The following is a 110364-nucleotide window of genomic DNA, read 5'->3' on the forward strand; positions in this document are numbered from 1 at the left end:
TGGGCCACTTCGGAGAATCTGGCGACTTACTGGTGTTTCTTCAATGTTCCGTTTTACCTGTACTTTTGTGCCCCTTTGCAGGTTTAGGTGGATCACCTGGAAGCAACCATTTTTGGTAAAATCATCATGGGCAGGTAATCAAAATCGAGCTTGCTGCACTTGTTGGTAGAAGATGTTAAAAGATGTTAAAGGATGTTTGTGAATTCTTTTCGCGATGCGAATTACGTCCACGGTAGCTTGATGGAGAACGTTGTTCGGTTTAAATTGATCTTTCGAGCTAGTGGCTGCGATTTTTTTCGGAGGGGATACAGAGTTTTGGAGTTTTTGTGAGGAGTTCTTAACTTTTTCAGCCGGTTCTCCGGCTGCCCAGAGTTGTAAACAGGTGGCAAGTGCATTAGCCGTCTGCATCCTCCACCGGAGGTCGCACAGGACGCGGTCGCTCGATCCTTCCCGTGAATCTCTCAACTCATCTCTGATTTGGCAGAGATCCTTCTTATCTCAGGGTGTTTATTACGTATTTTTGACGAGAGCGCCTACTCGCACTTTCATCTCACGTGGGTTTATTCGCCGAATTACGTGTTCGCTATATGAAAGAACGAGATCACTAGCACTTCCGGTCTAGTAATATCGTAAATAAAGGTACATACCTTGTAAATAAAAAATTGTTGAGAGATAATGGGTTATAGGCAGGAAAGGCGGGAAGATGGAAAGCCGTTAAAAGTAAAGAGGACTCGAGTCTATCTATATTTTTTAAATATGTATTACATTCATGTTTACATGTACTATAATTAGAAATTCAACCATATAATTTTCTTATCATGTCATGTAAGCATGAATTGTTTAACAGTTTTCAATGTTTAATAATGTAATATAACCGCGCAATAACAAGAACTAACCTGTACATCCTAGTACATTCTCTTTCTTCTAACGAAAATTGGTCTGAGGCATCACGTAATTCTTTTCTTCTTCTAATAAGGTTATTATTACGTCCCCGAATACGATTGTTGCCAAAAATCGAAACACCCAGGAGGTTTTCCATTTTGAATTTCGGTGTCAATCCGTGGAAGATGGCATTCACGGCGCTTATTTTTCTATCTTTTCTTGTATGCGTCACCATTTTGCTTAAAAATTTATGCCGAGTCAGTTCATATGAATGGTCTCGCATCTTCGCCACTAAAACGTTCCGTAATACCGTGAGCTTCTCATTTTTCACATTTTCCCTCAATTTGTCAGGATTGACAGGGAAGAGACGGCGAACAATCATTTCGATTATATTTTGTCGAGTCAGTATTTAAATGGCTTTTTGCATACTTAGTGATGTGAAAAATACCATTTCAGTCAATTTAACGAGATCGACGTATTATTAATACTCTTGACTTTTAGTAACTTATTCGCCGTCTAATCTCAGACTTCCTGGATTTTTTTAATGTTTTGTTTTGCCTGTTCTTTTGTGCCCCTTTCCAAGTTAGGTGGACCATAACAGGAACCATTTTTTTTTTCAAATCATTGTGGGTTCATCGCCGCAAACCTTGCTGAACTAGTTGAGAAGAGATGTTAAAAGATGTTTGTTATCACAGAGCACTACTCGCTTAACCGGGGGTGGAGGTGTAAGTAAACTCATCGCGATTGGTGGAATAGAAAATGAAGGGAGGGTCTGAAATTCCCGAAAAGCGACGTAGAGGGTGGACTAACTTGTAACGGTAAATCGAAAAATGTGCGCGACACATTTTGCAGCTGGGAGCGAGGGCTCGAAACGGATTAGTATTTATTATAGGGACACGGAAACTATTGAAAAATGAAGAATAGATTTTGTTGCTCTTTACTTTAAGCTAGAAGATTTCGCGGGCGGTAATTCCCTTATTGCAGGAGCCATAAATGCCCCTTTTTCGCATTGGCGCGGTAAGGACCTCGGACGACCCGCTGAATATTATTGTTAACTCGGTGTAAGGGACGTCGCTATGTACATTTAAGTTTCAACAAACTCCAATCCATAAAACCAAGCAATATCGCGACACATTTTGCAGCTGGGAGCGAGGGCTCGAAACGGATTAGTATTTATTATAAGGACACGGAAACTATTGAAAGATGAAGAATAGATTTTGTTGCTCTTTACTTTAAGCTAGAAGGTTTCGCGGGCGGTAATTCCCTTATTGCAGGAGCCATAAATGCCCCTTCTTCGGATTGGCGCGGTAAGAACCTCGGACGATCCGCTGAATATAATTGCCTATTGTTAGCTCGGTGTAAGGGACGTCGTTATGTACATTTAAGTTTCAACAAACTCCAATCCATAAAACCAAGCAATATCGTGACAAATTAGTATCTTAGCGCCTATTAACAATAGACTATTTTAATCATGCTGAACAATCGACCGTATATTATTGAGAAGGATAAAGTATTGTCTACAATGCCGAAGCGTGCAGGATTAAAATAAACGGAATAAAATCATCCTTTCGGTAGTTTCAGTGATAAGCAATGAGTTATAAGATTTCCATGAACAATCTTACATGCCAAAGATAATAAAATATGAACATTGCTATTTATTCCTGTGCAGAGTAGAATTATTCACGTTATTCACGTGCGCCACCGAAAATTATGTTAGATAGTTATTAACTAGGAACAGTGGGCGAATAATTTCTTGATGTTCTTCTGACTCTAGCAAATAAAGCCTCGTACAAAATCTTCTGAATATAAATCTTCAAACATTTGTGAATGATGCAGCAGAACAATCCACAAATTAATCGTCATCTTGGAGTATCCATAGAGTACTAATATGCGCAGTTATACTTTTGCATTACGCATTACATCTATTTATAATATAACAGAGCGTTTATATACATGTTCCACCATGTCTGTAAGTTAAACGTAGGAAGGTAAAATCAGAGAGTCATGGTTTACAACTGTTCATAATATACACATCTATTTATAATATAACAGAACGTTTATATACATGTTCCACCATATCTGTAAATTAAACGTAGAAAAGTAGAATGAAAGGGTCACAATTGAGCGTTACATAATTTACCACTTTATATTCCCATTCTTTTAATAGTAAATAATTATGAACCGCGAGGAATAATTGTTGACTGTTGGTTAATATGTGAAGCTCTTCAAGGCGATGGCATTGTTGAAAACCACTGGGAGACATCAGTGCCCTCCCATCCTGCACAAGCGATGCCGTATCTGCAGGGTAGGCATTCATGTCCGCCATTGTACATCAACCTTTATCAAGTACTTGCATAATTTGGGCCAGAGGCGATTAGGCACGATTATTTTCCTGACACCGGGTAATGTTTAAGACACGTTTATAATTGGTAAAAATCGGAAGTTCCTAATTAAACTTTCAAGGTCAAGGAACACGGCCAATGGCATAAAAAGAATAGCGAATTTAAGGTGATGTGAAAATGGCGTAATGAAAGTTCTCGTTTATGAAATTTTTCTCCAAACTGGGAGTATTGAATCGATTCAAGCTTTACAATATAAATATGGAGAGTATAAGGAAGGTCCTGAAACTCATGAAATTTCATATTTTAAAAATTTTTTATAAAAATGAAATTTTATGAGTGTCAAAACCTTTCTTACAGCCTGTACATTCACGTTGTAAAGTTTGAAACGACTCAGCAAATTCAGTTAAGAGAAAAGTTTCATGAACGATTGACTCTTCAGATGCAACATTCACATTCCCCATAATCAACTCGAACATCCAGCTTTTGATGTCACGATATATAAAACGTCTTGCATCTCTCTCTTAATTATTTGAACAACATAGTCTCAAGTCTGCTACAGTGACTGTAAAATCTAGATTTGACAACGGTTGTCAAGGAGAGCTTAAATTCCTCGCGAGGAATCCGAAAATTACGAAAAAGGTGCTCCACGAGGACAACGATTTTGAGCGTATTTCTCAACCTATCGAGCTCAACGAGTGCTCCTTTTAAAGATGAAACGTTGACGTGTGTTCATATGGGAGCGATTTTCGATAACCCGACTTCTTCTTAGTTAAAAGAGCATTCTAATTATGTCGTAGCACTTTTTTATACGAAAATAACCACTTCTTGAAAATCGCTCCCGTATAAACACAAGTCAACATTTCATCTTTAACCCTTTGCGACCAGCGGATTTCTCTGATAGGAGTACCAGCTAGTCGGAACAAATTTAGCTAATCAGGTTTTTAACTTTCTATGTATAAATTACGGAAAGTTGTTTCGTGATCATTAATAAAATCATGCCGCCACTGTGGCGGCGCCGACTTTTACAACTTGCAAATGCCGCCACTGCGGCGGCACCGACTTCTACGACGACTTGCGAATACCGCCACTGTGGTGACATCGACTTCTATGACGACTTGCGAATGCCGCCAATGTGGCGGCACCGACTTCTACGACAACTTGCGAATGCAGCCACTGTGGCGGCACCGAATTCTACGACGACTTGCGAATGCAGCCACTGTGGCGGCACCGACTTCTACGACGATTTGCGAATGCCGCCACTGCAGCAGCACCGACTTGTACAACGACTTGCAAATGCTGCCACTGCAACCGCATCGACTTGTACGACGACTTGCGAATGCAGCCACTGTGGCGGAACCGACTTCTACGACGATTTGCGAATGCAGCCACTGCGGCGGCACCGACTTCTACTACTTGCGAATGCCGCCACTGTGGCGGCGCCGACCGCAAAGGGTTAATATGAGCACTCGTTGAGCTCGATTGGTTTAGAAATACGCTCAAAATCGTTGTCCCCGTGAGGCCCTGCAAAATCGCTGGAGTAGTGAGCGCCCTTAACGTACCTTGCAGTTCACAATAGTGAACGGACGTTTAATCAGACTGCCGTGTAAGCGGTAAGAGGTAAAATCGATTGAGGCATACGCATTAAATACAGGAAATCTATTTAGAAAACCGAAATTCGAGAACTCAGATCTAGAAATTTCAATGAGGGAGTTTATCCTTCCCAGACGCTTTCAATTTCTGGCGATACGTAGTGTAGGAAGTCGATGGTTGACGATTATTCCGGGCGAGTTTTTGTTGTCTGAAGGACGCCGCTGTCGAAGATGTTCGTTTTTTAATTTTTGTCAGTTTCACAACGCTAAACTCCGTCGTACTTCCAGCCGCGCTGAGAGGAATAAATCCGTCCTCGGCATTATTCGCGGCATTCGAGGCTCTGTCAGGGACGAACAGGGATTTGGGTGGTACCATCTCGTCGGTTTTGGACAGTTTTCTTCGTTTCCTCTTCGACCTCTTCATCGAGCTGTCCGAAAGATTCTCGACTACTTCGTCAGGAAGTCGCTTCAGGCCGGAATTTCGAGGCCGCGATTCGGATTCAAGTTTTGCAGACTCTGCTTCCAATTTTGCACTCTTCTTCTGATGGATTCTCTCCAGTTGTTCTCGTCTCTCCTTCCTTTTCGTCTCTCTGCCGGCTTTTATACTATCGACGGCGTTTTTCATCGCCCTTAACGCTTCTGCACGTGCTTTAGAAAAATCTACTGCTTCGGGAGCTTCATCGGAGTCGCTCGTTGCGGTACTCTTCTTCGATGTCAGCTTCGAAATCTTTACGGGTTGATCTTCGGGATTTATTATTTCGGCGCGCACTTTCTTCTTTTTCGAAGTCAGCTTCGAACTCGTTGTCGGTTGATCTTCTGAATTTTGAAGATCGGAACCCTCGCTCTTAATTTTCTTGCGAGCCCTGCCAGCGCTTTCCTTGTTGGTGTCTTTATCGGCCATTTTTATCGCCTCTTGTTCGACTTGTTCTGCAGGCGATTTTTTAGACTTCTTCTTTAGTTTTTGTTTAGTTCCCGAATCCACCTCGATATCCTTCGCTAATTTCTTCGAATTTAGCTTTTCCTCCGAGGTTGCTCCGAATTCTGTGGATTCGACTTTCTTCCTCTTCTTTGATGGTCTCTGAGTACTGTTTTCGTCCAAATTTTCTGTTTCCTTCCGTTTTTCTGCCACTTTCTTGGCGGGCTTATCATCCATTTTTTCAATGTTCTCGGTAGGAATCATCTGTGCACTCTGCCTTTTCTTTTTCTTTTGCTTTTTAGTAACCATCGTCTCTGTTACATGTTCTGCTTCGTCGGTTGCCTCCAACTTATCTTGAGCTTTGAGATTGTTCTTGGTCTTCGATTTTTCGGGATTTTCTGTTTCTTGACCTTGATCACTCAGTTTCTTCTTCTTCTTTTTCTTCTTCTCGCCTTTGGTAGGTTTATCAACGGCTTCTTCAGCTTCAAAAATAGTTTTCTGTTCGTTTTTCAATTTCTTTGATGCCTTTTTGTTTACTTCACTATTTTTTAACTTGGTCGTATTCTCGGTCGGCGTCATTTCCTCTTGTTCCACAAGAATTTTTGTATCTTCTTCGTTACTCTTTTCTTTAATTCGAGTATGGATGTGGTCTTTTCGCGATTTGTCCAACGTGCTCATTTTAGAAGTTAGATGAGCTTCTTTACTAGATTCGACAATCTCTTTTGCCTCATCCAAAATGCCTTCTGCTTGTTCTTGTAAATCTACAGAAGGTAGAGTATCGTGTAATCTCTGTTTCTTCAGGAATTTCGTTACAGTGGTTTCACTACTAGGCGTTAGCATTGTTTTATTCAGCATAGATACTTTGGATGACTTTTGCCTCGAAAGATTGGTTTCAGTGACATCGGTCAAGTCTGTTGGCAGAGCCGGAAGACTTTTCTGTAGAACACCGGAATCTATTTGCTTTGTGCCACTCGTTTCGCAGAAACTCATTGCACTTTTCACGGAAGGTATTGTATGCACTTGATTAAGAATCATATTCTTCTTTTTCATGAATGCAGGTGTGAGGGACTCCTCATCACTTTTACTGCAGTTTGACGACTCGCCTTTGTTAATACCCAAGTTTATATTACTAACAATTTTATTTTTTAAGGTCTTCCCACTCAGTTTAGGAGTACTGCTCACTTTCGGAGTCTTGAAACTCTTGTCTGCATTCTGTTCATCCGAAACACCTCGAGACTTATCAGTCTCCGATAAGTTTTGTGGGACTTTACCTCTTTTTGGAGTTTTTACTGTTTCGATATTATCACGTAGCTTCTCAGTGAATTTCAAAACATTACTCTCGTCACCAACACTTGTTTTGATCACCTTTGGATTAACTTCATTGTCAGATTCTTCTTCTTCCTCGTCTGAAAACTGCACTGCAATTCTCGAGAATTTCTTTTTACCCTTCCCTCTACTTGTATCTTCTTCCGCACTCTCGTCTTCGTCTTCTTCGTCCTCTTCCTCATCATACACTACAAATCCTTCCAAGTCAGAACCATTATCATCCGAGTCAGAGTTTTCTACTTCTGACTCTCTGCAGACGTCACCAGGTATATCTTCATCCGGATCCTCTACGTCAGACTTCCCATCGAGATTGTACTCCCTAGCAATGTCTGAATCAATACTGCCGTTGGATGACCCGTCTTCTTCTCCATTAGATGAGCCAAAAAGAAACTGAGGGACCCACTGTTCCTTACTGTCCTCTAAACTGTCATTCGAGCTCTCCGAGTCCACTTGTGCTGCGATAGAGTAGTTCTCATTTACCGTGTTGTATTCTCCATACTTTTGCGACACTGCTTTTATCTGTTTGCCTGAAACAAAGAGCGACTCGTCCTCTTCAACAACCAGGGACGCGCGCTTTGAACGTTTGCCACTGGCTCCACTTTCAGATCTACGTATATCAATGTTGTTGGAACTGTTCTTCCAGGGCTCCTCTTCCTCTTCATCTTCGTCGGTGTCCATATGTTCTGGTTCCATTTCACCCTGGGTGCTCGTCACAGAGAAACGCGCTTTCTCCTTCACCGATTCTTCTCTCTTTTTCGACGACTTCTTATTTCCCGAAATAGGAGAGGTCGGAATCTTCTCCGAAGAATTGCTGGAATTCGTCTCGTTGAAGGAATTGTTACTCTTCGTGACTGCAATAAAGGAACTTCCGTGTTCCTGATTAGATTTGTTTAAACTTTGTCTCGAAACTTGCTGGTTTTCTGCTGATTTACGACTTTTGTTTGATTTCTCAAATGATACATTGGTTTGCGTTGCAACAGCCTCTTCATCGTCGAAATTAGCATTGTCTTCTTCGGATTCCAAAATCTTCGACTTGTTACTCGCCTTAGAAGTGTTTAAGTTGTTTAAATCGTTGCTCACGTTTATATTCTTCTCTGATGAATTTTCGGTGGATTTTCTTTTTTTCTGTGACCGGCTCTTTGACGATGTCGATGTCTCCAGGCTGGATTTGGAACTTTCATCTACTGAAGAATGAACATCTTTTTGCACATTGGTGGTAGATTCTGATTTGCCTGTAGACTTACAATATGCAGTACTCGAAACATCGTTTTCACTGTTATCAACCGATTTTCTGAAACTGTCACTTTTCTTCACATTTTTATCAACCACAAGACCTAGAAGTTGCTGATTGCTTTGTAACGATTTTCTAACTGCAGTCTCTTCACATACTTTATTCTCAACATCTGATTCAACATCCATTTCTTTATTCTCTTCCTCGTCTCCTGTCTTTGTCTCATTTCCTTTCTTGGCCTTCACTTCTGATTTCTTGAAACTTAAAGTGTTACCAGAGTTGGAGCCATTTTTGGTCACTTCTTCAGCTGCAGTTTCTTCTTTATCCTCCAGTACCAGATCGCATTCTGCTTCGCTTTCATTTTCCACAGTCGGTGAGCTTCCTGTGAACTTTCTGTTCCACTCATTGGCGGGAATGTCGTGAAACAGATTTTCTAGATTCATGTCTGAATCGCTGTCATCTTCATCGTGCCGTTTCTGGGATCGAGTTTGATTCTTTTCTGACTTTGGCTTTTGGACAGCACCCCTATGCTGGACTTCGGTGTTCACCGATGTTGCAACCTTTTTAGACTGGTCCTCACTAACTGAAACTTCCTTGGACTGACCACTCGTAGATTCTGCAACAGTCGAAGACATCCCATGTTTAGCTTTAACTCCCAATTTATCTTCACCTTCAATTGTTTGTAAATCATCAGTCGTGAGCGATGTAACCGTTGCCGACTTTTTTAAGTCGGCGAAAGAACTTTCTATCGAGGGCATTAGAGAATCACCTTCGTCGAAATTATTTTCCACTGGTATGTTCATGCTGCTTGCCGTCACTTCAACGAATAAAGTCGTATCAGCGGACCGTGAAATATCTTTCTCTAAACTCTCCTTGCTTGAAATAACATCCTCCTTGTTAATGCTATTTCTATCAATGTTTGTATGCGGTTTGTTCTCAACCACCGGAGACATCCATTTTGATGGAGAATCATTGTTTTCAGTCATCAATCTAGATGTGCGATTCTCATGTTCATTACTTTTTTCACTTTGTAACAGTTTATCAGTGAATGAAGTGACATTTTCAAGATTGTGACTAACTTCAAGTATTTCAGGATTCGAATCTTTACTGTCATCAGACATGATAGCGTCTTTGGAGGCTTTTGACTTGTCACGGTCAAAAATTGACATCTCCTCGCTGCTAGCTTTTCTGTGAACTTTTGTTCTGTTCAGCCTAATAACAATCTCCTTTGTTATTAGATTATCAGATGCACGATTGATATCATTTTGCTTTTCCACTTTATCTATTTCTGTAATCTCAGTGTCTTCAATGACAATGATTGAATCATCTGCTTTTGAATCACTTACCGGGCTGGTGTCTTCTAAATCATTTAATCCTTCAGTGTTTGCAGAAAGTGACGTCATTGTCAAAGATTCCTTTATCGGTGAGACCTTTGATGGCATTTGATCGCTCGACAACACTTGTTTTATTTGTTCTGCTTTCTCTACAAGTACTGGACTTAATGATTTGCGATTATTTGACGTCATAACAGTTGTTGGTACTTCCTGAATAGTGGCTGTCACCACTGGTGACACGTCATATTTTTCATTTTCTTTGTTACTATCATTTTGTAATTGCTTCTCTGCGGAGCTGTTTAATAAGCCTTCGATCTGCAATCCCAATTCTATCGATGCTTTTACAAGAGTTCGTTTTATTGACTTATCAAATGATACCTCATTAGAATTTTCCACATTCATTTCATGACTTTCCGTTCTGAAATTCTTGGACAGGCTTAAAGATTCTGGTGTTTCTAATTTGTCTATTAATCTTTCACTTGAATTAACTTTGCACGATCCCAAAGGTGACTGCTGTGGAGGTGTACTTGATACTTCAGCTGTGATAAATACGACATTTATAAATTTACATATATACAAAATCGAGTTATTAATATTCTACTCTAACCATTTGAAACAGATTTTTCAAATTTCTTCTACTTTGTTATTCATATAATTCCCACCATGTAATGCTTTGTTCTCTGCCAAGTTGTTTAATTAAAGCAATTTCCTCTGTCGCAAGAAAAATTAATCTTTTGCGGACGAGTGTCTGCAGATAGCAGCCCAAAAGCCTTCATAATGGAAAAGTCTCATCCGCAAGGGGTTAAGAATTTACATAACTCGTTTCAAATAATTCGATTTTGATATAAAATATATAATTTGCCAAATTTTTCATCATGATAAACAATGAAGACAAAGAACTTGCAGCTTTTATGTGTTATTCAGTTATCTCGGCTACTCTATAATTTTTGGTATAGGTTATGTTATAGACTATAAGTTAACTTACGAAAATTATCAACTTCCATTTTTTCTTCGCTTCTATTTCTTTCTTCATTGATCGACATATTTTCCAAAGATTTAGTAGTATCCTTGGACGAAGAGACATTTGAAGAATGATCCAGATCTCCTACTTACACATGAATAAAAGAAATTAATATATGAACAACAGTGCAATACTTGTTCGTTAAGTACATGATACTTACCTAATTCATCAATTTCAATCACAGATCTGTCAAGTCTTTTAGAAAAAGTAGCATTGGTCTCGACTTCCTCGGTCACTGCTGGTTCCGATGGTAAAATGGATGCCTGTCTCCGAATTCTGATGCCTGCATCTGGTACCATTGTAGATTGTAGCGGCTCTGAATTGGATGGATTTGTGGACTCTAAGTCCATGGAAATAGCTCGTGTTTTTCGTGTGATTCGAGCAACCGGCGGTGTCGACTTTGTCTCGGAACCAGCCCTTGACCCACGTCTGTTAAAACAATTTGAAAGTAATGTAGAATATAAAAATTTTTACTTTTGTCTCATTTTCCATGCTTATCTAAAATCCCAGGATTGAAAACGCTACATTGCATTATTAGTTTAAGTAATAAAGTATAGCATTACGGTTTTCTGGTTGCTTTGGGCGTCGAAGGGATCGACGAGGTATTTTTTCTCGTAACACGTTTACTCGTCTCTTGGCTATTTTCAAACTCAGGAGTTTCGCTTATATCAGATGAAGTTGAAGTTTTCGTCGATCGTAAGACTCGGGCCATGTCCAAACTCTTGCCTTCCATGGTAGCTGCACGACATCGAGTTAGCCTAACTCCTTGCGAATTACTGAGTTCGTTTACTGACTCGGGAGATCCATCGGCAGACTGTTTAAGTCTTGTGCTTCGACGCAGTGGCGAATCCATTATAGAAGCTGTAGTCACGATCGTTGCCTGTCTGTGAACAATACAAGGAAGAGTCTTCAGATAAATTAAACGTATTATACATTAATCACTTGAAATTCTATACTTAAGGGACTGTTCGTCCTTCCTTAATTATCACGGTTAAACACTAATTACTTGCGACGTATACTAGAGTTCGAAAAATTTCAAACAATCAAATGAGTCGTACAATTACGCGGATTGAAAATACGGAGCGGTTGTAACAAAACGAAAAAAATTAAGCATTCAAGATTTCCTTGCAGACAGGTACTTAAATGTACAAAAACGAACTACTTCTAGTTTCGTATTCTTCGACAATGCTTTTAATAAAGCGAGGCCTTGTGACTGGATTCTGTTATACACATTAACTAGAAATTCTAGTGCGGTAATGGCGAAAAGATCTCTGAACGTGAAACACCGCGTGTTCCTCGGCAAAATGGACCGTTGAACCAGTAAACCGGTATAACACCATCCCGCCTTCTGCCAACAGTGTTGCCACCGTCGCGATTCAAATTTAGACTAAAAATATCTAGAAATCGCATAACAGTAGGTTTGTTCGCGTTGACTGCACATTCTACACTCGAGGGCAGAGATAAGTTGGGAGATTGTTCACGGGCAGGGCGATAGCATCCTGTGCTGCCCTCCGGTTTCGTACGTCAGCTTTAACCGTTTTTTGCCCCCAAGGGCGGCGCAACGAATTTCTGGTAGGGGCTCACTAGAGTTCTAAATCCAGTAAGTTACGTCAGAAACGAAGAGAAATTCCCAGTAACTTATCGGTAATTTCTCCAAAGCCTTTTTTATCGAGAAATTATGAGAATTTGAATTTTTCAACAGAGCGAACGAGAGGTTTCGATTAGTTATAGAGAAACATCGTAGAGGGGAATTTCCGTTGTACGTTCTCCGTAGCCAATCAAAACCTCCCATTCGCTTCGTCGCAGAATGAAATATCAGTTCGTTTGAAACAAATCGCATGGAATTTTCCGTGAAGTTGTACGTACGTGAATATTTTTAGCTGGAGGTAAATACGACCCTATAATCAATATTTTCTAATAGTAATTATTACTCTTTAGCTTGAACTTTGAAGTTGATTGAAAAAAAAAAAGTTATTTAAACGAAGAAACCTAAAGTATAAATAACAAAATTAACGTTCTCTTAAATTCTCAATGTTCCCGGTAACTTACGGTATGTTTCACAGTTACCTCCTCCAATTTAATGTTACCGAGAATTTTCGAACTCTAGGGTTCACGCACTACGGATGGCGGTGCCATCTACCAGTAGCCGTTGGCAGCTGACGTACTCGTCATGGTAATACCATTCGGCTATTGACGGTGGTGACTTACCTACGCTTACCGACACTGCTCGCTTTTGATGGTAAGGGAAGAACACTCCTGGCGCCCGCTTTGACTTAACCCTTCACCTACCTTATTTATTTTACAGGAAGGTGACATTTTATCTTAATTAAATTCTACTTCACAGCTACTTCGCGGATCTGTGTCATCCCATAAGGATGGTACCGATCCCCCAGGTCCCGTCACGAGGAGGCCGCTGCGATTGGGACCCGCCTAAGCAGAGGCACCAGGTTCCTTTGACTTCCCAGTGACCCAGGAACTCAACAGAACCAGGATTTCATAACCCACACAGCACACCACTCGCATACAATACGCATCCGTCTATACAACACACCACTCGCATACCATACTCATCCGTCCATACACCACACCACTCGCATACCATACTCATCCGTCCACACAACATTCGCCGCATAGTAAATGGGAAGTCGCAGAGTACATTGCCAGTTGGCATCGAATTTCGGATATAATTTGCCGGAGTGGCATACTACTTCTAACGCAAACAATCCAGCAGCTTTCACCGTCACGGACGACTAACCCAGCCAGGCTGTCAGCTCGCGAATACGAGCTTCACTTGACGAGCCAGTTCACATGAATGGTCTCGTATTTTCACCATGAAAAACGTTCCGTAATACCCTCAGCTACTCATTTTTCACATTTTCGCTCAATTTGCTTTACGTGATAGACCCCCTAAGATCATAAATTGGGACTGACTCTGTGATTTTCTTTAACTGGAAGCCGAGAGAATACCGATAACAGCGCCGCCCGTCGGTTCACTGCAAAGTTATAGAAACCAAATTGTCGACTGATTGTGTCGTGAAAGGTTAGTCTAGTTTCCGTTGTGATTTGGCGTGCGTCCGGTGAATTCAGGTGAATTGTTTAGTGATTAGTGATCAAAACTATAATTAATTGTGGCAATATATATCCATCAACAATGCCAGCATATTGCAGTATGGAAACGTGCAAGAATAGTTGGCGGCACAATTCTGGTATTTCGTTTTTTCATCTTCCCAAAAATCCAGAAATGTAGGTATATTATCATTTTCAGGTTAATATTTTATAAAACTATATTGAAGCTGTTTTGTTTTCGCTTAGAATAATTTCGACCAATAGAAGTTTGAAGTATAATATAGATTGAATGTTCTGTTAGCCTTTAACCGATGTGGGATTTCATGGATTCCACGTACATGTAATCTTTGTCTTTCAATTCCATTACTCAGCTAAAGGTTAAGAAGTATAGACAGATGAGTCGATTTAAAATCGTAAGGAGGACTTTTTCACAAATTAAAAGAAATCAGTTTAATAAACTTTGAGTTTATTAAATGTGATATATTAATTAAAGGACATTTGGAAGATATTGTTATAAAGTATTCTGGTTTCAGTCAAAAACAATGGTTACGGTTTGCTGGGGTCAAGAAAAATGCTGCTCCAGGCTTTAGAATTTGCATTGAGCATTTTGATGACTCGTGTATTAAAAAGCGATACCCGAGGCCTCTGTTGTATCGCCATGCTATTCCAACACTCATAGGATCAAATAGTAAGTAATAGTACAAGCTGAAAAGTTGCAAAAGTAAATGCCTTCGAAGTTCAATCTCAGTATGTATTCATTTATTTATTTTATCATCTTTATGAGCTAATTTGAAATGACACGCTTTATCAAATTTTACTTCATATTAAAACTATGTAATATGAAAGAACAAGGTGATGATAGTGTGTCAATTTCAGCTTTTAAAACCAAAAAGCGGAAACTGGATATTGATGATAGTGACCACAGTTTGGAAAATATGGAAATAGAAGAGTCATCAACAATGCAACCATCAAGCACATTGCAGTTAGAAATAGAATGTAGAAAAGTTAGGAAACCTTTAATATGTGGTAAGAATTTTACAGATATTTTTTTACATAATTTAAGGGACTGTCTTAACTGTGAATATGGATCGATAAATGTGTACATTATGCTAAGTTCTCTTTTGTGATTTAAATATTGAAAAGAATTTAACTGCATATTTTAAGGATATTGTCATGTATCCTTTTTTTACAAAATATTCAATAATGCCATAATTTCAATCGGGACAAAATTGTATATATTTAATTTCAATTAATTATGATAAATTATTATTAATAATTAAATCAGTGAAGATAGTACCGAAAAAATCGTCTTGTTTCATTAATAGTAGACAGAAGACAAATCTATAGTACAAATAATTCTAATCACTGCTTAATTTATGTCTGAAGTTTCATATTCATAGTTTCCTTAGACCATTGGGAATTGTATTTATTAATTAAATTATATTTATGTTTGTTTTATAAATACAATAGTAAATGGAATATATATGTATTCCATCTTTCGAATTGTGATAAAGGATTATAAGATTTTATGAACTACATAGTTTATCATTTCTACATCACATTCCTTGTCTTGTTATGGTTGCTATCTGTTTTATTTTTAATGTTTATATGTCCTGTCTGTATAAAGCTGAAGCGTATTCATTTATTTGCAATCTTTTTTCCTGTATGTGTCAATGCATTAAGATTTTTCTGTAAAATATATTGGGAAGGGATACTATTTTCCTGTGTGGCTGGAAGTCATATAAAGAAGAGCAATAAAATAGCCCAGTTAATCCTTATTGGACGCTAGCTTTTTATACATGATTCTCCCTAGGCTGTAGTTGCTAGGTTGTAGTCCATCTTATCACCTCACTCGTGCCATACGACCACAGCGACAAAGTATTGTGTTACATGAAAGGTGACTTACGATTGTTAAGGGTTCAGTTTGCAACATTAAGGAGATATGAAAGTGATCTCTGAGAAGTCAATCGTTTATGAATCTTTTCACTGAACTAGGTGTATCGAATCGTTTACAACTTTGTAACGTGAATATGGGGGCTATAAGAAAAGTTTTGACAACCATAAAATTGTCATCTATTCAATTTTTGTCATTGTCATTGTCAACTATTTAATTTTTTATACAACAGTTTAAAAATGTCTGTAAACAAATTGTTTAAAAATTGAATTTGAATGGTCATCAGAACCTTTCTTATAGCCTCCATATTCACGTTACAAAGTTTTAAGCGATTCAGTACAGCCGCCTCGGAGAAAAGTGTCACCAATGAAACCTTTTTGACGCCACGTTATATCACCTTAAGGTTCGGTTCCACAACTCGCGTTAACCAAACTTTAACTGGTTTACACCCGCTTTAAATCTGCTGTAAACCAATTAAACTCTGGTTAATTAGAGTTGTAGAACCAAACCTAAGTAGTATATGGAACTTACAACTTTTCTTAATTTCATGTGTGGTATGATGGTAATAACTCAGACCCTTTCAAGTGCAATGGTCAATCACATGTATGGTACATTCACTCACGCTCATAACCTTTTCACTTTCAGTCTAGGGATTTGACATTTCCCCTCGAAGAATACAGAATCGGGTAATTAAATTTACGTGAGATGACAGTACGAGAAGTGAACACTTTCATCGCGGATACAGAATCGACTCCCTGAGGTTAAGAGGTTAAGCCTCGGTATTGTGTACTTGTGGCGTTATCGAGTTAGCTGTACGCGCCTTTTCCCTCTATTTGAGATTATCTTATTACTCCGAGCATTGAAAGAAATTGTGTGTACGTACATATGTACATACTTGAAGTGATACAGTGGAAAAATAGCAAATAAACAACGGTCTATTTTAGGCCCGGTTCCACAACTCAAGTTAACCGAAGTTTAAGTTTAAACCAGGTTTAATGAAAGTTCCACAACTCCTTAAACCACGTTCAAGCAAGCAATCGTCGGTCAAATCTGAACGGCCAAATTTGAGCGTTTAAAGGGTTAAACCTCGGTTATGTATACCCGTGACGTCATCAAGCTATCGTGCGCGCCTCTTTGCCTCCTTTTGAGGTTATGTTCTTATTGCTCCGAGTATTGAAGGGAATTAAGTGTATGCACATACATGAAGTAATACACTGGAAAAATGGCAAATAGACAACGGTCTATTTTAAACCGTCGCATCTTCATGACGTATACTGGCATATGAGAACTTAGCTGTCAAGGGATATAAGTGATTTTTTTTTTGCAAAGATAAACATCTCTGTGCTTAATGATATATATTTTCTTGCATTGCAAATTTTGTCTTCATAATGTATTATTGCTGTGTTAAGATTCACAAGCACTTTTTTTCATTCTAAGGGAAATGTTTGCAATGTAAGAAATATATAAGTTATCCGACACAGAAGCTTTTGTCATTATAACTAACAGTAAGTCATTTATACTCTTTGGCTTCGTATATTATCAGATAATTGTTCTATCATTATATACCTTCATCATCCACTCTTCCCAACATCAAAAAGGGCAGGTTATAAAAAGTATTTATTAATTCGTTAGAATGTATGCAATACATGCACATTTACTTAGGTATAAACATTGTTTATAAAAATGATGGCACTTTGTAAATATAAAAACTGATTTACTACAAAATGGAGTGTAGAAATTTTCTTTCAACATTTCTTTGTGAATTAATAATTTAATTTGTACTAGTTCAAGTTCAGCACGTTCCTTCTCCATTTGAAAGTTAAAAATTTCTCTCTCTACCGATGCTTTTGAGTGTGCCCCGTCTTTAGAGTCTCTCCACATATTAGAAAAATGTTTCCGTATTTTCTTTAGATTATTTCAGCATATTTTCAATGTCTCTGTCCAAAGATTGTTACCGATAGTAAACTCATCGGTTAAAGTTTTCCAACGTACGTCATCTTTTGCTCTGACAGCATCTATTCTTTTATTTTCAATAATATGTTTATAAGTCGCCATTAAATTAATTAAATTCTCTTTTTCTATATTGGAGAATTTGGAATTCCGCTTTGTCATTCCTTCCACACTTGTTAAAGCAGAGAGACAATCATTGAAGACGTTCATTGACAACGATATGTAGTTGATTGCAATCTTTCTTCATTTTAAATACAATACCCACCTTTCTATACGCATTTCTCTTCCTCCCGTATGTAAAATTTGATGTTAAGTATTCGGTGCCGTTCGCACATTTTAATGTATTTGGCGCGAAACTCTACCGAGTTTCCCGATACTCTTAAAGCTTATCGAAATGGAGGGGACGTAGGTAAGGGTGGGGGTATCCGGAGGAGGTTAGACAATAGATACAGACCGTAATATTCTCGGTTATGTTACTCGATCTTAAATTCTTGAGAATTTAAAAACACTGAACATGCGATTTCTCTCTTACTCTTCACTCCTGGTTTGTTAGCCAATTTTTAGACCCGGTTCCACAACCTGAGTTAACCGGAGTTTAATTGGTTTACAGCAGACTGAACTGGAGCATAAACCAGTTAAACTTCGGTTAACTCGAGTTGTGGAACCGGGCCTTATACACCATCACGTGCTAACATGGGATTTGGGCTTCTATGGAACTTCTGAATTCTTTGACAAATCGGTAATAACATAGCGGGATACCGGTGCCGCCATCTTGTAACGCCGTGGCAAACGGTGCAGGGTCAGAAGAATTCCAAATACTGTCTGATTCTCGATTCCAGTCAGGTCTAAAAGACTTTCGCTTTCCCTCCGTTGGTGTGGCTTCATTGGGGCCGCATTAAATTCCCGTGGCCTTCGAAGAGGTCCGCCGAGGTAAAGTACTGTCCGATGTCGGTACTGCCCTTTCCTAACCTAAAAATCGAACGAAGGTCTCTATTTACAATAACGCGGACGCTGCAGCGTTGCCGTTTCCTTTTGACGCGGGTAGTAGGTTTGAAGCAACTGGTATAGTGGGGACCTTAAAGGATATCCTTGTGAATGTATTATTCCATATCTCGGAATTTTAGATTCACATTATGAATAAACTTAATTGTCTCCTTTATCATACAATTTTTTTTTTCGTACCTTGACTCAGAAACATGGGCTTTCTATGTGATATAGGAGATGTTTAATTGTAAGTTCACCTTCGATACTATCATTTGGTCATTACATTTATTGCAGAAGTTGTCGACATGCCGAAAGGACGACTTATAACCCGTTCTGTTACCAACACACGTCCTATAAACATGACGCTTAACTTGGAGTGCACCGAAGAAGCTCTGAGCGAAGCTCAACTTATGTCCAGGATTAAGTACAAGGAAAACTTTGACAGAGTATGTTGATGTTTGATGATTAAATGGATGTTTGCAATTTTTGTATGCTTGTAGGGTATCGAATTTAGTTTAAAGGATTGAAATGTTAGTTTCTTGCATAAAAAGAAATATAAATTTTAGTAACGATTCTTTCTTCAATTATATTTTATTTTAATGTACTCATAGTTGTCTGGTTAGTTATTTTGTATACTATTCTTGTTCAAACAATAAAACATGTTCCAGGTTAGTGCAATTTTAGAGGAATTAGTAAAGGATCATGGTGGTAAATTAATTTGTCAAGTCGGAACTGTCAATGGTTACCAGTACACATTGTGAGTATTAGAGAGATCTTGTTGAAACTGAAAAGTTTTGTACGCCCTGCTATTTTATTACAAAGATCATGGAAATTAGTAATTGGGTTGTCTTAAATTATTAACATTATTCTTCATTGTACAATTGAATATATTTATGAATTTAAATTCCCTTTTTTCTTCTTCATCAGACCTGGAACTGCACAACCAGCACCTATGGGTGCTAAATCCAGCTCTCAGCCTATGGTGAGCACAACCAACAAATTAAAGGTCAATTAAAAGTTTTGCCACTATGATTAATTAGTACTTGAATAAGCTAACATTTTAATTGGTAATTCTATGCACATTTCTAGAATCAGGGAAAGGCCCAACCGATAAAGCTTAACATGCTGAATAATACTAATGCCAGTCAAGGAAATATTCAACTTGTTATGGATCCTAGGATGGGTGTCATTTTAGGAACTGTAGCTCAAGCTCAACAGTCTACTGGTACATAAATAATGATATTTTGCTGGTACATTATTTAATTTTGATAGTAAATGCAGATTTTATTGTGACACAATTTCTATATGATTGTCAAGGAATCGTAACAATTAGAGAAATTTAATTTAATTGTATATTCATACCGTTACAGCACCTCCTGTAACAACCACTGCAGTGACAACGGTAGCACCATCTCAGCAAGAAAATGTACGTATTTTTATAGACTTATTTCTTTATTTCTTTTTTACACTGTTATCTAATAATTTATTCAGCACTAAATTGATTTTAATTCCTTTCCAGTATAAATATACCCGATCGGGGAGAAGAACAAAAGTTCTACAGGTGCAACAACCTGACATAATTGAAGAAGTTAGTACAGTGATTTAATATCTTTCTTAATGTATTTTTAATGCTTTTCATTTTAAAAGTTTATTATTAACAGCCACCGCCAACACCTACTCAGCAACAGCCCCTTCCACGAGGCAGACCAAAATCTGTAAATGCCACACACGTTGTCACTCCAAGTAAAAGAATTAAATTTCTTTTTAATTATATCGCAATAGCCATATAGTTGCAATACGAATCAAATGATTTACAGCCACAACTAGTCCTCAAGGGGTGACAAATCTTAGAATAAAGACTGTGAATAAACAACAGGTACCAGCGACTGTACCTAGGCCAACAGAGCACACAAGTATTGGTGGAATTTCAGTGGGAAATAACACTGCAGGTCACAAGAGTTATATTTACATTTTCAAATTTATTAAAAGACATTTAAAATGTTAAATGTCTTATAGTTTGAAAATCTTTTATTTTTACCTTAGCTGGAGAACAGATAGATGAGACGAAGAAGAACCAGCCTGATGGCAGAGAGATCACTTTTAATAAGATGAATGGAGGTCGGACGTATCCATCATTGGTTGTAGTAGCAAGGCCTAATCTTCGAATAAAAGATGTAGCACCGCAGACGGCTCAAAAGGATAGAGCAGACTTAGGTATTGTATTCATTATTTTCCATTTTCATGAATTGTGTGAACATATCTTCTGTATTCAAGACTTAGGGAACGTCTAAGCGAATTTGTTTCGATGATTTTATTTGATTTTAGATATGAAAGTGAAAAGCGTATTAATGTTTTCTGCAACAAAGTTTGCCGAATGGCTGATTCAGCAAGGTTTAGTACGCTCTGAACAGTATTGCACTACGCACAGCAAGGGATATCAGAAAATCAAATTAAAACTAGGAATGTACAGCGACACAGGGACATTCCCATATTCCGGTGGATACGTATGGATTTCTAGTTGCTGTCCAGACCGTTTTGTTTCAGTTTTCTCAGGTTCATTATTTCAAGGAGCCACTCATACACCTACCGTACTGTTAAAACTTATCTATCACTGGGCTTGTCAAACCAACGTACAAAATGTGGTGTCATGGGTAAAGGTACCCAATTTTTATGTGAAAAATTTTTACACTAATCTACGAAGTGTCTGCACTGCTGCGGTATGGGATAAGTGTAAAATGATGGGTGGGAAGAATTCAATGATACAAGTTGGTGTAATTAGTCTTGGTACGACATCACAAGATGGAAATCTTCGCCAGGTAGTTTTACATTTTTTACATTTGCTTTAAAGATGAATGGATTATTTTAAGTTGAAATTTTTGATATCGATCTGAAGATATTAGGGAAGGTGGAAGTACTAATATCTTTGAAATGTCAATAAGGTGACTTTGTTGTAATAATTAGGTGAAGGTGGAGGTGCTCGGTATTTTAGATCCAGAAACTCTGGAATTACGATTGCGAGCTTGCGAACCAGTTCATGATGGAGACCGATCATTCAAGAGACGATTCAATAATATCTTACATCCCTTGAAGGATTGGGTGCATAAGGATTCTAAAATTCTGACAGACTTTACAGTCGATAAGAGCACCTTGCAAGAAATGGGATTTACTAATATAACGCAAACAGCCTTCTCTGAACAGACTACTAGGAACTCGCCTAGTAATTATCATATTATGGAGTATTTGAGGAAAATCGTGCCCAGAATGTTTCAAAATACTCTTAGTTTACTTAGCAGAGAGATGATACAACAATTTCTGGACGAGTTGGTGTGGAGAGAACTCTTTGGTTCAACGGCATGGCGAGCTTTTGACAATATCATCACACACATTGCGGAACAAACTAGATTAGACACCAGTCAGTAAAACTCTTATATTTGATGAACAGCTTCGTAAACATAGTTTCTCGCATTTGTTTTCTCATCAGTTAATTGAAAATACTTTTCACGCTTTGTTGTAGACGATTGCCTGCTGGATCGTCTGCAAAAAATTGCAGCAAATCCATTTCAGGATTGGTCGTACTCAATGTCGAATCCACCTCCTCTTGCACCCATGAGTTTACCGAAAGAACCACTGCCAGTGCAATCCAATATCGAACCAGCTCCGCCACTCATCAAGCCAGTCGATCCACCTCCCGTAAGACCTGGACCTGGTAGAAGGGGTAGAAAAAGAATTCACCCTCTTCCAACGCCGGAGGAAAGGGAACAGGTGAAGAGGGCAACACCGGATTCAAAAATAAAAGATAGAGACAACAAAGGTGAACAGGTGCATCTACAAGAACATTACTATGCTTCCATGGAAGGGGATAAGAATACACTTCTGAAGGAACATAAGAGTTCTTTGTTTGTCAAGGTCGGTGGAAGGGATCCTCTTTGAAAGACTTAGTGATCTTAGTTCAATGGGCGTTGACGATTTCTGTGATCTCCGGTTTCAGTGTTTTTTGTGTTCCTTTGCGATGCGGTCCAATACTGATGTGATGGAACATATGATCGTTCACGTGCCACCTCAAGTACCAGGCCAATTGGAATCACCAGTGTGCCGCTATTGCTGCACAGCTTTCTCATCGAAACACCAAATCAGTACTCATGTTGCAGAGACTCACAGTACATTTGGCCAGAGCAATGGCGATATGGTCGTGTGTGCCATTTGCGAGCAAAAGTTTGGTAAGGGAATACTCTACGAGTTGACTTTTATATCTCCAATTAATTATTTAACTCTCAAATATGTTTATCCTAAGTAGAGATTTAATCGATATGCTCGTTTACTACGATGGTAATAAGTTTTCGTACTTTGATAATTTATGAGTTTTACAATGTACTACTTGAAAAAACCGCAGGAAGCAGCTCTCTACTGGCTAATCATTTATCGACAACTCATAATCCTTCCGAAATGCCATATTTGTGCGAGGCTTGCGGTTACCGCACATCCAGCCACAAAGACGTCATCGATCATTTCTATCATGCACATGAAAAAGGCGAGGGCTTACAGTGTCCATTCTGTCTGAAAGTAAATAAGTTTCATTCAAAAGAGTAGAGATTTGTGAGCGAAACTCTATAACGACTTTATATATCATTTTGAATGTTCTCTCAGGTAATGCAGTTGATGGTCGATGGAGCGCCACATCCACCAACAATTCACGCATTTCTTCTGCACATGCAACGGCACATTGTACGAAGGGAGGAAGGTCGTGGAAACAAATGCAGCAGATGTTGCTTGTGGTTTAATCAAAAAAGTGCTTTAGTTCTCCATCAGAAACACCTACACGATCAAGTGTCAGGATCTAGTAAGAAATTATAACTTCTTTTTTAATACCAGAGAAATGTATTTCAATTCAGCCTGACAAGAAGTCATACTGAATGGATTTTATTTACTTGTTAGAAGTTGTACCGTACTCAGGAAGCAGTACCACCATAATGGTTCCGAGGCATCGCCATCAAAATAAACACTTTGAAGTGGACAGTCCTCCAGCCAAGTTATCCTCGGATGATTCTATCAAAAAGTGGACTACCGGACCAGTTAAAATTAATGCTCCGATTAGCAGCCTCCAGTGTCAAGAATGCGAAGAGGACATTGACGAGCCAGATCACTATCCGTAAGTATAAATTCAGTTAATATGGTTATCTAATACGAAACGTCCTGGGCGATATTAAGTTATATAATGTTCATTAACACAGCGGTGAGCAAAAATGTCAACAGTGCCGCTATGTAACGTGTTGCTGGCGAGCGTTCAAGGAACACCAGCAACAGATACACAAGGAACGACCAAAGACGGGCTTGGTCATACTCTCTCCGTTGATAAATATTCCTCTTGAAAACAGGATGCAATGTCCTTGTGGATTTATTACTGTCGATGGGAATCAACTTGGTAAGTTCCATAAAGAAAATGTATAAATTACTGGTGACTCACCCATCAGAGAAATCAAGAAAACGCTCGCATGGCCATGTTCTCGCCGACTTACTTCGCTAAATTCGTCTATTATCCGGTTTATGGATTAATTGTACACCCTGCTGATCGCCGTAACTGGGCTGTCGGCAATTGTTATCCAGGACGTAGTGGACAAGTACGAACAAGCACAAGCGCATCGCGATTACTTTGAGATCGGTACAGATGAAGTGAACATTGTACTCTGTTAACGAACTTAAGGTGATACGAAAGGGCCAATCAATATATATAAAACGTAAAAATATTTACAAAACTTTCCTCCAAACTGGATGCACCAAATCATTTAAAACTTCATCACGAGATCATGGAGGCTCTAAGGAAGTACGTGGTGCTAATGAAATTTCATTATTAAAAAAAGGAAATATGTATTCTGTGTTCCAGTCTGGGATAAGTAAACAATTTTTTAATCGAAAATGAAATTTCATGAGCACTAGGTTCTTCCTTAGGGCCTTCATAATCACATGCTGAAGTGCTCGTAAAGTGCTCGAAAAATGAAATTTTACGAACATCGCGTTCTTCCTTGGGGCCTCCATAATCGCGTGTTAAAATTTCAAATAATTGGGTGCACCCAGTTTGGTGAAAAGCTATATATATATACATATAGAGTGATCCTTTCGTATTACCTTAACGAGAGAAAAAACCATTAAGAGAATTCACAAAGCGAACAATATTCGCCAACACGTGGTTAACATAGGGTGGCTATGTGCCCGATAATAAGGAAGCGATGGGTAATTCGTTCGTTGTTTTTAAAGAATATAAAACTTCTTTACCTTTCTACCTTATTGTTTTTTTTTTCTTTTTCAACTTGTTCAGTACATTTGTATTATCCGTGATTTTGAATTATCCTGGCACCCATTTCCAATCATTACTACGGATAATCGAGAGTTCACTGTATGTAGACATAGAATGGAAATACAGAGAAGCACCTTTCTATTCTACGAAAAAGAACGATTCTCTAAGAAATGTTCCAATTATGAATATAAGTAATCTAACTTATTGCATTAACTTTTGATGTTTCAGCAACGCACTTGATAAAGTGCAAGAGAATATCCGCTTATCCAATGGAAGAGCCAGGCCCATCAGGAATGCTGGACAGTTTGGGACTCGTTCCGAAGGTCGTAACGGACATTCGGTAGATACACCTTCACTTGTAAATATCGTTACCTGGAGAATTATGGAAAGCGCGAAGACGCAAAGAAGTTTTATTTCTCTCGTTCGAACGACGCTTGCACGAAGACGAGCAACTCGCTTTCGTTTGTAACCCACGGTACTTTGTGATCGAAGATGTCGCCGTTTTTAGAACGCGATGGTTGTAAAAGTGTATCTACTCCCGGGGAACGTGAGTCCGTGGTAATCTTCGTTAAGGATGCTTATGATACGAATAAAGTTAGAATTTCTGAGACGTAGAGCCTCCTTGACTCTCTTTGCAGTAGGTTTTGTACGTTACATGTATTATACAAATTTGTTTTCCCAAGTTTAATCGACACATCTAGCGCGGAAAAGGGAAATAAGGTAAACGTAGACTTTATTCGTGAACCATAAACGATACAGGGAGGTACTTAAATCTTAAAGAAGTTTAACAGTCCCGAAAAATAAGCAGGCGTTTCTTCGTGAATAACTTGCAAGCTTTCGTGTAAAATATTCATTGAATCAGTTAGGGTAAAAAGGTGTCATTCCTTTCAATCATCTCTGCTTTCAAAGGCAGGTAGGATTGTCTAATCAATGATAGATTGGCACCCTCTGGTGGTGTTCGCGCAACTCTCTTATCCATCAAGTTCTTCCTCTCGCCACTAGAGAGGGCGCGAGTCGTTTCATTAAGCAGTCAGTCGCGAGAGGTGCACGCACTCGGTCTCACGCATCTTTGCGCTCGTCTTGCAACCGAGATAATTCTCTTTTTCGCCGCGCGGAGCATTATTAAAATTAACCCGATAATTCCCGACCGGATTTCGGAGTCTTACGGCCCACGGAGCACCGCTGCGGGTCCAGAAGGTAAGAGTGCTCTCGCTCTCCATCTTCTCGAGCCTGCATCCACGTCCGTCACGACTCTCGCGAGGAGTCGTCACGAACGAGCCATAGAGTAAGCGGAAACGAGAAGGTCGCCTTTCCCGAACGTCGAATTAACGTTCTGTCCATTAGTGCCACGTTTGACATGTCCAAGTAATGCGGACACGCGCTGCCGAAAGCGGGCGCCCGCGAGGCCGCCTCATCTGTTACCCCCACTCCGTGCCCTCGGAGACCAGGCTATCCTTCTCGCGCATATCCGTCGCGTGAGTGCGAGAGAGACGCACCGATGCGAGGGAAAGCCGTGGTCTCTCGCCGGGCCGCCGCCTTGGGCGCTGCTCTCGGAAGTTGAGGCCACCTCCCGTGCACGCGTGTGGCCGTGCCTTTCAAGGCCAAACTGTGGACATGTTTGTTCCGAAATTTGGGACATGGCGTTTCCGAAGGTCTTCGCCTTTATTGTTATCGTTAACGCGGTAAATATCGTTATGTGACGTCTGGAACGCGTCAGGCATGCGCGGGAAACGACAGCTCCGCTTGACATTTCCTACATATGTTTAGGCTCGCCTCGTTCCCGTTTGTTGTTCACGTTTCGCGTTATGTAAGGTGCATGCTTCGAGGAGGTGTCGGCCGCCATGTTCGTGACGCAAAGCGCGCGCGCTTTGTATCCCGAGGCGATCCACGTTTTGTAAACAACGCGGTGTAACGACTAGATCTTTTATCCAGACCCCTCGTTTTCCCCTTAATGGTGTATCTCGTAGGATTGAGGTGAAGTGAAACACGTCGAGGAACTTGATGTCGGTAAAAATGGTTTTTCTAAATACCTGCGTTGCGGACGTTGGTTTTTATTTTGACAGCTGGGTCGAATTATATTGCGTATTGTACGAAATGGCATACTCCATCTGTCGTTTTCGTACAATAATTATAAAGAAATCGAAGTAAAACTCCAGAAATCCCCTGAATTCATGGTTTTTGAGGTCTTAGTTAACTGCAGAAGGACCCCCTGCGCTATCTGTGATTTCCATGTTAACTAAATTTTCACTCCGAGACCTCGTATTCCCATTGTCTTAGCATAGAAACGCATAAGACACCTTTTTTTGCCTTTATCCTGCTCAAATGCGAGTTTTTCGATTACCAGAGTGTTCCAAATTGTCGTACAATTGCCCTGACACATTCGTTTCTTATATTAGGGCCTTCAATAATTGTATATCGATCGAAATATGAGAGTTAGACGCCATTTTGAATCTGGTCTGGGCTGTTAAAAAATTTGTTTCAAAAATCCAAATTTTTGAAAAGGTCAGGATAATTCCTAGGTACCCACGAGTAATGTGTTAATGTTTCAGACGGTTCTATCCAATACTCTTTAAAAAAGTGTCTTATTCGAATCGAATGATTTGCGGGGAGTTTCACTTCACCTTAATAAGACCGTCAGGACTTAAGACGTCGGAAAATCTTGAACTATGCATTACTACATCCGTACTGTACATATACAACTATAAAGTTCTTAAGGTGATGTGAAAATGACGAGAAGAGGTCTCGTATATGAAACTTTTCTCCTAATTAATTGTACCGAATTGTTTCAACCTTGAGAATGTGAATATGGAACCTATAAAGAAGGTCCTGACACCCACGAAATATTTGCGGGGGTTTCACTTCACCTTAATACGTCCGTTAGGACTTCAGACGTTGGAAAACCTTAAACTATGCATTATTACATCCGTTCTGTACATATACAATTATAAAGTCCTTAAGGTGATGCGAAAGTGACGAGAAGAGGTCTCGTTTATGAAACTTTTCTCCTAACTAACTGTACCGAATTGTTTCAAATTTGACAATGTGAATATGGAACTTATAAAGAAGGTCCTGACACCCACGAAATATTTGCGGGGGGTTTCACTTCACTTTAATAAGTCCGTTAGGATTTCAGACGTAGGAAACCCTTAAACTATGCATTACTACATCCGTACTGTACATATACAACTATAAAGTCCTTAAGGTGATGCGAAAAGGTCTCGTTTATGAAACTTTTCTCTGAACTAAGTGTACCGAATTGTTTCAAGCTTGACAATGTGCATATGGAACCCATAAAGAAAGGTCCTGACACCCATCAAATTTTAATTCTTCCAAAATTTGTTTATAGACGTTTCGAAAATTTTGTATAAAAAATTAAATTTCATGAGTTTTAGGATCTACCTTAGGCTCTCCATATTCAGGATGTAAAGCTTTAAGGGATTCGATACACCCAGTTCGGAGTAAAGTTTCATGAAGGATTGAGCTTTCGGATGCCACTTTCACATTCCCTTAAGGCGATGTGAAAGTGGCGTCGAAGAGGTTTTGTTTAGAAAACTTTTCTCCCAACTCGGTTTACCGAATAGTTTGAAACTTTACAACGTGAATAGGGAGACTGTAAGGAAGGTCCTGAAACTCATGAAATTTCAATTCTTTTGAAATTTGTTTATAGGTATTTTAAAAATAGTTTATATAAAAGGAAATTTCGCGAGTTTTAGGACCTATCTTAGGGTCTCCATATTCACGTTTTAAAGTATGAAACGATTTGAGACACCCAATTCGTAGAAAAGTTTTATGAACGATTGAGCTTTCGGATGCCACTTTCACATCCCCTTAACTGTATGTAATTGATGATTATCTTTCGAATGGCTTCCAGCGTTCGAATACCAGTATTTGAAAGGCCTCAAAGTGTTTTGTTTCTTTTCGGATGATTTAAACCTATCGCTCAATAAAGTTGTCATCGAGTGGCAAGAATAACTTGCCAGTGCTGTTCCCGAATATTTATTACCGATAATGTGATCATGATCTTGAGAAAATTTATTGCACTATTCCACGAACGCTTGTCAGCTTTTACAAGAAACTCGTGTATACTGATATTTACAAGAGTTAAGGTTGAGCATGACGTTTTTCGGGTCGGTAACTTCTTTTTTTAATTATAATTGCAGCGATTACTGTTTCGTTACGAGATATTCTCAATAGCCGATATCTCGTTTCTAAGCAAGATTCCTGCAAGTGTGTGGCTAGAATGTGGACGATAAGGTAAATTACCTCCGCAACTCGTCTTGCGAGTACTTGCTGTAATGGACTTGCTTGAAATTTGTTGGTAGGGTAAACGTAAGAAGCTGCTCTAGCAAGAAATGTTGCAAGTTCTTTCCAATGGAGCCGAATCTTTAATTAACCCTAAATTAACATTTTAAATATCAGTGTAGCAAGAAATATTGCAAGGTCTTGTCAATGGACACGAATCATTAATAAATCAAGACGAAGAAGGATACTTGCTGTAATGGTTTTGCTTCAAATTTGTTGGTAGGGTAAACGTAAGAAGCTGCTCTAGCAACAAATGTTGCAAGTTCTTCCCAATGGACTCGAATCTTTAATAAACCCAAAATTGACATTTTAAATATCATTGTAGCAAGAAATATTGCAAGCTCTTGTCAATGGACACGAATCGTTAATAAATCAAGACGAAGAGGAGTACTTCCTAAAGTGTCTTGTTGTAATGGATTTGAATCAAATTTGTTGGTAGGGTAAACGTAAGAAGCTGCTCTAACAAGAAATGTTGCAAGGTCTTGTCAATGGACACGAATCATTAATAAATGAAGACGAAGAAGAGTACTTGCTGAAGAGACTTGCTGTAATGGATTTGCTTCAAATTTGTTGGTAGAGTAAACGTAACAAGCTGCTCTAGCATGAAATGTTGCAAGTTCTTCCCAATGGACCCGAATCTTTAATAAACCCCAAATTGACATTTTAAATATCATTGTAGCAAGAAATATTGCAAGCTCTTGTCAATGGACACGAATCGTTAATAAATCAAGACGAAGAGGAGTACTTCCTAAAGAGTCTTGCTGTAATGGATATGGTTCAAATTTGTTGGTAGGGTAAACGTAACAAGCTACTCTAGCAAGACATGTTGCAAGTTTTCGCTAATGGACACGAATCTTTAATAAACCCAAAATTGACATTTTAAATATCATTGTGAATTGTTGTGTAAATCAGTACAGTTGTCAAGTATTCTATATCAGACTATGTTTGAAGTTGCATTGACATGGTTGAAGATGAAGAAAAATACTTGCTAAAGAGACTTGCTGTAATAGATTTGCTTGAAATTTGTTGGTAGGGTAAACGTAATAAGCTACTCTATCAAGAAATGTTGCAAGTTCTTGCCAATGGATAAGAATCTCTAATAAATCCAAAATTGACATTATTTTATATATCATTGTAAATTGTGCAAATTAGTACATGTTGCATAGTTGCATTGACAAGGTTGAAGATGAAGAAAAATGAAGTTTTACCATGTGTTCATCAACGCATTTAACGTTACCAGGGAATAACAGATTTTAAAGAAGAAGAAAAAAAGAAAATGGCGACACTGGAGCGTGCACGACGAGCGGCAGCAATTTTTATCCGTTCAGTTTTCCGATCCTGAAATCCGTCTCCTTGGATACAGAGAATCTAAGAGCGACTTTTTGGAAAGTTAACCGATTGTATTAAAAGTGTTAAATTGGGCAAGCGGCCAAGGGATCTTTCGAAAACGGTAGGAAAGTTTCCGTCGGCTTTCGCCTGAACCGAGTCGCTGTGACGAGCGTAAACTAAACGATTGTCAAATATCGCCGTATCGATTGTGCGAGGATATATTATCATTAGGTGATAAAGTACTCCGAGAGAGTACGCGCAATAACTTTATTGCGTTAGGTGTATGTAGTTTCCAAGATCGTGGGTAATGATAAAAACACCAGTCGACGTCGTTACACGTCTCGGCGACTTTCTCTTGGAGTGCGTGGTGATTCGGGAAAAAAAAATCCATAGTCGATAAAAATAGGAACGGGCCAGAGGTTCTGGGTGGACAAGTCGCGGGGATATTTCCACGCACGACACGCGAGAGATAATTATACGTACAGTTACCTCTCGACGGTAAATCAGACGAAGGAACAACCTCTAAGAGGACGTAGATACCGACCCGGGGCGTCATTTTCACTTGACTTCACACTTTACCTGTTTTGCCTATTTAACGCCCTATGTGGTAAGGAAGTTTCAGGTTGAAGTCTTATCAACTTTGCGTGTCAGTTTTCCGAGATTAACCCTCATCACTCCATGTGTGTATAATTTTATAATATTCCTGGAGTGATAAGGGTTAACCTGATAAGGGTTAACCTCCGTCTTCCGCAGGCAGAGCTTGGATGGGCAAACGAGGGAGATGTTTTTTCCTATTTTTTTTTTATTAAGTTGTCCTTAGAAATATACTCCAAGATTCCGTGCAGCATTAACACTTTAACGACCGCTCACACAACATGTGTGTGATAGATAGTGTGATAGTTAGAAGGGCGGTCGTTAAAGTGTTAAGGTGAAGTGAAACAAGAGAAATTTGATCGACGTCGGTTAAAAGGGTTCTTCTAAATACCTACGTTGTCGATGTTCGTTTTAATATTGACAGCTGTATCGAATTATATTGGGTATTGTACCAAATGGCATACTCCACCTGTCGTTTTCATACAATAAATACCAAAAAATCGAAGCAACACTCCAGAAATCCTCTGGATTCATCTTTTCTGGGGCCCTAATGGACTGCAGAGGGACACCCTGCGCCATCTGTGATTTCCAGGTTAATTAAATTTTCAGACCGAGACCTCGTATTCCCATCGTTTTGGCATAGAAGCGCATAAAACACTTTTTTCGTCTTTATCCCGTTCAAAGGCGAGTTTATCGACTATCAGAGTGTTCTAAATTGTCGTAAAATTATCCTGACCCTTTCGTTTCTCATATCAGAGCCTTCGATAATTGTAGATTGATCGAAATATGAGAGTTCGTCGCCATTTTGGTTCTGGTCTGGGCTAAATTAAACAATTTTTTCCAAGAATCCAAATTTTGAATGTGTCAGGATAATTCTTAAATGATCACGAGTCATGTGTCAAAGTTTCGAACAGTTTGGTCCAATACCCTTAAAAAAAAAGTGTTATATTCGAATCGACTGATTTGAAGGGGGTTTCACTTCACCTTAAGTGCGTAGCGTTGGAAATCCCGAGCGCCAGAGATATCGCCTTCGGAAAGGAGTCGTATCGCGTGGAGCGTTAATTTCCACACGTGCGACAGATGTCCAAGTACACGTAAAGGTTGCGTGTGCGCAATGATACGAATACTATGTGGAGAATTTGCCGAGCGGCGGTTTGCGTCATTCGTGGGAGGGATTCTCACGAGGGGGGGTTCCCTTCCGCAAAAAGCGCGAGAGGGGCAGAGAGATCGAGCGGATCTCCGCGGATGGAGAGGCGACGGACAATTGTTCCGTCCGCGGAGCTCTTTCGGAGACGTGGAAGACGCGCGTTTCTTTGCCCCAAGGCTCTCCCCGATTCCCCGATGTACCGGCGAACAATTGTGCCTAACTCCGTCAAACGATATGACCGTGGCCTAAGTTGACAGCAATTTAGAATTGCTCCTCTTAGCGTGGAACTCCGACCGGTCGCGCGCGCTCTCCTTCAGACACGGCCAGGGCCACCAAGGAAAGATTTAAGGAGAAGTGAAACCCTCCTCAATCAGTCGATTAGAATAAAACACATTATTTTTAAGGGAAGATTTAAGGAGAAGTGAAACCCTCCTCAATCAGTCGATTAGAATAAAACACATTATTTTTAAGGGAAGATTTAAGGAGAAGTGAAACCCTCCTCAATCAGTCGATTAGAATAAAACAGATTATTTTTAAGGGAAGATTTAAGGAGATGTGAAAGTCCCCTCAAATCAGTTGATTCGAGTAAAACGCATTATTTTTAAGGGAGGATTTAAGGAGAAGTGAAACCCCCCCTCAAATCAGTCGATTCGAATAAAACACATTATTTTTAAGGAAAGATTTAAGGAGAAGTGAAACCCCCCTCAAGTCAGTCGATTCGAATAAATCAGTTTATTCTTAAGGGAAGATTTAAAGAGAAGTGTAACCCCCCCTCAAATCTTTCGATTCGAATAAAACATTATTTTTAAGGGAAGCTTTAAGGAGAAGTGAAACTCCCTTCAAATCAGTCGATTCGAGTAAAACATTATTTTTAAGGGAAGATTTAAAGAGAAGTGAAACCCCTTCAAATCAGTCGATTCGAGTAAAACATTATTTTTAAGGGAAGATTTAAGGGGGTATTATCGTCTAGAAACTTATTTTTTAATTCATTTTTAGGAATTAATTTTGCGAAAACTATCAAATCTACAGTGCCGGGGTTTTTGACGCATGTTAAGACATGTTTCAACTAGCAACATAAATTTGTACGAAATTCTTTATTGAACTCTATGCAAATTATGCGCTGTTATGCAGGTCGTTCCGTGAGACGCTCGTGCAATCGGGCGGACGGGTTGCGGCGATTCTACTCGTCCGAAACGGAAGAATAAATTTTTGTTTAACTCGATATGAATGTAGTTATCGTCTGAACTAGAACTAAGTAAGTACGAAATTTGTTATCGGAATCGTAGCTGTTTGAAAATTAATGTTTCATTTTCCTGGAAAATTTTCAACTAAAACATGAGAGTGGGGCTAAAATATTCAAGCTATCGGTATCATTCTAGTTCGGACTAAAGGTGAAGGTTCCGTCGAAATGTGTGCTAAACCAAATTGAAAACAAAATTGAGGAAAGATACAAAAATTCTTTAACTTGGTGGTAACGCCATTTTGAATACTCAAGTGGGAACATAAGCTGGCGCGTCTTGTTATCGACATTTATATTCATGTTGAAGTGTTTTACAGTCTACGTTGAGAATTATACGAATTGAAGCGTTCCATGTGTCATTTCGGTAAAGTAATGATGAAGAGATCGACGTAAAACGTCGCCATCTGTGACGTTTAGCTTCAACTTAGGCAGACAAATAATTTTGACCAGCTTTTCATTTTCGCTCCTGTGTGACGTTCAATTCCCTAATGAGCACTCCATACTTAAATGCGAATGCGGTTGGCACAGTTTTCGATATTCAAATCTTGAATTTGCACTTCATATCTAATCGAAAAAAGACATGGTTCTCCGTCAAAACCACGAGAAGGTTTCGCCTGAACTCTCGCGGAATGAAAACGTCCAATGTTGAAGGATGATTGCACGCATTGTCGACCCGTGACCTTCGTACAATCAGCACCAAGATGACGCGGATAAGTGTCACTTCCTGAAGGGGACCTAGAAGAGACGCGACCCCCACTCGATCGATTACCGCTGGCGTTGCATCGAAAAACCAGAACAAACGACGGAAAAACTAGAGTAAAAGAGAAAGAACACGAGCAAAACGAAGGGAAAGGAATACTAAACAATAAGCAGTAGAGAAAATTCCCAACGGCGAATCAAGAGAGGATATTTTCAGGGCCATCCGAGGAAAAGGAGCGTCCGAAGAGCGGGACCAAAATGGCGGCCGCCCTGCCGAAGAAGTCGAGGGCCTCCGAGAGAAGGAAGCGAAGCTGGACCCTGAAGCCGGTCCTTTCTCCGGAATTAACGGAGGACCCTCCTCTTCGGGAGGTCTACGTGGGGATCCTCAAGGAGAAGAAGGACATATCCAAGGCCATACGAAGTATTTCAGCGATCTGGCCGGAGTTCGGCCACTTGAAGAGGTGCTCCTCGACGAGGATGCTCCTGGCTTGGGTGGATGCGTCCAGGATACCGGACAAGGTTAAGGGGTCCTCTGGGACTCCTGGAGGAAGAACATCCCCTGGCTCTTTGTCGAACGTTCTGACCGAGGAGAAGCTGAAGAAGTTGCTGACGAAGGGAGGTTTCGACCTGTCGCTGATGGAAGATGAGTTCCAAGTCCTCCAAGTGCCGGCCAGTGTTCCCAGGACGAGGGACCAGGCACGCAGATTGTCCAAGATTTGGCCGATTAACTTCCATCCCGATCTTGCCCTGGAATCGGTCCTTTCCGGGACTCTCTTCCTGGAAGAGGAGCTCGACGCTTTCGAGGGCTTCATGAAGATCGTCATCGAAGCCACGAAGAGAGAAGCGGTGGGAAATGAAGACTGCAACGGCGGAACCGCCATCGTAGACCCTGTCGATGGAAGGATCCTGGCTGTTGCTGCTTGCAAGATCGATCAGCATCCGATGTGGCACGCTGCAATGCTGGCGGTCGACCTGGTGGCTCGTCTTCAGGGTGGAGGAGCCTGGAACTTGAAAAGTTGCGGTAAAAGAGATTTGATTGGGTCGCGGACTGTCGAAACTGCACAAAGCAATGGGAGCTTCTTGAATAACGGCCCAAAAGAGGTCGAAGAGAAAAAAATACACGAAGAAGGAGAAATCAATGGAGGTCTCTCGAGCTGCAGCCCGAAGAAAGCTGAAGAACCGGGAGGGACGGAAGAGGTAGACGAAGAAGCTCTCCCTTCGAGTCAGTGTTTGAAGCCGGAAACGTTAGGGTCGAAAACGGAACTAGTTGATCATTCCGACCCTGGGGAAGGTTCCAGTGACCTTGAAATATCCAAGGTTGAGGATAGAGAAACGAAGAGGAGGTTCCGGGAGGTGACTCCTCTCTGCTTCCCGGAATCGTTAAGTGATCTCTCATTTCCGGAGCCCGTTCCTCTGGGCTCGAGAAGAGACTCTGAAGAGGACCCTGAAGACTCCTCGAAGACGAGGTGTGGACCGTATCTGTGCACCGGGTACTGGGCTTTCCTGACGAGGGAACCCTGCGCACTCTGCGCCATGGCTTTGCTGCATTCTAGAGTGGCGAAGATTTTTTACGGAGTCGCCGCAGAGAAATCGGGAGTTCTAGGAAGTAAGGCCGTTCTCCATTCCGTTCCTGGACTGAATCATCGGTACCAAGTCTGGAGAGGTATCCTCGAGGAGGAGTGCCGCCGAGTTTGCCAGGAGGTCGGGTCCCGGGGCCCGAGTTGACCTCACGAGGGGGTCAACTCCAACGGGGAGCGGTGATTAGTTCGAAGTTTGCCGACGAGGACCGCGAAATAAAGAAGTAACGAAACTAAAAGAAGTCAGTACCTCGTATCGCTGCCGAAGAGGACGTCTCGGTGGGGCTGGAGCTGGCTCGAACGGACATCGGACTGGATATATCTTTTTTTTATTTCATTATCGTTATTTTTTTTTGGGCCAAGTTTCGTCGACCTTCTAATTTATGTGCACCGAGTAAAAGAGTAGCCGCCCCTAATCACCGAAGAGGACGTCTTGAAGGCGAACCAATCAGCTGGTGTCTCGAGACGAGTCATGCGACCATGGGACTGGAATTATCTTTCTCTGCCGATTCTTTCCTTCTTTATTGCTTTTCTGTCTGTTATAAACCATTTCGACGACCCGGTCCCGGGTCTAGTCTATTGGACATTCTTGTCACCACTCGTGGAATCAGCGCGAATATCGTTGATCGCGGTGATAAGGTGCTGGCCCCTGGTGCAAGGCGAATTCGGCGGAAGTCCATTGATCGGTATTTGTTCGCCGACTGAAGACGATAAGGACAGCGGGGAGAATGACGAAGACGAGTCATCTCCGTCCTCGCCGGCGGGACGGGCTGATATCAATGATAAGGCTGGACCAAGACTCGGAGAATCGGGCTCGATCCCACGCCCGGACCCATTCGCAAGTGGACGTTTAACTATCAGCATAACTTGATAAAGCGGAGTCTTACAGAGATGATTGAGACTGCAAGTACCAACTACCATTGTCCTTCGTCAATGGTCCCGGATTCAAGGTCCTCTTCAGGTTCTCCAGCGGTCTTCGGGTCTCCGAGCTTCGCTAGTGCATGGACTTCGTCATTGACCACCAAGAAAAAAAGAGGGCATAATTGAGGAAAGATACAAAAATTGTAATTTGGGGTTCCTATTATTTACAGACTTTGTTTAAAAATATATGTATTTGTATAAGAGTGACCGCGAAATTTCGCAGGACATTGCTTAAGAATTGATCACCAAGAAAAAAAGAGGAGATAATGGAGGAAATATACAAAAATTATGATTTAGGGTTCCTATTATTTACAGACTTTGTTTAAAAATATATGTATTTGTATAAGAGCGACTGCGAAATTTCGCAGGACATTGCTTAAGAATTGATCACCAAGAAAAAAAGAGGAGATAATGGAGGAAAGATACAAAAATTATGATTTGGGGCTCCTATTATTTACAAACTTTGTTTAAACATATGTCGTTGTATAAGAGTGACTGTGAAATTTCGCAGGTCATTATTTAAGAATTGATCATTAAGAATAAAAGAGGGCATAATTGAGGAAAGATACAAAAATTATGATTTAGGGTTCCTATTATTTACAAACTTTGTTTAAACATATGTCTTTGTAAAAGGGCGACTGCGATATTCCGTAGGATATTGTTTAAGAGTTGATTTGTAAATATTTATGTTGGACGATTGACCTGTCATTACATCCATGCGTAAATAAAAAATGTATAAGTAGAAAAAGTCATGGATTGATCAGTCATTTTATTTATGAAACTCTTCGAGATGTTCCGACGTTTAATTGGAATAGTTTGCGCATCGATAACCATCACTTTTTTTTATAGACATTTTTCGTCCCCTTGGATTAATTGGATTATTTGATAACTTAGAAAGACGAACGTGGAAAGTTTATTAATGACAGTGCTCGAGTATGGTCGTGCTTGACCTCTTTTTTCGACAAAACAAATCGATTAGGGGGACCAGAGAAACAGTAAAAAATGTATGAGTCAATTGATACGTTATACAATGTTTTTAGCCTTTCGTAGAATTAATAGGTTTATAATTGTACCTTATATTACGCAACGCGTTCAATTAGGATCATTAGATACACAAAAAAAAATCTAGTTAAAGGGAAGAAAATTATGTCTCTGTTAACTAGATCGGCCTTTTAAATGTGCCTTTACTATTTTTCTGGTTATAATATCAGATATTTCTGATAAGGTATTACTCGGTTGAGGTAACGATACACCCTGGTAAACTTATTTATTATAGTCGAGGAGAGTGGGCTGGAATAAAACAGAGCTGGGGCGTCCTAAAGAAACATTAATTATTATTCTAAATTCACCTGATATCCTCAGAGAAAAATAATCCTTTTATAAAAGTTTTCCCGGTAAAATAGACACTTTGTTTTGTCTAAAATGTATCGTCACAAGGCGGATGCGATGAAAACTGTAAAACCAGTTTTTTGTACAATTTGCGTTATCAGAAATAATAACCAGAAAAATCAATCAGACTAGTAATCAGCATTTTCTAGTCATACTACTCAGTCTTTCTCTTTAATGATAACGAGAAATCTTTTAACCAGATACATCTAGTTATATTAACCAGAAGCTTTTTTGAGTATGGAACAAATACTTTAAGAATGTGTTTTATCGGCGCATTAATGCATCTGTTTATTAATTTATTTATTTCCACAATACCGAAATGGCTGCTCGATCAGCAATTCAAATCAGTGCTATTCCAGCATTTGTAGTTGAAGACAGGAAGTCTTTTTAAAAACACTGCCAATCCTCGGAAAAATTGCAAATAATGTTTTTCAAAGTACAGAAAATTCAATGATTTTGAAACGGGGATTAAAACCAGGAGAGTTGACGCAAAGAGACAATACATAAAAAAGAATATATATAAAAAGCACCTAATTAAAAAAAGCGTAATTTATAAGGTAAACCCTTTGATTTTTATTCGCCTGATTTTAGGTGTGTTGCAGTTCCCGAAGACGAAAGGTGTAGAAATTAAACAGGAAGAGGAGAAGAGAATAATTCGAGAACTCTAAGAGCTAAATTGAAGCGGACGTGAGATTATAGGATACTAAAAGAAGGAAATAAAAGAAGAGAAAGGGGACTTTTTGAAGAAGGACGAAGGAATATTGTTATTCCGATATAAGGAAGGAAAGCCAGTGGTCTTCCTGAGCGTCGCGGAGATCATTATTCCGGGTTTTTTGGATTTGAAGAGCAAGAAGAGATACGCTATCTGATAGATAGCGAGCCCACGTTCTCCATTGATCCTTCCGCAAACAAGTAGATTTTCCCCAGAAAGTCTGCCGCATCTGCCGCAACGAGGCCAAATCATTACGCGTGAGTCTTCATTTAGCCTCTCGTGGCATCGTACCTCTTTAGTTTCTCTCTCCTTTTTTTCTTCTCCGGAATTCATTCGCCCCAATATCTCAGCCCGTTCTTGCATCGCCTGAAAACAGAGAAGCAAAAGTTAAGAGGAAAGAATTCCACTAGTCTTCCAGAATCGGAAACAGAGTAGAACATCAAATGAGAGAGTCTGAACTCGCTTCGGAATTTACACCTTTTCCCATATTTTCAGTCTGGAGCACTGATAAGTCAGAAGACTAATACCCCAAAGGTGACGGAGAATCATTGAACGGAAAGTTTGGACACGTTAACAACGGCTTGAAGAAAGGAGTAATTAGAAAAAGAAGTCCAGTACAGATTGTGAAGAGCCCTTTTCTAACTTTGGAGCGACGCGGTTCTTCTTCCTTTCCAGAGTTTGGGCTTCTTATTTCCTGGCATTGCGTTTCCACGCGATTCGGAGTGCCTGTGAAAAAAACTCACGAAGATTGATAACCTTGCGGATATGGGGAATTAGAAGAGATTATTTGAAAGCTGAATTCGAGAAATTGATATCCGCTCGGAGGAGCGAATAAACGAAGACGCAAGTCGGTCGCGCGTTGCGAAGAGCCCTTTTTTTAGGGTTGCGGCGTTTAGCTGATCTGCACTGAGTGGTCCCAATTGAGGGTCAGGTCGAGCAGCAAGCGGAGTTCTGATTGGCTGGCTCGTTAGTTCCCTGGGAGCTCATTGGACCAGGAATCATCGTCGACGTCGCGCGCTTCCACACTCGGCTGAAGACCTGCACGTCGGCAGCATCTCCGGGGAATTGAGAGCACGCTCGTCTTCTCTGTGGTCGTTGATCGAGGTTGCGTTCCCCTGGTGAATCCGAAATTTCGACAGAGGCTTCTTCAGGGTCCGCGGAAACCTCCAGGGCGACTTCTGACCGACGTAGGAGGAAAGGCGAGTCGGAGGAGAGCAAGAAGTGGAGGGAAAAGAGTCTGAGATAACAGGTGGAACAGGAAAAGGGAAGAAAAAGAAAAACGGGCAGCCAATTCGAGGGGATGTTGAAGAGCTGAACTCCAAGCAGGAAGTTTGGGAGAAGGCGATCGAGGTGAAGAAAGAAGGAGAGTGCACGGTGGACCGATCTGGAAGAAGCAATCCAAGAGGAAGTTGAAGAGTTTTCGCCAGTCGACGACAGGAAGGAAGAGGAAGACGAGCGGTCGCTCTTGAGTCTCGAGAAGTGCGGACGAAGTTGCGAGAGCCGAATTTGTTCAGCTCTTCAAGGTGTTGAAGTCCTATTCGGTACTTTGCGAGTTCCGCCAGAATTGGGGACTCTTACGCTACGTCGCCATCGGTTTGTGGGAGAATATAACGCAGGGTGTACTTCCTGAATGTTGCTAATATACTATCTACTTTTATTCGAGAGACATTGAATCCGAATAGCGGAGCCCAACGGTCGAGAACTTCTGCGAGAACTTCGTCGGCGAGGAGCCCCCTAAAAGGGGAACTTGAAGTCTGAGTCTCCCCTTTGTGAAACCTTTAAGCCGCCCAAATTGAAACCTGAGAGAAAAGCCATTCAGCAGCTCGTCAGATTTTGTCGCTTCGAGTTCTTCAGGGACAGAGAAGAAGCGAAGCTTGAAGCTTCACCGCCGAATTTCGACGTCGAGGGTTTTGAGGCGTGTCCTCAATACTTCCCGCCAACTGAATGGCCCAAATTTACTGGCTACTCTTCTTTGAAAGACATTAAAATTGCCACCGTTTGAGCGAGAAGCTAAAAAAAAAAAGGTTCCGTTGTGCGAGGAGCTTCTTCGAGGAATCGCGAAGTCGGATTTTCGCCCGCGCGAAGTTTCGCGGCCTACTAGACTCGCAGGATCTGGTTTCATTCGAGTGTTGCCGCAACCAAGTCTCTCCTAGGGACTTCCACTTATCAAGAAAAATATCCCTAGAGGTGTGTCGACCACGTTTCGTTCGCCATGGAGCGAAGGATTCTGAAAATGTGGTGACGACGTGTTCGGAGGTGACCTCCTCTGACCAAGACACTAACCAGTGTGTGAGTCATAGTAATAGAGTATAGTATTTGCATCAATAGTTGCCTTCTAGGCGGCCATCTTGACGTTGCGAGTGCCGCACCGAAGAATACCCGGAAATACGAGCCGGTGGAGTTTCGTGGCGATTTTGAAGGAAGTCATAATCAAAAAACTGGATTACGGTAGACTTACGTGTGTACGAACAACGTAAGAGTTCGAAACAGTCCAAAGAACCTGGAAATACAACCTTTGAAACATCAACTAGAAACCTGAGCATCAATTCCCGAGAATCTCGAAGATCTTCAGCAGCAGATTGAGACCGCGAAGGAAGTTTCGCATTAGTCGACGCCATCTTGGAATATCGCCGAAGAAGTCCGCGTCCTTGCCCAGTCTAAGAGGAGCCTAGGTCACCTCGAGAATTCTGAAAGATACTCGAAAAGGATCCAGAAAGGTTGCTATACTGGTGGAAAATCTTCTCCGAGTTTATTTGCGCCCTTGAAAACATTTCTAGGGCTTCCAAACTCATCCACCCTAGGTGCCGCCATTTTGAAATATCACTGGAGAGGTATCAACAATTATTCCGGATCATTTGCGAGATTTTATAGACCTCCAGCGTCGTTCGCACGGGGGGCCGCCATCTTGGAGCATCGCCGAAGGAGTCCGCGTCCTTGAGCGGTCGAAGAGGAAATCAGACGTCCAGGTTGAAACTACTTGGAGAATTTCGATAGTTACCCCGGACATAGCCAAAAGGGGCGTATTATTAAGGAAGAATCTTTTGTAGCGATCCTTCTGCTGTCGAGAGAGAATTTTCGAGACCGCCGAGCTCCGCACCGAACGCCGCCATCTTGGGGCGAAGAAGTCAACGTCTCAGGGTGGACCAAGAGGAGTAGAATCCAAAAGACCAGCCAAAAAAGGGCCCAAAAGGGCGCCTTATCGTCGGAGTAGTCGAAAACCTCCTAGACAGAGAATTCCTGTCAGGAATTCGGAACAAGATGCGTTGCGGCGAGGGCGTTGCGATGGTCTTCGAGGACGCGTACATCGTCTTCTCTCGTTTTCTCGCCCTGAAGTCGCGAGGCTGCGCCCTTCTGGAGACCCACCGGCAGAGGGAAACGACCGGTATCAAAAAGCTGTACAACAGCTTCTTCGTGATGTTCTAAAACCCGGTAACCCGGTAACCTCGAGCTTCCTAGAGCTCCCCTGGGGGATGCGCTTCAGGCTCCGGGCGTGACCGGAAGTTGGGGAACGTCAGGGTGGAGCCCCCAGTCTTCGTGGGGCGAGGAAATCGGAGGAGAGCCTCCAAAAGCGGGAGAAAGGGACTCTAGAGTGGGACCCGGTGATTTTCGGGGCCTTTTCCGGAGTTTCCGGGACCCGCTGAGGAAGTACGGCTTTCTGGGAGGGAACTAGAAGAAGGAGACGCCAGAGAAGGAGGGTGGAAAGAGGGTTTTGCTAAGGTTGGATTTTCGAAAACACGGATTTCCAAGGACCGAATTCATGAGACCCGGACAAGTCGATTCAACGAAGAGAGGAGGCCTGGAATTCTTACGGGAGGACATGCACGATCGGACTCTCGAGTCTCGGAAATTTTAAGGGGGTTTGAGAAAGGACTTTTGGAAGTATTCATGCAAGGGACGAGAGAGTATTAGCCGGCCAATCAATTGGAGAACTTCGAGTCGAAGGATCCGTGGTACCTGCAACTTCGAGCACCGGTTTTATCCCATCGTCGTGGAACGAGATACTCCGAGACAGGTTTCGAAAAGCTTCGGCAAAATTCCCAATCGATGAGGGCCGGCTTCAATTGGGAGGAAGTTCACGATTTTCGAACCCATCGGGCAAGGAAGTCGGCGAGGAGAGGCCGGGGGCCGAAAAGGGCAGGCCCTCTCGGAAAGACTTCAAGGGGCCGAAAATCGAATTCGACTTTTCACCGGATAAAGTCAAGACCCCCAGCCTGAGGGAAGTCGTCGAATGGAGCTGGAATTGATCATGGATCCCGGGACAGGGATGAACGGAAACATGTGGCTCGATAATCCACCCCCGGCACCCTATCAGCAACTCTCACCCAACAATCAACATGGCTGCTCCTCGATCAACGCTCAACAGGTGAGACCTTTTTCATCGCTACCTTTTCAGAAAACCCACCGTCTATTTTTCAATCCTCCGAAGTTGCTCGAGTGAGATTATCCGATTTATTCTGCCATTTTGTTTATTCCTCACGTACTTTCTTTGCACAAGATATAAAAGGTGGTTTGTACCAATTGACGATAACGATATTCCGTGTATACATATTTTTTTTTTTAAGAAATGCGCGGACCGATTTGTCTGAAATTTCACCGGATGATTAGAGGGGCGTTGTGATCTTGACACTAAAAATTGCACTTTTCAACAAACAGACAACAAAAGATCCATCGTCTATTTTTCAATTCTCCGAAGTCGCTCAATTTTCGAGACTCGAGTGAGATTATCCGATTTATTCTGCCATTTTGTTTATTCCTCACGTACTTTCTTTGCACAAGATATAAAAGGTGGTTTGTACCAATTGACGATAACGATATTCCGTGTATACATATTTTTTTTTTTAAGAAATGCGCGGACCGATTTGTCTAAAATTTCACCGGATGATTGAAGAGGCGTTGAGATTGTTCCTGACACTAAAAAAATTGCACTTTTCAACAAACAGACAACAACAAAAGACCCACCGTCTATTTTTCAATTCTCCGAAGTCGCTCAATTTTCGAGACTCGAGTGAGATTATCCGATTTATTCTGCCATTTTGTTTATTCCTCACGTACTTTCTTTGCACAAGATATAAAAGGTGGTTTGTACCAATAGACGATAACGATATTCCGCGTATACATATTTTTTTTTTTTAAATTGCCTGGATCGATTTGTGTGAAATTTCACCGAATAATTAGAGAGGCGTTGAAATCGTTTCTGACACTAAAAATTGCACTTTTCAACAAACATTTCGGTTCATTTAGCTTAGACCAGAACCAACGTGGCGTACTGGTCACATATTTTGTCATTATATGTTCATAAATGTCTTATAAACGACACAACCGTCGATATAAGTACTATCGCTGTTTCGGATGGTATGTTCAGAAGTTAAAATAATTTGTTTTTACCGATAACGATTAAGTACTTCGGCGCCTCTCACATCATCTTAATTTAAACGATGGAATAGTTGAACCTGCGGAATAGGATGTGCGAAGAATTCCAATTGTTGCAAGTGACACGTTAAGAGGGTTTATTTGCCGGAGAGAAGTAACATAAATTATTAAAAATAAAACATCTCGAGGACCAGACGGGCGATAAATTGGCTAATCTCACGAGGAGTCCGGCTCGCAAATTACGCATAATTCCCGCCGATTACCGCGGATTATTCTTCCTCCTGAGTCGCGCCATTAGTCGTTCGCCAGTTGAGAGAATAATTGGGGCGAATGGAGGAACCACGTTGCACGAGAAACGTAATCTTTTGATAAACGTCGTCCCTGGAGACTCTAGAATTCCCGGCTTTATGCAGAGATATTCAGGGAGGTCGGAAAGGAGAAAATATTACAAAATGAAATTCTTCCGGTCGACGATGAAGTCGAGCTCGAGAAACGAATCTACTTAGTCGAGCACGTCATCGCTGCACCGTGAATGATGAATTTAAGGTGAAGTGAAACCCCCCTCAAATCAGTCGATTCGAATACAACACTTTTTCTTTTAAGGATATAGGACCAAACTGTCCAAAACTTTGACACATGACTCGTGACCATCTAAGAATTGTCCTGATACATTGAAAATATGGATTTTTCAAAAAAATTTTTTAACAGCCCAGAGCAGAACCAAAATGGCGTCGAGCTCCCATATTTCGATCAATATACAATTATCGAAGGCTCTGATATGAGAATCGAAAGGGTCAGGACAATTGTACGGCAATTTAGAACACTCTGGTAATCGATAAACTCGCATTTGAACGGGATAAAAGCTAAAAAAGTGTTTTGTGCGTTTCTATGCTAAGGCGATGGGAATACGAGGTCTCGGAGTAAAAATTTAGTTGACCTGGAAATCACAGATGGCGCAGGGAGTCCCTCTGCAGTCAACTAGGGCCTCAGAAACCATGAAGCCAGGGTATTTCTAGAGTTTTACTCCGATTTATTTATAATTGTACGAAAACGACATGCGGTATGCCATTTACTACAATACTGAATATGATTCGACACGGCTGTCAATATAAAAACGAATGTCGGCAACGTATGTATTTAAAAAAATCTTCTTTATCGGCGTCGATCAAGTTTCTCGACGTGTTTCACTTCACCTTAACGAATAAAATGCCAAAAAAAAGAGGAGAAAGCTAGAACTACAAAAGATGACATCGCTGTCATGCACCTTTTTCTTTGTAATTATTTATGGGAAAATAACAAAGTTGTCGTTTTTAGGCGTCTCTCGGGTATTCCGGCGAGGGTAACGTCCTGTGGCAAGATAAGGGTAACTCGCCTAATCAGAGCACGAATCCTGGACAACAACAAATTCGCTCTAATAGCGGCTCGCCACAGTGCGCTTCCTCTTCTCCGGATCATGGAACTTCCGGTCAGCAATCCCAGAACGCGCTCAAGAGGAGAGCAGGAGATCCCCTGCAGCAGGTTGCTGATCAGGACCGGAAACACATCAGAAGAGACGGTTCGTATCAATTGACCGTGAGGTGCTATTGTAAATCCAGCACACGTTGTTTTAACACATTCGCGACCGGCAAATTTTTTCCGTTTCAAATACAGAGTACCGGCGAAAATACTGAAATTCTGAAACTGGTTGCCGCCAACTTGTGTCGTGTATCGTTATGGACGCGATTCACGTCAGCGGCAATCAAGAATAGAATTTAAAATTACGTGAATTCACGTCAGCGGCAACTAGGAATGGAACTTGAAAAGACGTGAATTCACGTCAGCGGTCGCGAATGTGTTAAAACGGACCTAGAAAAATAAGAAAATAACCTGCGGATTTTTCTTTCCTTTTTTATTCGATAACAAATTCTACGCGAATAACATTACTGTCAATTAGGACAGTACAGGTTAATACAGGTTAGGACAGTAAGAAGTTCTGTGGAACTTTTGCAGTTTTCTAATGTCCTTACTCATATCTCATTTTTAGCGTTAAAAGACGTATTTTAGAGCAGTGTTAAAAGCGACCCTACTCATGTCTCGCTTTTAAACCATTTTTATAGAAAATCCTTAAAAGAAACTATAAAAGACGTATTTTAGGAGTAATACCTTCTCATACCCCTTTTTAAGCTTCTTTTTGAGCGCTTTTAGGATAAAAGGCCGTTTCGATTTCCTAAAAGTTTGTAGGGGGACTTTTAAACCGCTGTTAGCTGTCAAAATCAACGATGCCATAAATTACGTATTTTAGCAGTAATACCTTCTCATACCCCTTTTTAAGCTTCTTTTTGAGCGCTTTTAGGATAAAAGGCCGCTTCGATTCCCTAAAAGTGTGTAGGGGGACTTTTAAACCGCTTTTAGCTGTCAAAATCAAAGATGCCATAAATTACGTATTTTCGCAGCAATATCTCCTCATATCCCCTTTTAAGCTTTTTTTTTAGCGCTTTTAGCATAAAAGGCCGCTTCGATTCCCTAAAAGTGTGTAGGGGTACTTTAAACCGCTTTTAGCTGTCAAAATCATACATCAATTTTTGACAGCTTTTGGTTGTCAAAATCGTACATGAAAAGTGGAATGCATTAACATTTTTCACAGAGAAAAAGCTCGCGAAGTGAATACAGGGCATCAAATAAATACCAGGAACGTTTGAAGTCGAATTTATGTCGTTTTTGGCTAACCAAGATATTTGGCTTTGGTTCCGACTTTATTCTGTCAAACTCGTTTCCATTTTTGAGGCAAAGGTTAACACACTCTGAACTTTTGGCATACAAAAAACGCACGCGCTGGGCATGCGGAGCGCATGCGCGGAACGCAGTCGTCAAATTTTTCCGACGTCATATTATATTTCGTAAAAGCGGCCTTTTAACTAAAAGCGCTTATAAGAGAAAGTATGAATATGGCGTATTTTAACAGCGATCATCTTTAACTAAAAGATATTTAACACTAGGACGACCGGCAGATTTTTTTTTATAGGATGTGGCATTTGAAACAAGTCATTTTACCCCTTTTGGTAGTCCTAGTGTTAAAGGCGTGGTATTTAGCAGCGGTCCGATCATCTTTAACTAAAAGATGTTTAACACTAGGACGACCGGCAGATTTTTTTTTTATAGGATGAGGCATTTGAAACAAGTCATTTTTACCCGTTTTGGTAGTTTGTGTTAAAAGCGCTGCTAAAAGTGAGATATGAGTAAGGGCCTAAGAATTTTGGACAGTCCCTTTTTTCGTTTTTTTTTGCAATTGTTGTTACTTTGTATTGAGTTCCTTCAACAGGTGAGTAGAAGTTTCACGTGTGCGGAGAGATTTTGTATTTAATCCGTGAATTGCTGATTTTCTTCGTCGGATTTCTAACAAAGGTCATTTGGAGTTTTCGAGGCGAACCGTCTATAAACTGATTTATTCTTATTTCATCCACGCATTGTATAGTTCGCTTTCGTTATCAGGATTGAAAACTTCTGTGAAGAAATGTTCTTTATTTATTTAATCTGCGAATTCTAGATACTGTCGAAACGTCTAGGGAGAGAGAGTACTTCCCAGTTTGTTCGTGATTCTCTTTCATTTGAATTTTAGATTACGCCTGGCTTCTTGTAACCAGTTGGGAACATCTGTGGAGACTCTTCCGTTTTATTTAATCCGCGGATCGTGGACTTTATTTGAATTCTGGGGACAATGTTGGAATCGTCTGAGCGATGGAACTTGGCCCGCAAAGATGGCTGACAGACGCGACTGCGCGATCTGCAGGTCAATTATTAATTTCCTGGAGACACTCGTAACTCCACTGGCATCGAGTGCTCGAGATCCGAGTGGGCCCATTGCTCATACAACAATCGACCGTGCGTTTGGTTGTCCAATTGGTTTTTCAATTATGCAACTAAACCTCGCCGCCGACTCAATTCGTACTAATTAACCGATCGCGGCATTTCCAGGAATTTATTGGGAAAAAAAAAGAAAAGAAATTAATTGGCTCATCGCAACTGGCCATCTCAAAGTTATTATGTGCGGGTTAGCTCCATGGATCAATTGAACAAGTACTTGCTTTTTACTGTTAATGAGCTTTTCATCGTCCGCCTTCTTCGGGAGAGACTTCTCAGGGAAAAACATCGTTCCGACTCCCTTTTCGAATGAAACTTATTTATTTAAGGTGAAGTGAAACACGTCGAGGAACTTGACCAACGTCGGTGAAGAAGATTTTTATAGATACCTACGTTGCTGACGGCCGTTTTTATATTGTCAGCTGTGTCGAATTATATTGGGTATTGTACTAAATGGCATACTCAACCTGTCGTTTTCCTACAATAATTATAAAGAAATCGAAGGAAAACTCCAGAAATCCTATGGATTCATGCTTGCTGAGGCAGTAATTGACTGCACAGGGACATCCTGCGCCATCTGTGATTTCCGTGTCAACTAAATTTTTACTCTGAGACCTCATATTACCATTGTCTTAGCATAGCAGCGTATACGGCACTTTTTTTGCCTTTATCTCGTTCAAACGAGAGTTTATCGATTACCAGAGTGTTCTAAATTGTACAATTGTCCGGACCCTTTCGTTTTTCATATTAGAGCCTGTGTTTGACAGCTTTTTCGAATTATATTGGGTATTGCATTAAATGGCATACTCCATATGTCGTTTCCGTACAATAATTATAAAGAAATCGAAGAAAAACTCCAGAAATCCTATGGATTCGTGGTTTTTTATTCCCCAATTGACTGCAGAGGGACACCATGCGCCATCTGTAATTTCTATGTCAACTAAATTTTCACTCGGAAACCTCGTATTACCATCGTTTTAGCATATCCGCGCATGAGATACTTTCTTTGTCTTTATCTCGTGCAAACGCTAGTTTATCGATTACCAGAGTGTTCTAAATTGTCATACAATTGTCCTGACCCTTCCATTTCTCATATTAGAGCCTTCAATAATTGGATATCGATCGAAATATGAGAGTTCAACAGCATCTTGGTTCTGCTCTGGGCTTAAACAATTATTGTTCAAAAATCCAATTATTAACCCTTTTAGTGCCGGCCGAAGTCGTTAGTCCTTGTAAAATGACGATATAACGTTCTCCGGCAGTAAAAGGGTTAAAAGTGTCAGGATAATTCCTAGGTGCCCACGAATCACGTGTCAAAGTTTTAGACAGGTCTATCAATACCCTTAAAAGAGAAAAAGTGTCTTATTGGAATCGACTGATTAAAGGGGGGGAGTCTCACTTCCCTTTAACCCTGTTATACGAGTCCCCTTAATTTATAGAATAATTTCTCTAAACGTCATCACTCATTCACGGCAATGGTTATCTAAATGAAAAATTGCTTCCACCGGCCTTCCTCGAGATTTCCGCCGATTTTCCACACAGCCACAACCAGAGTTGAGTAATTTCACGATTTTCGGGGTTTTTGACGTATATTACGTAAATCAAGTAGTTTACCGGAGAAAACTTAGGAAACCAGGAGAAAACGTATCAAATATAGTATCAAAATAAAATAAAAACGTATCAAATATAAGACAGACGTAGGGCATGAGGTGCGTAAAGCTGGCACCCCCACCTTTACAAAATTCAAATTTCTTTGTCTTAACATTTTGTGCTCTTTATGTGCTAATTATGTGCTACATTCGCAAATTTTGTGCTATCTCGGTTTTTGGAAAAAAATTCAATTTTTCTGTGGGGGTGCTGGGTACTAATAAAGCTAGCTTCCCACCATTAAAAAATGTGTTTAAATAATAAAAAATAGGCGAGCTAGCACAAAATTTGCGAATGTAGCACACAATTAGCACATAAAGAGCACAAAATGTTAAGACAAAGAAATTTGAATTTTATAAAGGTGGGGGTGCCAGCTTTACGCACCTTAGGGCATGCGGTATCCGCTAGGTTATAAACATCCATCTTGTCCATTTGTTTCATCCCATAATTTACTTTTTGGCCTTCCATCTTTATACATTTTGATACAAATATTGGTTACGAATCTTACGACTTCAAATAGCCGTTATCAGCCGTTATAAACAAACGTCAAATGCACATATATTGCATAGATTTCAAATTTCCAAGGCTGATGTCGAATGTATGCGGATTCGGGGATGCGTAAAACGTAATGGCCAATGAGAATCTCTCTTAGAGGTAAATAGGTAGACTCTCATTGGCTATTGGCGATAATGCGCATGCGCTTTGCACATTTAGTATGGGGTAATATCCTTCGTGCCTGCGTAGGAAAGTAGGGAGATATTATACGTTGCAATATACGTGTAGAAAACCACGTATATTACTTGACGTATTATACTTGCCAACCCTGGCCACGAGGCATAGGGCCCTAATGCGGGGCGAAAAGGAGAGCAGGTCCCTCCCCGCTTCGAAACCACCAATTTAACCCCAATGATCATTTCTCGAGGTTGACTTCCAGGACAATGGGACTGGACGCATGTTGGCAGTCTCCACGGCAGTGCCCGAGGCTGGCTGGCGATTATCGTACATCGTTGACATGGACACATCACCGAGCTAAGGTCGCGGCCGGGCGACCCCGGCATCGACGTAGCCGTATCGAGTCCAATTCCCAGTCGACTCTTCGACCTCTCCCGAGCGATTTTCCCTCTTCTTCCATCGCCACGTCGGACGCGCCTCGAGCCTCTCTTCTGCTCGGGGAAGTCCCCTCCAGGCTGGGGGAATTTCAGCCCCGATTTACGGCCACTCGAGTCCCCTTTCCTCGGGGACCGTCGGCCTGGGCCCGGGGACTCCGGGGGCGACGCCATTTTCTCCCACGTGGTCCGCGCTGATAAACCCCGGAGGACGTACCGCAGGAGATTAGCGGCCCCTCCGCTACTAGGAGAGGCCAGCGGTCCGATCTGAAGGAGAAGAGTCGGACGGACTCTCCGTGGGTGTCTTCGGGTTCCTCTTTTCGGGACCGGGCGGGCCCCGTTCTCGCCCTTTCGCGGGGAGGGAGAAGCATGAAGTGGTCCGAGGTCGAGAGGCCCAGGGTGTCGTCGCAGGGCAGGTGCTGTCTCGTGGCCGCCAAGAATCGCCGACATCCCTCCGCACCTAAGCACCAGGCCATGCAGCATCAGTGCCACTCAGGTTACGGGGGCGTGCAGTGCGGTAGGTCCGCTTTTCGAGGCGAGGAAATTCGGTTCGACCTACCTTCGATGCACGGTGCCGGAAACGAGGAAAAAGATGGGCAAAGTTTTGTTTTTTAAGGTGGAGTGAAACCCCCCCCCCTCGAATCAGTCGATTTGAATAGAATACTTTTTTTAAAGGGATTGGATAGATCGTACTTAACCTCTCCCACCAGATTGTTGAGCGCCTAGGAATTATCCTGATACTTTTAACATTTGGATTTTTGATACAAATGTGTTAACTTGGCCCGGACCAGAACCAAAATGGCATCGAGCTCTCATATTTCGATCGATACCCAATTATTGAAGGCTGTAATATGAGAGACGAAAGGGTCAGGACTATTGTCCGGCAATTTAGAACACTCGGGTAATCGAGAAACTTGCGTTTGAACGGGATAAAGGCAAAGGAAGTGTCTTGTGCGCGGATATCCTAAAACGATGGGAATACGAGGTCTCGGAGTGAATATTTAGTTGAGATGGAAATCACAGATGGCGCACGGTGTCCCTCTGCAGTCAATTGAGGTATAGAGAAATCACGAATCTATACGATTTCTGGAGTTTTCCTTCGATTTCTTTATAATGATTGTACGAAAACGACATGTGGAGTATGCCATTTAATGCAATATCCAACATAATTCGAAAAAGCTGTTAATACAGGCTCTAATATGAGAAACGAAAGGGTCAGGACTATTGTCCGGCTATTTCGAACACTCTGGTAATCGAGAAAGTTGCATTTAAACGGGATAAAAGCAAAACAAGTGTCCTATGAGCGGATATGCTAAAACAATGGGAATACGAGGTCTCGGAGTGAAAATTTAGTTGATATGAAAACCACAGATGGCGCAGAGGGTTCCTCTGCAGTCAATTAGGACCTCGAGAACCATGAATCCAGGGGATTTCTGGAATCTTACTTCCATTTCTTTATAATTATTGTACGAAAACGACATGTGGAGTATGCCATTTAATGCAATATCCAACATAATTCGAAAAAGCTGTTAATACAGTCTCTAATATGAGAAACGAAAGGGTCACGACTATTGTACGGCAATTTAGAACACTCTGGTAATCGAGAAACTCGCATTTGAACGGGATAATGGCAAAGAAAGTGTCTTATGCGCGGATATACTAAAACAATGGGAATACGAGGTCTCGGAGTGAAGAGTTAGTTGACATGGAAACCACAGATGGTGCAGAGGGTTCCTCTGCAGTCAATTAGGGCCTCGGAACCATGAATCCAGGGGATTTCTGGAGTCCTACTTCAATTTCTTTAGAATCATTGTATGAAAACGATAGGTGAAGTATGCCATTTAGTACAATACCTAATACAATTCGACCCGGCTGTCGATATAAAGGCGAACTTCGGCAACATAGGTACCTAGAAAAATCTCCGTTACCGACGTCGATCAAGTTCCTCGGCGTGTTTCACTTCACCTTAAGATTGTAAGAGCGATGTCCTGGCGTACGTTTTCACCCTCTATCAGAACCAATTTTAGATTGACAGATATAAAGTGGATTTTAGCTGTCTTCGTCTTCAATCCTTCCCTTACAAGTCTCATTAGTTTGAAGAGCAAGATCTCTCTCGCATTCGTAGATGCCAGAATAAATTTTTTTCTGAAATACTTTATACCATTCTGTTTTGTATAAATTGACATATCGAACAAAATAATCTTTTGAAAATTAGAGTATGGAGTAAAAAAGTTATTCAAAACATCAATTTGAAACAAATAAGACGCCCACTTTGTACACTGGTAGATATAATTGTTTTCCCTGCGGATATAGTGCCTTAAATAAATGATGCAGGATTCATGTCCATTAGTGTGTTTTTGTGTAAAATTGAAAGTTTTTGGAATATTGAAAATTCACAGCGTCGTTTTAAAAACTTCACACTCTTTTTTCATCGAGTTAGTCTACGTCGGATATTCCGAAAATTTGGCAAATGTCGTTCGCTGCATGGCATTTAAGGTGATTAGAGATAGTGTCCGTCAATGTATTTTGATAGTGTATTTTGGTTAAAGGTTTTGGTTAAAATTGAAGAACTAACATTCTGAAAAAAACTCGCTTTAGGCTTACTTCAGCTGATGTAGTATTCGGGGTTTTAACGTTTTCATGGAGTCTACTAGATTATTCTTAGGACGATTGTGCTCGTGATTATGAAAGTGGTCAAAGTAATCTTTTAATTGAGATACTAATTTCATATTTTTGTAATTTAACTGTATATAATATAAAATATGGGATAAATTCAATTCTTTTGGATTTCTTTTTATATTTCACTTAAACCCCTTTCATAATTACTGCCACAATTAAGAATTGGATTCAGCGCTGTCTTTTTTATGTGAAAAATTGAGAAATTGAAAATATAGAAAATTGTTGCGGTTATTTGTGTTAAATTCCTTTTGACTTCTCTAGTCTTGCTGAAGTTTTCCCTAAAGCCTTCAGGCTTTGAAAGTTTGACGAAGTTTGTCGGATGATTTTTGGGATTACTTACGATAATATTCGTTAATGTTGCATTTTTGTTTAAAATTCGAAAAATGAATCCTCTCTCTGTTCTGTCAGTATATCATACGAGCAGAGCAATGAACAGTCCCAAAGTTCAGTTAAAACATTATAAAAGCGGAACAAAATCATTTTTATTATAATAAGTAATACTTTCATTCATAAAATGTCGAATCTCTTTTAAGCATTATTGTAGTGGAATGTGAAGGAGTTAAAGATAAAATAAAAAAAAAAAACTACGAGCTGCTACAGACAGTCGCTTTTGCGCTCGTTTCTTCTAGTTCGACGATACTAACAAGGAAGGTATCCCAGGTCGATATCTCCGATTTGATTTCTTTTATAATATGTCATAGTAGACTAAAAACTAAGCGACACGTATTTTTTTTTAATCTGCCATTAAACACTTTAAGGAGGTGAAACCACCATCCAAAGTAAGGCATGTCAAGGGGCGATTTAGCAGTTTCACCCACAAGAACATAATATATTTTAACCAATCCACCTGGAAAAGCTTTCTCATAACGAGAAATGAAAAATGTAATTTTCTTAATTAAAAAAAGAAAAAAAGATTAAGGGGTGAGCCACTCCTCACAGGCCTTACTTTGGATGGTGGTTTCACCCCCTTAAAGTGTTTAATGGCAGATAAAAAAAAATACGTGTCGTTTAGTTTTTAGTCTACTATAACATATTATAAAAGAAATCAAATCGGAGAGATCGACCTGGGATACCTTCCTTGTTAATATCGTCGAACTAGAAGAAATGTGCGCAAAAGCGACTGTCTGTAGCAGCTCGTAGTTTTGTTTTTNAGTTAAATTACAAAAATATGAAATTAGTATCTCAATTAAAAGATTACTTTGACCACTTTCATAATCACGAGCCCAATCGTCCTAAGAATAATCTAGTAGACTCCATGAAAACGTTAAAACCCCGAATATAATATTATATCAGCTGGGTATATCAGTATGGGATATCTTCCTTGTAAGACTTCTGAAGACTTCGACGTTTCGTTGGATTTTGTTGGGTGGTGTTAAATGTTCAATATGTTTTTTTTTTATCGTCGCGTATTAATTTAGAATTAAATAATCGAAAAATAAAATGTTAGGGTGAAATTGGAAGGGTCCAAGAATGCATTATCGCTATCCTGAAACTCCTCTGCCCTCATCTCAGATTAATATGATTAATAATCAGAGATGAGAGTCCTTTCTTTGCCTCTCTTTGTTTCTTGGCCATTATCTGACCCTTGGACATGTAAATCTCTTCATGACTTCATTGCTGACAATCAGGGCATAATGTTTCATTGAACCGCAGAAATCGAAACTAAAGTGTTTCAGTTTTCCTGCTTTTTGGCCCCTACTATGATCGCGACTCTTTATTTGGTCGTTGATAATCGGCCCTGATAAGGTATTCAATTTTACCGTAGAAATAGTATTGTAGCGTTTACCTATCGGTGTCCTGTGTTAATACAGGTTGTCACGTCTCAGGTCGTCCTATTCACGTGTGCATAAATTATTTTCACTTAATTTCCTAAGTATGATGGATCGATTTGATAAGCTTGTATCTTTAGACCTTTAGAACAGATTCTATTTTGCATAACCTCGTAGGAATATACTGTTCAGTTTCTCTTGTTAAGTTAATTCCACAACATGCATAAATCAATCCTCGCTTCTTACATATTCGTCGATTGTTATAATATTTATCTTTTCCAAAAACGGCCGGCTGTTTAATTTCTGGCGTCAGTCGACTTTGTAAACGGAAACGCAAAGGAAGGATCGATACATGCGCCCTTGTATGATCTGTTTTTAATCAGCAACCTCAAAAATGGAAATAACTTTCAAGAACACGTTTCCTAAGGGTAGAAATGTTCTAATAATTTCCTGGATAGATTAGAAAATTTCATGTACCCCTTTGTCGATTAATGTAAAAAATAAGATTAAAACCTCTATAACAGCGGAGAGGGAAAAGAGAACGTACACAGATAGCTTTCATCTTTCTGCGTACCTTTATCAATTAAAAATCGCATAACCGAACAATTAATTAACTACCTTATTTCGTGGAGATGTAATTTATTACGTGGAGACAGTTATTGTATTTTATAAATCAGATCTGTTGGTTATATAGATTTAAATAATATGTGGCATTTACAGGGTCTTTCTGAGTAGCTTTATCATTAAAAATCGCATAACCGAACAACTAATTAACTACCTTATTTCGTGGAGATGTAATTTATTACGTGGAGACAGTTATTGTATTTTATAAATCAGATCTGTTGGTTATATAGATTTAAATGATATGTGGCAATTACAGGGTCTTTCTGAGTAGCTTTATCATTAAAAATCGCATAACCGAACAATTAATTAACTACTTTATTTCGTAGAGATGTAATTTATTACGTGGAGAGAGTTATTGTATTTTAGAAATCAGATCTGTTGATTATACACATTTATATGATATGTGGCAATTACAGGGTCTTTCTGAGTAGCTTTATCATTAAAAATCGCATAACCGAACAATTAATTAACTACTTTATTTCGTAGAGATGTAATTTATTACGTGGAGAGAGTTATTGTATTTTATAAATCAGATCTGTTGGTTATATACATTTAAATAATATGTGGCAATTACAGGGTCCATCGGAAGCAGTGGTTCCGGTCAAGCGTGGTCAACGCAGGTGGAGGAACTGGCAGAACACTTGGCAGCTGATTTTGATGGATCCCTGTCAGCCTTGGCAGCTTCCGATCTCGCGACCGCGGTGGCATCCTATAATATGAGGTAAAAATCGCTGAAACATTTAATCTTCGATACTTTGGATTAATATTGCAAGGGGTAACAACCCTAACCAGTCTCTCCATAAGCTTACCAGAACTGCAATTTCTAGTTGTTCGCCTGATTCATTACAAGAGACTTTCCGAAGCAATCTATCTTCTCATCTCGTCATCTTTGTTATTAATTTACCCATTAATATAATTCATTTTTCATGTGTGGGAGGAATGTTAATAGTTTCGAACGCCAACCATCTAGAGCGGTACGACTTCCCGGTAAGAAGACAGGAATAAAATGGATTTAAAGCTTTTAATTCCAGTAAAAAGCCTGATAACCATTCATAGAAATTAAAAATCTTTTCGAACTTCTTGTTTTGGATAAGCTTGGATGGAGAAATCACCTACACCACGGACGTACCTCTTTTTTGAGGTACCATATTAAAATTACAAAAATCGAAAATTTTGTTTAATTATTAATGTATTTTCCTTTGGATTATTGAAGAGTAGCTCAGCAAACACTAAAAGGGGTCAATTCATTGTACGGCGTATTTACTGAGACAGAAATCTTTACTAATAGGTTAATTTTCCAGTTGTTACAGTAGAATGACCTCTTTAAAGTTCTAAATTTATATTCGAGAAAAAAGATTCAAGCTAATTTAAAACTCATAGTTTTTGAAGGAATTGAAAGGAACTGAATAAATCTATAAGACATTTCTGAACGGAATACGGAACAATTTAGTGCATATACTCCTTTCCGGGACTAGAAATAATTAAACAAAGTAGAAACATATTCCTCATTGTGACATATAACATAAATCAGAGTACATTATATGAATTAAATAGAATTCAGATTTTGAGAAAATATAGTCTTGCTGCGTGGCTTATGGAGAAATGGAGGTAGTAAATAGAAAAGAAGTGAAATTTTGAATCCTATTCTATTCAAGACTTCTTATCGGGTTGGCGAGGTCGGTCGGTAAAGCAGAACTGCTGTGAAATAATGGGGGCATGTCTCGTCGATGAAAGCGATGTTATTACTGTTTTTTATCAAGGGCCCTCTTATCACAGACTCTACGCAGACATTGCGTAAAGTAGACGATAGCCTCGTGCTCCTAATTCCCGCCAAGACCTCCATTGGTCGATAACGATTCCCCGATGGAGATTATCAGAGTAATCGGCAATAACACCTGGCCACTAAATATTTCGCAAGCATCTGGAAGACTTCCAGAAGGCACAACTCTTAAATGGGATGCTTCTTCTGATTGCTACCGCATCAGTCGAACGCACAAACTTTTAAAAGTTACATTTGTCAAAAATAAAAAACGGCAGCTTTGAAGTTTCATGCCAATGACATAGTTATTTCCATTAATTTCATTCATAATAAACATTTCTAATTGCTGCTCGTCGTTTGTCGTTCACGGTTTGAATCTGACATTAGTCGTCCATGGGCGTTGCCAAACTGCACTTTTATTACATTTGTTTCCTATCATGGTGATAAAAGTGTAACAAATCGAGTACAGAGTAGTCGTACCGTTAAACAGATACTAATGACGTTTTCAATTGGCCTACACTTTTGTGCACCAGGGTCGCAAGAGTGTAGGGTGAATGTATAGCAATACGGTTTCGATGTAACGGAACACGCTTTTCTCGTAGTTCGATACTCGAATTAGTCGAAAGCGTAAACTTTTGAAAGTTACATTAGTCATAAATAAAAAAATGGCCGCTTTAAAGTTTCATGCCAATGTCATAACTATTTCCATTAACTATCGCAAACATTTCTAATTGCTGCTCGTCCCTTGCCGCTCTCGGTTCGAATTTGGCATTAGTCGTCCATCGGCGTTGCCAAACTGCACTTTTGTTACACTTGTTTCCTACGATGATTATAAAAACGTAACGCGTCGAGTGCAGAGTAGTCGCACCATCAACCCGACACTGAAAAACTGAGCATGATACCCTGACACCGAGCACACTGCACTGATCAGTCGAACACATTTAATGGTGCTACTCTGCGCCAGTGCAGCTCAGGGTAGCTCAGCTGAAAGTGCAATAAGATATTCAACCCTTTGCGGTCGTATTTACCCGAGGTCAAGAGAACTTTGGTGGCTGAGAGTAGACATACGACCGCAAGGGGTTAATCCGTTGGATTACAACACTATTTCACGGAAAACCCACCTGTTGAAGCATCGAAGCACTCTACTTTACCGATGACGGGTAACGCGAGTGATAAAACTCTTCACTTGGGACAGTCATATCGTGCAGCGATGCGGTCGATTTTACCAGTCGGTATAACAGTACGCAATAGGCATGCGGGTTCCCGCGTTCGGCGACAGATGGCGGGCACGTCGCGTTCGTCCCTACCGGGTGAAATATCCGGTCGAAACCTGATCGCGACATCACTCTCGCGCGGAATCGAGAACCGGTCGCGTCCGCCTATGAGCGCGAATGTCGCGCACTCGCGCGCGTCCGTCCGAACCCACGCGAAGCCTCGGCCTCCCGGTAATCACGCCAATTGTTAGCGGTGATTAAGCCCTGCGTGCTCCGAAGTGTTGTCCGCCCATCCCAGGGAGAGAGAAGAGCCAGAACCAGTGTTCGAGTTATTACAGAAAAGATGTTTCGGTGTTCCGTCGTTTATATTCGATTTAATGAACAGTGTTGGAAAGAAAGAGCGTCGGTACGCGCGATTCCTGCCGTTTCCGCTCCACCGAGACAACGAAGTCCGGAACCGAGACGCACGTGACTCGCGACACGTGGCCGGACGCGCAATGTCGAGGCATATTCCGCGGGTACTCGTAAAGTCTTCGAGAATGTGCCTGGAACCGTGAACGGCAACTCGTCGGATGAAAAAGTGCCGCCTCGAGTGCCACGACCACGCCGGGCATGCGGGCCCTCGTTCTGCGCCGCGAATTCGCCAGGGAGGTGCGCAGAGTCGCTTCCGTTAAAATCGAGAAACCCAATTCCCGGAATCGAGTCGCCAAAGCCATGAGACGATTCTCTAGTCGTGGGTAAGATACGATGTTTCATACGTTACAACGTTTTAGCGGCAGATGGGATGTTTAGGCGGTCAATTCGTGATTGCTAGGGCATGTTTCGGGTAAGAGGGGCACGTGAATTCGAAATTTGGCGCCATGAACTACTAGGTGGCACCACGTGACTCGTCCCTTCGAGGAGACGTGGGTAAGATACGATGTTTCATGCATTACAACGTTTTAACGGCAGATAAGATGTTTAGGCAGTCAATTAGCGATTGTGAGGGCATGTTTCGGGTAAGTGGGGAACGTGGATTCGAAATTTGGCGCCATGAACTATTTGGTGGCACCACGTGACTCGTCCCTTCGAGGAGACGTGGGTAAGATACGATGTTTCATGCATTACAACGTTTTAACGGCAGATAAGATGTTTAGGCAGTTAATTCGCGATTGCTAGGGCATGTTTCGGATTAGTAGGGAATGTGAATTCGAAATTTGGCGCCATGAACTACTAGGTGGCACCACGTGACTCATCCCTTCGAGGGGGCTCGGAAGCGACATCCGACCGTGCGAACTCGCGAAATTGGTAACCCAGTTTTATCATTGTTTTTTTCCTCAAATTAGTGCACGGAATTGTTTGAAAGATCCACGCACGCATATTTTGGAATGGAGAGATCGTTCGATAACCTGGGAATTGTGTTTTATTGCGTCGGTATGTAATAGGAATGAATTACTCATCCGCATGTAGCGGTTGACATAGTAAAAACAAGATGGCGTCCCTGTATGTCACGTGAGATGCGTTGGAGTTACTGTCAATATTTGTTTCCTTTTAAATTGGATTCTTCGAGATTTCCTGTAATATGAAGTTTCAGACGTTGTTCTAGGTAGTACTGACTCCGAGAGAAAAGGGAAGAAGAAATTAAGAGATGAAGTCAAGAATATGTCACCGTGATGCCATTTAAGCCCTCGATTTATTACACCTGTGTAGGGTTGGCAAAGTTTGATCCGTTCCGGTTAAAACCAGCGGTTCTTTCCGGGGTTTTTGCCAGTAAATAAAACTCTACGAAACGGAACGTATGTTTTCTATGCCAAATATGAGTCCATAATAAGTTCTTTTATTTGAGAAAAAAATATTTATCGAATTGACGGGCCGAACTCTGGCGTAACGTATTCGGTGCCGTTCGCGTATTCTTTTAAATATATTTGGCGCGAAACTCTACCGAGTTTCCTGATACATTACATAAAACCCACTCGGTTTTAACCGGTTAAAATCATCTTATAAAATCCATCGGTATGCATGTAGTGTGGAATTTATTCTAATATTGTATACTCTCTGTACCTACACATGCGCTTCACTCATATCGAAACAAATTAAAATAAATTCTTACATATCTACGGTGTAGGTAGCATTCATACATATCTTCGTTCCTGCGCAAAACAGTAGAAAGAACCCGGTTTAAATATGGTTTAAACCAGGTTTTAACGATTGTTTTTAATGCAACGATTTAGGCGGTACAAACGAACAAATATGGTTTAAACCGTTTAAAACCATTGGGCTAGGCTGTGAAAAAAAAAACGGATTTATGCCAACCTTGCACCTGTGCAAGGTGGTTATTGCACACCTATTCAAATTATCGTGAAATCTTTAAAAATCCCCCCGTTAAAAGTTTCAAGGGTCGATTGCGATCAGAATAATGAAAGTCAATGTGATAGATGTCTTCGTTCCTTGTGATTTAGAATGATAGTGACAGAACCCTAGGAGCATAGAATAATTTCTAAATATTCCTTTGTAATCTTTGCTAAATATCTCAAGCGACAGATTTTTTATGATTTCTTGTAGATTTCATTCGAAGATACTTGAAATATTTCTTGAAAATCTCAATGACATATTAAGTTTCAATAATTTATAAACATATGTGCCCATAATTATGAAAGTGGTCTAAGTCAAAATTAAAAAAAAAATGAGTTTATCAGTTATTTCACGCCATATTATTTGAAACGAAATTAATTTAATGTAATTTCGAAACGAAAAATATATGACAGACCACTTTTATAATTATGGGCACATATATAGAAATTATATTTTTTAACCAATGAACACAATAAAAATACATTTTTTACTTCACGACTATTATCGAACACTTCATTTGGTATAAAAAAAAACACGAGAAATTTTTCTAACATTTCCGTTCCGCTATTTCATTATGGGAGCAAAACGTGTGATTTTGATTTTAAATATTTTTAAAACGTTTATAATGTATTCGGCAGATAATATTTAAAAAATACTTGTATTAAAATGAAACGAAATGTTTTGTACATCTGGTAGAAAAATATTATGAAAACACATGGAGCTAATATTATAAAAATATTATAGAGATAATATTCTAAAGTAAATGTTCCGCAAATATTGCAAATGTCTGGTATTCGTTAAATATGTAGAAAATATAAGAGAAATATTTTGTGCTACTAGGGAACCTAAAAAATAAACTAAGGGTTTCAGGAAAATCTCCAGGTTTGCGAAGTGAAATTGCAGAAAAATTTTGGGAAACCCTGCTCTAGGACAATATGACTGGAATTGAAGATAAATCGTCTGCATTGATAGGAGGCATTTGAGGTGTTTGTGTAATAGGATTTGTGTAATAGGATTTCTTTGTCAAAAGAGAATTCTTTTTTCGGATATGTTAGTTTCAAGCCACATTGGAAACATTTTCAGGAAGTCTGTGGGGAAAAATCCGAGACAGATAAATCTTGGGCTTTGATTTTCGGCGACGCCACGATGGGAATAAATTTCGATGGCCTCGGGATTTGCATTAATTCATTCGGAGGTATAAATTTCGATTCAAGCAGGCCCAACTACGAAGAGACGAGACAAGAGAAATAACTCCCGACAGGACTGAAACTTATTTTTATCCTCGATTTGAATATTTTGAAATTCGGCGCTGGCCTTTGGTCTTCCTGCGATCCAGGAAATTTCTACATTTAATTTATCGGTCGGGAATAATTATCGAGCAATTGCGCGTCATCGTACCGGGAATGTACACTCGGAAAAGGAGGAAATTCGAGTGCAAGAGATATGTGCCCATAATTATGAAAGTGGTCTAAGTCATATATTTTTTGTTTCAAAATTACATTGAATTAATTTCGTTTGAAATAATATGGCGTGAAATAACTGATAAACTCATTTTTTTTTTTTAATTTTGACTTAGACCACTTTCATAATTATGGGCACATATATCAGGTTCACTCGATCTGGAATTATGCACTCGACATGTGGCAGAATTGTTATCAAGCCTTTGATTAATCGGAATCCAGATTTCATTACGCACGTCCACACAAACAATATAAATACTTCACGGCATATACACATACTCACACTTTAATGGAAAATTCCACTATCACTTTTTCTCATTATTTTACTGCCCCAAAAATGGTACAAAAAGAGAGGAAAATCGACAAAAATGATAGAGCATTTGGTGACATTGTTAAAAACGTTATACATTATATCTTATGCCGTTATATCTTATGATGTTACATAAGAGATAATTCTTTTTTCTTCGATTAACTGCCTCGCGTGAACAGTGAATTTAATTTTCAAATTTTTCTCTATCCTTTTCCCGCCAATTTTCGGTGCGCAAAATGTGGAGTTCTTAGCACCGTTCTTGCTTTTTTGCAACCGCAGGGCGAGCGATCTCCCTGCCTTTCTTTTATACTTGTACCTTTTTTTTTCTCTTTTCTTTGTCCTGGTTACAACTGGACGATACCCGTCTGCCGATAAATCAATTCCCCTCGGATATTTCGAAAGCGGTGAACTCAATAATGTTGCGGAAACACCGGATCCGAAGCGTTATTCAATTCGCCAGAGTAACTGGAGCATACTGGTTTCTACTGACCTTACACTTTATAGACTTGTCCTTATCACGGTACAGTGGCTCTCAAAATGACGTTTCTTTTCGTCACGCACAATCTCCACTCGAGTTCTGACGTGAAAGAGGAAATATATTCCCCATGTTTTCCTTTTCCAATCGTACCTATCCTTATCACGGTACATTGGCTCTCAAAATCACGTTTCTTTTCGTCACGCACAATCTTTTCTCAAATTCTGATGTGAGAAAAGAAATATATTTCTTATGTTTTCCGTCTTCAATCGTATTTGTATCATGTTTTGCTTCTCCAATCGTACTTGTCCTTATCACGGTACGGTGGCTCTCAAAATCATGTTTCTTTTCGTCACGCACAATCTTTTCTTGATTTCTGACGTGAGAAAGGAAATATATTTCCCAGGTTTTCGTTTTTCAATCGTACTTATCCTTATCACGGTATGATGGCTCTCAAAATGACGTTTGTTCTCGTCACGCACAATCTTTTCTCGAATTCTGACGCGAGAAAAGAAATATATTTCTTATGTTTTCCGTTTTCAATCGTATTTGTATCATGTTTTGCTTTTCCAATTGTACTTGTCCTTATCACGGTATGATGGCTCTCAAAATGACGTTTGTTCTCGTCACGCACAATCTTTTCTCAAATTCTGGTGCGAGAAAAGAAATATATTTCTTATGTTTTCCGTTTTCAATCGTATTTGTCCTTATCACGGTATGATGGCTCTCAAAATGAAGTTTCAGTTCGTCACGCACAATCTCCTCTCGAATTCTGACGTGAAAGAGGAAATATATTCCCTATGTTTTCCTATTCCAATCGAATTTCCGCAATTTTGGTACGTCTCGATGTTTACGTGGAAAGTTTCCTCGGATAAGACCATTTTCCCGGTGACGTCGTAACGATTATCTAATCGCGGTATCGTGTACTTTTTATTGTTTCAGCGAAGCTTTACTGGCCTTGCCATCCTTGACCGTCTTCAAGCAGGAAGCACCATCCCCTGAAAATCATCACAACAATCCCAGGTGAGGCCCGGATTCCTGAAATCCTTGCGAAATTCTCCAGAAGTTTTAGGGAACCACCCAGGGCTGCGGATTTTGAGAATGAATAATCAAGAAGGTAGAGATACGAAGACAGAAAACAAAACCAACGGCGAGAGGCATAGGTCGGATGTTTTGGTCTCTTTTATTCTTAGGAGGTACAACATAGACGATAACAACGACCTCGAAGAAGAGATCGAAGAGAGGTCACGGCCCCCCGCAGGGAGACGATAACTTCGATGATAAAATTTCCATCGTATCGCGGACTCTCTTATTAAGCTCGAGGGAGTTGTATTCAATTTCAATGAGGCGCAATCGCGGAGCGAGAGTTATTAATGGAGCCGTGATATTCGGTTATCGGAAATTTTCGAGCCGCTCTCATTAATTGAGATTCAGTGGAAGAGGTAAACGGGTGACCCTTGGCTGGGAGGGGTCGAGATAGAGACCGAAGATTGCCCGATAAGAAGACCCGATGCCCGCGATTTCATTTCGCGATCACTTCTGGGATAACGAGGAATTCCAGTCGGCGACTCGAGGTTTAATCTTGACTTCTTTAAACTCGTGTTTATGTACAAGTTATGTACAAGTACAACAACAACGAGAACCTCGCAAGCCCATCTTGTTCCTCCTCTTTGCTCGTAATTTAAATCAGGCATTGTTTTTAACTCGGAATTTAAACTAGGCACTGTTTTTAACTCGCGATTTAAACGAGACGCTGTTTTTAACTCGCGATTTAAACTAGTCACTGTTTTTAACTTGCAATTTAAACTAGAAACTGTTTCTAACTCGCGATTTAAACGAGGCACTGTTTTTAACTCGCAATTTAAACCAGGCACTGTTTTTAACTCGCGATTTAAACGAGGTATTGTTTTAACTCGCAATTTAAGCTAGGCACTGTTTTTAACTTGCGATTTAAACGAGACGCTGTTTTTAACTCGCAATTTAAACTAGGCACTGTTATCAATACTGGCACTGTATCAATTTAAACCAGGCACTGTTTTTAATTCGCGATTTAAACGAGACGCTGTTTTTAATTCGCGATTTAAACGAGACACTGTTTTTAACTCGCGATTTCAACTAAGCACTGTTATTAACACGCAATTTAAACCAGGCACTGTTTTTAACTCGCGATTGAAACGAGACGCTGTTTTTAACTCGCGGTTTAAACGAGACGCTGTTTTTAACTCGCAATTCAAGCGAGACGCTGTTTTTAATTCGCGATTTAAACGAGGTATTGTTTTAACTCGCGATTTAAACCAGGCACTGTTTTTAACTCGCGATTTAAATGAGACACTGTGTTTAACTCGCGATTTAAACGAGTCACTGTGTTTAACTCGCGATTTAAAGTATGCACTGTTTTTAACTCGCGATTTTAACGAGACACTGTCTTTAACTCGCGATTTTAACAAGGCAGTAGTTTTTAATTTATGAGTTTACTAAGGCAATGTAATTTTTGTTTGCAACTTTTTTTAACAATGGTGCGTATCGTTTTGTTACCTCTCCGATCGATTGTCACGTCATTGAAGAGGTAAATAAGGAAGTTTTAATAAAAGTCCAGGAATCGTGACCTCTCTGGATACGAAATTTGTAATAAATAAACTTCACTTGACGGTGGATTTTATGCGAATTGTTAATAGGCGAGAAGACATTCCGTCGCTTGGTGATAACCGGCTCTATCTCGTTTATCCATTGACTAGACGTTTATCACGATAATGCACGAGTGGCCAAGCAAGGGGTGCTCGCAATTCAACAATTTGTTGACCCCCTTCTTTAGTCATTTTTTATGAACTCTTTCTTCAAAGTTCAGAGCACTTGAAGTTGGCTTGAAAATATGACTATCTTGATTTTTTTCTAATCATTGAAATATTTTGACCCCCTTTTTTAGTTTTTTTTTTTATGTGAGCTCTTCCTGCAACGTTCAGTAAAAAAAATTTTAATTAAAAAAAAATTTTCACAACTTGGAGGGACTTTCGAGTTCTAACACGTTTTGCATTAATTCGTATTAGTTTCTATTAAATTGCCTCGATGTTTATGAGCGAAGATATCGACCTGACCATTCATACAAATTACACCGGTGATTATAAATAATAAGAACAACGTTTAATCGACGGAATTTGTTTTTCACTGATTTTAGTGTGAACCACGTCTCGCAGAGATCCATCAACGCTCCTCTTACCAGCAATGGGAATTGCGGACCAGTCGAAGCCGACAGCAACAACAATGGGCAAACAGCTACCAGTTTGCATCAATTGTTGTATCCCTCGGACGAGGAGTACCCACCAAAACCATCTTCTGGGAACCAAGTCACCTCTTCTCAACAGGGAAACGAATTTAACGAGGATTGCCGGTGCGAGGAATTATTATGAAGCGTTAGAAAATCGCTGGACTAGGCAATTACCTCTATACGTTAACAAAAAGAAGTCATTTTCCGTGCCAGTGGTAAATTTCTTGCGTAGAAAGGCTTCCTTGCCACATCGGCGATTAATCATCATCCGAGTAAATGTTTCGCTTAATATGCAAATTAGTTTTCCGTAATCCCGGTATCATTTACGACGGTAAATCATTACCTTGTTATGAAATTTCCGTGAGGTATTTCCTCGGCGTAAAAAAGTCGGGGTCTGAATCGGCGCTTCCTTATTGTAAAAAGTCCGTGAATTAATTCCTTGACATGGAAATGTACGTGACTGTATCAGCTCTTTCTTCTCGTATTTCTCGTACTAGTAATTTCATTTCATACTTCTTATTACTTTGCAATTTTACCCATTAACGAGGAGTTTCTACGTGGTTTCAGCTTTCAGTACGTCTTGGCCGCAGCAACCAGCATCGCGACGAAGGTTAACGAGGAGACCTTGACCTATCTCAATCAAGGCCAGTCTTATGAGATCAAGCTTAAAAAGCTGGGCGATCTCTCGGCGTATCGAGGGAAGATCTTAAAGGTACTAGGTCCCAGCAATTGTACGAAAGTCGTGACAAACCTTTCAAGTTTGGGTCGCGACATCTTAGGAAACGCATCAGACTCTCACGCGGTCTTGAAAGCGAGCTCGTGCAGAAATTAATACCTATTTATTTCATATTCTACCACTTGAATAAAGAGACCCTAAGGTAGGTCCTGAAACTCGCGAGATGACATCTGTTATTGAAATTGTTGAAAACAGGTATAAACAAATTATCTTAAAATTGAAATTTCATGGGTTTTGGAACCTTCTTTATAGCCTCCATATTCACATTGTCAAGTTTGAGACGATTCGGTATACTCAGTTCGGAGAAAAGTTTCATAAACGAGACCTCTTTGCGCCGCTTTCATATCACCTTAAGGGTATTGGATAGAACCATCTAAAACTTTAACACATGATTTGTAAGTACCTAGGAATTATCCTGACGCTTTCAAAATTCGGATTTAAAAAAAATCATTTCTTGACTTAGCCCAGACCAGAACGAAAATGGCGTCGAGCTCTCGTATTTCGATCTGTATACAATTATTTAAGGCTCTGGTATGAAAAAAGAAAGTGTCAGGACAATTGTATAACGATTTAGAACACACTGGTCATCGCGAAACTTTTTTTGTATTGTTCTGGTCTATAAATTAACCAACTTTCATTTGGATAGAGCAGTCACTGCTCGCGTAAGGGGTAAAAGAAGTATTCAAAGGGGTGGCTCACCCCGTAAAAATGAATTTTTTCGAAAAATTCCAAATGCATGTTTCATAATTCTTCATTCCCTACATTTTGACGGTTGTTTCATAAAAATCGGTCGAGTGCTTTTATATGAAACAGCCAACTCACCCCCTTGCACGGCCAACCTTGAAGCCTGATTTCACCCCCTAAAAGCCCCCTTTTATCCACCGATAAAAAAAAACACGGGTCCTTTAGATTTTAGTCCTCTATAACATATTTAAAAATGAACAAAATCGGAGGGGGACACCTCAGGTACCTTCCTTGTAAGTGTTAAATAACAACTGTTTCGTCGTATTATTCCATTATTAAATTTCAAAATGAAAGCCTAACCTTATACTTTTAAGAAACTAAAAGTTATCCCAATAGCCGGTCTTCTCGTCTCGTCTTAATGGCCAAACTGTGTTACGTATGTTCAAAATCTACTTTTAGGATGATTAATCCAATACTGGTCAATGCAATTGCGCCGCAAGGGTGCATATTGCGGTTCGGCAGTCTTCGGTGTTCGAACTTGTGTCTTCTACCCGAACAACGCCTCCTTGACCTCCTTTCATACGTACACTTTTCTAAGTGTTAAATAACAACTGTTCTGTCCTATTATTCCATTATTCAATTTCCAAATGAAAGCCTAACCTTATAGTTTTAAGAAACTAAAAGTTATCTCAATAGTCGGTCTTCTCGTCTCGTCTTAATGGCCAAACTGTGTTACGTATGTTCAAAATGTACTTTTAGGATGATTAATCCAATACGGGTTAATACGATCAAAAGATACTCTGCAGATATGGCAGAATTTGTTACCGATTATGGTCGGCGCTCGTACACCCAGGTCGTTGCGTGGATGCCGACTATATTCGGCCCTCATAACGAGAGGGTTAAGTGAAGAATATTTCCACGAGCTCGCTTAGACCGCCAATTAGAAACGTTCGCAAGATGTGAGACACCCAAACGGTGCTACAACGTCCCTGAAGGGCCATCCGACATTTTTATTCCAGTCGACGATCCGGATCTGCTTCCACGAGAGACGGCTGCAGTACACCGAGAGAGAGCAAATGCTCGCCTGGCAAAGAGCGAGACCCGGGGAACGTCTTCTAGAGGTCGACGTACCCCTCAGTTACGGAATGGTGGACGTTTGTCAGCCTTCCCCCTCGAACAACTCCGTCGAGTTCATGTGGGATCCCACCAAGGAGGTCGGGGTCTACGTCAAGGTACGCGAAAACACCAGAAAATAGTTATCTCAATCCTTTGTGACAATCAAATATTGCCGTACTTATCTTATCGCGCCTCAAAATCCAGTAAGGAGCTCTTCCATCCCCTTGTGGGAACTCCATTAACCCTTTGCGGACTACCGCCGCATATATGCGTCCGACGTTTGGTCCAATATTGCCTGTATGTCTTAATGAATTTCGCCCATATGTTAAAAGAGCTTCGTCCTCAAAGGGTTAAAGCGAATCCCTCGAACAACTTCGTTGAGTTCGTGTGGGACCCCATCAAGAAGGTCGGGGTCTACATCAAGGTAAAATACTGGAAAAGGGTTATCCTAATTCGTTGTGTCTATAAAATTTTGCCGTAACTTATCGCGCCTCAAAATCCAGTAAGGCGCTCTTCCATCCCCTTGTGGGAACTTCATTAAGGGGTTACACCACTTTGACGCACCCAAACTTTTTTTTTAATAATTAAAACGTTTTTATCCAAATTAAAGTACAGTAAGGCATTATACTACTATTAAACTCGCTCACTGCGAAAATCGGTGATCGTGTGGTGGGCCCGATAACTCAGTCTAGGTGTACACGCGTTTTTCTTAAAACTGCATTTTAAAAATCGGTGGGCACTCTAACTCTGCTATTTTTTAATCAATCGTCTTGATTCTTTTTTTATTTTATTCGTGATATGTTTATCTAGCGAAATACGTATGGTTTTTCCAATGTATTGATATTCGCAGTTTTTATGTAACATTAATTAACGAAATTTAGGGCAAAATACGTATCTTTCCTTTCAAATCGATGCCATTTTGTGAAAAATGCATATTTTTGAAAGCGGCTACGTATTTCGCTAGCTTTTGGGCTACAGAAATTCTTTTTCGTTTATTGTTCTAACTTAAACCTGGACTGAGTTATCGTGCCCACCACACGATCATCGATTTTCGCAGCGCTCCGGTAAATCGCCTTTCAAGCCGCCATTTTTGTAACTAAAATAATACAAAAAAAGCATGTTTTTGTTTAAGAGTAGTACAATACCTTACTGTATTTTAATTTGGATAAAAACGTTTTAATTCTTGAAAAGAAATTCTTGAAAAACCGTAATTTTTGGGTGGGTCAAAGTGATGTAACCCCTTAAAGCGAAACTTCTTATGGCTTGCTGATACGTGTAAGTTCACACATTATGAAAAGGGTCCATTTCGGAAAGTGTAACTTGTTCTTTTATTTCGTACAGTTAATCACCATTTATATTATTTCAACATTGTTTTGGTATTAAGGTGATGTGAAAGCGGCGTCAAACAGGTCTCGTTTTTGAAACTTTTCTCCGAACTGGGTGTATCGAGACGTTTCAAACCTGATAATGTGAATACAGAGGATATAAAGAAGGTCCTGAAGCTCATGAAATTTCAATTATTTTTAAATTTGTTCATAGGTATTTTAAAAATAGTTTATAAAAACTGAAACTTCGCGAGTTTTAGGACGTACCTTAGGGTCTCCATATTCACGTTCTAAAGTATGAAACGATTTGAGACCCTAAGTTCTATGAAAAGCTTCATGAACGATTGAGCTTTCGGATGCCACTTTCACATCCCCTTACCACAATTTAAGTGCTGTTTGTGATCACCTTTGTGCGTTAGTAGCATCATGTCAGTATCGGGTAATTCTCTGGAAGAAGGATAATTCTCTTTGACTTGAATACTTCAGTTCAGAGCGCACGCGCCGATTTCAATTAGGCAATGGAATATTCACCGTGTAGTTAAAGGCCACTTTTATTTTCTAGGTGAATTGCATAAGCACAGAATTCACGCCGAAGAAGCACGGCGGCGAGAAGGGAGTTCCCTTTCGCATCCAGGTGGAAACCAGGTTACCTGGGGGGCCCAGACTGCACGGGGCCTCCTGCCAGGTTAAGGTCTTCAAGCTGAAGGGGGCCGATCGGAAGCACAAGCAGGATCGGGACAAAATACTCAGACGTCCTCCTCACGAGCAGGACAAGTACCAGCCCAGCTACGACTGCACGGTTCTGTCCGACGTAAGATTTCACTATGCGGATCCGCGTCCTCGAGCCTTGAACTCTCGACTCACGCTTGGCTAAGATTAGAGGGACTTTTTTAATCGCACTTCCCATCCTACGAATTGTCCAACTGCGCGTTATCAGTCACTACTTTTGCGGAAGCGATGTAACCATTCCCTTCGACATGACATACTCCACGAATATATTTTTAGAGATTCTCTTTTTAATCGTTTCAATCCTAGGGATCATTGGAAAAACAGTGAGCGGGTTTTTTAATCGCACTTCCCATCTTACGAATTGTCCAATTGCGCGGTTATCAGTCTCTACTTTTGCGGAAGCGATGTAACCATTCCCTTCGACATGACATACTCCACGAATATATTTTTAGAAATTCTCTTTTTAATCGTTTCAATCCTAGGGATCATTGGAAAAACAGTGAGCGGGTTTTTTAATCGCACTTTCCATCCTACGAATTGTCCAACTGCGCGTTATCAGTCACTACTTTTGCGGAAGCGATGTAACCATTCCCTTCAACATGACATACTCCACGAATATACTTTTAGAAATTCTCTTTTTAATCGTTTCAGTCCTAGAGATCATTGGAAAAACAGTGAGCGGGCTTTTTTAATCGCACTTCCCATCCTACGAATTGTCCAATTGCGCGTTATCAGTCTCTACATTTGCGGAAGCGATGTAACCATTCCCTTAAAAGTGACATACTCCACAAATATACTTTTAGCAATTCTCTTTTTAATTGTTTAAATCCTAGGGATTATTGGAAAAACAGTGAGCGGACTTTTTAATCGCACTTCCCATCCTACGAATTGTCCAACTGCGTGTTATCAGTCTCTACTTTTGCGGAAGCGATGTAACCATTCCCTTAAAAGTGACATACTCCACGAATATACTTTTGGAAATTCTCTTTTTAATCATTTCAGTCCCAGAGATCATTGGAAAAACAGTGAGCGGGCTTTTTTAATCGCACTTCCCATCATACGAATTGTCCAACTGCGCGTTATCAGTCACTACTTTTGCGGAAGCGATGTAACCATTCCCTTCGACATGACATACTCTACGAATATACTATTAGAAATTCTCTTTTTAACACTAGAACTACCGGCGGATTTTTTTTGTATAGGATGGGCCATTTGAAGCCAGTCATTTTGACTGGTCTCGGTAGTTCTAGGGTTAATCGTTTTGAATCCCAGGGATTATTGGAAAAACAGTGAGCGGGCTTTTTTAGTCGCACTTCCCATCCTACGAATTGTCCAATTGCGCGTTATCAGTCTCTACATTTGCGGAAGCGATGTAACCATTCCCTTAAAAGTGACATACTCCACAAATATACTTTTAGCAATTCTCTTTTTAATTGTTTAAATCCTAGGGATTATTGGAAAAACAGTGAGCGGACTTTTTAATCGCACTTCCCATCCTACGAATTGTCCAACTGCGTGTTATCAGTCTCTACTTATGCGGAAGCGATGTAACCGTTCCCTTCAAAATGACATACTCCACGAATATACTTTTAGAAATTCTCTTTTTCATCGTTTCAATGCCAGGGATCATTGGAAAAACAGTGAGCGGGCTTTTTTAATCGCACTTCCCACCCTACTTTATTAATTAATGTTGAAAAATTAATGCATTAATGTTACTAGAGTTAAAACTCTACTAATGTTTACAGCATAGGCATGTATCGAACATGAACGTTAGTAGAGTTAAAACTCTACTAATGTTTATATCGTGGGCATATATCGAGCATTAATGTTAGTAGAGTGAAAACTCTACTAATGTTTATAGTATGGACATATATCGAGCATTAATGTTAGTAGAGTTAAAATTCTACCATTGTTTATAGCATGGGCATATGTTTGCCTGATGATCAATGTCTTCCGGGATGTGTTTTCAGATTCCACTGGACTCGTTGTCACCGCCAAGCCCGATCGCGCAGAATGGCGGAAGCCCCTTCGTTCCGACCGACGCCATGTAAGTTCTGACTCTTTTATTTTTTCCTATCTCCATCAGTCGGTGTAGTAGCGCCGACTCCGACATGTTTTCGAGAACCGGAACCGACCAATTGTCGGCACGCGAAGACCGCCGCCAGAAATAGACTCTGCCAATGAAGTTGTCATTAATGACAGTCGCGCGCTTTCGCGCGTCGTTAAACCCTCGTCAAGGAGTCGGCCAATCGCGCGAGGCCTATAATTCGCGCATTACACCTTCTGACAATCATTTTCGAGTCTCGAATTAGGATAGGTTTATGAGTCATGACTCGTTGACCCCCAATTCGACCCACTTACGAGAACCTAGTCTCAATTAGCGACTATCGAACGCCCCCAATTCTAGAAACGAACTTCATTGTCCTCTTATCTGACCCAAATCTTGGTAAATCTTCCCACATTTATTAACAAGACTGAAAAATCGTTACCTTGTTTTTTATAATAAATCTAAATAAGGAGGGGAAATCAACATTACGTAGTTTGACTTGAAAAGAGTCAAAGGAATAAATATAAGGGCCAAATGAGGAAATCATTTCATTTATTCCTAGAAACAGACTTCATTAAGCTTTTATCTGATTCAAATCTTGATAAATTTTCCCACATTTCGATCAATATAATAATTTCGATCTAAGGCTCTGATATGCGAAACGAAAGAGTCAGGACAATTTTACGACAATTTAGAACACTCTGGTATTCAATAAACTCGCATTTGAACGGGATAAAGGCAAACAAAGTGTTTTATGCGTTTCTGTGCTAAAACGATGGGAATACGAGGTCTCGGAATGAAAATTTAATTGACCTGGATATCACAGATGGCGTAGAGTGTCCCTCAGCATTCAATTAGGGCTCCAGGAAGCACGAATCCAGAAGATTTCTGGAGTTTTACTTCGATTTCTTGATGTTTATTGTACGAAAACGACAGGTGGAGTATGCCATTTGGTACAATATCCAATATAATTCGACACAGCTGTCAATAGAAAAACGAACGCCGGCAACGTAGGCATTTACAAAAATCTTCTTTATCGACGTCGATCAAGTTCCCTGAGGTGTTTCACTTCACCTTAAAAAAAAGTGTTGTATTCGAATCGACTGATTTGAAGGGAGTATCACTTTACCTTAACTCGTGTCCAGGGTAACCAATTCCCCTTCAAGGTGAACAAATGCTCGGCCATGTAATTACCGTCGGCCGACGTCGCTTCTCCGTGACTTGCGCTCGAAGCAAGGCGCATGCAATGACTAATGAAACCGAAGTCCCGGGTGAAACAAGAACCGGCGAAAACTAAAACGAACGGCTCCGTCAGTCCCTGAAATCCGAGGCGAAGCGTCAGAGGTCGGCGCTCGCCAACGACGACCCGAGTAATTCGACACGATGCGCGATTGCATCTCGCGAGAGGAAAAAAAAACGTCTTAAGAATTTCGCGGACGTGCTACTTAAAGTCAGGGAGGAGAAATACGAGGAAAAGCTGCCTCGACTGGACGAAAGAGCGCCAAGCAAGAAGGCGCAACTTTTACAAGAGCGTTTATTTTGCGAACGTGGGCTGCTCTCTGGTTTCGTACGTTAGCTTTCACCGTTTTTTGCCCCCAAGGGCGGTGCAACGAATTTCTGGTAGGAGCTCGTGCCGTTGGTGGCTTACGTATTCGTGATGGTAATACCATGCGGCAGTTGACGGTGGTGGCTTACCATTATGGCAATCTCCCAACTCATCTTTGCCAAATCAGAGGTGAGTTGAGAGATTCACGGGAAGGATCGAGCGACCGCGTCCTGTGCACCTCCGGTGGAGGATGCAGACGGCTAATGCACTTGCCACCTGTTACAAATCTGGGCAGCCGGAGAACCGGCTGAAAAAGTGAAGAACTCCTCACAAAAACTCCAAAACCCTGTACCTCCTCCGAAAAAAATCGCAGCCACTAGCTCGAGAGATCAATTTAAGCAGAACAATCTTCCCCATCAAGCTAANTTATTCAATTATTCGTAGAAATTCCGCGGAACCGGCGGCCTCGAAGTCGGAGGGTCATCCGACTTCCCGGCGCTCGATTAAGTATCGCGATCGGAAAATTACCGCGGACCCGGGAGAAATCTATTCCTACTCTAAAAGAGCACATGAAAAACATAGAAAATCAACACGACCACTCGCGAGTCGGCGAGAGATCGTCTCGACGGCTCGCGGTCCCTCGAATCAAAATGTAAACATACAACCGATCCCCGTGCCGGTACGGACCTTTCGTCCTGCGACATGAAGGGATCGGAGGAAGGAAACGTTGAGACTTACCAACGGGACGATACGTCTTTTTCTGGCGGTACTCCCCCAGGAGATCCCTCCGCAGAGACCTGGGGTTTCTGGCCTCCTCTCCATCTGCCTCCCTTCGACGTTGGCTCTGGCTGCATTCCACCTTTGTGTCCGCTTTTACTGCTTTCGCTGCTTTCGCTGCATTCGCTGCATTCGCTGGATACGCTGGATGCGCTGGATACGCTGCATGCTTCTACTGCCTTCGTTGAATTCCTCTTCTTTCGTTCAACGATATTTAGCCCATGGCACTCGCGGACCGTGATCACTGTCGCGTCCTAACCTCACTGTCTTCGCGTCGGTTCGGAAACTGCGCGTACACCCCACCTCGTCATCTACGAAGCGTCCCTTGCACCTCGTTACGATCTCTGGATGCCGTCGATTGATAATTATAGCACCATGTTGATATAAATGTCTATCGTGGTATGTACTGAGTCCCTCGCGCCCCCCGCCATTTTCTTAATTTTCGACGACATCTTACCGCGGCGAATTTTCTGGAGCAACTGGCGATCTGCCGGCCGGGCCGCAATCCCCGGCCGTGACCGACTCCGTGATTGGACGACGTCGCCGGCCCAATCACGATCCATTATCGGGCCGGTGAGTCTTTGTGAGGAGTTCTTCACTTTTTCAGCCGGTTTTCCGGCTGCCCAGAGTTGTAACAGGTGGCAAGTGCATTAGCCGTCTGCATCCTCCACCGGAGGTACACAGGACGCGGTCGCTCGATCCTTCCTGTGAATCTCTCAACTCACCTCTGATTTGGCAGAGATGAGTTGGGAGATTGCCATAATGGTAAGCCACCACCGTCAACTGCCGCATGGTATTACCATCACGAATACGTGAGCCGCCAACGGCACGAGCCCCTACCAGAAATTCGTTGCGCCGCCCTTGAGGGCAAAAACGGTGAAAGCTAACGCCCGAAACCAGAAGGAAGCACACCATGTGATCGCGCTACCCTGCCCATAAGCAATCTCCCAACTCATCTCTGGTATTATACGCTTTAATATACGCGTAGTAAACCATGTATATTAAATGACGTATTATACTTACTCAACCCTGGTCTACATGCACTAGGTAAAGTAAAATACCTAGCAGTTTACTGTAAAATATCTACGTAAATTACCTAGGGCATTTGCCCAACCTTGACGTCGGGTCGACGTTCTACGTCGAGTGCGTTCCGCGGCGGGGTGGCGCGTCTACGTGCGTATACTGTAAAATATCTACGTAAATTACCTAGGGCATTTGCCCAACCTTGACGTCGGGTCGACGTTCTACGTCGAGTGCGTTCCGCGGCGGGGTGGCGCGTCTACGTGCGTATACTGTAAAATATCTACGTAAATTACCTAGGGCATTTGCCCAACCTTGACGTCGGGTCGAGGTTCTACGTCGAGTGCGTTCCGCGGCGGGGTGGCGCGTCTACGTGCGTATACTGTAAAAAATCTACGTAAATTACCTAGGGTATTTGCCCAACCTAGACGTCGGATCGACGTTCTACGTTGAGTGCGTTCCGCGGCGGGGTGGCGCATCTACGTGCGTCTGGTACTCCGCGGTCACCCGGCCACGAAGAGACCGGAGAGGAGCGGCGCGGCGGTGCGCTCGAATCCGGAGGACGAGGAGGGGCGGGGGCGGCCGACTCGCGGGGGAAGAAACTGGCTCGAACTGGCGCGAGCCGGCGGCGCGGAGAGGGGAGGGGAAGCAACGCGCACGCGATTCGGAACACTCGGGATTTCGGAGAGCGGCCAGCGAGCGCGCTCCGGGACCGACCAGTCCGAAGCTGTCCGAAGCGCTGGTCGTATCGCGCCATCGGTCTCGTCCGCCCTCGAAGACTCGAGATAGCTCTCAGGAGACGAAAAAGCGTGCGCGCGCACGCCGCCATGATCCATCGCTAGCGGGACCCGGTCTCTCTCTCGCCTCTGCGCCTCTCCGCGGGTCATTAATAAGCCGGCGGTCGCCGAGGGAGGATCTCTCCGTCCTAGTGGACGTGCATACGTGCTGTTTGGAGTATACGGACTCGCTTCGGGGCGAGGGAGGGGGTATACGCGTCCCCTTTTAGTCTCACGGACTCGCGAGCACCAATTGCCGGCGACGCGCGCCGTGGACCCGGCTCCCGGGGTACGCTTTGAGGTTAAGTTCGACTCGGACTGCGCTGCGGGTCGACTAACCTACCCTAGCGACCGGTCTCGCCTTCCTCGTCGGGAACAAAGGAACGTGCGCCGGACGTTCTGAATTTTCTCCTAGAGTGATGCGGTCGTGCTCGGAGTCGACGCGCGATTCGCTCGGTAACTGCGACTCCGTTTTTATGAGGTAACGACGCGTCGCGGAGTGGACGCCGGACGCGACTGTTTACGGTTCCCCGGGATCTAGTCGATGCTTTGAAGGTCGGCTTTTATTTACGGCCCCAGTGCGCGCGGTATTTCGAGGACCCGTTTGACTGGAATCGAGTCTCGGAGAATCCGCGAAGGCTCTCGACGACCCTCGCACTACGTGGAGAGATTTCATTCCAAGAGGCACTTTCGCCGCGACTTTCGGATAACTTCCTGGAACGCTTAGGAGGATTTGCGGGGATTTGGAAGATCTTCCGAAAGCTTTGAAGACTTGACGTTAGGAGGAGCCTGCAAAGATTTGGAAGAGTCTCGAGAATTGGGGAGCATCCGCAAGGGAGAAGATTCTATGAAGGAGGCGTTTGCGGGAATTAAGAAGGGTCCTCAAGAGTTTTGAAGATTTCTGGGAAGTTGGGGGACTTCCCCGGAATTCAGAAGAATTCGTTAATTTGGCTGGACGGGATAACTGGTCGCAAGATCGTCGGTTTCCAGTTTCAACGAGGAGTTTGGGGCCGCTGCTGCAACTTGCACGCTCGCGGAAGCACGTTTAAGTGGCACGAATTAACCGGGATTCTTTTTTAGGATCCTCCGACGACATCGGCCAAGTGACTCTACGTGCGATTCCTCGAGAACGAGGGCACGCATTAAGTTGCGCGTTGGCTCTTTGAGGTTACCCTGCGACTTACGGAGATACTATTATCGTCCAACTTTCCGTTCTACGGAAAGCGCGTCCATCGGCAAGCCTCTCGCGATTAGCGCGTTTCCGCTTTGAGGTTACCCAGCAGCTTACGGAGATACTATATCGTTCAACTTTCCGTGGTACAGAAGCCGCATTCATCGGCGAGCCTCTCGCGGATTCGGCTCCTCGAGGTTACGTTAAAGAACCGCTGAAAGCTTTTCGGAGAGTCCGAAAGCACCGACGACGTTGACCCGCCGTTCCCCCGAATCCCATCTGGTCTATTTACGACCTTTTGAGGTTAACTTTCTCAATTGAGGTACGAACACCGTAGGACGAATATTAAGCCTTCGATCTTCCAACCCATGTCCGATTTACTTCAAGGGATCTACAGATAGCCCAAACGAGGTGCTGGATATTTTGGCCCTCTGGGTGGAAGGGAAGTGAACGATTTTGTCAGGCTAGATCGGTGTATGGACATAGAAGGACGAATGTTAAAGCCTTCGATCTTCAAAGCCGTGTCCGATTTACTTCAAGGGATCTACAGATAGCCCAAACGAGGTGCTGGATATTTTGTTCCCCTGGGTGGAAGCGAAGAGAACGATTTTGTCAGGCTCGATCGGTGTATGGACATAGAAGGACGAATGTTAAAGCCTTCGATCTTCCAAGCCGTGTCCGATTTACTTCAAAGTATCTCCGGATAACCCAAACGTGGTGCTTAATATTTTGGCCCTCAGAGTGAAGTAGAAATAGTGGGCGAGTTTGTCAGGCTCGATCGGTGTGCGGACATACAAGGACGAATATTAAAGCCTTCGATCTTCCAACCCGTGTCCGATTTACTTCGAGGGATCTACAGATAGCCCAAACGAGGTGCTGGATATTTTGGCCATCTGGGTGGAAGCGAAGTGAACGATTTTGTCAGGCTCGATCGGTGTATGGACATAGGACGAATATTAAAGCCTTCGATCTTCCAACACGTGTCCGATTTACTTCAAGGTGTCTCCAAATAACCCAAAGGAAGTACTGAATATCTTCGTCCTCTGGGTGGAGTAGAAGTGCTGGATGATTTTGTGAGGCTCGATCGGTGTGCGGGCAGAAGGACGAATATTAAAGCCTTCGAGCTTCGAACCCATGTCTGATTTACTTCAAGGTATCTCCAGATAGCCCAAACGAGGTGCTGGATATTTTGGCCCTCTGGGTGGAGGCGAAGTAGACGATTTTGTCAGGCTCGATCGGTGTGCGGACGTCGAGCAACGAATGTCGAAGGCTTCCATCTTCCAAACTCGAGATTAACTCGGACATCCTCAACGCCAGCCATTCTGGCCCCTCAAGTGCAGATTAGAGAGGAAAGCGACGCGTAACTCGTCGCTGAAAGTCGCAACGAGCGCGGAGAGATTTATCGACGTTATCGGCTCGCATGCGTCGTTTCTTGCGTTCGGTCTACATAGGCGTGCCCGTGCATTGAGTCGGTTTGCCTCGAAACCGCAAATCGCGACGCCGAGGAGGACGAGGAGGAGGCTGAAGGGGCGCGACGAAAGGCAGAAAGAGGTCCATCGATACCGCTGGAATGACCACCAGAGGAGTTAAGATCTTCGAGCAGCCTCCCCAGGAGAGTCTCGCGTTCCTGTCTGGGTCGGGCGCCTTCGTCCCCCGTCCTGGCGCGTTCTCGGGGAACGAGGTCCTGTTGTCTCGGCAGGACCACCTCCTGAGATGACGAGCAGCCAGGCCGCCGAACAGCTGATGCCCAGGGCGGTTGCGAAGAACCCTTGATCATTTCGGAAAAGACGTCTTCCCCGAGGAAATACCGACGAGGGTCCTCCTAGCTCGGCGAGATCGCTTCCCGACGATGATAGGCCAGGTCGGCTGATGCGAGGAGCGGTTGCGAGGGAACGTCAGACTTTTTGAACGAGACGGAGACGATTGGACGTCGTTTCCTCCAGGGGATGGCGAACGTTGTTGGCGTCTAGTGAGAGACTTTACTCGGGAGATCGATCCTTCCGGAGGAGGGAGGAGAGAGGAGGCTTCTCGGATTGGTGGGGTTGAAATGTCGAAGACGAGGAGGAGATCGTCGCCGTCCTCGTAGGAGATGCTCCCGATTGTTTTTCGACTCCCGTGGAAGAGGTTGGGGTGGCTGGAAGGAGATCCCTTCTACGAGAACGCATCTGCGAGATACTTAAACGAAGCTATCGCTGCGAGATTCTTAAATGGCAATAAGAGAACGCTTGTCTCCGTACCTATCGCCGGTCGGGCCAGGATTGAGATACTCTCATTTTTTAACGTTTTATGGTCGAGAAAGTCATCCCGCGTTATGTGCGGTTGCCTGTAGACTTCGTATAGTTCCTAGAGGAGTTGATTCAAGCTCTGAATGAAAATCGCAAGAAAATGATCCCTAGATTAGCGACTCGGAGATGAATCTTTCGCAAGAAAGACTCAACGGGACCAATGGAATTCTATGGCAAAAACATGTCTCGATCTAAACACCAGAAGGGATCGTGGACCCGTCATTGAAGAAAGCCTCAACTGTTTCAACAAAGAATTTGAGCCGATGCACAAAATCCTGCAACAGAAGATGGAACAAAAGGACGAGGAGAGTCTGAGAAAAGTCTTCAGAACGTATCGCTCGTCCAGGTTCTCGTTGGATTGACAAAAGTTAACAGTCAGGAACAAGAAGCTCCGAATGGTGCCTGGGGAACAGAAGCTTCTTCTTCGTCTTGAGTTCCCGATCCTCTATTGATGATCAATAACCAATTAGCGTTTAAAGAAAATATCCTCAACCACCGCGAAGAATGGGGGGAGGACTGATGAAGATCTCTTATTCTCCGGATGATTCTTTCCGCACTGCCGATTGGAACTCGATTTTGACTCGATAGACCGTCCTTGGGATACGAGCCGAATCCTTTAGAGGGAGGAAGGGAGACGGCAGGAGAAAGAGGGAGAGAGTTGCAAATACAGTCGTAACCTCAGGACTAGAAGAATCCGGTTCGAGGCGGACGCCATATCGGCGAGTTTTCCCTGACAAATGAGAACTGCCTCAAACCTAACAGAACCGCCGCGAACCGACCTTGTCCTCTGGATACGAAACCGCAGGTTTTGCCGCGGATTCGAGGTCGGGGTCTGTCTCGGAACTTTTATTCCACCTTTCGTCGTGGCACCGTTGGCCGAGACACCTGAGGAGTGCCGACCTGGAGAAGAGGCTCAAAGATAGGAAGAGAAGAGAAGAGGAAAAAGACCACGAGTACACCACCCCAAAAGCTACTAATCGCAGAATCCTTCGTAGCCTCGTATAATGAGTTCCTCCTGGTTTTCTCTCGGGAATTCACATGGAACGTAAAAAGGGAAGATAGGTCCATTGAGAATATCAAGGAAGACCAGGCTTTCCTTTCAGACGAGGGAATTGCAGAAACGAAGTGGCGATAAAACGAGCAAAGAGGAACGCAGGAAGCGAGAACAATAAGAGTCAACGGGACAATAAGACTTAACGGGGCCGTCGTCGGCGAACCTTGATCTTGATACCCGGCAGACCTCCCCGAGTCGGTTTTCCATCTTCCATCGTAAATGCAAATCCGCGGAAGATTCCTGGATTCTCGGATGAGATAGCCAAGGACTAAACGGTCTTGAAGTGGCGGCGCAATTGATTTCTCAGACGGGATATACAATCCTGGCTTCGATACGTCCTTGTGTCCCAGAAGAGCGATATCAAAGTCTTCGCCCTGGAGCGATAACAAAAGGGTGGCCGACCGCGTCTTCGCACCTCAGGAAGCCCTGCGCTTCCAGCTTCGGATTTTCTAGGGTTTTATTTGAAAAGAAGAAGGATTTCTGCAGAATATCCACGCGAGATGTCGAGGAGCTTTCTCGGCTTGAAGAAGAGCAGCACCTGGGGCCTCCGCTCCCACAGGAGGACCAGCAACGGCACCCAGTTTTATCTGGAGCACGAGGTCACGGTCGCCGGGGGATCATCCGGTATCGAGGTCGTGGCGAGATTCGTCCATGAACTTCCGGGCCCGGGACACAGGAGGGAATCGTGGTTCCACAGAGGTGGTCTCGTGGGCATCACCTTGAGGAGGTGCAGGACGTACAACAAGGAAATCGGCTCCTCGGAGTCGCCGAAATCCACGCTTCGCTTCCGGGCCTTGGCCATGTAAGAGTCCAGGATACGTAATATTTGTATATCCCCCAGGACATGCCAGGATGCCTCGGCGAGAGGATGCATTCGTAGGCCTAGATTGGTTAAAGTCGGAGAAAATGTTTGTCGTTCTCTATGCATGACCCGAGAAGGTCTCGTTCAAGGGTGGTCCTTAACCGTGCAGAAGTCTACTTGCAATTTCTCTTTATGTGCCTTGAGTGCGACCAATCGCAAGGGTGACCCCGACAACTTCGGGTATCAATTGCTTCTAACTCGATTATCGATCCCGGGTGATCGGACGGAATTTTTTTGGAAGGGATTGTTGCTTTTCAAAGGATGGTTTTAAGATACAAAAGTGGCCCTTACGAAATCCAACGTTTATGAAACTTTGCTGCAATTTTTTCTGACTCGATTATCGATCCCGGGCTATCGGACGGAATTTTTTTGGAAGGGATTGTTGCTTTTCAAAGGATGGTTTTAAGATACAAAAGTGGCCCTTACGAAATCCAACGTTTATGAAACTTTGCTGCAATTTTTTCTNATTTTCATTTGAAACTTCAGCACGTGGCCATGAATTCTGAAGAACAACGTGATGCTCATGAAATTTCGTTTTTCAATCAAAATCGTTTTTTATTTATATAGAATGATCCTTTCATATCACCTTAAGAAATATGGCAAAGAAGAAAAGTGCGAATTTGCAGAAATATTTGTGCTACGTGGACATCAAAGCAACTATTATTTCACTGGTCAAATATAAATTCTATTTATGGTTGCTACATTTTTTCCTACCGACAAGAAACTGTATACTGCCAATTCGCTCCAATTGTAACAATATTTATTTGGTTGTCGCTACAAATTGATTTTTTAATTTAATAACAATTTTTTTCGAAGGAAAGTATCCTATGGTTGCATTTGCGTTCGATACGATTGCAAACGTTTTTGCGGTTATTACAGCTATTTCTGCAAAAACAATACTTTATGAGCACTTATAGCTTGCAATGATAAGAGCAATACTTTATCAGCAATGCTAGAATAGGTCATTAGAAAACGGAAAACTTCAGATAATAGTAACTGAAACGTTCCAGGTTAGATTAACCCTTTGGCTAATAGAAGCGCCTAAAGGCGTCCGACGTTTGGTCGAATATTGCCTGCACGCTTTGATGAATTTCGCCCATACGTCGCAAGGGCTCCGTATTGAAATGGTTAAAAAGAAAAGGTGAAATGTTCATTGTTGTTTATACCTTCCTACCTTTCCTATATTACGTGGTTGATTTTAAGAGGTGTACCAATTGAAGGAAACGCGGTGTTGATAAAATGACAATTTATAAGTAGGGAATTCGACAGAAAAAAATACATTGAAGTCTAGATTGGGTTAAAATAAGGCGATATGACCATAGACATGGAGAGGCCATTTGCTATAGTATCTGTATAGAGTAAGGTATTACGATGTTAGACAGAGAAAGGGACGTTCTCACTCTAAGTTTTACCGGAAGTGAGCTGCGCGCGCATTAGTAGGCTTTTGATACACGAAATTTAAACGCCTGAGTGAATGGTAAAATTAGTAAAGAAATTTGTTTCTTTTTTTTTCCTTTTCAATTGGAAATTTATTCATTTCGAAACAGTATTAACTTAGTATATTTTTTTCGGATCGCTGCTGCTTGCGCCAAAGATCAATTTGAAGGGAAGAACCTTCCCCGATGGGCTGAAGTGATTGCAGGTGCGAAAAAAATTCATCGGAGACACGGTAGCCCAAAAACGGGCTGAGAAGGTCATGGACCCCCTCAAACATCGCTTCAAACTCCTGTATCTCCCCCGAAAAAAAAATCGCAGCCCCTCGCGCCAAAGATCAATTCGAAGGGAAGAACCTTCCCCGATGGGCTGAAGTAATTGCGGGTGCGAAAAAAATTCATCGGAGACAGGGTAACCCGAAAACGGGTTGAAAAGATCATGGACCCCCTCAAAAATCGCTTCAAACCCCTGTATCTCCCCTGAAAAAAATCGCAGCTGCTTGCGCCAAAGATCAATTTGAAGGGAAGAACCTTCCCCGATGGTCTGAAGTGATAGCAGGTGCGAAAAAAATTCATCGGGGACAAGGCAGCTCGAAAACGGGTTGAAAACGTCATGGACCCTCTCGAAAATCGCTTCAAATTCCTGTATCTCCCCTGAAAAAAATCGCAAACGTTCGTGCCAAAGATCAATTTGAAGGGAAGAATCTTCCCCGACGGACCGAAGTGATTGCAGGTGCGAAACAAATGTATTGGGGACAGGGCAGCCCGAAAACGGGCTGAGAACGTCATGGACCCCCTCGAAAATCGCTTCAAACCCCCTATACTTTCCCTTAACACTTTGACTGCCACGCGCATTTTATTTGACTGCTATGTCACCCGAATATGGGTTACGCGGCTGTCAACGTGTTAAACAAATTACAGTCTACAAGGATATAGAAAGACGTAGAAGCGAGTACAAGCGGGTCGACAACACTACCTGATGGCACCTTATACACGAGGAAGTCATTCATGATTGCTAGTGTACATACAACTCGAACGGTGAGGCGCAACGTACTGTACGCGCGCGGCTGCAATGGGGCCTGATTAGAACTGGTTCGCTGGGCGTCGTTGCTCTTTAACGCAATTAACGACAACGCCTGAGCCGGCGTTAATTCCCGGGGATCGAGCCTTAACTCGGCAACGAAAGCTGGAACGGCTGATGAGCCGCGAACTCCGACCCAGCGATCCTCTGAGCGTTCTCGAGCCGACCGATTGAGTCGTCCCTCGAATTGGTCCCAATTGGAAGGAGCGATTTTTGCTTTTGGGCCGCTCCTCCTTGCTTTAACCCTTTCATTACGAGCGCCGATTATAATCGGCATCCATGCGACGACCTGGGTGTACGAGCACCGACTATAATCGGCACATGTATAGAGTTCGAAAATTCTCGGTAACATTAAATTGGAGAAGGTAACTGTTAAACATACCGTAAGTTACCGGGAACATTGAGAATTTAAGAGAACGTTAATTTTGTTATATATATTTTAGGTTTCTTCGTTTAAATAACTTTTTTTTTTTTCAATCAACTTCAAAGTTCAAGCTGAAGAGTAATAATTACTATTAGAAAATATTGATTTTAGGGTCGTATTTAATTCCAGCTAAAAATATTCACGTATGTACAACTTCACGGAAAATTCCATGCCATTTGTTACAAACGAACTGATATTTCATTCTGCGACGAAGCGAATGGGAGGTTTTGATTGGCTACGGGGGACGTACAACGGAAATTCCCCTCTACGATGTTTCTCTATAGCTAATCAAAACCTCTCGTCCGCTCTGTTGAAAAATTAAAATTCTCATAATTTCTCGATAAAAAAGGATTTCGAGAAATTACCGATAAATTACCGGGAATTTCTCTTCGTTTCTGACGTAACTTACTGGATTTAGAACTCTACACATGTACGACGATCTTTGGGTACGAGCGCCGATTTTAGTCGGTAACAATTTCTGCCATATCTGTAGAGTATCTTTTGATCGTATTGACCAGTATTGGATTAATCACTCCTGAAAGTACATTTTGAACACAAGTAACACATTTTGGCCATCGAGACGAGAAGACCAGCTATTGGGATAACTTTTAATTTCTTAAAAGTTTAAGGGTGGATTTTTATTTGTAAATCTAATAATGGAATAATACGACAAAACAGGTGTTATTTAACACTTAGAACAGTGTACATACAAAAGGAAGTCAAAGAGGCGTTGTTCAGGTGGAAGACGTAAGTTTGAACACCGAAGACTGCCTACCGCAATGTGTGCACCCTTACGGCGCGATTGCACTGACCAGTATTGGATTAATCATCCTAAAAGTACATTTTGAACACAAGTAACACATTTTGGCCATCGAGACGAGAAGACCAGCTATTGGGATAACTTTTAATTTCTTAAAAGTTTAAGGGTGGATTTTTATTTGGAAATCTAATAATGGAATAATACGACAAAACAGGTGTTATTTAACACTTAGAACAGTGTACATACAAAAGGAAGTCAAAGAGGCGTTGTTCAGGTGGAAGACGTAAGTTTGAACACCGAAGACTGCCTACCGCAATGTGTGCACCCTTACGGCGCGATTGCACTGACCAGTATTGGATTAATCATCCTAAAAGTACATTTTGAACACAAGTAACACATTTTGGCCATCGAGACGAGAAGACCAGCTATTGGGATAACTTTTAGTTTCTTAAAACTTTAAGGGTGGATTTTTATTTGTAAATCTAATAATGGAATAATACGACAAAACAGGTGTTATTTAACACTTAGAACAATGTACATACAAAAGGAAGTCAAAGAGGCGTTGTTCAGGTGGAAGACGTAAGTTTGAACACCGAAGACTGCCGAATGTGCACCTTTGCGGTGTGGTGTCGTGTTCAGTGGCGGTTCTCTGACGGAGCGACCTGCCGTAACGAAAGGGTTAAGGGGATGTGAAAGTGGCGTTGAAGAGGTTTTGTTTATAAAACTTTTCTCCCAACTCGGTTGACCGAATAGTTCGAAACTTTACAACGTGAATAGGAAGACTATAAGGAAGGTCCTGAAACTCATGAAATTTCAATTCTTTTCAAATTTGTTTATAGGTATTTTTAAAAATGGTTTATAGAAAATGAAATTTCGCGAGTTTCAGGACCTCCATATTCACGTGGTAAAATTTGAAACGAATCGGTACCCCCAATTCGAGGAATAGTTTCCCCAACGATTTGACTTCTCAGATATGTATAGGCTGACTCTTTCATATCCTCTTAAAGCAAGGAGGAACGGCTCGAAAGCAGAAATCGCTCCCTACAATTGGGACCAATTTGAGGAACTTTCACATCCCCTTAAGGGGATTAATGGGTTGAATTGTAGGGAGCGATTTCTGCTTTCGAGCCGTTCCTCCTTGCTTTAAGAGGATATGAAGCCTATACATATCAGAGAAGTCAAATCGTTGGGGAAAGTATTCTCCGAATTGTGTGTACCGATTCGTTTCAAATTTTCCCACGTGAATATAAAGGCCCTAAAGTAGGTCCTGAAACTCATGAAATTTCATTTTTCATACAAAGTTCATTTACTTATCAAGGATCAACCAACATGGCCAACCAACGGCTCGTTTTCTATGTTTTACGCTTCTTGGAAGCTTGGAATCGAAAATGAAGAGTTTCAGGGCCTAGCTTGAACAATTTAGAATACCGTAGAAATGGAATATTACAGAGTCAGGTGGGAAAATGTGATAAATACTTTCACCAACGATTGCAAGAAAATGCTGGCTTGTCTCGGGGCCAACGCGTGTTTTTAAAGCAAAAATTTAGTTGCAGCTAAACGCCACAGATGGCGACGTTGGTCCTAAACGGTCGTTAGAATAATGAATTCACGAGATTTCGACGGTTTTACGTCGATCTCTTCATCATTGCTTTACCGAAATGAGATATGGAACGCTTCAGTTCGTATAATTATCGTAGACTGTGAAAGACTTCAACGTATATAGAAATGTCGGTAACGGGACGCGCCAGCTTATGTTACACTTGAATATTCAAAATGGCGTTACCACCAGAAAGGGTATAGATGAATTTTACTTAATCGACCTCGATTAAATTTCTCAGCGCCTTTCGTATCATCTTAAGTCGACCGCTGCTGAGCACCTTCTCTCTTTCAGATCTCCGCAGAGCAGGGTGGCCATTGGAGGCAGCCCCTCGCCAGTGGCAGGACCTCTCGCCCTCTCCGTCAATGCATCCAGCATCCTGCCGATGGTCTCCGCTTCGGATGCCGCCAAAGAGGACATCAGCGTCGCCCCTGCCCTACCCTCGCCTGCTGCGATCCTCCCCGATCAACCCTGCGCCGATATCAATGTTAGTTGAGGCTCGATCAGCTTACATCCTCGTTTTCTTTCTTTACATTTTCATCTAATTTCTGCAATTGGATCCGTTGACTTCAAATAATTAACCCTTTTAGTGCCGGGCGAAAAAGAGGTGCTTATGCGAAGATAACCGGCCGAATTTTACGATTTTACTAGGATTTGGAAGAAGGCTCATAAAAACCAAACGAAAAGCAATATTTACATAATTCAAAAAGCAGGGTATTGAGGACAAAATAGAGAATAAAACGGTGACGCTAATTTTTCTATATTCATTGAAAATTACATCAATAACAAAGGTATAAGTGATCGAAAAAAAAAAAAGAAAAATTGAGTTCTCTGTTTCAAAACGTAATTGCACATAGGAAAAGTCATCTTTTTATCATAAATTTATATATACCGTTTATTGCAAAGTATATACTTTAAATTTCCAATATATTTCTTAACAAAATAAGTAATATTGCACAGGAAACATAAAAAATAACTCCAAGGCACATGGTAGGCGCCGGACGGATTATCTCATCCGAAACAAGTAATTGTTATAGGTTATAGGTTGTTATAGAATTAGTTATAAAATATATTCATCTAGAATGTCAAAATATTGGTGCTAGAAAGCTAGATTATCGTCAAAAGCGTTAATCCGCTACTACCGGATCGCGAGATATCTCGTCAAAAGCGTTGATCGTCCAGTATCGGGTCGCGAGATATCTCGTCAAAAGCGTTAATCGGCCAGTATTGGGTCGCGAGATATCTCGTCCAAGGTAACGAAAGGGTTAACTGTTGAAGGCTGCGGTTTGGGTACTCTTGGCACATCTCGTATGCAACGGATCATGGTATTCAGGATGTTTGATTTCTTCCTTAGATCGCGTCGGGGTTGGCCGAGCTGCCTGCGGAGGCGAATGCATCCGAGACGAGCGCATGGCTGCGAGCAGGCCGCTTCCATGCTTTCGAGTCGACCTTCTCGAGCTTCTCCGCCTCGGACATCCTGCGCCTGTCGAGGGACGATTTGATCCAGATCTGTGGCCTCGCCGACGGGATTCGGCTCTTCAATGCCCTGCACTCGAAGGCCCCCACGCCTAAACTCACCCTGTACTTCTCCGTGGAGGGCAGTGGCTCCCTCTGGAGAGTGGTCTACCTAGAGACCCTGACGAGTGGCGCCCTCTCCGGCAAGCTGCTGGCCACTCTGAACCTACCCCCTGACCAGCTGCACTCGCTGCTGCTCCTGGGACCCCAGGGCATCCACGTCATCGTCAGCAACGATCTGGTCGCCAATATGAAGGACGAGAGCATGTACTTTGTCGAAACCATCAGAGGTAGGGGCTGGGTCGACGCTGTTAACCCCTTAACCATTTGAGTGCCACGTGTCTTTGTTGTTTTCTCGTCCAAAAGTGCCAAGGAGCGGTTTTTCGCTTGTCTTATTCCCCGATTAAAAATGCCAAGGAGCGCGATAGCGCTTCTCTTATTCCACGATTAAAAATGCCAAGGAGCGCTATCGCGCTGTTTTCTGCTCTACACGGTAAGCGGTAATGTTCAACTGGAATTAAAATTCGTTCTTTTACCAGCTGTCTCATTCTTTTACTTTTACCTAAAATGGAATGGTAACCGTAAAGTCGCGCATCGACGGAAACCGAGCGTGACGCGGTTATCGGCTTCGCAGCCTAGAACGCTGGCGCTGTTCGAGCGACACAGAAGAAGCGCAAAATCGCTCCTTGGCACTCAAACGGTTAACTTACAATATCGTGGGATAGACGTGGTATATCAATCGGGCCGAACGTGAACAAAAGGTGTGAGAGATGTGGTATATCCATCTGGCCAAACGTAAAGAAATCGTATGAGAGACGTGTGAGACTTTGAACGTTCAGCCAAACCGTGAAATGGCCCGATGTATGACCAACACTTTTCTTGTTTATGGAATATATCGCCATAAGATTAAGAGAGATGGAGAGATGATTACAGCGCCGCCACCCGTTGGCTAACATTACTATTTATCCAGCATCGAACGTCCGTATCCTTCCGGGCTTCGATGGAGACTTCTGCATTCTTTGGTCATTTTGAAATTTCGGAACTTATTGTAAAAGGCCCATTTTGGCCCGAGTGGAATGTATTTTTACTAAAAGTGCGTTGTGGTAGGTTTATCCGTATCCTTCTAGGCTTCTATGGAGACTTCTGAATTCTTTGGTCAGTTTGAAATTTCGGAACTTATTGTAAAAGGCCCATTTTGGCCCGAGTGGAATGTATTTTTACTAAAAGTGCGTTGTGGTAGGTTTATCAACATTTCTATCGATTTCTTTTCTCATCCCACGGTTTCTTTCAAAATTGAAATACTGTTATCCGCCCGCTTTATTAACCCTTATCACTCCAAGAACATTAGAAGGGCATTAGAAGTGTATTAGAAGTTGGTAGCATTACTGCCGGTTGGAGTGATAAGGGTGAAATCCAGAATTGCTCAACATTCGGTACATATTTGTTCGGTTCCCATTTTGAATGCCGCTGTTTCAGGTTTTGGCATACATTTGTATTCCAAAGTGTCCGCAACATTGAAACATTTAAAACAGGGCCATTATCACTGAACTGGTGTAGATAGAACCGTCCGCGCCGCGATTTCAAGGCCGCGTAAGTGTGAGCTAGATTGCCAAGAGAATTGAGGATGTGTAGATCTCGGTACGTGCCAAGAATTGTCACATCGAAGATAGAAAAGGCTTTTAATTATAAAGGGCGGTGCATTTCTTCAAGTGCACAAGTTCGATATTTAATGTGAAATTTAAATAAAAAAGAAGTTTCACGTCATAAACACGCGGCACCCACGTACCTATTCTTGTTATGTATTTTTCTATATCCGCTTTTTTTCTTTTTAAGATGCCTGAAGAAAACTGACTGCATAGTTTACTATAGCGCGCGTTTAAAAGGTACTTTTGTTAATGTTTTTGTTATTTGCTTTCAGACCCGGTGAGCGACCAATACAAGCTGCTTCTGAAGCCGTCGACTCGTTGATGCACACGTTACAAGGAAGAAGAACGTCGAACCTTTGTGGAATAGTTTACTCTTGTTGTTATTGATTATTTCGTATCGTTATTCACTGTAAAAAGTTGGTCATTTGGTCCCTCGGTCATTCGCAGTTGGCTTTTGAGGATAATTTAGTCGCGGGCCGAGTTGGCTATGAGTATGACTTCTTGTGTCGGGAATGAAGCTTAGAGTTTCATCACACATTTGTAATATGAGACATACTCGGTCATTCATTAGTGTCGCTCCTTAAAAAGCGGGAAACGCAGTCAGTCATAGGCTAAACTAGCTACGACTCTATGTCAGAAACGAGCCATAGAATTTCATAATTGATTTGCAATAAGGCAAACCCGGTCGTTTGTTATTCTCTTTTCTCGAGGAAAAAGCAGAAAATGCAGGAATGGGTCGAGCTAACCACGCAAAATGACCCTTTATGTCGGATACAAATAGTACAATTTCATTGTTCATCTCCTGTAAGGCAATTCCGATCGTTTGTTACTGCCTTTTGTAACAAAAAAAAAATAAGGCAAAACCTGTAGTAATGGACCGAACTGCCATGTTGATTGGGCCTTTGTGCTGCGAACGAAGAGTAGAATTTCATAATTCATCTCCTGTCAGGCGTTCGTCGTTGTTTAAAAAGAAAAAGACGGAGAATACAGGAATAGGCCGGGCTAACGAAGCTAAATGAACCTTTGTGTTGTGAATTAAGCATGAGATTTAATAATTCATTTTCAATGAGACAAGCCTTGTCGTTTGTCTACTTGGTAAATAAGTTTATCGAGAAAGTAAACGGGCAATGGAAACGCAGCTCGTCGTTGCGGTCGACGTTCGTCAATTTATCAATTTACCAATTAATCAACTTATCGATCCGCCAATTTGTCAAACAAAGGCTGTGAGAAACGGCCAACTGACGTCGGTGGGGCTGTCCGCTCAGGATTTCACAAACATTTCAATTAAGGAGATATGAAAGTGGCATCCGAAGAGTCAATCGTTCATGAAACTTTTCTCCTAACTGGGTGTGTTGAATCCGTTCAAACTTTACAAAGTTAATCTACAGGCTATAAGGAAGGTTTTGACACTCATGAAGTTTCATTTCTTATACGGAATTTTAAAAACACCTATAAATAAATTTAAACAAAAATTGAAATTTCATGAGTTTCAGGACCTTCCTTATACCCTCCATATTTATATTGTAAAGTTTGAATCGATTCAGTACGTACAGTTTGGAGCAAAGCTTCATAAACGAGTCCTCTTTGACGCCACCTTAAGTGTCCAGTTTTTTCCGCTTTTTTCGGGATTTTTTTTTTTGTGGATCATTACATTACACATACTTGAAATTTTTACTACATATTTACTTGTATTTAAACAAACCATGCAAATTTTTCTTAAGCAAACATATTGTTTTTTTTCTTCGCGTGCAGTGCTCTTGAGAGAGACCGCTGTAAAAAAAAAGTAGTGAAATGGCTGCCACGATTCTAGCTGTTCTCCTCATCTGAAATCAAACAATTTAATTGATTATTAATCTATAGATCTGTGGCTATAACTGATACCAGAATTAAGTGAACAATTTTAAAATTAAAAAATTGAGCCAGTTTTTAAAATTAATTTGTAAATTTCGTATTTTTTTCGATGAATTTAAATTGAGGTAATAAAAACTATGATAAATATCACTAAGATTTTGGTACCAGTTGTAACTATGTGTCTACTGAACATGTCATTCGAATTTGAGCGCAATCGGTTCAGTAATTTTTTCTCAAACTTGGCAGCCAATTTGAGAAATGTCGTTTTTGAGAAAAACACGTTTGAAAGTTCAAGTACACATTACACAAAGATAATTTTCACTCACCTTAAACGGCTGTTATTTCTTAGCGACTTCGAATACGGGGAAATCCTTTTACAGACATATTGCAGGGATGATTTGGAAGTAATTTAGCTAAAAAAATAAAAGAATCGATTTTTCGGACCCGACACATAGTACGACCCCCTTAATACATTCGCGACCGCTGACGTGAATTCACGTCTTTTCAAGTTCTATTTCTGGTTGCCGTTGACGTGAATTCACGTCATTTTAAATTCTATTCCTGATTGCCGCTGACGCGAATCACGTCCATGACGATACACGATACAAGTTTGCGGCAACCAGTTTCAGAATTTCATTATTTTCGCCGGTACTCAGTATTTGAAACGGAAAAAATTTGCCGGTCGCGAATGTGTTAAAAAAAATATGAAAGCAGGATACGCTAAGATGAGAAGGAGAGGTCGGACTGATATCGGGGAAATTTCGTCGCACTCTGAAAAACGCAATTAATCTGCCTATTTGTCCCCTAGTTTGCCTTTTGCATTTCTCTTATCACGGAATGAATATCATCCTCGTGCGATTGTTCGTCACAGTTCATCAGTTCATCGCGCTATTATCCTCCTAGAGATTAACCACATTGTTGGTGTTTCCTTTTTTTTTTCCTCAGGAGATATTATAAAGAGCTTACGGGCAATAAAACGATCTCTAGATCTCCGCAATTATGTTATATTATTATATTATTATATTGTATCGTTACTTCGACTCGAAATCGAGCTTTGCGAGTGACGCTTTTTTTTTTATCCACGGAAATGTTAAATCATGTAAGGCATGGATAAACTAGTTAAAGTCATTAGGAAAGTGCATTGTAAAGAATTTTAGGAGGAGCGGGGAAAAACGATGTAATCAAAATTCTTGTACCGGGAATGGGAATGTCTATGATATGAGCTTATTATATATATCTAATATATATAAACATATAATATATACATTGGGAAAAGTTGTGTAACGTCATCGAGTAGTATTTTATAATGTTCGCCGAACGCGGAAACTTCTTTCTTTCCTAGTTGAACTAACTCGCTCCAATTTGTTATCTCGTATTGTTATCACGGCGCTTTTTCTTCGATTTAGCCGTGGCGCACAAATATATTCTTCCTTCGATCCTCTTGCGGGCGCATTGTCTTGCGCAGGTGTAATCTCTAGGCAGGAATTAACCCTTATCACTCCAAGAATATTGGAAGAGTATAAGAAGTTGGCAGTATTACTGCCGGTTGGAGTGATAAGGGTTAATCCTTAAGACTAAAGCTTTTATCGATTAAATGGGGCGGTAATGTTTTAAGGGAGGATTTTCTTTTTTCTTCGTTAAATTTACCGCTTTTTTTTTCCTCATTTTCTGCCGAAGAAGCTATACAACGGATCAATGTGAAATTTGGCATGTAGATTTATTGATATGTTACATATGCATAAAGAAAAACATCAATTGATATCCCCAAAAAATACACCCCCCTCGATGCACGATGGTCGTTGGTGTGCACGATTCCAGTCTTCTCATTGATCCTACACAAGAACCCAAGAACATTTTCACTTAATACACATGTAGCTATCGTTTGATGGAGGGAAAAAAAAATGTACAAAAAAATTGAGGATCACGAACTATCGATCGATTCAACAAAATTGACCGATCTTTTTGCTATAAAGGAAAAAATATTTAACGTACAGCTTTTTTGGTTCATCAATTGATAAAAGGATGTCGATTAAGGATGCTGTCCAAATTTGAAGACAATCGGTTCAATGGTTTTTTTAAAACGCGTTCATACGCTCCGACCGTTCCACGGTTGCGCTTATAACTTGGGCATTTTTGACAATTTTGTTGTAAAATTTGGCATACATATTCTTAACACCTTGAAGAATAAGAAACATCGGCTGGAAAGTCGATTTCTTTTCACGAAAAGGAAAAAGAAAATCCTCCCCTTTTAAGGCAGTCGATTCGCCGCGATGACGATGATTTTGACTAGGCTCTTTTGAGCATGATAAAAGCGGATTAACCCTTTCGTTACCTTGGACGAGATATCTCGCGACCCAATACTGGCCGATGAACGCTTTTGACGAGATATCTCGCGACCCGATACTGGCCGATCAACGCTTTTGACGAGATACCTCGCGATCCGGTAGTAGCGGATTATCGCTTTTGACGATAATCTAGCTTTCTAGCACCAATATTTTGACATTCTAGATGAATATATTTTATAACTAATTCTATTCGTATAGCTAAAAGGAAGAAATAAATACAGTTTTTATTAATGAAATGAAATTATTTTTATTTACTTTCTACGTGGCAGAACACAAAATAATTTGTCTAGAATGTCAAAATATTAGTGCTAGGAAGCTAGATTACCGTCAAAAGCGTTAATCCGCTACTACCGGGTCGCGAGATATCTCGTCAAAGGCGTTGATCGGCCAGTATCGGGTCGCGAGATATCTCGTCAAAAGCGTTAATCGGCCAGTATTGGGTCGCGAGATATCTCGTCCAAGGTAACGAAAGGATTAAGGAAAAAGGGTAATGCAGGATTTCCGAAATTTGTCGGTAAATTTGTCAAGATAGCGTGTATTCGCTCTCAACTCGCAAGACGAGAAAGTCTAGGCCTTAGACTATATAATTTTCTATCGAGAACCTGTCACTGAGATAGAAGTAAGCTTTAGGCAAAAATGTTAGTTAATAGAATTTCGGATATATTTTAATTAAAAGCGGTACCAAAATGGCGATCAAGATATCAAATCGAGTCTTCTTCGGGATTATTCCCAGAAATCAGGCGTTTATTATACCCTGAAACTAACAAGGAAGGTATCCCAGATCGATCTCTCCAATTTCATGTCTTTTATAATATGCTATAGTAGATTAAAAACTAAGCGACACGTATTTTTTTACCTACCATTAAACGCTTTAAGGGGGTGACACCACCATCCAAAGTAAGGCATGTCAAGGGGCGATTTGGCAGTTTCACCCACAAGAACATAATATTTTTTAACCAATCCACCTGGAAAAGCTTTCTCGTAAGGAGAAATGAAAAATATAATTTTCTCAATTAAAAATAAAATTAAGGGGTGAGCCACCCCTCACAGGCCTTACTTTGGATGGTGGTTTCACCCCCTTAAAGTGTTTAATGGCAGATGAAAAAAATACGTGTCGCTTAGTTTTTAGTTACCAAAACATATTATAAAAGAAATCAAATTGGAGAGATCGACCTGGGATACCTTCCTTGTAAATGCAACTAGTGCTGGTATTTTTCCGGTGCAACGTTGGAAAGTAGGAAAGGATAATCAACATTAGTGCGGTAAATATTAAAACGGATTAAAAGTTGTTCGAGGGATAATATACGCGGAAGAATGTGCTTGTATTGAAGAGTGCCTTTTATAGTTAAGAAACAAGGAGGTTGAACATTCTTGGTTTTAGAAATTATTTATAATAGCGACACCGTCCTCAAAGCCGAGTGTCTTTCGATTTTCGTCTTCCACGCAGCACAAAGCATTGCGTAAATATATTACAAAAAGTTGGAACATTGTATAAACGCGGAAATATTTTCGATGCGCTGGTTATTATGTTTCTTGTTTTTTTTTTCCTATTTTTTATTTCACTTTAGCAACGCGGTTGTAATCTGTACATAGTTTAAGTTGCAATGTAAAAATATATAGTACCGTGCTACGATGTCATACAGTTTTCGTATTCGTCTGTAAGAATCGCTGAGCTGAGGATGCTAGAAGTATTATAAACAACGAAGAATCGACGCTTGGCACGGCCATTTGTTTATTGACTTTCGTTCGATTGCTGCATTGTTGGATGTTGTCCTGATTGCTAAATCGGATGTGAGGAGTTTCACTGGTACAAATTAACAATCGTCGAGATTGAAGTCCGACGAGTCTCCGCTAAACGACTGCAAATAATTGTGTGTAATTGTATAACTAATATGTATATGTAGATGTAAGGTGTACTGTAAATAGGAATGTTGCTAGCGACGCGACATTAGGTATAATACTCAACGATAAAGATTGCGGACGGCGGAAATGCTTTGCTTCCGTTCTTCTGGCATGGTTGGAAAAATGCATGAAATTAGGATTATACGTTTGTAAAAGAGCCCCGAAACATTGTTTCGGGCTTCCTAGTGCCACATCATTGAATCTTCCCTCGTATACGGGACAATAAACGTCTGTCGAGAGATCGTTCCTGGTTTTATTGTTTAGCTTTTGCAGCATCGGCTGTTGAGATCATTGCAGGTTTAAGGGGATGTGAAAGTGGCATCCGAAAGCTGAATCGTTCATAAAACTTTTCTACGAACTGGGTGTCTCAAAACGTTCCATACTTTAAAACGTGAATATGGAGACCCTAAGGTAGGTCCTGAAACTCGCGAAATTTCACTTTTTATATATTATCTTGAAAATAAATCTGAATATGAAGCTTGAGCGATTCACGAAACGTCTGAAATCGTATCCATAAATAGGAAGATTTATTTTCGAAAATACATTAAACTACGGCGGTTAACAAAGTATTCTCAGGGAATAATTGCTCTCTTGTAACTTATAAATATGCAGGTCTTCGATGAACAATGATCCATAACTGAACGGAACTTTGTGCCCTCAAAAATGCGAGTCTTGAAACCCCCCGAAATTGCGAAGTCTTCCTTGTCACAAACTCATTTATGATAATGTCAAAATTGAGCGTAATGAGAGGCTTCGCTACTGTTTCTTGTTCATTTGCTTGTTTCGCTTCTTCTCCTCGCGTCATGTCATTTTTAAAGTTTTCACCGTCTCTTTCGTAATTTTGGGCCAGAGTATGTCGTTTATAAATCTAAATATGAAACGTGATCAATTCATGAAATGTCTGAAATCGTATCCATAAATAGGAATATTTATTTTCGAAAATACATTAAACCGCGGCGGTAAACAAAATACTCTCAGGGGATAAATGCTTTCTTGTAACTTAAAAATATGCAGGTCTTCGATCAACAATGATCCATGACCCTGAACGGAACTTTCTGCCCCCAAAAATGCGAGTCTTGAAACCCCCCGAAATTGCGAAGCCTTCCTTATCGCAACCCCATTTATGACAATGTCAAAATTGACCAATTGGCAATTGACAATTGGCTTCGCTACTTTTTCTTCTTCATTTGCTTGTTTCGCTTCTTCTCCTCGCGTTTCCTTTCCCTCTCGGACAGACTCCTGTACAGCTTGTAGCCGAAGAATACTGCAAACAGAGAAAATAGGAATTAATTATTATTTGGCGCAATGAATTATGAATATGAGAAAGTTATTTTCTGATAGGTGTGAGATGCCGATTTGTCGTAGGTCGATTTTCCTCGTTATGTCGTACCGAATATAAAAACTATAACCAGAGCGGCGATTATAATAAGGGCATGAGATTGATAAAGCATTGCCAGTGTCGAATTCTTCACAAGGTCCCTCGAAATCTGACTCAAAGACTTCCTGAAGGCGTCTCTTGCTTCCTCGTTAAAGTCCTTTTTCCCCTCCTCGTCAAGCTGGCGATATTTCTGCACCATCTCGAGGATCTTTTTCTGCAGGTCCTCCGAAACTCCATTGATGTTCCTCAGCTTCTCTAGGACGTCTTCAGCCATTTCAATTTTTTTTTTTCTTCAATTTCTAAAGGCCTGCAGGTCGATATTTTTTACTCCGATTCCCTCGACTCGATAGCACTTTTTACGACCCAGTTTTAAACGATGACTGCCGACTTCGTGGCGATTATTAATCGATTAGAACGTCGAGGTTGGAGCCGTCGATTAGATATTAACCTCTTCGGGATCAGCTCCCAATATTATCGGAGAATATTGCCACCGAGTCGCAAGCAAGCGATATTTTTGACTGACCGTTCATTTCTCCGAGAGAAAGACTTACTGGGTCGGCCAATTTTTTGATTGCTCAGCGAAATGCTCTTTTGATGTCATATCGCGGTGTAATTCGTCAGGACTCTTTTCGAAATTGAAGTGGGAAGTCGGAAACTTCGCGATGTGACGATTGTGAATCGTTACCCTATCAGATTTCCCCTGGAAACCCTCACAGCTTCTATTTAATGTCAATCATTTCAATACAAGCATATGTTAATATTTATCCTTATTGTGGACAAAAGGATAAGTTATCCTTTTGTGGTATAAATAAAGTACTCACCCAGGGAATATAAATTTAAAGAATTGGTCCACGTATGTGCTCTCAAAATAGAGTAATAATATATTATTATTATCGCACGAATTATTTAGCATGTTTTGATTTTCTAAAATAAGGGTGTATGCGAAAATGTATAAAATAATTGTTAACTTTAGTATTTCAATGTTACATTACAAAGCTTTTCTAACACTTGCAGTATTCAGGATAAGTTATCCTTTTGTCCACAATTCAGTGAAAAATTAGTCACTCCTAACCCAGACAGCATAAAATATTCATAGAATGTAAAAAAGAAGTTGGAAAATATTCCTCATGTATATTCGACATTGGAATGATATTTTAAGTACGCTATTAGATTATGTACGTATGATAATGTTTCCCAGATATAGTCGAAATATTTAATGTTTTATAAATATGTATATACACAATATTGGTTTAGCAATGTCATTTGAAATATGGGATACTATTCTATAAATACTGCAAGTGTTAGAAAAGTTTTGTAATGTAACATTGAAATACTAAAGTTAACAATTATTTTATACATTTTCACATACACCCTTATTTTAGAAAATCAAAACATGCTAAGTAATTCGTGCGATAATAATAATACATTATTACTCTATTTTGAAAGCACATACGTGGACCTATTCTTTAAATTTATATTCCCTGGGTGAGTACTTTATTTTTTGTAAAAGTAGGTGCTTACGTTTCAGTGATTCAATATTTTATCTCACCAAATGTTGACACTTATTTAAAAGTAGAATACTGAAACATGAACCTTTTGCATTTTTATTTGCGTGGCAAAAAATATCATTCAGATATGTATATGACATGCTATTTCTTATGTGTAAGAAGTATCAATTCCATGTTCATACAATGTTTCGTTAAATATATTTCGAATATAAAAAAATTGACCAAAACTACATTCGTCCTATGTTAAAAAAATGTACATAGCACATAAATCCATGTCCTATTAATATTGAAATATTTTCAAGGAATATTCTATGAACCTCTGTGCTATGTATTTGTGCTGTCTGGGAAGTATCGCATCGCGTTATCATTAAAACAAAATGGAAACTAGGGGGAAGCTATTCGGCGTAGACAAGTTAACAATTCTTCGTCAATGCAGTAGTTCTGCATCTTTCAACATAGGCATTAATTTAAATTAAGTAACTAAAATGCGAGAACGAAGCAACGTTCTAATAGGAAATAAGAGAATGATTTTTGGAAAATCGAAGAAAAATCCGAAAAAGAGGAAGTTTATTTCTTCCCCTTTTCGAAGTTGGGCCTTAAAGGGGTAATAGATTGTGAAGTGCATTTTATTTAAGAGGAGTTTAAAAAAAAAAATAAGAAGATAAAGGAAATGTTTGCTTACGGGGCTGTTTTAAGTTATGTTTTAAGAAGAATTTAAGAGAAAAATATTTAAAGTCTTTAAACATAACAACAGATCTGCGGATGACTTTGTTTCCACCGTGTACACGATCCCAGGAAAACGACAAATTTGGAACAAAAAGTTATAATTTTAAATGCTAGGACAGATTAAAAAACTGATGCCACGGTTTTTGGTGAAATAAATGTGTAAATTCTATTAAAAAATAGCCAACAGAAAGCACCTTTTCATTTTTTCTTGCACTTTAATTGTTGATATCTGTTGAACACGCAGATCGTAAAAAGTTCGTGTCATTGGTTCTTCAATAATCTTCCCTAATGTCTAAAAACACCTGAACCGTTTATTTCAGACTTGTCAATCGCCTGGAATCATGTAAATCTTGAAATAAATAAAAAATGTCCAGCTTTCTTACGTGCGGCATTTTTAAACGTGTAAAAACATTTGTTATCTTTGATTCACTGTAAGACATAAAATAGAACAACCTTGTTAGCAAATATTTCCTCTACCATTTCATTACCTCTTAAGGTGAAGTGAAACCTCCCTCAAATCAGTCGATTCGAATAAAACACTTTTTTTTAAGGGTATTGGATCGAACTGTCTGAAACTTTTAGATATGACTCGTGACCACCTAACAATTGTTCGGATACTTACAAAACTTGGATTTTGGAAAAGAAATTGTTTAACTTACCCCAAACCAGAACCGAAATGGCATCTAACTCTCATATTTCAATCGATGTCCAATTATTGAAAGCCTTAATATTAGAAACGAAAGGGTCAGGACAATTGTACGACAATTTAGAACACTCTGATAATCGAGAAACTCGCATTTCAACGGGATAAAGGCTAAAAAAGTGTCTTATGCGCTTCTATGCTAAAACGATGGTAATACGAGGTCTCGTTGACCAGGAAATCACAGATAGCGCAGGGGGTCATTCTGCAGTCAATTAGGGCCTCAAAAATAGACTCTGATAATCGAGAAACTCGCATTTCAACGGGATAAAGGCTAAAAAAGTGTCTTATGCGCTTCTATGCTAAAACGATGGTAATACGAGGTCTCGGAGTGAAAAATTAGTTGACCAGGAAATCACAGATAGCGCAGGGGGTCATTCTGCAGTCAATTAGGGCCTCAAAAATAAATCCAGGGAATTTCTGGAGTTTCACTTCGATTTCTTTATAATTATTGTACGAAACGACAGATGGAGTATGCCATTTAGTACAATACTCAATATAATTCGACACAGCTGTCAATATAAAAATGAATGTCGGCAACGTAGGTATTTAGAAGAACCTTTTTTACCGACGTCGATCAAGTTCCTCGACGTGTTTCACTTCACCTTAAATTCACATTGATTAAAATGCATTTCACGATCTACTGACCTTCTAAAATTTTAGAAAATGAAACGATTAAAAACAAAATATTTACCAAAAACAAGAGCGATTACTCCTAGAAGGACCAAGAGGAGGGCAGTCTCCGTGGTGAAGTCACTGGAAGCGGACAAAGCTTTGGCATGTCCTTGTCCTTGCTGATTTTTTAAGATCTCGCTTCTAATATTTTCCTTGTCTTCCTCGGAGAGGCCGGCCATCGAGTCGAGCATTTTCAGGAGCTCAGCTGGAGTTGGCAACTTCTGGCCGAGACCAGGAAGGTCCGGAGCTTCGCCCGAGGATGGCTCGTCCTCGACGATGGCATCATCGAGTTCCTTATCAGCAGAAACCTGGGCCAGCAAGGTGCTTGCCAGTATCGTCCACATCTTCCGGTACCTTCGGCCTTCAATTGGGGTTCTGTCGAATTTTTTTCCCCCGTTTCTTTACAATCCCTTTATATGTTATTCTTATTGTAAATGATTTGATTTGCAGACAACTCAAGTGAGATATATAATAATAGAAATGTATAAGCGTTGAACCGAGATTCGTCTATTACTTCCTTTATTCCTTCTAACAAGGAAGGTATCCCAGGTCGATCTCTCCGATTTGATATTTTTTTTATAATATGTTATAGTAGACTAAAAACTAAGCGACACGTATTTTTTTATATCTGCCATTAAACACTTTAAGGGGATGAAACTACTATCTAAAGCAAGGCCTGTGAGGGGCGGCTCACCCCTTATTTTTTTTTTTAATTGAGAGAATTCTATTTTTTATTTCTCGTTACGAGAAAGCTTATCTAGGTGGATTGGTTAAAAAATATTATATTCTTGGGGGTGAAACTGCCAAATTGCCCCTTGACATGCCTTATTTTGGATGGTGGTTTCACCCCCTTAAAGTGTTTAATGGCTGATAAAAAAAAATACGTGTCGCTTAGTTTTTAGTCTGCTATAACATATTATAAAAGATATCAAATCGGAGAGATCGACCTGGGATACTTCCTTGTCAGTTATAAAAGTAAGAAATCACGTAATGCATTTGCTGCCATACGTTAATAGCGTTTATCACCACCATTGTTACACACGCACCTGATTAAGGTAAATGTCTACAGACATACCGATATTTTCACATATCCTTCAAATATTAACTAATATTCAATACTGTCTTCGTACATTGAATTCCCTGGGACGCGAAATATTAACTGATATTAGATGATATTGATCCAATATTACCCCAATATATTACGAATATTCTTTACTACTGAGAAAAAAAAATGCAATCCATGTAACAGACAAAATCAAACATTTTCTTGTTGACGCGAAATATTAGCTGATAATAGATGATATTGATCCAATATTACCCCAATATATTACGAATATTCATTACTACTTAGAAAAAAAATGCAATCCATATAACAGACAAAATCAAACATTTTCTTGTTGACACGAAATATTAGCTGGTAATAGACAAAATTGATCCAATATTACCCCAATATGTTACCAATATTCTTTACTACTGGGGAAAAAAAAAAATGCAATCCATGTGACAGGCAAAATCAAACAATTTTCTTGTTGACCTCACAGTTACAAAAGCAGGAAATCACGTAATGCATTAGGTGCCATATGTTAACAGCGTTTATCACCACCAATGTTGCACACGCACCTGATTAAAGTAAATGTCTATAGACATACCGATATTTTCACATATTCTTCAAATATTAACTAATATTCAATACTGTCTTGGTACATTGAATTCACTGGGACGCAAAATATTAGCCGGTAATATTGATCCAATATATTACCAATATTCTTCACTACAGGAAAAAAAAAATGCAATCCATGTAACAGACAAAATCAAACATTTTCTTGTTGACGCGAAATATTAGCTGGTAATAGATAATATTGATCCAATATTACCCCAATATATTACCAATATTCTTTACTACTGGAAAAAAAAAAATGCAATTCATGTGACAGACAAAATGAAACAATTTTCTTGTTGACCTCACAGTTACAAAAGTAGGAAATCATGTAATGCATTAGCTGCCATATGTTAACAGTGTTTATCACCACCAATGTTACACACGCACCTGATTAACGAAAATATCTACAGACGTCAAAGCCACGTGTCAGCGCGGTAGTCCCAAAGTCTTATACAATACACAAATGATATGCAATAATGAATAAAACTATATACAAGAATGAATGCAACGCAACCGCAAGACTCGTTAGTCTCTCGAAAAACTCGTGAACAACAAACTGTTCCGAATGGAAGGTCGGTCACCTTTTGTGGGAAGATATCTACAGAGTGATACGAAGACCCGATTGGACGAGTTCAACCAGGGACGGGACGAGTAGTCGGTGACGTAGCTAGAAATAACGTAATAACTTCCAACGTGGTAGAAAGATCGTGCTGCTACCTTCCACGTTCGACGGTCTAGGCCGGAGTGAATGCGTGCTTTTTCCTGTTTTCAAAATAAATCGGATGAATCAACGTGTTGGAATAATAAAACGAGTTGCGCATGAGGTAGCTCTTAAGGTGAAGTGAAACTCCCCTCGAAACAGTCGATTCGAATAACACACTTTTTTTAAGGTTGTTGGATAGAACTCTGAAACTTTAACACACGACTCGTGAGCACCTAGGAATTATCCGGACACTTTCAAAATTTGGAATTTTTGAAGATAGATCTTTTAACTTGGCCCAGACCAGAGCCAAAACGGCGTCCAGCTCTCATATTTCAATCGGTATCCAATTCTTGAAGGCTCTAATATGAGAAACGAAAGGGTCAGGACAATTGTACGATAATTCAGAACACTGGTAATCGAGAAACTCGCATTTGAACAGGATTAAGGCGAAAATGTGTCTTATGCGCTTCTACGCTAAAACGACGGTAATGCGAGGTTTAAGAGTGAAAATTTAGTTGACATGGAAATCGCAGATGGCGCAGGGGGTCCCTCTGCAGTCATTTAGGGCCTTGGAAACCATGAATCCAGGTGATTTCCATGGTTTTTACTTCGATTTCTTTATAGTTATTGTACGAAAACGACGGATGGAGTATGCCATTTAGTACAATACTCAATATAATTCGACACAGCTGTTTATGTAGAAACAAACATTGGCAATGTAGGTGTTTGGAAGAACCTTTTTTTACAGACGTCGATCAAGTCCCAAGACGTATTTCATTTCACCTTAAGAGCTACCTGCTGCATAGGATACTTATAAATTGTTGGCCGATGATTTAATTTCCTCTTTTCGTTTAAATGTACCCGCAAAGTACGCAGATGTAGGTGGCACTATTTTTGAGAGTTGATAATTGAAATAGTGTACTCTGTGTTATAAGATGTGACGTCGATATCCTTTTTTACTGACGTCGATGAAGTTTCTCGAGGTTTTTCACTTCACTTTAAGAGCTACCTGATGCATAGGATACTTATAAATTGTTGGCCGAAGATTTAATTTCCTTTTCTCGTTTAACACTAGGTTTACGGGACCCGTCAATTTGACGGAATTCAAACTTCGAAAAGAAATACCGAAAAAACCATAGGATTAATTTTAACCATTTTTGTATCGTAAATTAATCATTTCATCCAAAGAATTTGTACCCACAATTATTTTTTCCTAAGCCTTCTAATTATTAAAATCTGTATGTAGTATACCTATCTCTACGAAACCCGTCAAATTGACGGACTAGCTAATTTCATAAACAGTCCATATATATTTGCTTCGTTGCAGAGAGTGTAAGGCGAAGATGAGAGTGAAAGTTTGCATTGAAAGTGGAAAGATAGAAGGATCTTCGGATAGTGAAGAGGAAAACTTCTTGAAAGGGTGTCGTAGCAAGAAAAGGATGCGCATTCTTTCTAGTTCTGACTCCGAGGATGAGAGGACGAGCATTCCAATAATTTCCGTGATAATTTTTAAAAAAGGACTTTTTACTTATTAATAATTCATTTAAACGTAAAGCCTAGTGTTGTTTAATTCAGACTTAATTTGAATAAATCGATTTTTTAAAGAAAATGCGTGTTTTCGTTTACCCGTCAATTTGACGGTGCTCGTAGAAACAGGTATATATAAAACGCCCGTAAACCTAGTGTTAAATATCCCCGCAAAGTACACATATGTAGGTAGATCTATTTTTGAGAGTTGATCATTGAAATAGTGTACCCTGTGTTATGAGATGTGATGTCGATATCCTTTTTAACCGATGTCGATCAAGTTCCTCGACGTGTTTTCACTTCACCTTAAGAGCTACCTGATGCATAAGATACTTATGAATTGTTGACCGCAGATTTCATTTCTTCTTCTCGTTTAAATATACCCGTGAAGTACGCATATATAGGTGGATCTATTTTAAAGAGTTGATGATTGAAGTACTTTGTGTTATGAGATGTGATGTCGAGTGTTAAGTGCGGTAGATATGAAACGGCCGTGATCGTGATCGTTTAAATGAAACCTTGACAAGAGGACGGGAGTTGCAGAAATAAAAGCATCGTTAATGAGAAAATATCAGTTGAATCGTGACATTGTATTACGAGTAAAGACTACGGTCTTAACACTGCGATTATTGTAATAACGAGTAAAGTCTTTACTTGTTATTACAATAATCGCTGTAGAGTATTTGCTCAGATTTACACAAGAGGACGGGAGTTGCAGGAATAAAAGCATCGTTAATGAGAAAATATCAGTTGAATCGTGACATTGTATTACGAGTAAAGACTACGGCCTTAACACTGCGATTATTGTAATAACGAGTAAAGTCTTTACTTGTTATTACAATAATCGCTGTAGAGTATTTGCTCAGATTTACCCATTCACTTCTACTTCCACAGTGACAACAGGTTCAATAAAATGTTATACGATACTTCTACCCTCTTTTTCTGAAATTGTCGCACGCGTTAAACGATTAGATAAAGATGGTCAATACCACTGATAGAGTCGAAGCCTCGTTAAATGAAGGCAAAAGTCTCATAAAAAAAAAAAATAGGTTTGTCCTCCTAAACGGGTTTTCTTTACATGTTGCATTCAGTTCCTGACTTGAAACCATATATACCTCTACGTACATATATTATATATAACGGGTAAAGTTATAAAAACGGGCATTATAAATAAAGCAACGTTTACAATGACCGGATATTATTCACTGTAGGGTTGGGTAGGTATAATACGTCATGTAATATACGTGGTTTTCTACGTGTATATTACAACGTTTAATACGTCTCTAGTTTTCTATGCATGCTCGAAGTATATTACGCTCTTCCATTTCTAAATAAAATATAATAAATGCAGGGAGAAATTTAATGCTTAATAGGGTTAAATCGAAAGAATTTTAAATACAAGCGCCAGATTAATAATTTCTTAACAATTTTTACGTATTTATAGAAGCGCTAAAAGACGTTAACCTCGCGAATACATGCATCTATGGAATCCGCCATATTGGAAATGTAAAATTCTAAACAATTTTGAACACAAGCGCCAAATTAATTCACAGTTTATTAAAATATTTCCGTGTTTACATATGCGCTAAAAAACGTTTATTACCTAGACGATGCTGTATATCGTCCGTCTACGGAATTCTTCATATTCTAAACGTAATTTACAGGTTTTCTACGGTTATCTTCGCTAAACTACTTGGTTTACGTAAAACACGTCAAAAACCTCGAAAAACGCGAAATTACCCAACCCTGATTCACTGTGTCCGGTTTATCACGTTACTTATCACATATATAATGCATAAAAATAAAATATTATAAAAATCTCGAAATTCTCCCGACTCGCGTTTTAAGGTGAACTGAAACACGTCGAGGAACTTGATCGACGCCGGTAAAGATTTTTCTAATTACCTTCGTTGCCGCCGTTCGTTTTTATATTGACAACTGTGTCGAATTATATTGGGTATTATACTAAATGGCGTACTCCACCGGTCGTTTTCGTACAATAATTGTAGAGAAATCGAAGTAAAACTCCAAAAGTCTTCTAGATTTATGGTTTCTGAGGCCCTAATTGACTGTAGAATGATCACCTGCGCCATCTGTGATTTCCAGGACAATTAAATTTTCACTCCTAGACCTTACATTACCATCGTTTTAGCATAGAAGCGCATAAGACACTTATTTAGCCTTTATCCCGATGAAATGCGAGTTTCTCGATTATCAGAGTGTTCTAAATCGTCATACAATTGTCCTGGCACTTTTTATTTTCTACGATTTTCTTCGGTAAACTATGTAGTTTACTTAATATACGTCAAAAACCTCGAAAAACGCACAATTATCTAACCCTGACGGTGTCCAGTTTATCATATTACCTACAACATATATAACGCATAAGCATAAATTATTATAAAAATCTCTATATTCTCCCAACGCGCGTTTTAAATGCCCAAGCATTGCGGAGGAAATGCATTAGTGTCGTGCACGGGTACGAACGCTTGTTTATCAGAGTTAACGACCTAGATAGGGAACCATATGTTACACGAGGCGGTGACAAGTGTCAGACCGGACGCAGGGAAACGGGCGGTGGTTTTTAAAATGAAATTTCTCACCAGAGAGGGAAACGACGACAGCCGCTGGCAGGACGAACACGCCGTTGCTGAAGCCGTGTTCAATAAGGCCCTCGGTACCGCTGCTCAGATCCACCATCGTCGGAGAGTAACGGGAAATCACCGGATGAAGTTTAACCGGTGGTTCCCTCGAGCACGCGACACGGGATTGCTCGGTGGCGCCATCTGGAAACGCCTACTCGACGTCCGAAAAGAATCGCTCAAACTCCGAAACTAACTACTGGAAATAAACCCTACAAAGTAGTGGCGCATTTAAAGTCATCTCGGAATACTGATCTAAAAGAACCGTACTTGTAGATTCAGATTTTTTGCGGCACTCCTCCCTCGACGGGGTTCTCGAAAAACACGTGGTCGGAACAGCCGGCTACATCGATTTCATAGGAGGTGCGCGCGCGTACGGAGTCGAGCTTACTCGCGCGCATGCCCGTCGCCATAGTAACGGGGACGCTAAGCTAGAAGAGCTGTCAGGTGGATCTGTAGTAATACTGACGTTAATATTCACGTGAATTCTCTTGCGACGCGTTAACGTGTGAATTAAGGGTCTGGGTAGGAGGAAGCTTTTCTCTGATAAGTTCTACCGTTAATGCTTGTGATAGGAAACGTTTTTAATTGAGGAAATGGAAGAATGACAGTTCGCCGTGGACTGCAAAATGGTACCAAAAACGAGCGGCGGTAATTGTTTAACAGGGGTGAAAGTGCACGCTGCAAATTTCGTATTAATTTAGTTCATTGAACACGAGTACAGACACTGGATATCTTATTCGGCAGCTGTTAATGCCATGAAAATCTTGCATATTTATAATATTTGTATAACATTAGTTCCATGTACCTTCGTAATATTTTTCGTATATATATACAAAACATTTCGTTTCATTTTGACATATTTTCGAACATTATCTGCCGAATGTATTGTAACATTTAAAAAATATTTCAAATCAAAACTACACGTTTTTCTACCACAATGAAATAGCGGAACGAAATTATTGCAAAAGTTTGTCGTGTTTTCTGATATACCAAATGAAGTGTCCTATAATCGTAAAGTAGGAATTGTATTTTTATGATATAGTTATATGTTACTAAAACTTAATATGTCATTGAGATTTTCAACAAATATTTTAGATATCTTAAAATGACATCTACGAGACATCTTACAAAAATCTGTCGCTAGAGATATTTAGCCGAGAATACAAAGAAATATTTAGAAAGTATTTCGTGCTACTAGAGAACTTAAAACAAAAGACTGAAAAATATTAGAATAGTACCAGCATCTCTGATAGTACTTACAACCATTTTAATTTGTATCACATAAAGAAGTGCAAGTAATTGCATACTGCCAAAGAATTCAGGAGTCCCATAGAAGCAGAGATGAGTTGGAATATTGCTCACGGGCAGGTCGCGCGATCGCACCGTGTGCTGCCCTCTGATTTCGTACGTTAGCTTTCACCGTTTTTTGCCCCCAAGGGCGGCGCAACGAATTTCTGGTAGGGGCTCGCGCAATCGCAATGGCTGTACCATCTACCAGTTGCCGTTGGCGGCTCACGTATTCGCGATGGTAATACCATGCGGCAGTTGACGGTGGTGGCTTACCATTATGGCAATCTCCTAAC

At 40.9% G+C, this 110364-nt stretch overlaps 6 protein-coding genes and 1 long non-coding RNA gene across 24 annotated transcripts; 3 read left to right on the top strand and 4 right to left on the bottom strand.

Annotated features, from left to right (window-relative positions):
* Window positions 1-2890: 2890 nt before the first annotated feature.
* LOC105702482 (transcriptional regulator ATRX) lies at window positions 2891-10656 on the bottom strand. 3 transcript variants are annotated; one of them, XM_012430080.1, is made up of 3 exons: window positions 10606-10656; window positions 9056-10159; window positions 2891-8902 (listed from the first exon to the last, which is right to left on the bottom strand). In XM_012430080.1, exons 1-3 carry the CDS (start codon window positions 10622-10624, stop codon window positions 4923-4925), a joined length of 5103 nt encoding a protein of 1700 aa, XP_012285503.1. In that variant the 5' UTR covers window positions 10625-10656; the 3' UTR covers window positions 2891-4922. The 3 variants fall into 3 exon arrangements, with proteins under 3 accessions (XP_012285503.1, XP_012285502.1, XP_012285504.1); XM_012430079.1 differs by having other exon boundaries at window positions 2891-10159; XM_012430081.1 differs by lacking the exon at window positions 9056-10159 and having other exon boundaries at window positions 10606-10638.
* Window positions 10657-10676: 20 nt separating this feature from the next.
* On the bottom strand, window positions 10677-11956 carry LOC105702476. Its single transcript, XM_023432451.1, has 4 exons — window positions 11801-11956; window positions 11205-11525; window positions 10802-11070; window positions 10677-10687 (listed from the first exon to the last, which is right to left on the bottom strand). The coding sequence occupies exons 2-4, from the start codon at window positions 11492-11494 to the stop codon at window positions 10677-10679; spliced, it is 570 nt and encodes a 189-aa protein (XP_023288219.1). The 5' UTR covers window positions 11495-11525; window positions 11801-11956.
* A 1343-nt stretch (window positions 11957-13299) lies between these two features.
* Window positions 13300-25432, top strand: LOC105702483. 9 transcript variants are annotated; one of them, XM_012430082.2, is made up of 21 exons: window positions 13300-13884; window positions 14241-14395; window positions 14584-14733; window positions 18830-18981; window positions 19204-19292; window positions 19463-19541; window positions 19625-19760; window positions 19906-19961; window positions 20055-20123; window positions 20197-20278; window positions 20353-20484; window positions 20579-20749; window positions 20861-21351; window positions 21497-21947; window positions 22050-22441; window positions 22524-22752; window positions 22926-23095; window positions 23180-23372; window positions 23468-23681; window positions 23764-23954; window positions 25053-25432. In XM_012430082.2, the coding sequence occupies exons 1-21, from the start codon at window positions 13793-13795 to the stop codon at window positions 25166-25168; spliced, it is 3810 nt and encodes a 1269-aa protein (XP_012285505.1). In that variant the 5' UTR covers window positions 13300-13792; the 3' UTR covers window positions 25169-25432. The 9 variants fall into 9 exon arrangements, with proteins under 9 accessions (XP_012285505.1, XP_012285506.1, XP_012285508.1 ...); XM_012430083.2 differs by having other exon boundaries at window positions 19463-19517; XM_012430085.2 differs by having other exon boundaries at window positions 13300-13847.
* A 433-nt stretch (window positions 25433-25865) lies between these two features.
* LOC105702477 (probable inactive tRNA-specific adenosine deaminase-like protein 3) lies at window positions 25866-41961 on the top strand. 3 transcript variants are annotated; one of them, XR_002762198.1, is made up of 3 exons: window positions 25866-26021; window positions 38614-38991; window positions 39230-41961. XR_002762198.1 is itself a non-coding variant. In XM_023432450.1 (2 exons), exon 2 carries the CDS (start codon window positions 34394-34396, stop codon window positions 35858-35860), a length of 1467 nt encoding a protein of 488 aa, XP_023288218.1. In that variant the 5' UTR covers window positions 25866-26021; window positions 34353-34393; the 3' UTR covers window positions 35861-37381. The 3 variants fall into 3 exon arrangements, 1 of the variants encoding a protein (XP_023288218.1); XR_002762197.1 differs by having other exon boundaries at window positions 38614-41961; XM_023432450.1 differs by lacking the exons at window positions 38614-38991; window positions 39230-41961 and adding an exon at window positions 34353-37381.
* A 201-nt stretch (window positions 41962-42162) lies between these two features.
* Window positions 42163-92545, top strand: LOC105702480 (transcription factor CP2-like protein 1). Of its 4 annotated transcripts, none has more exons than XM_023432448.1 (12): window positions 42163-43097; window positions 45419-45659; window positions 56343-56487; window positions 64258-64338; window positions 66488-66700; window positions 67145-67289; window positions 68993-69229; window positions 71001-71249; window positions 73138-73214; window positions 88295-88487; window positions 89355-89805; window positions 91434-92545. In XM_023432448.1, exons 1-12 carry the CDS (start codon window positions 42963-42965, stop codon window positions 91481-91483), a joined length of 2217 nt encoding a protein of 738 aa, XP_023288216.1. In that variant the 5' UTR covers window positions 42163-42962; the 3' UTR covers window positions 91484-92545. The 4 variants fall into 4 exon arrangements, with proteins under 4 accessions (XP_023288216.1, XP_023288217.1, XP_012285499.1 ...); XM_023432449.1 differs by having other exon boundaries at window positions 69017-69229; XM_012430076.1 differs by lacking the exons at window positions 42163-43097; window positions 45419-45659 and adding an exon at window positions 50951-51211.
* LOC105702481 lies at window positions 56274-63708 on the bottom strand. The gene is made up of 2 exons (XR_001104294.2): window positions 63157-63708; window positions 56274-56475 (listed from the first exon to the last, which is right to left on the bottom strand). It is a non-coding gene; the product is annotated as an uncharacterized LOC105702481 (long non-coding RNA).
* Window positions 92546-97714: 5169 nt separating the features above from the next.
* On the bottom strand, window positions 97715-108827 carry LOC105702478. 3 transcript variants are annotated; one of them, XM_012430071.1, is made up of 4 exons: window positions 108740-108827; window positions 104488-104668; window positions 102266-102621; window positions 97715-98523 (listed from the first exon to the last, which is right to left on the bottom strand). In XM_012430071.1, the coding sequence occupies exons 3-4, from the start codon at window positions 102588-102590 to the stop codon at window positions 98429-98431; spliced, it is 420 nt and encodes a 139-aa protein (XP_012285494.1). In that variant the 5' UTR covers window positions 102591-102621; window positions 104488-104668; window positions 108740-108827; the 3' UTR covers window positions 97715-98428. The 3 variants fall into 3 exon arrangements, with proteins under 3 accessions (XP_012285494.1, XP_012285493.1, XP_012285495.1); XM_012430070.1 differs by lacking the exons at window positions 104488-104668; window positions 108740-108827 and adding an exon at window positions 104294-104442; XM_012430072.2 differs by lacking the exons at window positions 102266-102621; window positions 104488-104668; window positions 108740-108827 and adding an exon at window positions 98650-99350.
* Between the last annotated feature and the right edge of the window lie 1537 nt (window positions 108828-110364).

The sequence above is a fragment of the Orussus abietinus genome, unplaced genomic scaffold, assembly GCF_000612105.2.
Source record: "Orussus abietinus isolate OABI.00-Male unplaced genomic scaffold, Oabi_2.0 scaffold309, whole genome shotgun sequence".
NCBI classification, from domain to species: Eukaryota; Metazoa; Arthropoda; class Insecta; order Hymenoptera; family Orussidae; genus Orussus; species Orussus abietinus.

Coding starts and splice junctions, on each gene's coding strand:
- LOC105702478 (XM_012430071.1), bottom strand. CDS start 102,590: ATGTGGACGATACTGGCAAGCACCTTGCTGGCCCAGGTTTCTGCTGAT. Junction 98,524..102,265: donor AGTAATCGCTCTTGTTTTTG/GTAAATATTTTG, acceptor CTCTGTTTGCAG/TATTCTTCGGCTACAAGCTG.
- LOC105702477 (XM_023432450.1), top strand. CDS start 34,394: ATGGCGGCCGCCCTGCCGAAGAAGTCGAGGGCCTCCGAGAGAAGGAAG.
- LOC105702480 (XM_023432448.1), top strand. CDS start 42,963: ATGGAGCTGGAATTGATCATGGATCCCGGGACAGGGATGAACGGAAAC. Junction 45,660..56,342: donor GAAACACATCAGAAGAGACG/GTTCGTATCAAT, acceptor TGGCAATTACAG/GGTCCATCGGAAGCAGTGGT. Junction 73,215..88,294: donor TTCGTTCCGACCGACGCCAT/GTAAGTTCTGAC, acceptor TCTCTCTTTCAG/ATCTCCGCAGAGCAGGGTGG.
- LOC105702476 (XM_023432451.1), bottom strand. CDS start 11,494: ATGGATTCGCCACTGCGTCGAAGCACAAGACTTAAACAGTCTGCCGAT. Junction 11,071..11,204: donor CCCAAAGCAACCAGAAAACC/GTAATGCTATAC, acceptor TTGTTTTAACAG/ACGTGGGTCAAGGGCTGGTT.
- LOC105702483 (XM_012430082.2), top strand. CDS start 13,793: ATGCCAGCATATTGCAGTATGGAAACGTGCAAGAATAGTTGGCGGCAC. Junction 13,885..14,240: donor CTTCCCAAAAATCCAGAAAT/GTAGGTATATTA, acceptor TTCTGGTTTCAG/TCAAAAACAATGGTTACGGT. Junction 20,124..20,196: donor AACCTGACATAATTGAAGAA/GTTAGTACAGTG, acceptor TATTATTAACAG/CCACCGCCAACACCTACTCA.